The following is a 144,179-nucleotide window of genomic DNA, read 5'->3' as shown; positions in this document are numbered from 1 at the left end:
AGAAGGAAATGGCAACCCACTCCAGTATTCTTGCCTGAAAAGTCCCATGTACAGAGAAGCCTGGTGCACTATAATCCATGCAGCCACAAAGAGCTGGACACGACTTAGTAGGTAAACAACAACAAATGAGGAGTACCCATCTGAGCTTCCAGTGGGGCCACTTGTGGTTTATTATTAGGCTGATTCCAGTGTAGAACAATTTCCAACCTTGACCTTAATGCTCCTCCAAAAAAACGAAGTTCTCTTTCCGTTCCCTTTGGGGGCTTTTTGACGATGGGAGTAACGAGCGGAACTGAGAAAGCTTTGATCTTGTTTCTAACTAGAGGTTAGTCCCCAGATTGTAAGCTCATTTTAATGGGTGGAAGAGGGGGGCGGGCAGGGGGGCTTCTCTGGGGGTTGAGTTTAACGCAAACAAATAGAACACACCCCTTTCCCTAGGAGGTAGGTGGTGACTGGGCCACCGCCCAGGCTGGGTGGCTTTGCCTCCGGCCAGGCTGATGGACATACCTCCCCCATCGAGGAAGCCCAATCTGGCATGTTCTAGACTCCATCTCTACTTCACCTACTGCCAGACTGAAAAACACAGGGGGCGCCCACAGCAGCCATTCAAGGAGACAAAACCAAAAACAGTCAGGTCTAGAAAAAATGGCTCCTTTCCCGCTCACTTTTTAAGATGAGACCAGTGTCCGCGGTTCTAAAAGCAGTAACTTCTTTGCTCCCTCCTGTCCTCTCAATGACCACAATCTCTCTCCCTTTGACCAGCAGTGTCCACAGAACCGCCAGTCCCTAGCAATGCCCTTTTCTTGGCTAAAGCTCAATTGGTCATGAGGGCCACATGGCCTTTCTGTGCCAGGCTGACCTGCCATTGGATAAGGGGGGGGAGGGCGCATTCCTGGCACCGTTTGCCTGTGCTGAAGCCACATCCCCTGTCCAGTATCAAAGACAGGTAGTGACGCTGGCCTGGTCTAGTGGGCAGACACGTTGGCCTGAGTGTACACTGAGGAAGTGCATGGCTGACTGGCGAGCACCAGCCTGGAGCCCAGAGCACAGGTCCTCCCCGCAGAGGCCTGGCCCTGAGCCTTGTTCTTATCTTTCCCTCGAATGGGGGCCTGCCGCAGCAGCTGGGCCTCCCGGTCATGCTCCAGGAGAGAGGCCCTCACTTTGGACACCTCTGGAGCTGTGAGTCTGTGGGAGAAATGGCAGAGGTCAGCACCAGGCCTATTTCCTGACTAGTTCTTGGGGGAATGGGAGGGTGAGAGTTGTGAGTAGGAGGGTACAGACCTTCTCACCGACAGTCCTGTTGAAGAGGCCATGTCCCTACGGCTGCCCTTTAACACCTTTCCTACCTAATGAGATCACAGCAAGTAGCAGAAAAAGTATGTGTGAGTGAATGAATGTGTGTGCGTGTGAGTGTGTGCCTTTGTATATATGTTTGAGAACATAAGTATTTGAGAATGTGGGTAATTTGTGTGTGTGCGTATTATGTGCACACGCATGTCTGTGTGTGCACATGTCTGTATTTGTGTATGCTTGTGTATGCATGTGTGTGCCCATCTAGGCTGCGACATCTCTGGGACCAAGGGGTCACAGAACTCTCTAGGCCTAAGAACTAGAGGTGAAATCTGGAGTCCTTGAGAGTCACTTAGTAATGGTATTTCCCCCTCCAATCACAGGCAGGAGTTGTGGCTCTCTGACAATGACCCCGCCTTTGCCCTTTCCACCTTCATCTTTGCCCTGTCACTATTGGTCAGGGGTGCTGGAGCCCAAGTGCCAGCACCTCCATTGCCATTAATATCCCCTGTCCGCACCCCACCCTCCAAGCAGCCAGATGATGTGGGAGTCAAACTGCCATATCCGAGGGTCACCTGTTCCTGCCTACAGAATGAGAGATGAACAGAACCATCATTTACTGACAACTTAGCATGTGCCAGGCTCTGTGACTCTTGGCCTGTGGCCACATGCCCTCACCATCTTCCCTAGTGGCCCCTTCCAAATACCCTCTGTGTACTCATATCCTCATCCCAGGGGCTACCTTCAGGGGACCCTAACAAAGCAATAAGTTGGAGCAAAGAATCCAGACCCCGGGGCGGGGGGGGGGGCAGTCTCAGCACCTTCTGGGTTCCCTTTGGAAGGCAGCTCTCCCCTCCACCCCCCGACCCCACCAAAGAGCACATCATCTCTGCTCCCTGTGGACCTCAGCCCTGCCTGGGGCTGAGCAGGTCAGATCAATGCTGGGGCAAGTGTCAGCAAGACAATTGTGATAGATCTCAAGCCCCATCTGCCAATATAGCCTTCTCCGTAATAAAGAACATTTTGAACTCCACCTTTTGGACTTCTATGTCTATTTCTCAATTGGCCGGGAGGAGAAGAAAGGAGTATTATTAATTGATCCTCCGGAAACCCCAACATTTATCACTGTATTCCCAGAACCCAAAAGTGCCAGGAACCTAACAGGGGCTCATTAATATTTGTGGAATGGAAAAAAAGTGACATAGCAAGATTCACACCCAGGTCTTCTGCCTTCCTCCAAGGCCATGCCGCTTTTCCGTGACCCTGTGCGAGAGGGGAAGGCTGGAGAGAGACTCAGGGGGCCAGGGGAGAGCAGCAGAATGGCCTTGATGCCCAGCTCTCCCAAGACAACGTTGTCTGTGGGCCACCGCCCAGGGGCAAAGTTGGCAGCTGCCAGGAGGGAGAGCCAGGGCTGAGCTGGAGAGGTGCAAATATCTGTGCGTTACCCTGCCAGCCACGTCTGATCACAACCCTGTGTGTTTTGACCGAGAAGCTCCACCTGTCTCTCGGGATTGATGTGAAGATTAATGCCTGTTTAGCAAATTACAGCTTCCCCAGCACCTTCTGCTCCTGGGAGAGAAGGCGCCTTGGAAACGGAAAATAAAAACAAACCTCAACGCTCCGTGTCAAGGCTTGGCCACAGCAATGACAGCTGGGCCCAACTCGACAGAGCGTGGAGGTTAGCAAAGCGAGGTGAGGCCCGGGGCGCACCAGCAGGAAGGTGGAGGCCCTCAGGCGCTGGGGCACAGGGTCTGAGGGGGTGCGCAGGATGGGGCAAGGCCTTTCTGGAAAGACAATCAAGAGCAGCTAGTGGCCAGGGTCTGCGCCCTCTCAGGGCCAGAAGAGAAAGAGGGATGGTGGGGGGAGGGGAGTCCTGCCCCCACGCTGGAGGGGTGGTTCTGTCTGCCCTGCCACTCTCTGAGGCTGTCTCTGTTGTCTCCAAGGCAGGAAGGCTGATCCCTTTCTTCTGAGGAACTCAGAGGGAGAAACTGGGGATTACAGCGACTTTCGTTCCATTTGAGGTGAGAGATGGATTGTCGAGATTGTGGCAAATGAATCCTCAGCTGATCATGTGTGAATAAAGGGCCCACCAGGAAGGCCAGGGACAGGTCCAAAGGGAGAGAGCCTATAGGAGGCACAGGTGTGGCCCTGAAGGCCCCGCACTCCCAGTGTCTGCATAGCAGCAGGGTCCTCTGTGCGCTCGGGTGACCTCCGTTGGACAGGAGGGCCTGCTTCTGGCCCCACGCAGGCCAAGCTCTCAGCAGGTGCCCACAGGAGTCAGAAGATAATTAGTCAGCTTTTGGCCCCGAGGTAGGGGACTCGGAGACAGGCGTGTTGAACGCCGTGGCCTGTGGCAGTTATTCCCTTGATAACGCAACCTTCCCTTTCCTGGCTGGCCTCCCCTATACCACTGAGTTTCCTCCCCAACAAACCAGTTAAGCTCAAATCTCGCTCTGAGTCTGCTTCTGAGGGAGCCCAAACTAGGTCAGAATGGAAAGAAGGGATTTGAGGAAGCAAGAGTCTGGAAAACACCACAGGGCCATAAACAAATCAAGTGGTTGCCACTTAGGAGAAAAAAGACATTATGTCCATGCTCATCAAAATCTCTCTCTCTTTTTTTTAAATTCCATCTTCTCCCCCTTATGAACAGTCTCTATTTTTCCAGAACTGCAACAAGGTGCTAACAGAACTTGTCCATCTGTGAGTGAAAAGATTTCCTGGTGACAGGAGTCCAGCTGTGACCAGCCCGGAGTAACCCTGGCTGCCACATGCTGCTGACTGCCCTGGGCTGGGCCATACACAAGGTGGGCACCATACAGGGTGGCCACCCAGCAGGCTGGAGACACGGAGCCTTATCTATGGATCAGCTTCTCCTCGCTCCTTCCACCCTCTTCTAGACTTAAGTCAGGTCTCGAACCCGGGCCTTTCTGGCTTCTGAGCCCACAACCTATGCTTTTCCACACCAAACCTCACAACTGCTCCTCTAGGAGTCTGAAGGGCCAGACACCAGGTCCCATCATGGATACCAGGGGAGCAGCTGGTTGCCTTGCATCTTGGAAGGTCAATGTCCCTATCTATAGAGAACTCCCCAAATTCTTCTGCTCCAGGAGATAATGGCCCATCGTGGGCTGGAAGGCCCCAAGTGTGGGCTCGGCATTATTTCCAGGGAACTGAGGTAGCTGGTTTCTGAGGGATTCAGGCTGTCCTGTGGGCGAATCCAGCCCCACCCCCACCAGCCCCGATTCTATGAGGCCAACTGGCTGTTCTACTAGCTTCTTCTGCAGAAGACACTGCCACAGTCCTGAGCGGCTAGAAACAACTGATTCTTTCTATTTTACAACTTCATAGGTCAGGAATTTGGGCGGGGTTGATGGCACAACTCTTCTGCTTCTGGAGGCTTTCCTTGCGTATCTAGAACTTCAGCAGGGCTGCTTGCCAGGTTGTCTCAGAGTGAGCTTTCCAGCATGAGGTCTCAGAGTAGTCACGCTTCTTATCTGAGGACCCTGGACTCCCAAATGAATGTTCCAGAGAATCAGGAGGAAGCTTCATGACCCTGTATGACTGAACGCCTCGGAGGTTACAAAGGGTGCTTCAGCCGTCACAGCCCACCCAGGTTCAAGGGGAGAGGCCATAAACCCCACCTCCCATTGGAAGGAGCGTCAAAGGCTTTAAGGCCATGTTTTAAAAGTGTTATAAGAACCCAGCTGTCCAAGTTTGCCTTCAGCACTCCAAGCCACAGCCCTTTTTCCACATGCCTTCTCCCCTTGACCCCAGCCGCTCTCCCACCAGCAAGATAGCCAATGTTCACCTTCTCTCTCAGGAAATACTCTTTCATCTTAAGTGTCAGGGTCTTCACGAGTTACTCCCCAGAGGGGCATTTTTACTCCCCAGAGGGGCATTTTTACGTGAAAATTGTGGCCTCAGAATGGTGTGGCATACCCAAAGGAATGCATTGCTAATGGTGGAATTTCAGGCATTTACCACAGGACAGTAGGGGATACATTTTTCGGCCAAGGGACTTTCCTGCTGCAGACAGCTGGCCGCTCAATCTGCCCTCAGCCCATAAACACCAAACTGTGGCCACGGGGGGCCCTCACAGCAGCCTGGACAGCAGCTTTCGCACGGCGGTTCCCCGGCCTGAGAATCAATACTCAGCCTGTCGAAGGGGAAGAGGTGAGGTTTCTGGACCACGCTGGTGGCCGGCTCAGAGCTACCCAGGTACAGTGCTGCACGGTGTAAGGGGCGAGAATGAAGGTGCTGGTGTGCACAGAACTCAAGTTTGTTGGACAGTTAAAATATTTATGTACCACTGGCTCCCTCAGAGCATCCCATTTCATTTTCCTCATTATTTTGTTTCTCAGCACTAACCTGTACATTAGCAACAACTGCTACTGCTGCTAAGTTGCTTCAGTCGTGTCCGACTCTGTGCGACCCCATAGACGGCAGCCCACCAGGCTCCCCCATCCCTGGGATTCTCCAGGCAAGAACACCGGAGTGGGTTGCCATTTCCTTCTCCAATGCATGAAAGTGAAAAGTGAAAGTGAAGTCGCACAGTCGTGTCTGACTCTTAGCGACCCCATGGACTGCAGCCTACCAGGCTCCTTTGTCCATGGGATTTTCCAGGCAAAAGTACTGGAGTGGGGTGCCATTAGCAACAAAGACCATGTCAAAAAGAAAAGGAATAATGACCTGATGCCAGGTGGCGCTGGTGTTAAAGAACCTGCCTGCCAATGTAGGAGACATAAGAGACTCAGGTTCGATCTCTGGGTCAGGAAGATCCTCTGGAGGAGGGCATGGCAACCCACTCCAGTATTCTTGCCTGGAGAATCCAATGGACAGAGGAGCCTGGCGGGATATAGTCATGGGGTCGCAAAGAATTGGATATGACTGAAGCAACTTAGCACACATGCACAATAATGCTAATTTTGGGAGCAGAGCAGAGAGGACCCCACACTCCATCTCTTGCTTCTGCTGCTGCTTCTCCCTTTCCCTCCCTCCCTTCATGTCTCTCTCTCTCCTTCCACATCACATAAGGACTTATTTATCTTATTAGTTTTCTTGCCTTGGTTTGGCCTGATGTCAGGATGAAGTGGGTATGGCTAGTACATTTCAATTTTTTCAGATAACTCTCACATATTTCCACACAGGTTCCTTTTAACATATGCCATCCCCACCCCTCCTTTCAAAACAAAGCTCGGAGTGCTTAGTTTCATGGGGGAGAGACATCTGGAGGGTTCTGAGAGGAGGCAGCAAAGATATTATGAGTCACTTTAAGTTAGCACTTACTACACGCGGACACTGTTCTAGTATGTAAGTGCTAAATGTTTTCCATGTATTGACTCCACTGAACTGTCGTGACAGTCTGGGAGGCGGGCCCCAGAATGATCCCTACCTGACAAAGGAGGATTCTCAGACCTGGTGAGGTTAAGCAAACAGCCTGAAGACAGAGAGCGGGGAGGCGGCAGAGGGGACAGTTGAACCCAGGTGGTCTGTGGGTATTGTCTGTTGATCCAGTAGACCACATACTGATTCTGGTCCTCTGCCTTTGGCCTGTACTCCTAGGATGATTCCAGGCAACTTTAGGTCAAGGCTGATTTCAAATAGATGAGGGGGCCTGATGCTGAGGTGAGAAGGAAGTAACTTAGAAGGCTGGCCTGGAGGGTACGGCCAAGGGCGACTCTGCTTTGGAAGCATGAGGGGCTCTGGGCTTGGAAAACAAAATCAAAGACCCCTGTTGCCAAATAGAGGAGAGGTGTTTGGACGGTGAAAACAGCGAGCTCTGCTTGACCCTGTAGCCATAAGGAGCACACCCTGAGCCTCCTCTTCTAGACAGAATTCTTCTAGGAACATTCCTCCCAAGCCACACAGAGGCCGCCTGTGTCATTAGCCCTGGAAGGGCCAGACCACTGATACATGCTCTGTGATTCAGCAAAGCAGACAGCTTCTGCCTGGACTTCATTTTGCGAATGGTGCCAGTGTTTGGTTGAGAGTTATTTCCAGGTCTTGGTAAAAAGGACATTGCTAGGAGCCAGGAAATCTGGGGTCTGGTCCCCCCTCTTTGCTATAACTTGCCATGGGATCTTGGGCATCTCACCTCTCCCTTAACCTGAGTTTCTGTTTCTTCATCTAGAAACTTGCATTATTTGACTTCCACGTTCCCACCAGCCCTGAAATCTTACGATTCTCACATGAATCACCAAGGTGAGTCACCAAAACCTCTCAAACCCCAGGATCAACTTAAGCTTGGAGAGAGTAAGAGAGCAGAGAGGGAAGATGTTGACGTAAGCTAGGCAGTCTGGAAGCAGGACAAGTGGATGAAGTTGTAGGAGTCTCAGTCTGAAGGAGCATCGAACCCTGCCCCCTCACCCATGCGTCTCTGCCTTATGAGATTAGGAGTCAAAAATCCCTTTAATGGGGACACATCTCCCATTAAGGAATGATTTCCATCCAGAAAGATGTAAGTGCAAATCCTCCAGACAGAGAATTACTTCACAGTTAACTTTAGACTAAAGTGTAAATGACTGCCACAAAATATATTTTTAAAAGTAGGTCTTGACAGTTGGGAGCCTGGGTCTAAGAGCTTGAAGACAGAGGGGCAAAAGAGCAACTAAAAGAGCAGAGGCTACAAGAGTCCAGTAGCACGCTTAGTCTACAGCCTAAACCTGCTTTATACACTCCTATCCCCCATTTCCTCGCTCTAATGCAGGGGCCATGTTGGGGAGATTTCTGGTTTCAAGAACCAGAGAGGAGAGTCCAAACAAGCTGAGATACTGGGAGGTACCTGGAAGGGCTGTGTCTGCCAAGCCTGCCTTGTGTCCGGGTAAGCAGCCAGAAAGACGACCTTGTTTCCTCAAGGGCTGGGGAGCGAGACACGGTGCCCAGCTGGCTTGGAGCCCAAGGCAAAGGGGCGCGGGGAGGGGAGCCAGGATGTGCTGAGCTGGCAGGCTGGGCACTGCCCATGCACAGCCCTGCATACATTTTGTGCCTTCAATGTTCTCACCTTGGAGAAAAGCAGTAGCTTGTGCTCTAACCAGCTGTCCCCGTGTGTGATGTTTCACTTGATTTACTAAAGGGGAAAAACATTTGTTTCTCAACGCAGACATCCAAGAGAGCCCTGCGTGATGAATGACACAGGAATCAGCACAGAGGCTGCCAGAGTCCTGGCCCTGTTGGCGACCAGCATGCTCTGAGCCTCAAGGAGGAAGGGAAGCAGGGACTGGAGCCCAGGCACCCCTGAGCACAGACAGAGCCAGGGGAGGAGGAGGTTGGAATCAGCTGTGTCTATTCCCAAAGTCCAGACTCATGCAGACTCAGGCAGGGGATGTGGGGCAGCATCAGGTCTGAGAAATCCTTAGTGGAGCATCAGCCGTGGGGGCCTTACCAGGCAGGAATATAATTTATGCTGTTGTGAGGCTTGGTGTGAAGATACACATCCAGCACTTAGGATGCACAGCGAGCACTCAAAAACTGATACCACCGCTAATAACTATCCTCTCCAGCAGTAATGAACTTCTGGGGGGAATGAGGGCTGTGGGTGCCCCCAGTTTTCCCCCTCCCACCTTCCTCAGCCCCCGCCCCACCCCTCAGCTTCAGTTCTTTGCCTCTTGTTCCTCTAAACCCACTTGGAAAGGCTGGCTTTGCTGCATTGCCTGGCTGAGCCCCAGGTTCACAGCACTCACCTAGACCTGGGCTCGAGGTAGGAGGGACAGAGCTGGCTTCAGCCACCAGCATCAGGTCAAGAGCTTCCTGAGGACCCGGGCAGGGAGGGACTCCTCTCAGTCAAGCCAGGGGCTAGAAGAGCTTCAGATGCAAAATACATGCTTAATAACCAGCAATATAGGCGCCACAGGGAAAGTATGAAGAAGCACTGCAGTGATGTCCCCTGTACCAGCAGAGAATTCCACGGTTTTTATTTTGATCCCCAACACAAAGGCCACGAGGGGCTGTCGCGCTCTGGCTTAGTAGCTCCATGGGCGAAGCAGATCCTGTGAGCTCCCACGGAGTGGAATTCGCTCCTCCTGGTTTACGTGGTTACGCTCGCAGAACGAAAGGATTCTTCCAGAGCAATGTCATTTTAACAGCGCAGTGGTAAGCAGCAGCAAGAGGCCAACTCCAGCCTCCCATTTATGAAAACAATAGCTCAAGTTTATGGTATTAACAGTTACCACAGGCACTTCACTTGTCCCGATGCCCCCTCTCCACAAGCATATAAATATACACACATAAACACACACAAAGATGCACATATAGTACACACACATATTTATACACACACACATAAATACACATACACACATCCAAACACCAAGCACAAACACAAACTCACAGAAATGCATACACAAACGCACACACAGAAGCACAGATACACCCACATACACACATGGAATAAAGCAGACAAATACAACCTGCTCTTTAGGAAGTGACTATGGATGGAGCCTCTTACTGGCATTGGGATATGTGTGTGTGTGTTCAGTCATGTCCGACTCTTTGTGACCCTGTGAACTATAGCCCGCCAGGCTCCTCTGTCCATGGGGATCCTCCAGGCAAGAATCCTGGAGGTCAAGTCATGCTTCCTCCAGATGCTGTAGGGAAGAATCCTTTGCCTCTTCCAGCTTCTGGTGGCTGTCTGGATTCTTTGTAGCTGTATCACTCTCATCTCTGCCTGCGTCTTCACGTGGCCCTCTCATCTCTGTGTTTTCTCCTCCTCTGTCTGTTATAAGGGCATCTATCACTGTATTTAGGGCCTACCTCAGTAATCCAGGACGATCTCATCTCATCTCTTTAACTTAATTACATCTATAAAGCCTCTTTTGCCAAACTAGGTCCCACGTACAGATTCCAGGCATAGCTTTTGGGACGCCACCGTCCAACTCATTACAGAAGGGCTGTTGTGATAACTAGGCGGGGTCTCCAGAACTCCAAAAATGACTCCCAGAAGCCTGCAATTGTGACCTGCCAGTGGGGGAGGGCCAACATCTTTGCCACAGGAGCCCCCAAAGGAACAGTTGTCTTTAAAAATCCATTGCTGGAGCTCAGAGCTTGGAATTAAGAAACCCTCTCTGCTGCTACAGGAACTGTCTCAGGACACTAACAAAACTGCTGAGTGGGAACTGGTATGCTGCTGTGGAAGATTCTGTGTCTTCTTGAGCCCATCAGTAGTGACTCAGTTACCTACACAGAATAGGTCGTTGTGGTGGACTCCTGTTTGTTGTCCATCTAGTAGTTACTCTTTTTAATTTCCAGGAAAACCCTTCTGATTTTCACTTGCAGAGCCACTGTGTACCAGCTATCAATGGCTGTGTAACAAAACTCTTCCCAAACTGCATGACTTCAAGCAACAATAAGCATTATTTCCCATAATTCTGTGAGTATGCTCAACTGGGTGATTCTTCTGATCCTTGTGGTGTCTGGAGGCCCAGCTGGTCTTATTACGGAATCCAAGCTTGCTCTGCTTGGTGCATGAGAGGCCAGTGAGTCCAAGAGACGAGATGTTGAGGTAAGGAATATGACTTTATTCAGAAAGCCAGCTGACTGAGACGATAGCAGACTAAATCTCAAAATAACCATCTTGTCAGGGTCTGGATGCCAGGTTCTTTTACGGATCGGAGATGGGGGAGGTGAGGAAACAAAGTAAAAAAGACCATTTAATTCTTGCAAGTATCTCCTAGAATGGCAATCCTCAGGCAGGGGGAATGTGTTAGTTTCATTTTTCTTACAGTCATTCGCAGGTGGGCACTTTAGTTTAAGGGTCAGGCAGAGGGGTGCAGGATTCTCTGACACAGGCCATTATGTATGATTATAAAAGTCACAGAAACAGATCTAGCATGGAAGAGTCAAAATTGACTCTTCCCTGTTACAATCTGGACTGTTTCAGATGGCTCCAACCACACAGCTGGCAGGTTATGCTGGGTGCTGGCAGGGAGTCCAGCTGAGGATACTGGCCAGGGCTCCAAGATTCTCCCCAGTGTGGGCCTCTCCACCCGGCTGCTTAAGCTTCCTTAGAGCATTCCGTGAGGGCACATTCCACACATGCAAAAGCAGTATCCACAGATTTCTTAAGGTCCAGCCTTGAAATTTACCATATTTTTTGCAGTTAAAACAAGGTTTAAGGCTGGCCTAGATTCAAGGGGAAGGGAAATGGACTCTACCTCTCAATGGGAGGAGTGGAAAAGAAGTTGTAGGCAGCTTTCATCTGCCACTCACCCCTAACTGCTCCCAAACCATGGGGTTCCAGTGGAGCTGACACCCCTGCCTGGAGTGGCTCTTGACTCATGCCAAGCTATTGGAACATCTTTTCGTCAGCAACAGTGACTGGACCAGGAATGGTCACCTGATGCCAGTCAGGTCAGAAGAGCAATCAGACTCACTTGGGGGATGTTCACTAGAGCTCTCGGTTTACTTTCCAGGCCAAACTTGAACCAGAGTAAACATGAGGAGACGCTACCGCCATCTTACCATCAGTAGGGAGCCTAAGGATGAAGTCAGGGCGACAGAGAGGGAGAAGCTGAGTTTCGATGACACTGTCTAATTCCTGAATTACAGCAAAGTCTCATCTGACTTGGACTGCTGGTGGGTATCCCCAGGCTGATCCTGCTACCCTGGAAATGTGCCAGGGAAATCGGTTGAGGCTCTTCCTGTCCTTCCTCATCACCCACTGCCAGGTGGCATGAGAGAATAAAAGCAAACCTCAGGTGGAATTTGGCCAGGTGGATGGATGGTCATTAGGAAGCAGGTACAAGGACAGCACTGTGACCTGTTCCTGCAGGCCTGGTAACGTCCTGCTCATCCGCAGGTTCTCCGATAGGCACTCTGTATGCAGGGCTCCTTCTGACAGTGATACTCTCTTGGCGGGGTCAGCCAAATTTCGGGGGGCTCAGGCACCACAGTCCTCTGAAGATGGGGAGGTGGCAGAGGGCCAAATGGAACTCCGGATTAGAGCATGGCACTGTGGGTGCCAGGGGTCTGTAATCTTTTTGTTTTTAATTATCGAACTATAGTTGATTCACCATGTCCTGTTAGTTTTGGGTGTCCAGTAAAGTGACTCAGTTATACATATACATGTATTCTTTTTCAGATTCTTTTCCATTATAGTTTATTATAAGAAATTGAATATAGTTTCCCATGTTACATAGGACCTTGTTCTTAAATCATATATCTTAATATTTCTAAGATACCTCTGCTAATTAAAAGAGCTTCTGATGTAGATTTTTTTTCTTTTTGGTGTAGATTTGATCTGGTAGCCACTTCTGGGGGGAAGGCAATGGCACCCCACTCCAGTACTCTTGCCTGGAAAATCCCATGGGTGGAGGAGCCTGGTAGGCTGTAGTCCATGGGGTCGAAAAGAGTTGGACACGACTGAGCGACTTCACTTTCACTCTTCACTTTCATGCATTGGAGAAGGAAATGGCAACCCACTCCAGTGTTCTTGCCTGGAGAATCCCAGGGACGGGGGAGCCTGGTGGGCCCCCGTCTGTGGGGTAGCACAGAGTTGGACACGACTGAAGTGACTTAGCAGCAGCAGCCACTTCTGGAGTCTAGGTTCCTGATTAGTTTGTTCCAAATGCTAATTAACTGCGCCTAGGGCTGCCGTCTCTGGGGTCGCACAGAGTCGGACATGACTGAAGCGATTTAGCAGCAGCAGCAGGGTAGGTGTTGGGAAAGGAAATGGCAACCCACTCCAGTATTCTTGCCGAGAAATCCCATGGACAGAGGAGCCTGGGGCTACAGACCATGGGGTTGCAGAGTCAGACACTACAGTGACTAAACAAAAAACAACAACAGAAGAGCTATACTTACACATACACACATCACTCTGTACACACAGAGATGTTTTACACTGACTTGTCACACAGATAATACAGCACCATTCTAAAGGGATGAGATGCCACATACGACCTTTTTATAAGAAGCTCACCCTTTCTTTGATTTCACCAAGAGGGAAGGCCGAAGACTAACAATGAAATCTTTAAGCCCATCAGGGGCAGCTCTGTGATGTGAGGGACTTAGGGAATCTCATTCTGGGGTCCTTGAAAGACTACAGGGAGGCCCCAGAATATCTAGGGATCATCGGAATCATAAGGAAAATTATCTGTGTCAATGCATGTGTGCATTCAGGGTGTGGAGGTAGGGAGAGGGTGGAAGCTTCTATCAGATTCTAAAGAGTCTTGAGCCCCTGGAAGTGTTAAGAGTCTCTGAACTTGGCACAGTTGGGCAGAGCGGGTGTAAAGAGATGACCTGGGCAAGCTTTAGCAATTTCCCAGTGGAGTCAGATCTACCAGTCTAGGACTTGTGCTCTGCAAAGGAGATTTCGAAATAATGATGCAGGGTCAGAGAGTGGGTTAAACATTGAGCGTTTGAGAAGCAAAAATGTTTTAAATTTTTTTATTTTTAATTTTCAAAGTTTTCAACTGTCAAAAAAACCATGGCATATAAAATGGACCAAGCATTTTTTAAGGGGACAATGTTAAATAGATTTCCTGAGCTAGCTGCCTTTTTGTGACTGACGTTTTACTTAGCATAACATCCTCGGGGTTCATCCACATGGTAGCACATGTCAGAATTTCCTTCCCTTCTAAGGCTGAATGATATTCCAATGTGTGGACAGGCCACACTTTGTTCTATCCATTCATCCTTTGATGGACACTTGGGTTGCATCCACCTCTTGGCTACTATGAATAATGCTGCTATGAACACGGATGTGAAAAATCTCCCTTCTCTGCTTTCAAAACTTTTGCATAAATACCCAGAAGTGGAATTGCTGGATCATCTGGTGGTTCTATTTTTAATTTTTGAGAAACTGCCATACTGTTTTCTAGAGTGGTAGTGACTAACACTTTCACTTCACTTTCAGAAGCCATAGTGTTTTTAGCTGAACCTAGGGTCACTCAGAGAATAAGGCACAGAAATTCTGGTCTCCTTCAAAATAGTTTTTTGTTTTGGTATGTGAAGGCAGTACGGGGTCATGGTTAGGAGCAGGGCAAACAGAGCTGGGTTTGAATCTCAGTTCCATGAACAACTGGCTTTTTGACAATCTCTTCAGGTCATGATCTACTCAGCTATGAAAAGCATAATAGTGGTACTTGGTTCATGAGGCATCATAAGGATTAATTAAGATCACATACAGGTTACTAAGGATGGAAACTCAGGGTGGCTGGTGCTTTTGTTCAGAAAAACACATCAACACTTGCATGAAGAAAAATCAGAGCAGAGCAGCATCTGGAATGGAGAAGTTGGAATACAGGGGGAATAAATTGCTCTGGAACCGGAATATTGAGAAACTGGACTTTTCCACAGGCAGTCTGGGACTCCTCCAGGCTGAGACAAGAGAATTGGAAGGAGAAAGATCTCAAGAGGGAGAGGAAGGAAACTGCAAAATGGCAGACCTCCGAGCCTTCGGTGAGAGAGGCCAGAGATGAATATCTAACAAGTGCAACCAGCCAGGAAATTGTGGGATGTTTAATTTGAAGTTGCTTCTGAGCATGAGCTATCTTGGTGATGGACAAGGAAGCCCGGCATGCTGCAGTCCATAGGGTTGCAAAGAGTCGGACACAACTGAGTGACTGAACTGAACTCTGAGCATGAGCCCTTAGAGAACTCTTTCTTGGTTTGCTATGGAACTCTGGGTCTCACGGATGTGAGACCTATAGGTGTTCAAAGCTGGCACTTGGAGGACTCATTCCTTAAGGAGAAGCTCCAGGCTTGTGCGTTCCCTCCTGATGGTGGGTTGCCATGCCAGGGTGGGGTTTATGGCGACACTGTGTCTCAGCCTTTCCTTCCCCTTTCTGTTTTTGCCTCACTGCACAGCTTATGGGATCTTAGTCCCCCAACCAAGGATTGAACCCAGGGCCCCGGCAGTGGAAGTGCCAAGTCCTAACCACTGGACCACCAGGCAATTCCCGTCCTTCCCTCCTTGATGAGGCTCTTGCCTGGTTTGCTGATGTAAAGGAGCTGCTCAGCTACATTTCTGTGGAAATGGTTCCATGTGGAGCTGTAGATTTGGCGTGTCCAAGGGAGGAGGGATGTTCAGGATCGTCCTATGGCGCCACGTTGGACCCCATCCTGAGGTAACTCCTCGTCCTTCACTGTCCTGTGACTGCCCATCAGCAGCCTCGAATCTTCAGTAGACGGCTTCTACATTCCATAGGCTGGGGGACGTGCCCCCATTTTAATTTCACAAATGCTTATATTCACTGTTGACTGTGTGTCAGGCACTGTTAGAATCACTTCCCGAATGCTGACCCTCACATCAACCAGAGGACGAAACAGGCACAGGGCAGGGAAGTAACTCGTCCAAGGTCTCCAAGCTGCTCAGGGGTAATGCAGGGATTCTAGCCTCGGCGGCACAGCCCTCGAGTCCCTGCCCCCAGCTATTCTGCTGTGCTTGCGTGAAGGATGGGCAGCAGAAGCTGGGGGAGGGAGGTGATTTGCATGCACACCTGAGACTCTTCAGACACATCCTTCAAGAACAGGGGCCTCCCCTGGATATGAAGGAAGAGAACTCGGGGCTGTCTGATGACACGGGCCTGGCATCAGCCCGTGCTCAGGACAGAAGATCACTGCTCAGCATCAGCAGCCCTCCCACCCGCTTCTGACCACGTCCCTCCTGTAAACTGCACACTTTTGGCAACGAGGTCAGAATTCAACTTCCCACTTCTGCTGGGGTGCCCGGGAGGCTGGCTCCATTTGCCACACCTCTCCCCAGATGCCAGGGCTCACAGCTCCTGGAATGGAACGGTCCCCATACAGCAGAGAGAGCATTCCCAGAGGCCAGGTGACTCCTGGGCCCTCCTGGAGGGCAGACCTCTCCCTAGGTCGCCCCCTTGTAAGTGTGGTTGCTGGGCTGACTGATAACTGTCTGGGCTTTTCCTTGCTTGACGCCCATGGGCGGCCTTGGGGTGGGAGCCAGGTGGGGAATGGCAGTCAGAAGCTCTCACCAGGGCTCAGATCCTAAACTGGTGCTTTTGTGTACGCATGCATGTGTGTGTAAGTGTGTGTGTGAGGGGTGGCATCCCTGTCCCTGCTCCCCACCTCCAATGACAAAGGAAAACAAAGAAGATGAACAGGAAAAACCAGAGAAAGAGGGAAAAGGAAATGACTTCTCGCCTTCCTCTCTATCCTTGCAACCACTGCTGCTTCCAGCCTTGGTTGTCTAGACTCTCTGATGGTTCAAGCCCCCAGGGAACATCTGCGGCACCTTTCTCTGCATCTTAAGGTGAGATCAAGTAGGCGGCCAGCAAGCAGAAAATAGCTCTAGAGGAGAACAAAGAACTATGTTGATGCTTTTAAAATTTGTTTTCTGCACAGGCTGATGATCAGGTAAACACTGTAAGTGCTCACGAGTGGGCAGAGCGACCAAATTATAGAAAACACTCCCTGTGTGCGCTGTGGACCCATTCCCAGCCTCCTCCTCGATTCCTCCTACCTTCAAAATTAATTTCATCAGCCGGAAGGAAGAGCCTGAAGATCTCAGGAGTGCGTGCTCTCAAAACAAGTTGTTTTTCATCTGAAAATCAGGAGAATTTGGCTCGAAAAAACAACTATCTATGGCACAAACGTGGCAGCGGGGTGTGGGCATGTGAAACAGGATGGTAGGGTTCTTCCTGAAGATACTGACTCCGGGGGAAGGCCCTTCCGCTGCAGTAGCCTCACCACCCAGCACACAGGAGCCCCCCCGCCGCCCCCCGCCACAAATGCACTGAGACCCCCAGGGAGAATCGCCAGGCGGGCAGGCCCTCTTAAGGCACACTAGGTCCTCACTGCAGACACTGCCCCCAGGCTTGAGCCACTCTACTCCTGTCACCTCCAGTCTTGAGCACCACAGCCACCCTTGGGTCCTGATCTAAAGTGTTCCCTTAGCTTTTGACCTAGCTATTGAACTAGAAAGTAATCCTTCAGATTGATTTTTCCCATTTGCAGAACGATACGGGCACAAAGCTGCTCACTGCTGCAGTGTCCATAACAGCCCAAAGCTGGAAACAACCTAACTGCCCTTTGGAACAGGACTGGCTAAATTGAATATGATGTGCCCAGGCTGTCGAATAATAAACAGTCCTTCAGTATGTGCTGGCAGGGAAAGTTCTGGGAGTAATGCTGCTGGCTGCAGAAAGTTCCATGCAGACCAATGTGTGATCATATCCTCTCAGTCTTAGTTGGATGTCCCCCAAGGCAGACCTTGAGACAAGAATCTGGGTGCATGTCATTATTTGGGAGGCGATCCAAGAAGCACAGTGGGGAAGAGGGAAGTGAGACGGGGGCAGGGGGATGCCAATTAAGGCTGTGTCAGTGAGTGGGTCCCTGCTGGAGGCAAATGGGGCTTAGTCCCCTGGAGACCCGCTGAGGGTCCATGTGGAACATGCCTCAGGATCATGCCACCAAGGCACTGGGAAGCCAGGGTATTTATCCATGAACTCTGGCCCCTCATTGATTGAGAGGTATTTACTTCTGGACCCTTACATCTAGCCAATCCCGAGTATCAGCGGGTTATCTTCTTGGCCAGAGATCATCCTGATGCAGAGAGATACAGGAAAAGGCAGGCTTTGACAGAAATGTCTGCAGGTACCTCTGGGAGTCGGTGGGGGAGATCCAGGGGTGGTGAGTGGGTATGACAGACAGCATCTGCTGTGACCCTATTTGCATATCAAAAAAAATTTTAAGACTTCCCTTGCAGTCCAGTGGTTCAGAATCTGCCTGCCCATGCAGGGGACACAGGCTTGATCCCTTGTCCGGGAAGATCCCACGTGTTACGGGGCAACTAAGTCCCTGCGCCACAACTACTGAGCCCAAGTGATGCAACTACTGAAGCCCACACATCCTAGAGTCCACGTTTCACGACAAGAGAAGTCACTGCGATGAGAAGCCGGCACACCACAGCTAGAGAGCAGATCCGCTCACCACAGCTAGAGAAAGCCCCCACACAGCAAAGAACAGCCAGCACAGCCCCCAGAGAAAAGATATTTAAATATATAGATATATTTGGGGAAATTCTAGGGATGTGGGCCTGAAGGCCTAGGACATATGCTGCAGAGAGGCCTTTTTCGTCTTGACCCCTTCTATAGGATTTGCATTTTTTAAAAATTCCACATATTCCTGAAATCATTGAAAAGAATGGTTAATCATTTTAGAATTGCTCCCTCCACAGCTACTAAAGCCCCCACTGAATGTTTCTGCTCTCCTTGAGTCTTTTCCAGAACCAAACAATAATTCCCTGCATGTCTTATGTGGATTAAGCACAGCAAAACCCATTTTACCTGCAACACAGGAGACCCCAGTTCGATTCCTGGGGCTAGAGAAGGGATAGGCTACCCACTCCAGTATTCTTGGGCTTCCCTTGTGGCTCAGCTGGTAAAGAATCCACCTTACAATGAGGGAGACCTGGGTTTGATCCCTGGGTTGGGAAGGTCCCCTGGATAAGGGAAAGGCTACCCACTTCAGTATTCTGGCCTGGAGAATTCAACAGACTGTATAGTCCTTGGGGTCGCCAAGAATTGGACACGACTGAGTGACTTTCACTTTCAACCCATCTTACACACAGTATAGAAGCCAAGCTGTATGACTACCCTGTGAGGTGGGAGGTCAAGACCCAACTTTAGTAATGGGGACACTGAGGTTTAAAGAACCTAACTTGACCTTGTTCAAGGTCATACAGTAAGAGTAGGGGTCCAGGTGTGGAACCACAATTTGAACCAAAACTGCCTGGCTTCTGAGCCTATGCTGGCAGCCATGATGATGCTTCCACAGCTTTTCCTCCTTCTCTCTGGGAGACACTTTAATTCTTCTTCAGACCAACCATTTTCCCTTCCCCACATGCTTAAGAAGCTACTGAAAAAAGACCCCAAATACCCAAAGCAATCCTGAGAAAGAAAAACAGAGCTGCAGGAATCAGGCTCCCTCTCTTCAGACTATAATATAAAGCTACAGTAATCAAAGTAGCATGGTATTGTCACAAAAACGGAAATATAGATCAATGGAAGAGAACAGAAAGCCCAGAAATGCAGATTTTTTACCAACTAAGCTATCAGTTCAGTTCAGTTGCTCAGTCGTATCCGACTCTCCGTGATCCCATGAATCGCAGCACGTCAGGCCTCCCTGTCTATCACCAACTCCCAGAGTTCACCCAGACTCATGTGCATCGAGTCAGTGATGCCATCAGTCATTTCATCCTCTGTCGTCTCCTTCTCCTCCTGCCCCCAATCCCTCCAAGCATCAGGGTCTTTTCCAATGAGTCAACTCTTCGCATGAGGTGGCCCAAGTATTGGAGTTTCAGCCTCAGCATCAATCCTTCCAATGAACACCCAGGACTGGCCTCCTTTAGGATGGACTGGTTGGATCTCCTTGCAGTCCAGGGGACTCACAAGAGTCTTCTCCAGCACTACAGTTCAAAAGCATCAATTCTTCGGCGCTCAGGGAAGCCCAAATCCATGCACCTATGGTCAATTAATCTATGACAGAGGAGGCAAGATTACATAACGGAGGAAAGACTATCTCTTCAATGAGTAGTGCTGGGAAAACTGGACAGCTACCTGTAAAATAATGAAATCAGAACATTCTCTAACACCATACTCAAAAATAAACTCAAAATAGATTCAAGACCTAAATGTCCAATTGGATATTATAAAATTCTTAGAGGAAAACATAGGCAGAATACTCTGACATAATAGGCAGATACTCTGCAGCAATATCTTTTTGGATCCACCTCTTGTGTAATAAAAATAAACAAATGGGACCTAATTAAACTTAAAACCTTTTGCATGGCAAAGGAAACCATAAACAAAATGAAAAGACAACCCTTCGAATGGGAGGAAATATTTGCAAACAAAGCAACTAACAAGATATTACTCTCCAAAATATACACACAGCTCATGCAGCTCAAAATCGAAAAAAACAAACAGCCCAATCAAAAAATGGGCAGAAGATCTAAATAGATCACAGATGGCTAATAAACATATGAAAAGATGCTCAGTATTGCTCATTATTAGAGAAATGCAAATAAAAACAACAATGAGGTATCACCTCACACGGGTCAGAATGGCCATCATCAAAAAGTCTACAAATAATAAATGCTGGAGAGGCTGTGGAGAAAAGAGAACCCTCCTACACTGTTGATGGGAATATAAATTGGTACAACCAGTACAGAGAACAGTATGGAATTTCCTTTTATAAAAGTTTTTTTTAAATTTATTTTTAATTGGAGGATAATTGCTTTACAAAGTTGTATTGGTTTCTGCTGTACAACAATGTAAATCACCCATAAGTATATATATATCTCCTTCCTCTTGAATCTCCTTCCCACCTTACCTCCCAGAAGTTCCTTAAAAAAACCTAAAAACAGAACTACCACATGATCCAGCAATCTCACTCCTGGGCATATATCCAGAGAAAACCATAATTTGAAAAGATATATGCATCCCAGGAGAAGGCAATGGCACCCCACTCCAGTACTCTTGCCTGGCAAATCCCATGGGTGGAGGAGCCTGGTAGGCTGCAGTCCATGGGGTCACTAAGAGTTGGACACGACTGAGAGACTTCACTTTCACGTTTCACTTTCATGCATTGGAGAAGGAAATGGCAACCCACTCCAGTGTTCTTGCCTGGAGAATCCCAGGGACGGGGGAGCCTGGTGGGCTGCCGTCTATGGGGTCGCACAGAGTCGGACACAACTGAAGCGACTTAGCAGCAGCATTTGCATCCCAATCTTCATTGCAGCACCAGTTACAATAGCTAAGACATGGAAGCAACCTAAATGTCCACTGACAGAGGAATGGATAAAGAAGATGTGGTCCACATATACATATATAGTCATAAAAAAATGAGACAATGCCATTTGCAGCAACATGGATTGACCTAGAGATGATCATACTGAGTGAAGTCAGAAAGACAAAGACAAATACTGTATGATATCACTTATATATGAATGTAAAAAAATGATACAAATGAACTTATTTACTAAACAGAAACAAACTCACAGACATAGAAAACAGACTTTAGGAGTTTGAGATTAACATATAAACACTGCTATATAAATAAATAATCAACAAGGACCTACTTGCTCCTTGGAAGAAAAGCTATGACCAACCTAGACAGCTTATTAAACAGCAGAGACATTACTTTACCAACAAAGGTCCATCTAATCAAAGCTATGATTTTTCCAGTAGTCATGTATGGATGTGAGAATTGGACTATAAAGAAAGCTGAGTGCCGAAGAATTGATGCTTTTGAACTGTGGTGTTGGAGAAGACTCTTGAGAGTCCCTTGGACTGCAAGGAGATCCAAACAGTCCATTCTAAAGGAAAGCAATCCTGAATATTCATTGGAAGGACTGATGCTGAAGCTGAAACTCCAATACTTTGGCCACCTGATGCAAAGAACTGACTCATTGGAAAAGATCCTGATGCTGGTAAAGACTGGAGGTGGGAGAGAAAGGGAAGACAGAGAATGAGATGGTTGGATGGCATCACCGACTCAATGGACATGAGTTTGAGTAGGCTCCAGGAGTTGGTAATGGACAGGGAAGCCTGGCATGCTGCAGTCCTTTGGGGTCGTAGAGAGTCAGACACAACTGAGTGACTGAACTGAACTGAAGGACCTACTGCATAGCACAGGGACCTCTACTCAGTAATCTGTAGTAACCTATATGGGAAAGAATCTGAAAGAGCATGGATATTATATATACATAACTGAATCACTTTGTTGTAAATCAACTATACTCTAATATTTAAAAAGTTAGAATAAGAAAAAGAGAAGCTACTGGTCCCTCATCACCCAGACACAATGTGGAGACAGGGAGGAACAGTTCTTTTAGTGGAGTCATTCCCCTCTAGCATGGGCTAAATTGTATGTCCCACCCCCAAATATAGAGGCAGACCTCAGAGATACTGTGGGTTTGGTTACAGACCACTGCAATAAAGCGATTATTACAATAAAGCAAGTCACACCCATTTTTGGTTTTCCATTGCATATGATAGTTATGTTTACACTATACCATTGTCCATTAAGTGTGCAATAGCATTATGTCTTTAAAAATGTATATAATCACTGTAAAAATATGTTATTGCTAAAAAGAAAAAGTGAACCATCATCTGAGCCTTCAGTTTATGGTAACCTTTGTGTTGGTGGACAATCTTGCTTCATTGTGGATGGCTGCTGACCGATCAGGGTGTTCGTTGCCAAAGGTTGGAGTGTCTCTGTCGAGTCTCAAAATAAGACGACAATGAAGTTCTCTGAATCAATTGACTCTTACTTTCATGAACGATTTCTCTGTAGCATGCAGTGCTGTTTGATAGCATTTTACCCACAGTAGAACTTCTTTCAAAATGTGAGTCAGTTCTCTCAAACCCTGCCTCTGCTTTATCAACTAAGCTTATGTTATATTCTAAATCCTTTGTCGTCATCTCAACAATCTTCACAGCATCTCCACCAGGAGTACACTCCATCTCAAGAAACCACTTTCTTTGCTCATCCATGAAGAGCAACTCATCTGTTCAAGTTTTATCATGAGATTGCAGCAATTCAGTCGCATCCTCAGGCTCCACTTGTAATTCTAATTCTCTGGCTATTTCCACATCTGCAGTTCCTTCCTCCCCTGAAGTCTTGAACCCCTCAAAGTCATTCAGGAGGGTTGGAATCAACTTCTCCCAAATTCCCGTTAAGGTGATATTTTGACCTCTTCCCACAAATCATGAAAATTCTTAATAGCATCTAGAATGGTGAATCTTTTCCAGAAGGTCTTCAATTGGCTTTGCCCAGATCCATGAGAGGAAGAATCACTATCTGTGGCAGCTATAGCCTTATAAAATGTATTTCCTAAATAATAAGACTTGAAATGACTCCTTGATCCATGGGCTACAGAATGGATGCTGTGCTTAGCAGGCATGAAAACAACACAAATCTCATTGCACATCTCCATCAGAACTCTTGGGTGACCAGGCACATTGTCACTGAGCAATAACATTTTCAAAGGACTCTTTTCTTCTGAGCACTAGGTCTCAACAGTGGAGACCTTCAAATATTCAGTAGGACAGAAAGAGAAGAAAAAGTCGCTCAGTCGTGTCTGACTCTTTGCAACCCCATGGAATAGTCCACAGAATTCTCTAGGCCAGAATACTGGAGTGGGTAGCCTTTCCCTTCTCCAGGGGATCTTCCCAACCCAGGGATTGAACCCAGGTCTCCGGCATTGCAGGTGGATTCTTTACCGGCCGAACCACAAGGGAAGCCCAATACTCAGTAAACTCTGTTGTCAACACATGGGCTGTAATCCAGGTTTGTTGCTCCATTTATAGAGCAGAGGCAGAGTAGATTTAGCATAATTCTTAAGGCTCCTAAGATTTTCAAAATTGTAAATGAGCAATGACTCCAATTTACTGGCACCAGCTGCAGCATTAGCTCCTAACAAGTCAGCCTGTCCTTTGAAGCCAAGCAGTGACTTCTCCTCTCTGGCTATGGAAGTCCTAGAAGGCATCATCTTCCAAGAGAAGGCTGTTTTATCTATCCTGAATATCTGCTGTTTAGTGTAACCACTTTCATTAATGATCTTAGATTTCTGGACAACTTGCTGCAGCTTCTCCATCAGCTCTTGCTGCTTCATGGTGTACTTTTGTTGGTCTGGAGACAGCCTCCTTCCTTAAACCTCAAGAATCAACCTCTGCTGGTTTCACACTTTTCTTCTGCAGCTTCCTCACCTCTCTCAGCCTTCACAGAACTGAAGAGAGTTAGGGCCTTACTCTGGTTTAAGCTTTGGCTTAAGGGAATGTTGTGGCTGCTTTGATCTTCTATCCAGACCACTAGAACTTTGTCCATATCAACAATAAGATTGTTTTGCTTTATAATTTGTTTTTTCTTCCCCCATTTGCTTGTTTGTTTTGCCATACCATGCGGCAAGTGGGATCTTAGTTCCCCAACCATGGATCAAATCTGTGTCCCCTGCGGTGGAAGTGTGGAGTCTTAACCCTTGGACTGCCAGGGAAGTCTCACTTTCTTATGATTTGTGTGTTCCCTGGAGTAGCATTTCTAATTTCCTTCAAGAACTTTTCCTTTGCATTCACAGCTTGGTTAACTGTTTGGTGCAAGAGGCCTAGCTTCTGACCTGACCTACCTTGGATTTTGATGTGCCTTTCACACTAACTTCATCATTTCTAGCTTTTGATTTAAAGTGAGAAACGTTACCATCTTTCTAAATTCCATATATATGCGTTAGTATACTGTATTGGTGTTTTTGTTTCTGGCTTACTTCACTCTGTATAATAGGCTCCAGTTTGTAAAGTAATCAGCCTCCAATTAAAATAAATAAATTTAAATTAAAAAAAATAAAATAAAGTGAGAAACGTGCAGCCCTTCCTTCCACTTGAACATTTAGAAGCCACTGCAGGGTTATTAACTGGCCTAATTTTGATATTGTTGTCTCAGGGAATAGGGAAGCCCAAGGAGGAGAAAGGGGATGGGGGAATGGCTGGATGGTGGAAGACGAGTCAGCACACACACTGGTTACGTTCATGATCTTATATGGTCACGGTTCTTGGCACCCCCAAACAATGACAATAGCAACACCAAACGCCAAACACAGATCACCAAAACAAATACAGTAACAACGAAAAAGTCATAAATATTGCAAGAATTACCGAAACGTGACTCAGAGAAACGAAGTGAGCAGATGCTGTTAGAAACATTGCACCCACAGACTGCCCGACCAAGGGTTGCTACAAACCTTCAAGTTTTAAAAAAACACAACTTCCACAAGGCACAATAAAGCAAACACAGTAAAATGAGGTATGGTTGTATGTTCAGTACTTCAGAATGTGATCTTATTAAGGTATAAGGTTTTATAGAGGTAATCACATTAAAATGAAGTCATCAAAGTGGGCCCTAGTCCAGTATGACTTGCGTCCTTATAAAAAGGGGAAATTAGGAGAAAGACACACACCAAGGAACACCAAAGACTGCAGCAAACCCGTAGAATCTAGGCGAGAGGCCTGAAACAGATTCTCCCTGACACCCTCAGGAGGAACCAACCCTGCCCACACCTTGATCTTGGACTTCTAGCCCCCAGAACAATGGGACAATATTAATACATTTCTGTCGTTTATACCACGCTCACTCTATGGTACTTTGTATGGCAACCCCAGGAAACTAATACATCCTCTTTCAAAGCTGTCATGACCTTGTCACCTTTCACTCTGGCAGGAATTAGCACCCCAGTTCAGAAATCTAGGGGAAAAGTGACAGAAGGCAGTTTTTACACACACCCCCATCTCACCTCTGACGCTTTCCCCAGATGGGCTAAAATGTCTTGTTGCTGATAAGAGGCCATCTAGACATGAAAAGTCCTAGCCAAAGGCTTCCAGAATCATAATTTTTCCTTTCATGGCTGAATGAATGGATGAGTGAATGAATGAAGTCAAAAATCACTAATGCCCTTAGTCTTGCTCTAAATAGAAGTTTTGCCATTTATGAAATTTTGGCCCACGAATTTTGATAGAAAACTAAGTACCAGAAAATTAAAAAGCATACTGACTCTGCTGACATGAACAGGTGGAGTGAGTGGTGGTCCCTCTGGATGAAGGAACAAATGGACCCAAGGACAGTTATGGGAATCCAACCTGCTCACCAACAGAGTGACCTCACCAATAGTCTGTTTCTCTTACTCTTTCTCCTGTCTTACTGCAAATCTTTTGTGAAGTATCATGTTATCAGTGTACAGCTCAATGAATTTCTACAAAGTAAACTCATACGTTCTTCAGTACTGAGGTGAAGATACAGACTATTACCAGCACTCCAGATGGCTCCTTCCTGCGTCCCAGTCACAAGGTAACTACTTTTCTCATTTCTGTCCCCACAGATTACTTTAGCCTGGTTTTAAGCTTTATGTAAATGAAATTATACAGAATTCAGTCTTTATTATCTGTCTTCTTTCACTCCACATTCTGTACGTGAGAACTGTCTATATAGTATACAAAGTAGCAGGTTGTCCTTTTTCATTGCTGCATAATATTCCACAGCATAAATACAACATGCTTTATTTATCCTGTCTACTTCTGATGAATATTTGGGTAGTCCCTAGTTTTTGGCTGATGGAATAGTGTGATGAACATTATTTATCAGGTCTTCTAGTGAACATAAGTGTTCATCTGTGGGTTTTTCCCCAGGAGGGGAACTGCTGGGTCACAGGGTGGGCATCTGTTTTAGTGGTCACCATTTAGTTTTCTATAATGGCTGTGTCAAGTTCTAGCCCATCAGTGGCCTACGAAATTCCAGTTGCTCCCCATGCTTACTGGCACTTAGTATTAGTTTTGATTCATTTTGATGTATTAGTCATTCTGATGGGTATATTACAATCTCAGAGTGGTTTGAATTTACATTTCCTGGATGACCAAGGTTGTTGAACACCTTTTCCTGTACGTGTTGACTTCCTCCTTTCGATCACTGGCCCATTCCTTCCTCCCTTATTTCTCTCTCAAAGTCCTCCCTTTTCTTATTTAAGAGCCAGTCGCCCAAGCACAGGGAGAGGGGCTTTTTTGGAGTTTAGCAAAGGCAACTACATCCCCCTCTGCCCATGTCCTTGCTCCCTTATGGTCTCCAAGTGCCACAGACGTCGAATGTCACTGCCCCAACACAGACAGGCCCCAGCAGGGATTTTGTACATGTGGATAGGAATGCAGTTTCCTTATTCAGGCCTTGCCCGGTCTGCCTACCTTGCAGAATTATTTTTCATTACATAAGACTCTGCAAAAGGCCTTGAGTTGTCGAGAGGAAAGGTGCTGCATAAAATGCAAAGTAACAAAAGCATTGCTAGCAAAGAATGGGAGGAAATCCATCACACCCTTGTCAGTGGAAGGCTGCTGGCAGACTCATCCCCACCTTAACCTAAAAAGCAAGCTCTGCAGGCTCTAGACAGCCTCCTGGCCCCCCGCCTGGCCAAACACTCAATAATTCGCCTATCAATTAAGCCCGAGGAGAAGGCTATGAGAAGCTGGAGGAGACAGGATGTGAGCAAGAGAGAGGGAGAAAGGCAGGCAGTTGAGCAGAAATTGCTGGTTTGTCTAAGGCCTCTCGGATTAACCTTATCCTGGCTCTCCCAAATGACTCGCTAAGAACTGCTCAGTCTGTCCATCCATGAAATGGGCCTAACTGAACCAAATAGTACTTCTACTTTGCAGACATCAAAAACATAATTTTCATAAAAGCTTAAATCACTTGCAGTTACAGAAAGCAGAAAGGAGGCAAAACCAAGATGCTTAGCTGAATCTAACCCTAAGAAAACATCAAGCAAACCCAAATTGAGAGACATTTTGCAAAATGGTCCTGTACTTTTCAAAACTGTCAGCATCAGTAACAACAAAGATCAGGCTAAGGAGAGCTGGTGCAGGCTGAAAGGGAACGAAGTGACCAGGCAAAGAGATCATATGTGGTCCTGGATTAAACTCTGGAGCAGGAAAAATACTAAAAGGGACATTTCAGGACAACTGGTGAAATTTGAATATGTGCTGTGTATTAGATAATAGTATTGCGTTGATGTTAAATTTCCTGAATGTGATCATTGTACTGGGATGATGTAAGCAAATGTCTTTGTTCTTTGGAGAATCACACTCAAGATTTAGGAGTCAAGGACCCAATGTCTGTAACTGACTGAAATTATTCCATCAAAATAATCAGTGTGTGTGTAGAGAGAGAGAGAGAGACAGAAAATGGTAGAATGTCAACAATGGGTGAATCTGGGTGAAGTGTATATGGAAGTCTGTGGCTTTATTCCTGCAATTTCAATTTTCAAACTAAAATTTTGAAAACCATACACACGAGATGCTCAGGTCAGATTTAACAGTGGATCCCAGGTCGGCACAAGAAGACTGTGATTTCAGAGGGATGATGGCGGGGAGGTGTAAATCCGCAAAGCAGGTGAATCTGATGGGTTCCCTAGCCTCCAACCTGCTAAACAAACCCGAATCTAACTCACATGTCCACCTTCAAGAAGGGAGATTTCATCCATAATTCATGGCAAAATCTTCACCATTCCAGAAACAGGTTTTGTGGATGGAGTCATGTGTTCCACTGCTGTGTGAGCTAATTCTGTTAGGGGCTTCCTTCCTCTTAGGAATGCAACCCTGGAAACCGTCCTGGCCTTCAGCAGGCCCGTGCCAGTACACCTAGAGTTTTCTTCCCACTGGTCCATATCCTGCTGTTCTGGTTGCTGAATGTTTGGAATATCATCTCTGGCTGGAAGGAACAGCTCCTCCCTACTAGAGGTTGTGTACCTGCATGTGATGCCTGGAACTGCAGCAGCCTTTTTGGGACCAGTTGGAGATTGACATTGACAACATGTACCCAGAAAGGCAGAGCTGAGAGGATCAGAGAAGAGAGAACCTAGAAGTATCGTCTTAGGGATCTTCTCGTGTTGGGAGTTTCTGTCACTTGCAGCCAATAGCATCCTAAGATGGCAGCCTAGACATAATTTGAGCCCTTTGAAAGGCGCCCCTAACTGAGGGCAGTTGGAACAGAAAGGCCTGCCTATCTCAATACACAATCACCCATCAGAGTCTAGGTAGAATGAGGTATGGGCACGAACTGGTAAATGAGGCCCCCGTGGTATGGCCCAAGACATCTTAGGGCATATGCGTGAGCTAGAGGTCTGGGGCACTCCCTTCTGTCAAGAAGAGACCACTAGAAAAGCAGAATTTCTTAACAGGTTTCATGGAGTAACCAAGGACCCAGAGATCCTGCTAGGAGTCTAGGAGGCAGGGCAACAGAGCATGGAGTAGGGACTCCTATGGGAGGAGCATAAACCAAGGTGGAGGTTGTCTCCACAGAGCATTCTGCGTTGCCCTAACAGTCACAATCACGTGAAAGCTTTCAGTCTGAACACTCTTCTGAATTCCCCAGTGTTCACTAAGATGCACCGTCTCACTCTTTCCTCATAGAACCACAGATCACAGCCCGCTAGGGTATTAAGAAGCCCGAGAGATGACTCTACAGAAACTCAAAGAGGGCAAGTCACTTCCTCCACAGAGGGCCAACCAACCTGCTAACTTGGTCTGGCCTCGATGGACTAGGTACTGCCACGTGTCTCTTAAGCCCTGGAAAACACAAGAAGGGGGTCCCAGAAGTTGGCCTTGTGTTTCTGAAGTTGCCTCTTCCTTCTTCCTCCTGGACTCTGTGCTGCACGGAGTACTGTGCTGTCCAGCGCGGGGTAAGTGCATGCACCACTTGTCCCCACCAGCACCTTTGTTTTGGCCCAGACCTGACCTTGACTTAGAAGTTGGCATTCTTCATGTAACTCACAGAGAATCCACTGGCTCCCAAAGCATCCATGGGCCATGCGGGCTGTAATGATGAATTTGTGGGAAGGTAGAGGAGCAGGGCTATGTGGCACATGTTGGGGGAGGGGGAACCTTTCACCCGGAATTCAGTGTGGAGGCGTGAGAGGCAGAGGTGCTGAGCATGTCCCACGGCAAAGGGACTAGAAATTCTCATCATAAATCAGACTGTTATAACCACCCTGGAGGCCACCAACAGGCAGCTTCTGGACACAGTGACTATCCTGGGATGCTCACTGGTGCAGAGTAGGGCAAAGGTACTGTGAGCTTAAGATCCTAGGATCAACTCTTGGTCAACGCTGGGAGGAATTCAGTGTTTAAATAGCACAATTTTGCTGCTCTTGGGTTGACAACTCCAGAGTAGCTCTTGCAGAGTCTCCCGGGGGGCTCCAGCATGACTGAGCCCCTAGATGCCCACCTGCTCCTCATTCACTGGTTTCCTGCCCCTCCCCGTCAGTGTGCTTCCTGAGCTCACCTCCCAAATGAACTCCCTGTCTCCAAGTCTTCATTTTTAGGCTCTGCTTTTAGAAGGAACTCAGATTTAGACCACATCAAAGGTCCACCCTTCCCGGCAACTGCCAACCGTGCCTTCCTCTTTCCCCTCTCCCTCCCTGGCCCCAGTCATCTTAGCGTCAGTGTCTTCTCTCCTGGATCTCGCTCCCAGCCCACATGACCTCCTGAGAGCAGCTCTTGTGCTGCCCAGATTCTCTGCCCTTGCTCCGCTCACCCCCATTACAAGGTCCAGTGGAGTTTTTCCAGTAATTTGGGGAAACAGGAAAGTCTACCCCGAGATCTGGACTTAACCCAGAGGAAGGAATAAGGGAACAAAATAGCGGTACTCATATTATTTGCTCTGTTACTGAACAGCATCTCTCATGATACCCAGCAGATAGGTGAGGTCGCAGATTCAAGCTGGCCACTTCTGGTTTCACACTCCTCCCATTGAGAGAAGAGAGTCTAGGCTCCCGTCCCAACCCCTCCGACCTGGGTGGCCTCTGTGACTTCTTTGATGAATAGAATATGGCAGAAGGGAAATGTGCCACTTTGGGTGCTCAGGCCTCAAGCAATTGGCAGCACTTCCTGTCTCTTGGAATACTCACTCTTATAGCCGCCATGTACAAAGTCATACTCCTCTACTGGAGAGACCCTGAGTGACATAAAGAGGGAGTTCAGCTTAGTAACCCAAGCCTTCTAGCCTTTCCTGCCCAGGTACCCGATTTGGTCCACCTTGACCTTCCAGATCAACCAGGCTGCCAGTAAATACCACTGAGTAATCGCAGCCATGTGACAAGGAGCAAAAGAATCGCCCAGCCAAGCCCTATGCGAATTCTGACCCCCGAAGTTGTGAGATATAATAAAATGATTTTCTTTGGAAGCCACCAGGTTTGGGGACTATTATCCAGCAATAGATCACAGGAATAGTAGGCAATGAAGAAAGGCTTTCTGAATGAAAAAGCGAAGGAAGGGTGGGAAAGGAGGTCACGCAGAGGAGATGAGGGAGAAAAAGGCAAGTCCCAGTTTTCAGGAGGCTGTACTGGGGCTGATTAAATGTCAGGTATTTGCCATGCTCATAGCCCCATTTTCAGGAGAGCCAGGTTCCTTTTGCATTTAACTCTGTTGTGTTGTTACCATTGATCGGGTCAGGATTCAGCACCCCAGGAAAGACAGGAGATATCCTGGCTTGAGAACTCTGTCTGCCCCGAGCAAGGCTGGTGGGTCCATGCAGTGTAGTGTGGAGCCCACCCGATCAGACCAAGGTGTCCAGATCCAGTTCTGGGCACCTTGAGAGCAAGCAGTGGAAGCCAAGACAAGTTGGGTCTCGAGAACGGAGGTGGCCCCAGAATCTGGAACACCCAAGGACAAGACAGATGACAAGTGTGGCCTCTGCTGCGGCTATTTCCAGAACCAAGGCAGCAGCCCTCCAGGGGCTCTCATAAACTCTCACACCTGTGCTAGCCTCTTTGCATCTCATTATGCCTTGCAACCCAAGAACACCTAACAGGACGGAAAAAATCAAGTGAATAGCATGTCTGCGTGCATATGCTTCGAGCCTCGCCACTGGCTCAGCAGTAAAGAATCTGCCTGCCAATACAGGAGACGCAGGAGATGCAGGTCTGATCCCTTGATCGGGAAGATCCCCTGGAGGAGGAAATGGCAGCTCACTCCAGTATTCTTGCCTGAAGAATCCCATGGACAGAGGAGCCTGGCAGGTTACAGTCCGTGGGGTTGCAAAGAATTGGACATACTGAGCACACACACACAGCATGCAAATGCTTCAGAAGTGCGTGTGTGTGTGTGTGCGCGCCTGAGACTTGTGTGTGTAAGCGTGAGAGTGAGTGGTTTGCTAGGATCTCTGGGCTTAAACCTGGGAAATAAAATACCACCCCTCCTGGGTGTTTCCTCTTAGAAAAGATTTTCTTTACAATTTTCACTGTGGTGGGGTAAAAAGTCAGCCACTGTTGTAAAGGGTGGGACATTGTTTTTAAAATATGTTTAAGCCTCATAGTTCAAACAGAATGTTAGTGAGGAACCAATAAGATAAATCAGATAAAAGCCACACTGCTCTGATTTGAGCAGAGGCACAGAGCCTGATCATCGGTGCCAGCCTGATCATTGGTGCCAGCCTGATCATCGGTGCCAGCCTGATCATTGGTGCCCTTGGCCATGAGGTGGCCCCTGGGGTTCCCTAAGAGTTCAGAGATAGAGTATCCTGGATGAAACTGGAACCCTTGGATTCTAGGCCCTTCTCTGCCACTAGTTAACTCCATGACCTAATCTCTCCCAGCTTTCTTAACTATTAAATTAGGGACTGTACTAGGGACTGTAGCATCAGGATGCTCTCAGGTGTTTCCAATAAAAAGCATTTCACATAGAACAAGCAGCCCAGAGGTAGGCAGTCTGAGATTTGATGGCCAGATAGGTAGAAAGATCTTGGGTCCTTGACGACCTTTCTGTTTGATCATTTCCTCACAGTCACAAAATAACTGCTGCTGCTCCAGTATCTCATATCCTTACAAACAGCATCCAAAAGCAGGAAGAACGTTGGATGGGTGATGGTGGCAACAATCTCCTTAAACATTTCTCTTTTCTTGAAGAGAAAAAGACTTCTGAGAAACCCGCCACCAGGATCCCCGTTAAGTTCTATTGGGCAGGAAAGGGACTCCCTAAACTAAATCATCAAGAAGTAATGTTTGTAAAAACAACAACAACAACAAACCACCGTTTCCATATGATCCAACTATCTCACTCCTGGGCACATATCCAGAAAAGACAAAAACTCTAATTTGAAAAGATACAGGCACCCTTATGTTCATCGCAGCACTGTTTACAATAGCCAAGACAAGGAAGCAACCTAAATGTCCATTGACAGAGGAATGGATAAAGAAGATGTGGTACACACATACAATGGAATACTACTCAGCCATAAAAAGAACCCAATAATGCCATTTGCAGCAACATGGATGGACCTAGCGATCATCATACAAAGTGAAGCAAGCCAAACAGAACAAATATCATATGATATTGCTTACATGTGGAATCTGAAAAAATGATACAAATGAACTTATTTACAAAACAGAAATGGGCCCAAAGACACAGAAAACAAACTTATGGTTACCAAAGAAGCAGAGAGGAGGGATAAATTAGGAGCTTAGGATTAACATATAAATACTACTATACACAAAACAGATAACCACCAAGGACCTATTGTATAGCACAAGGAGCTATATTCAATAGCTTATAATAAACTATAATGGAAAAGAATCTGAAAAAGAATATATATATGTATAACTGAATCACTTGGCTGTGCACCTGAAATTAATACAACATTGTAAATCAACTACAGTTTAAAAAAAAAAGTACTATTTGTACTATGGTTTAGTACAATTATGAATCATGTCCTGGAATTAAGCCGGCCTTTCACAAACACATTGCTATCCAACATCAGGAAAAATCTAGACTTTCATCAGCAAGCAACATGGGATTCCAAGCCATCAGATCTAATGACCTAATCTCCTCTCCTTGCCCGAGTTTTGCATTGATTATTTGACTGTGTTCAGGATCTATGCTTGGACAGACACTGTTAGTAGTCAAGCTTCATCTGCCCTAGCACTGTGGAGACACAGGGCAGTGCAGTTCATGGCACCTGTGCATACCAGCCCTTAATCCACACTCCACTCATAATGAACACGGGGGGCCTCCCTGCTGCGGACACTTCTGAGCACTGATTTTTTTAACCTCCCCACAACCCCAAGACATCAGTCTCCAATTTGTGAATCCAACCAGTTTGGGAAGGGTTTAAGAACACAATGCATATAGTCCTTACAGTTTCTTACAACAGAGGATGCAAGGAGCAGACCCCTATCATACCCGAGAGAAAACACAGAGGTACACAGTGGTTATTAATGTGGGAAGGTGGTAATTCACAGCTGATTAAAGTTTTATAGATGAGGTGGGGTTTTAGGCTGGCGCTATTAACCTAAGCCAGTTTGGTCTTGCATAAAAACCCACTAGGTTCTTTTTGGTAAATCTGTGAGAGAGGTGAAGTGAAGTGTAAGTCGCTTAGTCTTGTCCAACTCTTTGCGACCTCATGGATTATACAGTCCGTGGAATTCCCCAGGCCAGAATACTGGAGTGGGTAGCCTTTTCCCTTCTCCAGAGCATCTTCCCAACCCAGGAATCAAACCGGGGTCTCCTGCATTGCAGGTGGATTCTTTACCAACTGAGCTATGAGGGAAGCCCTGTACCTTTCAGTAATTCGAGGAGGGTGAGGTCTTAGGGCCTCTCTCCATACCGTGCCACCAGGTTACTGTGAGAGGAAGTCTTTAAGCCAACTTCTGAACAAGCTACGCAAAGCAGCCGTATAACTGGTCCTGTAAATTCCGTGACCTTCCAGCCCTCCATCCTTTAAAAGCTCCAGCAGCGCCTCTCAGGAAAGTTTGCCCAAGGCAAATGCAAGGAAAGTCTTGCAGCGGGATTCTCTAACCTTCTAGTCCGACTCCAGGGGCACAAGATTCACCAATTCAGTCACTGGATGCTCGTAGGATCATTGAGGAATCAAGCCCGCGAGGCCATTCCTTCGAGAATCAACCACAGAGCGAACCGCATCTTCCCAGCCTGAGCCCTGCAAGTGTTGAAATCCAGCTCTGATGCCTGACCAATCCACTCCCCCCTCGAACTGCTTCCGCCAGTGGGAACTCATTACTAAGGCCCTTTATGCTAATAAACAAGACCTCTGGGGCTGATTGAAGAAGCTCAGGTCTTGGTGGGCTCCAGAGCGTGGGCTTGGTGATAACATGCTACCTGACTATTCCTAAGTGCGTGTCACCAGTTAGGTCCAGTACCTTCTCCTAAAGTACATGAAACCGAACAGATAACAGATACATCCGGCCGCGGAATTTACATTACAGACACATAACAATTCTACGCTTCCTGCTCCCGTTGACACAAATAAAAGAACCCGTGACAATTTAGCACCCCCTGTGGTGAAGTTTGGAACCGCCCAATTAGAGAGGAAAAAAATGCTCCGAGTTCAGCCAGCCAGCTCTTCTAGGGATTACGAAGTGTTTTATAGCAAAGACGACGGTGGCCCGAGTTGGGAGGGGTGGGGGTGGTCTCAGACCTTCTGCCTCAATTAGGGCAGTTTGGCTGATTGTAAACTTGCACTGGCCCGCCGGATTGGACGGCCTTTAAAATTTTGAAAACCTCTGGGATAGTTCCTGCAGGGAAGAGGGAAGAAAAGAGGGATGAGAGGAGGGATAGCGGGAAGAATGGGAGGAGATGAAACAGGAAAGGAGGCCAGGCTGGCCTCCGGGGGTGGTGGCCGGGTTCCCCCATCCATATACCTTCGGCTGCTGGAGAGTGGCCTTCAGCCCCTCCCCAAGGCTGAAGAAACCGCCCTGCCCAGGGCCATGGCGGCTTCTGGAGCAGCCCACGCCCGGGGCTGGTCCACGCCCGCGTCTGGAGGCTCACCCCTCCAGCCCAACTGCGAACCACTCCGAAGGGTCACCCCAGCTCCAGAGATCTCCGTGGGGCTCCAGCGGAGGCTTCCGTCGAGCTACCCCTGTAGTTCAGTTTCCCCCTTTGCTGGCTTCGGCCTCCACCCCCCTCCTATCTCCAGGTGCTGATCCTAGAAATCCTCCCTAAAAAAACGTCCCCCATGCCAATCTCCATCTCAGCCTCTGCTTCCCCAGGAAGCCCGACCTGCAGGTGGTGACTCTGCCCACCTGAGATCGCAGAGCTGGGACAGAGAGTGCCGGCGCCGGAGCCCAGGAATCATCGGAGGTGGGGGGGGGGAGGCAATAACCAGATTGAACGACCAGCTAGTCTGCGCACCTCTCCTGGTCTGTTACCAGGATGTTAGCCCCAGGTTTCAGGCTGTGTGCACGCTCAAATCTTCCTTCTCCGGAGGAGCGCAGTCCTCCACATCCTGTGGGTTTGCCGGCTTCAAACCAGAGGGGGCAGGGAAGCGGAAAAGAATGCGGACACCGAGAGGAGGAGGCGAAGACGAGGACCGGCGCGCCTCTGTCTAATATGTAAAGAATGGCCCCTCTTCCCTGCAAAAAATGTGACAATTGACACCCCTCCCCCAACAGCTCCCTCCGGCACTGAGAGTGTTAAGCCACCTCGTAGCAGGGAGGCCGGCCTCCCTACAGGCTATTTCCCTGGGCCTGCCTGGCTGGGGATCAGGCCCATTGTTAATAAGTAATGACAGCCCAGCTCCTCCGTGGATTCCCCTGGGGTTTTGTGTCAGAAATGTCTTCCCTCGCTGCCGCTCGAGCTGACAGGCTCCGGCTCCCGGCAGGCAGCTGCGAACACAGGCCAGGATGCCCCGCGTCACCGGGCCCAGAGCCCCAGGGCAACGGGGAAGGCGGTAATCCCATTCCCCCTCCCTTCTCAGGTGCAGATGACCTCAGTTGTCTGCAGGAACCGGCCGGAGGGAACCTCTTGGCCTCCTTCAGCGAGGGGTGGGGCCGTGCCCCGCTGAGTGCTGAATTCCTGAAGCCTTCTGCCAGCAGGAGCCGGCCGCCAGCCTCCGTCCCTGCCTCTGCTCCGTGGGGGATTCAGCTCACTGGGTTGTTGTTGCAGGCTGTTGACGCCACTATTCTAAAGATGCACCCGGAATAAGGTTATTCTGGGTGTACTTGCTTACTGGCGGGAAGTTCTTTCTTGTGTCTGCCCTAAGTAACCCAGCACATTTAGCATTTCACATGCACCCAGAAAGAGTTCACAAATGAAAGCCTGCTGGAACCTTTGGGAGAAAAGGAAAATATTGGCTCCACCTTGCCAGTGTGAGGTCCTCCTGTTCAGAACATAGGTTTTTTATTATGATTCAGGTCTGGTGATGCCAACAGAGCAAGAGATGATGACAGGCATAGACAAGATAATTGGTTATACTTACAAATCCCAAGAGGAGGGGGCAGGCTAGGCCACGGGAGGAGGGGCACACAGGGAAGCACTGGGGTTGGTCAAGAAGCAGAGGGAGAGTGGGAACTGGTGGGCAAGAGCCTTTAATGTGGTTTCCGCGAAAAGGAACAGGCAAGGCCGGGTAAGCAGGTTGAGGATTGGCTAGGCTCCGGGGCACTGGGGCTGCCCCTAGCTGTTTGATTGAAAATAAAAGTGAAAGTCACTCCGTGGCATCTGACTCTTTGCGACCCCATGGACTATACAATCCATGGGATTCTCCAGGCCAGAATACTGGAGTGGGTAGCCTTTCCCTTCTCCAGGGGATCTTCCCAACCCAGGGGTCGAACCCAGGTCTCCCGCATTGCAGGCGGATTCTTTACCAGCTGAGCCACCAGGGAAGCCCCTAGCTGTCTGATTAGGGCTGGGGAATGGTGGCCTGGAATGTGAGAGTCAGATAGACGGGTGGTGAGGAGTATGGCTCTGGATTGGTTTATTTGCATTTGAAGGGTACGCTCAGGCAAGATGTTTGTTCACCATCTCTTGAAACTGGCAGATCCTAGGAAGGGCAGTCCCTCCTAGGTCAGCAAAAGCCCCGGATGTCAAAGCATCAGAAACACACAAAAAGGTTTGGTTAATACAAGTTTATAAACTGTCTGGAATAATGTTCAGTTTATTGTTATTTGAAATCCCCTCATACCACGTTCCTAGCACCATTATTAATAATAGAAGATAAAGGGACTTCCCTGATGGTCCAGTGGCTAAGACTGCATTCCCAATGCAGGGGGCCCTGGGTTCGATTCCTGGTCAGGGAACTAGATCCACATGCCACAACTAAAGATCCCATATGCTGAAACTAAAACCCAGCACAGCCAAAATAAATAAATATATTCTTAATTTATAGAAGGGACTTGGCTGGTGGTCCAGTGGTTAAGAATCTGCCTGCCAACACAGGAGACACAAGTTCGATCCCTGGTCAGGGAAGATTCCACATGCCTCGGGGCAACTAAGCCTGTGCGCCACAGATACTGAGCCCACACTCTAGAGCCCATGCTCCACAAGAGAAGCCACCACAATGAGAAGCCTGTGCACCCCAACTAGAGCACCCCCCCCTTGGCACAACTAGAGAATGCTCTCATGCCTTGCCTGCTCTCAACAACAAAGTCCCAGCACAGCCAAAAAAAAAAATTAATTTAAAAACATACTTTAAAAAAAGTAATAGAAGATAGAAAACCCAAGCATTCATCAGTATCAGTATGCTGCTGCTGCTGCTGCTGCTGCTAAGTCGCCTCAGTCGTGTCCGACTCTGTGCGACCCCATAGAGGGCAGCCCACTAGGCTCCCCTGTCCCTGGGATTCTCCAGGCAAGAATACTGGAGTGGGTTGCCATTTCCTTCTCCAATGCAGGAAAGTGAAAAGTGAAAGTGAAGTCGCTCAGTTGTGCCTGACTCGTAGCAACCCCATGGACTGGAGCCTACCAGGCTCCTCCATCCATGGGATTTTCCAGGCAAGAGTACTGGAGTGGGGTGCCACTGCCTTCTCCGCAGTATCAGTATAAGAATGGTTAAATAACGATGAGCTTGCCATACTGTGGAATAGTATACAACAAATAAGAAAAGACATACCTATGCGTACTGATATCTACTGTGCACAAGAGAAGTGCTAAATTTTTAAAAATTGTAGAATAGTTCACATACACAGTATAATCTCATTTATGTAAAAGCAAAATGAATTACAACAAACCTTTAGCTGGTATGCATGCATACATATACATAAATGAATAGAAAAAAGGGCTGGAAGAATACAGCCCTAAGAGTTAGCAGTTTTTACCTCTGGGAGAGTTCTTTCGGAAATGGGTATAAGATGGACTCAGAAGCGTCAAGGGTTTATTGGGGAAACACCTCTGAAAGGAGCAGGGCAGAAGCAGGATTGGGCAGGGAAACCAGCAGCCATAGAGGGAGATCTGAACAGCTCTCAGCAAAGGGAGCCCATTAAAGCAGTACCATGTGGGCGGAAATGGCCAGGCTTGGGTGCTACCAGCTTGCTCAGCCATTGGCTGGAGCCAGCACCCAGAGTAACACTGTGTGGACTGTGAGGCTGTCAGCTGCCCAGACTCTGAGTGATTGGAGGGGGGTCAGAGTAGCTCAGCCTCGTGTCTGCCAAGATGACGTGGAGTATAGGGAGGAGGGTCACCAGGAAACTTTTACTTTCCTAGCCCTCGACTTTGTACTTGGAGACCGTATCCATCTATGTAAGTTACAACCAGAGGGACAAATATTCTGCCTGGCTCTTAACTGACTCCTCCTCCTCCTTCTTGCAAGTCCTTGCCTGCTCTCAGCAGCTGCAGTGGCCCAGGAATCCACCCAGCTGCAGCATTTACCCAGGTTTTTTTTTTCCTTCTCCTACTGGCATTAGCTAAGAAGACCATATGCTCAAATGCGCTGTCTCTTCTTCTGACTACACCATCCTAATATCGCTAACATTCCTTTCTAGGAACAAGTTTGCAGCACTCTGTGGACTCAGCGTGCCAGGTGCAATGCTAATGCTGGGGACAGAAGAAAGAGCTTAGGTCCTCTCGGGGGAGATGGAGAGTCACGTTTGTAGTGTCAATCTTTTCAGGGCAGCGTGTGCCCCTTGCAGAAGAATTTCAAGTGAGAGGAGGCATGAGTGTCCTAGAGGAAGGGAGCATGGTTCTGGGCATCACAAGCATGGTTCAGCTTGAGGAAAGCTTCTTAAAAGGGTGGCATTAGGACTTGGACTTGAAAGACGCAGAAGGAAGGAAAAGAGCATTCCAGTCAAAGGGAACAGCATAAATAAAGGCAAGGAGGTGAGAAAGTGCAGTATATTTATAGGCTCCAGTATAATTCAAGAGTACAGAAACCAATGGCCTTCAGACTAGTCCCAATCCAGTGTCTCCCATAATATCTTCCAGGATTAGGTCTCTCTTCATCCTGGCCTTATGGCTTCCCATGGTGTTGGATTCATGGCCAAATTCTAAACAATGACTCCCCTGCCACTCCAGACTGCTTACAAAACGGCTGCCACTGTTCCCAACCTCACATCCTCACACCACACTGACCAGGGGAAAGGAGAACCACGCCTTCCAATGGCTATGAAGAAAGACACTGTGTGCCTCACTGTACCATAAATTCCAGCAAATGTCCCCTGACATCTCAATGGCTAGTGGGCTTATGTGCCTATCCCTGGGCCAATCACTGAGGCCTGGGTGGATTTCTGGGCCCTAGAGGGACATCATGGTTGGAGGTACTTCAGCTTAAAGATAATGTCAATTCCTGTGGGGCAAACAAGTTTCAGAACTTACCATTTACTCCTAAATCTAGAATAGGAGTTGAGATATGAATGTTGCAAAAGCCTTCAAAAGCATCGTTAGAGGAAAAGACAGGACAACGTAGAGATCTATAATTTTTTTCCCTGCTACACTTTAATTGCCCTTCGCTGGCATGCACTGCATAAATTAAGAGCTAGTTAATGCTGTAATGCGTAAAACAATTTCATGCATCTTAAATATTGCACTTGTACTTTAATTCCACATTAAGTGGTCCCCTGAAATTTTTAAATTTACAAAGTCACTGCTGTGCTACATGAAAAAGGTGCTAATTAAGTGTTAATCAGTAGCCAGATAACCTTCCCTGAACCCTACCCAAGGTCTCCAAAATGACCCATTGCCAGAGAATGTGATGTGATGGCCACAGAACAGAGAATGCAGACACGGACGTGAAAGGGTTTCTTAGCCACATCCCAGCCAATTAAGGCAGATTTGCCTATTATGCAGTCCTAATTAAATGACATCCACTATAGTGGACACGAAGCTAATAATAATAATAGTATTTAATACAGGCAGGGCTTTTCATATTCAAAACACAGGGAAAACACTAGCTAATTAACAGGTAGGCATCCCTTTTGGAGAAAGGAGAGGCCTTCTTTTGGGTGGTCTGCTACAAATCCAATGGATGGATAAAATATAAAGAAATGGTTCCTCCCTGTAAGGGATTCACCATCTTCTAAACCAGCGCTACCTGAAGTGTGGTCCATGGACCACTGCTAGTCCACAATAAGAAAAGCACAGAAATTGAGAGTAACCACTCTGGAAGCTTGAAGACAGCTTGACCTTGCTGTGACATCCAATGGGTGATCAGTGGACACTTGTTGAACAGGAAATTGATGGGGTCAAAGCTCCATGGTGAGTGGCATGTGGCATCAGCTCCATAATCATCATACACAGTAGGGCCACACATCTCAGTTTGTGAGGGGCTGGAAATTAAACCCCCCACAGGGGACTTTCCAGGCGGTCCAGTGGCTAAGACTCCACACTCCCAATACAGGGGCCTGGATTCAATCCCTAGTCAGGGAATAGATCCCACATGCCGCAACTAAGAGTTTGCATGCCTCAGCTAAAGAATCTGTATGCTGCAATGAAGATCGAAGATCCCACTTTCCAAAACTAAGACCTTACGCAGCCAAATACATAAATATAAACACACACACACACACACACACACACACACACTCTTCACCAGAGACTCAGGAGGGGGGATGCGGTTACAGTTACATCCCAACAAAGAAAGGAGAAAACAACATGCTATTTCACACCTCTATATTTTCCCTCATGCTATTTCTCTGTTTGGAATGTTCTGTGTGTCCCTGCTCCTTCGTTTCCTGCCCAATCTCTTTCTCACGCTTGAAGCCCTCTCAGTTTCAAGAAAGCCCGGCTGAGGTTCCTGCGATGGAGCAGATCCTCCCCACTCCCCTACAGTCCCACCCACACTGCATTACTGCACTTTTCATCCAGCTCTGAGTTCATTTATGTCACTTTGCCCGACAGGGTCAACCTTGAAGGTAAGGCTGATACTTTTTGGCTCTGAATTCCTAGTGCAGAGCACAGAGTAGAGGCTCCTTAGATGTTTACCAGATTCAATTTTTTTAAATTCTGCAAAATATGCATAACAAAAATTTACCATTTTAACCAGTTTTGAATGTTTAGTGGCAGCAGGGCTTCCCAAGTGGCGCTAGTGGTAAAGAACCCACCTGCCAATGCAGGAGATATAAGATACATGGGTTCAATCCCTGGGTTGGGAAGATCCCCTGGAGAACGAATTGGCAACCCACTCCAGTATTCTTGCCTGGAGAATCCCCATGGACAGAGGAGCCTGGTGGGCTACAGTCCACAGGGTCGCAAAGAATCAGACATGACAGAGGCGACTTAGCATGCACACAGTGGCATTAAGTCCACTTGTTATACAACCATCACCACCATCCCTCTTCAGAACTTTTTCATCTCGCAAAACTGAAACTCCACCCCCATTAAACACTAACTCCCCATTCCTCCCTCCCGTCAGCTCCTGGTGATCACCATTCTGATTTCTGTCTATGAATTTAAATACCTTAAACAATGGAATTCTAGAATATGTACCCTCTTATGCCTGGCTTATTTCACTTAGCATGTCGTCAAACTTCATCCATGTTTCAGCATGTGTCAGAATTGCCTTCCTTTTCAAGTGAATTCCATTTAAAAATCTTTAAAGTAAGCACGCAGCTTTGCAATGAGTAGGGAGGGTGTTCCTCTCACTCCCCCACCCCCACCCTAGTTCTGCTTGGATCTGAAGCCGAGAAGAACAGATAGAAGAAAAGGGTATTGATAACCCAGGAGGTGGCAGCAGAAAACAACGGGGCCCATGCTCCACAGTTCCTCGGCATCATTTCTGGCTCTTGCTCACTCTGGTTTCCGCTCGGCTGTTCATCCTCTTGAAAGTCAAACTTTCCAATTCTGGACAGTGTGGCCAGCCAGGAACAAGCCTGAGAGGCCATCTAACCTTGGGCAGCAATAGAAATGGACTTGAAGTCCTAGCTGAGATCTCAACGATACCCACTGGGTGACCTTGGGCAAGTCATCTAACCTCTCTGAGCCTTGTCTGTAAAACTGGAAAGATAATACGGTGCAACTTACAGCGTTGTTGAGGGGATCCGATGAGATAAGGCACATAAACCACTTGGTAAACCTTAAAGTACTGCATGTGCCAGTTATGGTTGGTTTTATTATAAGCATAAAGGCCATAATAAAAAGGAGGAAGACAGTACGGCTCATGATTTGTACTTCCTGATGAGGAAGTGAAAAATAGCTCCAGCAGCATCATTCAGCCTTCATCTTGGGGCATTTCTGATTTGGTTTTTTTCCTCCTTCTACTTTCTAAACTTTTGCCTTGGAGAGAGTTTCTGGTCCCATTCAGTCAAATGCCATTCATGGCCAGTTCACTGGCAATGTGAGAGACAAAGAGGCGCCACGGAATTCGTTCGGGGCATCAGTGAACTCGGGTTGGGAATGTGAGCTGGGCAGTAGGTTGGCAGCTGGTGACAGAAACAGAGGAGCCGAGTGGCTTGCCCTGGAGGAGCCCACAGCAGAGGATGCGACCCAGGTGCAAGCAACATCTTCCGTTTTCCCCTTCAGGGGGCACGCCCCATCTCCCTCCTCCCTGCCCTATGGCGCAAGAAGCTGACCCATCTGCACCCATCTCAAAGGGCCCCCCCACCCTCCGACTTTCTGTTGGCCAGTTCTAGCAAATGGTGAAGCCCCACCAAGAACTCAGAGCGCAGGAGGAGAGTGAGGTGAAGGTTTATTCCCCAACTTCCTCCCAAAGAAATCTGCTTGGGCTGACTGACCCTCCCGCTGACGGTCCTGGTTCCTTTTAAGGTGGCCTTTTCTACTCACCTCTGGGCCCTGGGTGGTAAAAAACAAAACAAAACAGACAAAAAACTCCGTTGTTAACAGCTTCTGCCTCTTGTGCTATCCCTGTGGTTCCCCTACACCGTCCATCTTTGTGGACGGTCCCTTTGTACATAAATACTTGTCAAACTATCCTAACTGCTTCCTCTTGAGACTGCATGACCCAATACTGTGGGGGCAGGGCCATTCCAAGCCAGGCAAGCATTGCAACCCCTCTCCTGCAACCTGCAGTTTAGCTCTTCTCATTTCGGTAGTGGAAGGCAACCAAGAAGATGAAAGCAGAGCCTGGAGAAATCTCCTAGATGTCGAGGGAGAGAGGTCCCGATGAGCTCTTTGGGTTGTATCCCTGGGGTTGGGTGTGGGGGTGGAGAGGGCAGGGGGGCTGGTGATGGAGGAGAAAAAGGCACAGGAAAGTCGCATTTGCCACTTGTCAGTGGGTGCACATGCCTCATCTCTCACGGCCTCCATGGTGTTTACTGACCATCACTAAAGTGGAGCCTGACCTCTGTTTTGGGTGCATCAGGGGTTTGCAGCTTGTCTGGAGCATCAGAGTACTATGGCCACCATATTCTCCTCTTCAAGAGCCTGCCTGGGGACTTCCCTGGTAGTACAGTAGATAAGAATCTGCCTGCCAATGTAGGGGACATGGGTTCTATCCCTAGTCCAGGAAGATCCTACATGCCCTGGGACAACTAAGCCCCTGCGCCAGAACTACTGAGCCCATGCGCCCTGGAGCTCTGGCTCCACAACAGGAGAAGCCACCGCAATGAGAAGCCCGTGCTCGGCAAACTAGAGAGTAGCCCCTGCTCGATGCAGCTAGAGAAAGCCTGCACACAGCAACAAAGACCCAGAACAGACAAAAATAAATAAATAAAATAATAAAATAATTAAAAAAAAAAAACAACCACCCTGTGTCACCTTCCAAAGGTGCTGTTCCCCAGCTCCCACTGAGGAAGGGCACAAGACCCTCCCCTTGGTCACAGCGGATTGGATCAGGGAAGGTCACCTGACCCGACTGGACCAATCAAATGCTCTCCCAGAAACTGGGCCCTGGGACACCTTGGTGGTTCTAGGCAGTCTTTGTTGGCAGCTTGAGCGCCTTGTGCCAGGCACAGGGTGAGCCTGGAGGAGAAAGAAGTGAACAGACCAGGAGGGCCACCTTAGGTAGTCATTTTCCACTGTGTGCACAGAGCAACAGAAAAAGCTGAGAGAGAAGAAAAAGGCCATATGGCAGGAAAGCAGAGATCAGAGACCTCAGAGCAGCAGAGATAGAGAAAGACGAGGACTGAGCTGCCAAGGTGCCTGCTGGCTCCCCAATTGCTGGTTCCTGCCCCCAGATGCCGGCTGTACTTTCTGTCCTTGGATCTTGGAGATAGCCTCATGTTCTTCCCATAAATTCTCCCTTTTTACTTAAGCTTGTACAAGTGGGTTCTATTTTGTGCCGCTAGACCATCCCTGCCCCAGGCGTACCACGTGATACAATTAGCTCACAGTCCCGACGGGGCAATTTATCCTTTTTGCAGACTCTCTGCCATAAATTTTAAATCTCCACCTGGCTTCCCCGCCAACCAGTGAGTGTCATTCTGGGTTAACTTGTGTTCTCGCAGGCCGCCAATAAGCTCGTGTCACCAGATGCAATGGCCTTTCCATGCCCCGGCCCTCCTGTCCTCTCACTGGCCCACCTGGCTGGGCATTCCTTCCTCCCTTACACCCTCCCATCATGTGGCTCCTCTGACACCCCCCTTTCCTGTGTCCCTTCGTTCTCCTCCTCCTGCTTGTCATTTGACTCTCTTGGCCATTCCCTCCCCTCACCACAGTTTCCATCATCCCTTGTTTCCAGACACGGGTTTGCTCCTCGATTCAGCCCTCTCAGGTTCCCATGCCCATGCAGCTGCTAGAAGCATCAATGTGGGCACCCCACTGACCCACCAAACTTGGTGGGCTCCAAAGTGGTCTCAATATTTCCCCTCCCAAGCCTGACCCTCCTCTTGTATTCCCTACTTTGGTTAATGAAGCAGAAAGTCTCTGCGCCCTTCATACGTGACTCTCAGAGTTGGGTAATTTTGGCAGGGAATTTTGGCCAGGATCCTTATTCCTCTGCCAAGAAATACCCATGATGGGCCTCACTCAAATCGTGATTCCAGTTTCTCTGACTTTCTCCTTGCTGCTCATGTTAGAATGAGGCTCATGAGCTCTTGGGCACTAAGGGTCTCCCTGTCCCTCGCACTGAGGTCCACTGGTCCAGCCAGAGGAGGGAAGCCCCACGTGGCCCATGTAGAGTGAAGGCCATCAGCTCCTCAGGTTGTTCTGTAGGCCTTAACTCCCCCAGAAGAATTCCAATCCCTTGTAGGCATCAATTAGAGACCCTCCATTCAGAGACCTAGGAGAGCATGGGGAATGCGAGTCTGTCAAGCCATGGTCACCCAGAGGGTAGGCTGGGAGAAACAGGAAGGCCCTTCCTACACTCTGTCAGTTCTGAGTTCAACACAGGTGCTGAGCATCACTGCAGTCTGAGATCTCAGATGGAAATTGACAAGACAGCATCCCCTCACTGTACCATCAAAGGGACCCCAATCCCCACCATCCACAACATAAGGACTCATTCAGGAGGAAATATACTTCCTAGGGGTGGAATAGCCAGGGAAATGCTGGCTCTTGCAACAGATAAACCCCCAAGGTGCAATAGCTTACTGCAACAAAATCACTGAAATAAAGTCGTAAAATGGGTGTTCCTGAAGGATGGGAGGCTCTCCTCCCCAGGAGTCATTCAGAAACTCAGGCTCCTTCCATCCCTGTAGCTCTTCTGGACTCATTTGTACCACAGTGTGGAAGGTGAAAAGACTAAGCGCTTCTGCTGGACTGCATGGCCCAGATGTGGCCACATGACTTTGTTCTGGCCAATGGCATCTGAGCAATAAAGATAATTGTCACATTTTGATCTGGCCCATGAAAATCTCCCACGTGCTCTTCCCCAGATCAGCTAGCTCATTTCTGTCCTAGGACATGGACCATCTCTGAGGAGGTCCCCTGAATCAGAGAGGTGGCCCTGAATTTGAGGTTACGATGTTGTCCTGCTTCCACCCAATCCCCTGATTTTCCCCTCAACACCCACTATACACAGGCCCTTGCGTGGAGAGCCTCTGAGTGTCAACCTGTGGTGCAACCACTTGATTTTCAGTGGGGACCCGTCACCCTAGTCCCTGTGCTGCTACGTCCTACAGCTCGGTGCTGACTTGAGGAGGCAACCACTGCAAGAGGAAACAGATCTTCCATGGCTCTTACACTCAAAACAAGAGGCTTCTCTGTAAAAAGAGGTCATGGATCAGAAGATGGAACAACTGTGCTGCCCAGCTGGGTAGCCATTAGTCATGTGGGGCTATTTCAATTTTAAGTGATTCAACTAAAGTAAAATGTTTAGCTCCTCAGTCACACCAGCCACATTTCAAGTGCTTAACAGCGACATGTGTCTGCTGGCTGCCATTTTGGACAGCACAGGTATGGAACATATCCATCATGGCAGAAAGTTCTAGAAGGTGCCTTACAGGACTGATGGTCCATGACTTTATGAAAAACAATGTGCAGTAAAAATGTAATGTCTGGTTAGCCAGAGCACTAGGTGGGGGGAAGGCAATAAAAAGGCAAGAAGGGAGAAATAGAGGAAGATATGTACAGGACATCTGGAAAGGAGAAATGCCCAGCTGTAAGACACAGGCCATCATAGACAATGAGGGTTGTTTACACGATTAGATGAGACTCAAACGTTTCCCCAAAAATGGGGGGGGGTGGTGGCTTGTTGTGAGGCAACATGAGGTCAGGTGCTAGACAGCCTGAGGGTACTGAGGGAGCCCTAAGCATCTTCTCTGTGGCTCTCCTAGGGTTGTGACGCAGTTCTGCTTCTCTTTGTTCTCCTTCCATCAGTCATTCTCTGTTTCTCACAACGTAACCAGCCCTGAACAGGTTGATCTTGCCTTCTGTCCATGGCTGAGTGACTTGGATTCTCTGTGCAGCTAAGTGAAACATTTTTCTCAGGAGGCAGAACTAGACTGACCAAGTTGTCTCCCCACCAGACCAGGTCAGCCTCTGGTCCTGGATCAAGAGCCATTTCTAGTCTAATCAATTGCAGTCATGGAATGAGATGGATTAGATAAAAAAGAATATGGTGACCCAGATGGGAGGGTGTGAGGGCAGACAGGTTCCCTAAGAGGAGAACATGGAGTGCAGACATCATAAGACTTGGCTGGCTCCCCGGAGAGAGGAAAAACACACACTTATCAAAGATGAGTACTTAAGAGGCCCCTTTCCTGCTTTCTTCCTACCTCTAACAGATATTGTGTACCTACTTGGGCTCCAAAATTACCGCAGATGGTGACTGCAGCCATAAAATTAAAAGACACTTGCTCCTTGGAAGAAAAGCTATGACAAACCTAGACAGTGTATTTAAAAGCAGAGACATTACTTTGCCGACAAAGGGCCGTATGGTCACAGCCATGGTTTTTCCAGTAGTTATGTATGGATGTGAGAGTTGGACCATAAAGAAGGCTGAGCGCTGAAGAATCAATGCTTTTGAACTGTGGTGTTGGAGAAGACTCGTGAGAGTCCCTTGGACTGCAAGGAGATCTAACCAGTCAATCCTAAAGGAAATCAACCCTGAATATTCTTTAGAAGGACTGATGCTAAAGCTGAAGCTCCAATACTTTGGCCACCTGATGCAAAGAGCCGACTCATTAGAAAAGACTCTGATGCTGGGAAAGATCAAGGCAGGAGGAGAAGGGGGCAACTGGACATGAGTTTCAGCAAGCTCCAGTAGATGGTGAAGGACAGGGAAGCCTGGCATGCTGCAGTCCATGTGGTCACAAAGAGTCAGACACAACTGAGTGACTGAACAACAACAGCAACGGTGTGATTCCATACTCAGCAGTATAGAGAATGCCCAAAGGAATCCGAAATAGGAGTAGTCTGGCCTTTCCTATCCAGGATCTTCCGGTTAGCTGTGTGACCTTGGGAAAATTGCTTCACTTCTCTGTGCCTCGGTTTTGCCATCAGAAATGGCAATATAATAAGTGTAGTTTGAAAAAAAAATAAAAAGAGTACAGTTTGTAGGAATGCATGGTCCTGTGTGGACCAGAGATGAGTGATCACAATGTCATGACATGTGATGAGTGTTAATGATTGAGGTGGGTGAGACATGTACATGTTTTCAATAGTTAGGCAATCCTTTCCAGCTTCTGAAGACAGCAGCAGCCTCCATGGCTCTACCTCAGTTTCTGCCAGCAACAAGGAACCACTAATTCTCTAATCTGTTTCATATTTACCTTATTTCTAAATATCGTGCTTATGCTGTCATTTCTTGCTATTCTAATCACAGTCGTTACCATCTCTTATGGGTTGAATTGTGTGCCCTGCAAAAGATGCTGAAGTCGTAGCCTCTAGGACCTGTGAATGTGACCTTGTTTGGAAATAGGGTCTTTGCAGATGATCAAGTTAAAATGAGGTCATTAGGATGGAGCCTAATCCAATGACTGGTGTCCTTATAAAAAGGGGAAATCTGGACACAGACATGCACACAGGGAGAACACTATGTGAAAACTGTAGTTATGCTGCTGCACGCCAAGGAACTATCAGAAGCTGAGCCACTCAGAACAGACCCTTCCCTACCCCTTCAGAGAGAACACAGCCCTGCTGACCTCGATCTTGAACTTTTAGCCTCCAGAATACTGTGAGATGATACATTTCCGTTGTTTAAGCCACTCAATATGTGGTACTTTGCTATGGCAGCCCTAGGAAATGAACCCACCATGGGTGCTCTCATTTAGTCACTTCCGTTGTGTCCAGCTCTTTGTGACCCCACGGACTGTAGTCCACCAGGCTCCTCAGTCCATGGGATTCTCAAGGGGAAGATACTGGAGTGGGTTGCCATTTCCTTCTCAAGGGGATCTTCCTGACACAGGGATCAAACTCGAATCTCCTGCGTTGGCAGGCAGGTTCTTTACCACTAAGCCACCAGGGAAGCCCAATTGGTGCTTTACTTGAACATAAAATTTAACTCTCCCTCTCCTCATCCCTACGCTGTCTCTTGCCCCTATGATCCTCATAAAACTGTATCATTTGGGGGGGGGGGGGTTAAATCAGTATTCAGTGTGTATAAGTATGGAAATATATTCACAGCCATCCTATGTAGTATGCTTGGAACACATGTTCTTTCCTGTCCGAGCTTTTATTTTCTCTGGAGTTTTTTATCTCTTACCCCGTTTCTGTTTGCTTTCTGGTCCTTTATTTTATTTTGACCATGCTTTGTGACTTGCGGGATCTTAGTTCCCCTACCAGGGATTGAACCCATGCCGCCTGCATTGGGAGCACAGAGTCCTAACCACTGGACCACCAGTGTTGTTTGTTTAGCTTCTGGATACATTCAAATAAACTCCTCCAGCTTCTTGGTGCTTTTTCTCTGAGACAGTGTCCGAGGATCCTGTGTGCTCCTACTATGGTTGGCTTGGCTTCCACTCTAAGGTCTACTGCTCAGGATGCCCCTGGGATCTCCTCTCAGTATTCAAGTGAGAATTTTCCTTGCCCCTCTCCAGTATGTGGGGTCTCCACTGTTCTAAACCCCATGCTTTCCAGAGTCATCCTTTACTTTCTTTATTAGTTATCCAGGACTGCATAACAAATCACCCCAAAACTTAGTGGCTTAAGATGACAATAATCATTTATTTACTCTGTTTCCAGTACAGCACCTCCTGCTTTCCATATAGTACCCTTGCAGTCAGCTGTGTGTGGAGTCCTGAGTCTAGAGTCCTTCCTGTTCAGTCTCTCCAAAGAGAAATCCCCAGGCTCTCATGGGGTGGAGGATAGGCATCAGGTGACCCAGCTGGGAGAGCTGGAATTGGCTCACTGCTTCAACAGGCTTGCAAACAGCCCTGTATTCAGCCCATCTGTACCTTTTGCAGTACCTGGTACCTCCATTTCCCCAGCCTTTCTCAGTTTCTGCTGCCCAAATCAGCTTGCTCCTTTGAAGCTTCTGGCTATGGGCCGTTGGCTTCCAGCATTGTCCAGTCTCCTGAGTCAGTTACCTTTTGTCCATTTGCCTTCTGGCTTCCAAAATGTTGATGACATCTTTCAATGGCTGTAATCTTCCTCTCTCATTTTTCTTATCGTTATGGATTTAGATTCTTCTGGAAAAATCCCATCACTGTCATTTTAGTGGGGACTTTGGGCTAGACCTTGGAGGTACATGTCTGTGCTTCATCATTCCATGGCCAGTTGAAAATCATCTATCCATTTTTCTCATTTAATAAATGTTGAGGTGCTCCAGCAGCAGGAACTGTGTCTTGAATTTCTTAGGTATCTTCTCACAGTAAATACTTACACATTTGCATGAAATCCCACACTGGTGGGATTACAGGGGTGACATGGTCAATTCTGAGGATAAATGGGAGGAGGACCACCTATCTCCCTCATCCCTCTCAAGGATGCTTGAGCGCTGGTATCTGTGGCCTGTACAAATGTCAGGCAGGCTTGGACCAAATTCCCTGCTTCCTAGTCCTGCCCTAGCTGGCAGGGCCAGTGGGAGGGTCAGTTGCTGGGTTACTCATTCATCCATAACTTCAGTTTTTGGTACTTCACTTCCTGTTGGCTTCAGGATGCAAAGCAGCACTTGGGACCTCCCCCAAACAACTCAGGAAGAGGTCAGCCTCTTCTGACCTCTTTGATTTCAGGAGTCCCTTCAGGAGAGGTGTTTATTTCTGGATCTGTGTGTCTGCAGTGGGCAGATTATATGTAGGGGAAGGTAATTCAAGTTGAGATGGACAGGCAGGATAAAGTCCAGAGATTCAATCAAAATTGCAAATATATTCAGGAAGCCAAACTAGCAAGTGTAGGAGCTCCTGGGGGAAGGCTGTGGTCATGTAACCATTGCCAGCTTTTTTTTGCAGGAAGAAAGCAATGGGGGAAACACCAGCAAAGGTGGAGCCATGCAGACAGCCAAGGCCCCTGGCCCCTACCTGTGTGAGCTTAGGTGCTGAGAGGAGGGTTGGCCCAAGGGCTTTGCAGCTGCTGTGCTCAAGGGCAGTCCCCCTTGCTAGCTGCTGCCACCCGAGCACCGTGGACAGGGGCAGAGCTGAACTGAGGAACCAGGTGCCAGCCAAAGGCTCCTTTGGAGAATGTGGCTTGAAATCCTCAGTATGGCTGGAACCCAGCTCCCTGAATAGTCCTACAACAGCCCCTGGGCTAATTAACACCCAGCACTGTCATCTGACTCGAGTGGCAGAGGTAGGCAGGTCATTTGGACAGGTCAAATGAGCCTTGGACAGGTCATTTCTAATTGTCATGGTTTTCTTAAAGTGTAAAATGTATACAGTAGAGTGCACAGATCTTAAAAGTTCAGCTTGATGGATTTGTATGTGTGTATAGACAATATTAACCATAGCCAAAATTCAGATTTAGAACAATTTCTGCTTTCACCCCAGAAGGTACCCCCATGCCCTGCCAAGATCAATGAATGCCCCCATAAGCAACCACTATTCTGACTTCTAGCAATTCTAATTATAGATCAGTTTTGCCTCTCTGTGAACTTGCCACATATAAATGGAATCCAACAGCATTTTACTCTGGCTTCTTTCACAAAATATGATGTCTCTAAGATGTGTTCATGTTATTGAAGTCTTTATATGTTCTTTTGTATATAAAGAATATATAAAATATATAAAGAACATATTCACATATTCATAATTTTATATATATATAGAAATATTAAAATTTTGATATAAATATCAACTATTTTATGTTTAATATAAAATATAGAAATATGTATACAATATAAATATGTAATACAAATATGTGTAAAATAAATTTTATATAGAACATAATATATAGAAATAAAATATATTAAATATTTATATTTTATTTATAAAGAATATATAAAGTATATTACTTAAACCTGCTTATGTCACCCTGCTTATTTAACTTATATAGAGAGTACATCCTGAGAAATGCTGGGCTGGATGAATCACAAGCTGGAATGTAGATTACTGGGAAAAATATCAATAACCTCAGATATGCAGATGACACCACCCTAATGGCAGAAAGCAAAGAGGAACTTAAGAGTCTCTTGATGCAGGTAAAAGAGGAGAATGAAAAGGCTGGCTTAAAAATTCAACATTCAAAAACCTAAGATCTCAACATCTGGTCCCATCACTTCATGGCAAATAGATGGGGAAAAAATGGAAACACTGACAGGCTTTATTTTCTTGGGCTCCAAAATCACTGCAGATGGTGACTGCAGCCATGAAATTAAAAGACACTTGCTCCTTGGAAGGAAAGCTATGATCAACCTAGACAGCGTGTTAAAAAGCAAAGACATCACTTTGCTGACAAAGGACCACATAGTCAAAGCTATAGTTTTCCAGTAGTCGTGTATGGGTGTGAGAGCTGGACTGTAAAGAAGGCTGAGTGCTGAAGAATCAATGCTTTTGAACTGTGGTGTTGGAGAAGATTTTTGAGAGTCCCTTGGACTGCAAGGAGATCTAACCAGTCAATCCTAAAGGAAATCAACCCTGAATATTCTTTGGAAGGACTGATGCTGAAGCTGAAGCTCCAATACTTTGGCCACCTGACTCGAAGAACCAACTCACTGGAAGAGACCCTGATGCTGGGAAAGACTGACAGCAGGAGGAGAAGGGGATGACAGAGGATGAGATGGTTGGATGGCATCACCAATGGACATGAGTTCGCACAAGCTCCAGGAGACAGAGAAGGACAGGGAAGCCTGGCATGCTGCAGTCCATGGGGTTGCAAAGAGTTGGACATGACTGAGCGATGGAACAACAAAATTATTTAAACATTTTATAATATGTTAATATATAACATATGTAATATATATTATTGTTATATATTTTATATACGTGCTTTTATACTGCTGAGTAGTATTCCATTGTATGACTAGACCACAGGTTATCTACCCTTCTCCCATTGACAGGGATGTGAAGTTTGAGTGCGTTCACACGCCATTCCTGGAGAGTCCTGGTGTGAAGCCACCTTAGCTCCCCAGCAGTGTCTTCCCGTGGCAAGATCCTTCCCCTGAAACCCCACCATGCTTGCCGTGCAAGAACTGTCCGCAGGATGAGGCAGTTGTGAGTTTCTTGCCTGAGACGTTGGGGATGTAAGATACAAACTGATGAGCCCCGTGGAGCCCCTGGTGCTGGGAGTCTGACAGCCTGGAGACTGTGCACACAGCCAGGGCCTTCAGCGCCTTCCCTGTGCCCCGCCCCCACCACGGCTCACCCGTCCATTGTAACCTTGGCCAAGGCCAGCCTTGCCGCCCCCCCTACCCGAACCTTTCCATAGTTAGCTACAGAGAGGCCCCCATCAAATATCAGGCCTATGACCAGAAATAACAAAGGCAGGAAAAGCCCCAGGGACGAGAATCTGAGCAGCTGACACCAGGCTTTAACCTCCTCACCCTGCCATTGTGAGGACAGCCCGGATTGCCCCGTCCTTAGCTCTGGCCTGCTGCTTGAGGCCCTTTATGAGATCTCCCTGGGGAGCAGGGGCGCCAGACAAAGCCCAGAGTTCTGCTGAGCTTATTGAAAGGAGAAAAAGCCCATTAATATTCGTGCGCATCTCTCTGCCTCCCCCACCCCACCCCCACCGCCATGGCCAGAGTGGAGGTCAGCACAGCACAGGGCAGGCTTCGGGCAAGGGCTGGACCAACTCTGAGGCAGCTCGTGCTGACCCCTCACAGGATCCGCTTTGCTGAGCACTGGATCTGTCCTGTACTCCCCTCTCCTCAGCCTGTGCACACCAACCAACCCACAGGCTGGCTGTGAAGCGACACACGGAAGAGTCCTGGCACTTGATTCTCCATCAGTGCAGTTTCCCATCCTGGCCTCAGGCCATGGGGGTCCACCACTATCAGACCCCTTGGAGCCCTCTGCCACCTCCCAGCTGCTGACATCCTTCAAAGAGCCCCCATTCAAGTCAGGCCTTGGTTCGAGCCTTGAACTTGCTGTCTTCCACTTGGGAATGCCTTTCCCCTGTTCTTTGCTCATCTGCCTCTCCCCACCATTCACATCTCAACCCACATGGCACCTCCTCCAAGACTTCTCTGACCACTCTAGTTTGAGCAGTACCTCCAGAATACTTGGATGTTTATTTTCTCAATAGCATTAATAGGTTATTTACCTCTTTGTTTATGTGGTTATGAACTGTCTCCCTCATTTGGTATGTAAACTTGCTGTGGACTGTTTGTATCACCCCCAAATCCACATGTTAAAGCCCTAATTCCCAATGTTATGGTGTTTGGAGGTGGAGTCTTTGGAGGCAATTAGTCAGTCCTAAGGGAAATCAACCCTGCATATTCATTGGAAGGACTGATGCTAAAGCTGAAGCTCCACTACTGTGGCCACCTGATGAGAACGGCCAACTCAGTGGAAAAGACCCTGATGCTGGGGAAGATTGAAGGCAGGAGGAGAAGAGGGCAGCAGAGGATGAGATGGTTGGATGGCATCACCGACTCAATGGACATGAACCTGGGTGAACTCTGGGAGATGGTGAGTGACAGGGAGGCCTGGTATGCTATAGTCCATGGGGTCACAAAGAATCGACTTAGTGACTGAACAACAATAGGTCATGAAAGTGGAACCTCATGATGGAATTAATGCCATTATAATAAAGGACACCAGAGAGATCTCTCTTTGCCATGTGAAAACACAGCAAGAAGATAGCCATCTGCTAACCAGGAAGAGAGTCCTCACCAGGAACTAGATTAACTATAACCTTGATTTTGGAGTTCTCAGGCTTCAGAACGTGAGAACTAAGTGTCTGTCTGAGCCTCCAGTCAGTGGTACTCTGTTATAGCAGTCCAAGCTGCCTAATACAAAGCTCCATTGGAACAGATTCATCTTACTCACCCATGTATCCGCCTCCAACAGGGCCTGATGCAGGGTCAGATAATCCAGTTATTTATAATTGTGTAACAAATCACCCTTAAACTTAGTGATTTAAAGCAACTTTTTTTTAACCCTTCAAGGTTTCTGTGTGTCATGAATTCAGACAAAGTGCAGCAGGGGCAGCTTGGCTCCTCTCTAGAATGGCTGAGATCTCTTGGAAGACTCGAAGGCTGCTGCTGGAATTGTCTGAAGGCTTGTCAAGCCGCCTGTCTGGTGGTTGATGCTGGCTGGAAGCCCAGCTGGATTGTCCACCAGAAAACCCTACCTACGCAGGGCCTCGGCAGGGGTTCTCTCTACATGGGCTAGCTTGGGCTGCCTCACAGCATGGCTGCCAAATTCCAAGAGTGGACCTCTCAAGAGGGATAGGCAAAAATGCTGTCAGCTTTTAAGACAGAGGCTCAGAAATCAAATAGTGTCACTTCTGTGTAGTTACATATCCACTCAGATTCATTGGAAGAGAACACAGAGCCCACCTCTTCATGGGAGAAGTCTCAATATCACATTATAAGAAGAGCATGGGGGTTGGGATATGCTGTGGTGGCCATCTTTGGAAAATACCATCTGTCACATTACTCAGGAAATATTTGTTGATTGAATGGCTGTTTTATACTCTCAACTTCTTTCTCCACCTCTTTGTTTTGCCCCTTACCAACTATATGACTTGGGAAAACTTATTTTATCAGTAGATTGTCCAGAGAAATAGAACCAATAGGAGATTTAGATAGATAAATGGATATAGATATTCAAATTTATGTTTATGTCTATAAACAAATTTATTTTAAGGAACTGAAGCACATGATTGAGGGGACTGGCAAGTCTAAAATTTGTAGGGCAGGCCAGCAGTTTAGAAACTCAGGCAAGAACTTATGTTGCAATCTTGAGTCTAAAACTCATGGTGAGGCAGACACACTGGAAACTCAGATTCAGGAGTTGTTTTGTTTTATTGAAGTATAGTAAATTTACAATGTTTCCAGTGTATAGCAAAGAATACACATATGTATTCTTTTCAGATTCTTTTCCATTATAGGTTATTACAAGATATTAAGTATAGTTCCCTGTCCTTATAGTTTATATACAGTGTAAGGAGATCCAACCAGTCCATCCTAAAGGAAATCAGTCCTGAATATTCATTGGAAGGACTGATGTTGAAGCTGAAATTCCAATACTTTGGCCACCTGATGCAAAGAGCTGACTCACTGGAAAAGACCCTGATCCTGGGAAACATTGAGGGCAGGAGAGGAAGGGGATGACAGAGGATGAGATGGTTGGATGACATCACCGACTCAATGGACATGAGTTTGAGTAAACTCTGGGAGTTGGCGATGGACAGGGAGGCCTGGCGTGCTGCAGTCCATAGGGATGCAAAGAGTCAGACATGACTGAGCAACTGTACTGAACTGACTATGTATCTATTAATCCCAAATTCCCAGTTTATCCCCCTCCTTTCCCTTTTGGTAACTGTAAGTTTGTTTTCTGTTTGTGAGTCTGGTTCTGTTTTATAAATAAGTTTATAAATCATTTATAAACAAATGACTGTATCATTTTTGTTAGATTTCATGTATAAGTTATATCATATGATATTTATCTGTATCCAGCTGACTTCTCTTAGTATGATAATCTCTAGGTCCACCCATATTGCTGAAAATAGCATTGTCTCATTTGTTTTTCTGTCTGAGTAATAATCCATTGTGTGTGTGTGTGTGTATATATATATGCATATACACACACCACCTGGATGTTGTAGTCTTGACTCAAATCTATAAGGCAGGCCAGCAGGTTGGCAGGGTTTCTATGCTATAGTCTTGAGGCAGAATTCCTTCTTCTCTGGGGAAACCCAGTTTTTGCTCTTAATGCCTTCAACTGATTGGATGAGGCTCACCCACATTATTAAGGGTAACTTCCTTTATTTATGGGCAATTGACTGGAAATGTTAATCGCATCTATAAAATACCTTCACAGCAACATCTAGACTGGTGTTGGACCAAACAACTGAGTACTACAGACTAGCCAAGTTAAATAAAATTTCATGATTACACCCTCTCTGAACCAGCTTTCTCCCCTTTGAAATGAAGATAAAAGTCTCACTGTGTAATCCCTTCCCCTTGAGTGTTATTTAGATCTGTTATCTGAGTTTTAATGAATAGAAATAGAATATGCAGAAATGAAGAGATGTCACTTCCAGGATTAGGCTACAGAAAGACTTGGTTTCCATCTTGCCCACCCTCTCTTGCTCAGTCACTCTGAGGGAAGCCAGCTGCCGTGTTGTAAGCTGCCTTTGGGGAGGCCCATGTGGTGTAGAACTGATGTTTCCAGTAATTATCCAGTGAAGATCCAAGGCTGGCATTGGCCACATGGGAAGTGGATCCCCTCCAACCCCCCACCTAGGAGAGCCTCTGGCTCTGGTTGATGTCTTAACAGCAACCTCACAAGAGACTCTGAACTAGAGGCACCCAGTTAAGCCAACCTGGGTTCCTCACCTGCAGAATCTGTGAGATAATAAATGTGTGTTGTTTTAAGCTTCAAAGTTCGGGGGTAATTTGTTACACAGCAAGAGATAACTAACATGCCTCATGAGTGGCAAGCGTCTGGTGTAGTCTCCAGCATACAGTAGGTCATATGGCTTTATATGAAAGTTCTCTCAGAGTTATTTGCATTTTCAGAGAAGACTCCATCCCAAAGGCATGATTTTGTCATGGAACTTTCCAGCAGAGTAATGGGAGGGAGGGTACTTCTGAAACCACTTGAGGTCACACTACATAGATGGCCATCAATTTGATTCCAGGTAAGGCAAAGAGGTAGTCTTCTCCCTCACAAAAGAGGGACTACTAGCTGAGGATGCCCCAAGGCAGGGGTTCTGGCAACTTCCTCAGGAAAAGAATCTATATTGACAACAAATACCTTGGGCTACAGTCTGTGGAGTCAAAGAGTCAGACACAGCTGTGTGCGTACAGACATGCATGCAAACATCTCTAGAGAGGGCACTAGAGAGAGAGGAGCTCAGTGGGCTTCCCTCGTAGCTCAGCTGGTAAAGAATCCGCCTGCAATGCAGGAGTCTGCCTACAATACAGGAGGCTTGGGTTCAGTCCCTGGGTTGGGAAGATCCCCTGGAGGAGGAAATAGCAACCCACTCCAGTATTCTTGCCTGGGAAATCCCATGGACAGAGGATTCTGGTGGGCTACAGTCTATGGAGTCACAAGAGTTGGACACGACTTAGTGACTAAACCACCACCAGAGATGGAGTGGGGAGCAAAGGCCTAATGTCACTGACCTCAGAGCCTTTCCAGGCCTGGGAATAAGCTAGTAAATAATTACACCAATGCAAACATCATGATAAACTGACACCTGTCCTTTGTGGAGAAGGAATTTGTAAACTAGGAAAGTGACGTAGACTAGAGGGGTCAGGAGAATTTCTTGGAGGAAGGGGTATACGAGCTGAGATATGCGGACAAGCAGGCGTTAACTAGACGAAGCAAGGGAAAAGCATGGCAGCCAGAAGAAACATATGCAAATGTCCTGTGATGGGAGCTAACCTGGCATGTTTGAGAACTGATAAGAGAATGATACGTGGCCAGAAGACAGCGATGGGGACAGGGTGAGAGAGAAGCTAGGATGGTCAGCGGGGGTCAGACCATGCTGACCTTGTAGTAAGTTGTAGGTCATGGATCTTTATTTGGAAAACAAAGGGAAGCCATTGGAGAGTTGAAGTGGAGGATGTGACGTAATCAGATTTGTTTTGTTAAATGGTTTTCTGGAGACCATATAGAGATCGGATTAGTGGGAGTGGGAGGAGAGGCTGAGTTGGGTATGGCAGTGGCCCAGAGAAGGGTGCAAGCAGCCTGGACCCTAGCGGGAACTGTGGAGGCGATAAGATGGGAAGCAGCAAGCTGATGCAGAACATAACCTAGCTCCCAGTGGAGACGAAAGCCCCCATATGCAATGCCAGAGAACATTCAATGGATCTGAGTTCAAGTTCTGACTGTGCTTCTTACCAGCTCTGTGGCCTCTGGCAAGTTTCTAAACCTCTCTGTGTTTCAATGTCCTCATGTGGAAAGTAAGCTGAAGGCCAACCTTACTGGCTGGTTGCTCAGACTTTATGAGATAAGCCTCTAAAGTGCCTGGGCTGGGGTACCCCATAGATGTCATAGAACAAAATGCTGACCGAGACAGACAATGTCACTTTTGCTACAACTGACATAATGTACATTTGCTGTACTGTTTGGGAATATTCAAGTCTGCCACAGAAGATGAGTAGATGCGAAAGTCGCTCAGTCGTGTCCGATTTTTTACGACCCCATGGACTATATAGTCCATGAAATTCTCCAGGCCAGAATACTGGAGTGGGTAGCCTTTCCATTCTCCAGGGGATCTTCCCAACCCAGGGATCGAACCCAGGTTTCCACATTGCAGGTGGATTCTTTACCAGCTGAGCCCTCAGGGAAGCCCACACAAGTAGGCTGGATAAAATTTGCCACTGATACGTTTGTAACCAGGGATAGATGTTATGCCGATAACACAGAGCAGAGAACTGAAGAGAAATAAAGAGAGATGGAAGGAGCAAGGGATTCCTAATATTCATGAGGTACTAAATATACAAGAGACACGAAATATTCATGAGTCACTAAATATATTTAAGGCATCTGAGGCACTAAATATTCATAATAAGCTAAATATACATGAGGCATATGAGGCACTCGATATTCAGCCACCCATTGGTAACACTCATTCTGGCCCCATGTGTCCAAGAAATGCAAATAACCACGGCTGTTCCCCAGGCTAATTGAAGACCGGCAGCCAGGGCCTGGCACTCTGTCTCTGAGCCTCTCCAATTGAGCATGAGCGTGACACTGGCCCCAGGCACATTCCAGACTTCTGTGCACCTCAAACCTCAACTGCGGTTTCATATCCACACTGTCAAGTGAGGAAGGCAGAGGCAGCAGAGAGAGACAGCGTTGCCCACCCAGGATATAGGATGGTACCCCTGTCCTAAGTGTTCCAATCTGCTGCATCTCTGTATTTTCATTTGCCTCACGATCATGTGTGATCTGACCTCCTTATCTTGGTTTAGGAGCCTTTCTTTCTTGTGATCTCTGGGATCGATTGCCTGGAAGTGTATTGGGTGTCCATTATTCCCATGTCACAGGTGAGTAAGGATGGAGAATGACACTCTCCTGGCGCCGTGTCAGGTGGAACATAGTGCACTGTGGTTGGGAGAATGGGAATGAGGCATGGCAGGTGGCAAGCCAACTCTAGGGAAATGGTGATTATTTGGAATGGGGTGAGCACTGACTAATGCCAAGGATGCAGAACTGAAGAGTCATAGCTGTTGGGTGCTTGTGAAGATGTAAAAAAAAAAAAAAAAAGCTGAAGTAGGAAGTTACTCATGCCCACAGTGAACTTGTTTAGTGTCCTATGAGATTTGTAATTCCTTTGAGTATGTTAACAAGAATTCCCAAGTTGGAAAATGGACCCAAAACACCAAGAGGTTAAGAACCACTGTGGCAAGCGCTAAGCTCTGATGCAGTAATAAATAGTCCCCTAAATTCTTAGGGACTTAACACAACAAAGATTCATTTTTTCACACACACACACACATAATATGCCCATTTGAGGTTGGCTGAGACTTCTACTTTATCTTGTCCTCACTCCAGGACACAGGTTGATGGGCCATTATTTGGAATATTCCCATCCACTGTGGCAAAGGAAAAGCAAGGTCACTTCCTGCTCATAACTCATTGGCTGTGACTGGTGACATGATTCCACTCAACCACTGCAGCCCAGGAAGTGCAATTCCTCCACGTGCCTGGACAGCCAGAAACATTTCATGGATGTCTCTGATTTGACTTCACTTGGATATACAAAAACTCACAGATGTAGGAGGGTGTGGAGATGAGTGTGTCCAGTTTGAACTTCAAGACCACCTTCAGAAGACCCTGTGAGGTTTTCCAATACCACTGCCATCCCCAGCAGACTTAACTCAATGTCCTCTGCCTCCACCAAAGCATTTATTCAAAGCACAGGGGCGAAGGCGGCCAGTGACAAGCATCCAGAGAGACAGGGCCTCTGTCTTCAGGAGCAGACATGTCAGAATGACACATGCAGTGGCCAGAGAGGAAGGAAGGGCCTGGAAAGAAGGGTGATGGATGGAAGGACGTCAGGGCAGCCGAGTAAACTTGGCATGACCTTTCCAATTTAACTCGGTAATAGGTAAACATTGGGCTTTTTAAATAGCATTTGCTGTAAGTAGGCCTGTTAATTAGTATTAATTAGCAGCTGGTAGTTTCTGTTGCCTCCTAATTGGTGGTTTGCAAGCCAAGAAGTTGAGGTGGAGAGTGGGGTGAAGGTAAAGGTGAGAGGAGAGAGGGGCTTCTAGTTTTCTAGAATGAGCAATTAGTGATCACTCATGTGAAATCAGGGATGCTTCCAAGCCTGATAACTTCCCCAGAGCAGTTACCCTTGGCTGGATCCACTCCCTATTATGCTTGACGCAAATATACACCCAGCTTCCTTTCACAGGTGGCTTTCTCTCTAACCCTATCAGAGCCTGGGACCGATGCAACTTGACAAACTCCTTTCAGAGGCATTGCCCTCTTGCCCCAGCCTGTTCTGGCATGTTCTCTTTCATCCACGGTCTTGCTAAAGAACCCCATCCAGGCCGAAGTTGCCAGATCTTTGGGAGTGTCCTAGGTTTCTGCCCCCTGGGGAGAAGAAGCATGCCAGCTTGGAGAGCTGGCTCCAGTCGGACAGAAGAGAAGAGAGTTGGCTTCTAGAAGGTCACTGAAACGTTAACCCCTGAGCTTTGGATTCACCGAAATTAGGTCCGAGTTCCAGCTCCTCTGCTTGCTATCTGTGTGACCTCGGGCTCATGACCTGTAACCTCTCTGAGCCTGTTTTCTCATGCTGCTAATGAGAGAAACTTTTTCATAGAGACTTTTTGTGAGATTAAATGAAATCATGTATGCTAAATGGTCACCACTCAGCCTAGCATATAGGGTGCTCATTAGATGGCATTTATTATTATAAATGAATATTAGACTCATTAGACAAAAGTTAAGCCTTAATGAGGATTTCAGGCTTCTCAGGTGGCTCAGTGGTCAAGAATCTGCCTGCCAATGCAGGAGACACAGGTTCGATCCCTGGGTTGGAAAGATCCCCTGGAGAAGGAAATGGCAACCCACTCCAGTATTCTTGTCTAGGAAATCCCACGGACAGAGGAGCCTGGCAGGCTATAGTCCATGGGGTCGCAAAGAGTTGGACACGACTGAGCAACTAAACACAGGGAACATACGAGAGATAGTGGAGGACCGAGGAGCCTAGCTGCGGTCCATGTGATCGAAAAGAGTTGGACATGACCTCGCAACTGAGCAACAACAACAAGAAAGGTGACTTTCAGTTGTAAATAACGAGTCACAGTGGCCTAAACAAGATAGTTTCTTTCATGTGCAAACATCCAGAAAAATGAAGCTCATGCCTGGTATGGTGGCTTAGAGACCCAGGTTCCTACTATCTTGTCATTCAAGTGTGCATGGTCTCAATTCCCAAGGTCGCCTCTTGGTCCAAGATGACTGCTCCAGTTCCAGCTGCCACGTCTACATTCCAGCCAGCAGAATGGAGAACAGGTATAAAAAGGGACAAAGGACACGTATCAGCTGTCTTTGAAGGACAGTGCCCAAGAATTTGCCACATGACCTTTCTCCTTACCTTTCAGTTTGGTCATGTGACCACAGATGGCTACAAGGAGGCATTGAGAAGAGATGGTTAATCTGCAAGAGAGGGGAACATCAAGGGGACACACAGAAAAGCAGGAGGTGAAAGTTGTGTCTTTGTCCATTCAGAAAGTCCCATTTGGAGCTAAAGTTAGTGAGGGCTGGTTTGTAACTTTCAGTCAAAACAACAACCAAGACAATCATTGTCACGGTTGTTTCCCTGACCTGGCATTAATGGTGTTTGTCTACGTCAATATGCCTAAGAATAATCATGTGGAGGTGTTTGCTTTAAAAATCCATTTTCTGATCCCATTCCCCAGAAATTACAATTCCTTGGGTGTGGGGAGCCAAGACCAGTATTTTTGGCCGTCTCCCTGCCACCTACTCCCCATTCTATTATAGGCAGTCCAAGAACTACGGTTTAAGAAATACTGGTTTATAGCCAGTTCAGAAGTATATCAGTTACTGCTGCTGTGTAACAAATAGCCCTAAACTTACCAGCTTAAAACAATGTCATATTATTTTGCTCACAAATTCTGTGGGTCAGGAATTTGAAAAAGGTGTAACAGGGACAACTTGTCTCTGCTCCATAATGTCTGGGGCTTCGATGGGGAAGACTCCAAGGCTGTTCAGTTCAGTTCAGTTCAGTCGCTCAGTCATGTCTGACTCTTTGTGACCCCATGAATCATAGCACACCAGGCCTCCCTGTCCATCACCAACTCCTGGAGTTCACTCAGACTCACGTCCATCGAGTCAGTGATGCCATCCAGCCATCTCATCCTCTGTCTCAAAGACTGGGACCTGGAATCCTCTGGAGGCTCCCTCAGTCACACATCTGGGAGCTTTTGGCTGGGACCTCAGCAGGGGCCATCAGCTGGAACACCTACATGTGGGCCCATCCATGTGTCTTGGGCATCCCTGTAGCATAGTCACTGAGTTCTAAGAATCAGACTCTCAAGAGAGATCGAAGAGGAAACTCAATGGCCTTCAATGACCTATCCTCCAGAAGTCAGACAGTGTCACTTCAGCTATAATCACAGGCCACCAGATTCAAGGGGGAGGGGACATAGACTCCCCCCGCCCTTACATTGTATAGGATAAATGAGAGTTCCTGTTACAGCCATCTTTGGAAACCGTCATCTTCCAGGCAACCTGGGCATTGGAAGAGGGACTGTAGGAAATGCCAGGTATGCAGGCTTCTGGTCCCCAACCTGCTGGAAGCAAATCTCCCTTCCTCCTATCTATCTTCTGTGATGACCTTTTTCATCATCCAAGATTCTGCCTTTCCCCAGGTCCTGACCTGGAACTCAGAGCCAGAGGCTAGGGGAATGTGGCCAGCTTTTGCATATGGCTCCACCTCCTCCTCAGGCCTCCAGAAGGCGCCAGTGGTGTATTGGTCTTGTGGTCCTCCGTTGGCTTTGCAGGATCCTATGTGGGAGCCTGAGGAGGGAGCTGATCCAGGCAGGAAGGAAATGCCTGGATTCTCTGGCTGGGATTCCACCCAGGGTGTGTCAGGGAACTCCATTCAGGATTTTAAAAAATCATCTGTCACATGGCTCTTTGGCCAACTTAGAATAATTGCCAAGTTTTTGCTCTCTAAACCATATGGAAGCTACTGAGGAATTCTTTTTTCTTCTTTTTAATATCAATTTTAACAGTGCCTTGGCATGGGATTCTTCACAAAGGAAAACACACCCTGAAACCATTGTGCTGGATTTCTGGGGCCTCTATCTACTCTGGCTGGAAACTCAGACACACAGCATTTTGAGGGCACAGACCCCCCAACTTCTGCTTGGCTGATTTCCTACCCAGGACCATGCTGGTGGGCTCGGCGGAGACCCCTGCACTGAAGGATGGCCCCTGAACCAGTCACACTCCCCTTGACCTACTGGATGCTGCTCCTTTTGGTTAAAATCAAGAGTAACTTCAGACCAACCTCACAGACCTTCATCTGGTCCTCTCACGTACCAGATGAGGGAACAGAGGCCAGAAAGCCAAAGTGATCTGTCTAAAGCCATGTGGCTACCCAAGGCTGAGAGTCTGAATGCTTTCTAACCCCTCCTCTGGCTCTTTTATAAAACGGGCTTTCAAAGGGGCAGGGGGAACACTTTTCCCATCTTGCTAATTAGTAAAATGCCTCTCTCATCCTTCCCTTTTTCTAAACATTTCTTCCTTTCCCTACGTGCACGATGCTATGCATTTGCTATTCCTGTCAACCAACAGAACAGACGTCTATTTGAGCTGACATGTGCATTAAGGTCCCTCTGGAATGAACTTGCTGCTGGTGGCTGTCGTGGTCCAAGCTGTCATTCAAATAATGTGTGACTCTTCGATCCAGGCTTTCCCCCTAATAAACCCCTCAATGGCCCTCTTGGATTTCTTTTAGGAACTCTTGTGTTTCTTCTTTTAATGTGGCCACCACAAAAAAGCCCCCTGATAAGTGTCTGATAGAGGGCAGGACTAGCCCAGAGGCATCATTCAGGGAGGTTTTAAACAAGTCTGCAAGTTCTCTGACCACTTTCCCATTGAGAAGTGGCATTGATGTCCTTTCCCTGTGAATCTGACATGGCCCAGTGACTCACTCAGAACCAGAAGAACACCGCAGAAGTGAATGACCTCCCAGGCAAGGCCAGCTGAGGCCATGAAATCTCCCCCTTGAGACCCTCTCTCTCTGCATGTCATCTCCAGGGGCACTTCCTCCCAGGCCCCAGCTGCCATGTTGTGAGACCCCAAGCCATGTGAGAGGCAGTCCCTCTGAGTCCAGCCTTCAAGGCATCTCAACCCAGGTGCTAGCCTTGTGACTGAAGGAGCTTCAAGATGATTCCAGCACCCTGCCTTCTAGGATGACCATGGTCATCTAGGATGGTCATCTTAGCCTTCTAATCTCCCAACTGAGGTCCCAGTCATCATAAAGCAGAAACAAGCTGTCCCTGTCCAAATTCCTGACCTATGATCCATGAGCAGCGTAGACTGCTTGTTTTAAGTCACCAGGCTTTGGAGCGGTTTGTTACTCGGCGACAGTGGCACCATCCAACGGGGTAGGGGATGTCTTTGTGAAATATCTGAGACTCCCAGGCTCAAAATCCCACAGGGCACATGGGTTCATCAGCCATGACCTTAAGTAGACAATGAAAGTGGAGCTGGTACCAAGCTCCCAGGTGAACTCCTTGAAGGCACTTCTGGGAGAAAATGAAAGAAGTCTGGAGCGGGGTGGCTTCACATTTCTGTTCCCCCCGCCTGGAATGCCCTTCCCTATTCTTTTACTTGGCCAGCTGCTACTCATCACCCAAGACTTAGTTCAGGATGAGTCCCTTTTCTGGACTCCCTGCTGAGCTATATCTGCCCTCTTTAGTGTTCTCACCACAGTAGGTTTCAAATGTTTTCCTAGTTAGACTGGGAATTTCTGGAGTTTGGCAACTTCTCTTGCCAGTCTTAGCCCCTGGGCTCAGAACACGGCCTATCCGCAAAGTTGGTCTCCTCCCCACCTCTACCCCTCCCCATCCTTCCCTTTCTCTCTGACACTCTGGACTCTACTCTCCCCTACCCACCTTCTTGGTGCCCAGCGTAGGCTCTGAGCCCCATTCCCTCTCCTTTGGGGGCTCAGCTGAATTTCCCTCCCCTACCACAGATTCAGCCCCATGCCTGCTTCCCCTGTTTTGGCTGGCACCACTTTTGTGGGTAACAGGAGATGAGAAAGGCCTTTCTGGACCCCTCTCCAGGGACTCCAAACTCAAGAGCAGACCTCAGGAGGGCATGCCCCCCCCGCCCCCGCCCCACAGAGCCTTCCAGGCCGCTCATGAGGGCATGGCCATGGAGGTGGGCAGGGTAAAAGGAGGCCGTGTGGGGCCTGATCTGTCTAGAAAGTGTCACTGGCCTTTCCCACACTGAATCGTGTCACAGAAATTGTTGCTGACAGGGGTCAGGTGGCCTAACACTGAATTTGGAGGGCGGGGATCAGTGTGAATGGTGCCTTGCACAGAGAAGGGGCCCAGAAGGCCCACAGGGCTAATGAAGGCGGCCAGGCATTGTGAGAGGCCTGCAGGACACTCTGGGGGCATGGCGGGGAGGCTGGGAGAGGTCTTAGCCCTGAGGGGAAGAATGCCCATGTCAGGGAAGGCAGGCATTAACTCCAACAGGGCCGAGGGGCCCCGCATTAACTCCTCAAAGGCCGTTGAGCTGGGCCTGTGATTGACAGGTGGGCTCTGTCAATCAGGGGAAGCTGGCGGTGAGAGAGTGGCCACCAGACACAAAAGAGGACATGTTTGATGAGCTCTGGGGGCTGGGCTTGAACAGAGGATGGCTGAGCCCAAGTCGCAGGGAGCCTGCAACCTGATGGCAGAGACCAGAGTTTTAACTGGGGACCTTTTCCACCCAGGCATGGGTTGATTAGAGGGTGTCTGTCTTGGAGAAACTGTCATGGCTCATTGATGATATCCATGCCAGATCCTTGAGCTTGCCTTAGTTATTCAGTGAGGCACTTGGTCACAAATGCAGGGCACAGACGATGACACTGTGTGTGTTAGAGAAGCTTTCCAAAGAGGCGGGGTGGGGATTTGGCAGTGATGGTTTAACTGGGCAGAGAATTCAGGACATGATAGGTGCCGGATAAATATTTGATCATTTACCCATATAGCGCTAGTGCCCCAAATGGTATTTTTAATATAAAGCCCCAACATCCTATTTTCTAAGTATAAAGATTAATTTAAATTAGATGTAGGCAGTCATTCTAGAAAATGTGAACTCTATAGATTAAAGTACAGAGTGGTGGGGGGAGGTGCGTCTTCTCCCTGAAAGTCGGTCATCACCAGCATCATGGTATGTTTACCACCAGACTTTTTACTTATACATCTTTTAAAACATAATTGTGATCAACTGTACACACAATTTGGTAATTTTCTCTTTTCTTGCTCAACGTAGTGATACAAGCATTTTTCATGCTATTCCAAACTCCTGGTAAACATCATTTTTAATGGCTATGTAATATGGATTGGATTTTCAATTTTCATTAAATTTCTGTTTTATCTTCAGCCTGATTGCTTTGAGGAGCCTAATTTCTGCCAGTCCTCATCTGCTTTTCTGTTTATCAGGAGTTGTGTTTCTACCAGGGCTATCCCCTTTTCTGGGGGAGACAAGGAAGAGGGTTCCAAAGGGGATAGATGCAGCATCCATATGGGGCTGCCAGCCAGCCAGAGACACTGTCAGCCAGGACCACCATGGGCCCTGGCTATCCTGTGGCCAGTCTCAATTTCAAACACTAAAATTGAGATGTGTCCATAAGAACACAGGTTCTTCCAGAGACCACATGGCCCACTTACGATTAAAAGATACAGTCCCCTTGGGACTTCCCTGGTGGTCCAGTGGTTAGGACTCCACTTCTACTGCAGGACATGAGTTCAGAACCTGGTTGGGGAACTAAGATCCAGCATGGTCCATACTGCAGCTACAAACACATAGACCAAAAGATATGATTCCCATAGGTATGGGCCCATTGTGATAGAAGAGAAGGTTAGGGTTGCGTAGGGTGGTGGCAGAAAAAAGATTGCAGCATCCAGTTGGGAATGAATAAGAAGTTCTGTGCCAAATATGTACCGTCTAACTTCTACAGGTGATGAGTGTGTCTGTCCAACACCAGTGAACCTATTAAAAGAGGAAAGAGGAACTTCCCTGGTGGTACAGTGCTTAGGATTCCACACTTCCACTTCAGGGGGCATGGGTTTTGATCCTGGCTTGGGAACTAAGACTCTACATGCCATGAAGCCAAAAATAAAATTAAATAAAAATAAACCACTAAGTTAAAAAAAGAGAGAGAAAAGGAATTATGACTCCTTCAAGTAGATAAATGGTACAGAGTGTTCAATTCATTAAGGGACACCTCTCAACATGTGTGTGTATGTGTATACAGTTCTGTGAATTTTAACAAGTATAGATTTTTATAACACTACTTCAAATCCTAAAAGATGATGCTGTTAAAGTGCTGCATTCAATATACCAGCAAATTTGGAAAACTCAACAATGACCACAGGACTAGAAAAGGTCAGTTTTCATTCCCAAAGAAAGGCAATGCTAAAGAATGTTCAAACTACTGCACAATTGCACTCATTTCACATGCTAGCAAGATAATGCTCAAAATCCTCCAAGTTAGGCTTCAACAGTACATGAACTGAGAACTTCCAGATGTACAAGCTGGATTTAGAAAAGGCAGAGGAATCAGAGATCAAATTGACATCATTTGGATCATATAAAAAGGCAGGGAATTCCAGAAAAACATTTACTTCTGCTTCATTGACTATGCTAAAGCCTTTGACTGTGTGGATCACAACAAACCGTGGGAAATTCTGAAAGAGATGGGAATACCAGACCACCTTACCTGTCTCCTGAGAAACCTGTATGCAGGTCAAGAAGCAACAGTTAGAACCAGACATAGAACAACAAACTGGTTCAAAATTGGAAAAGGAGTATGTCAAGGCTGTATATTGTCACCCTGCTTTTTTAACTTATATGCTGAGGACATCATACAAAATGCTGGGCTGGATGAATCACAAGCTGGAATCAAGATTGCTGGGAGAAATATCAACAACCCTGTGGCAGAAAGTGAAGAGGAACTAAAGAGCCTCTTGATGAAAGTGAAAGAGGAGAGTGAAAAAGTGGGCTTAAAACCCAACACTCCAAAAACTAAGATCATGGCATCCAGTCCCATCACTTCCTGGCAAAGAGATAGGGAAACAATGGAAACAGTGACAATCTTTATTTTCTTGGGTTCCAAAATCACTGTGGACAATGACTGCAGTCATGAAATTAAAAGATGCTTGCTTCTTGGAAGGAAAGCTATGACACACCTAGACAGTATATTAAAAAGCAGAGACATCACTTTGCTGACAAAGGTCCGACATAGTCAGAGCTATGGTTTTTCCAGTAGTCATGTACAGATGTGAGAATTGAACTATAAAGAAGGCTAAGTGCTGAAGAATTGATGCTTTTGAACTGTGGTGCTGGAGAAGGTTCTTGAGAGTCCCTTGGACAGCAAGGAGATCAAACCAGTCCATCCTAAAGGAAATCTGTCCTGAATATTCATTGAAAGGACTGATGCTGAAGCTCCAATACTTTGGCCACCTGATGTGAAGAGCCAACTCATTGGAAAAGACCCTGATGCCGGGAAAGATTGAGGGCAGGAGGAGAAGGGGACGACAGAGGATGAGATGGTTGGATGGCATCACTGACTCAATGGACATGAGTTTGAGCAAGCTCCTGGAGTTGGTGAAGGACAGGGAGGCCTGGTGTGCTGCAGTCCATGGGGTCACAAAGAGTTGGACACGACTGAGCCTCTGAACAATCACTATAATCAGGATACATAATATTTCTATCACCTCAAACAATTTCTTTGTGCTACCTTCCTTTGTAGTCACGCTCTCCCCTACTCTTAATGTCTTGCAACCACTGATCCATTCCCTATCATTATAGTGTCATCTTTTCCAGAACCTCATACAAATAAAATCACGCAGCATCTAAGTGGTTGAAGACTAGCTTCTTTCACTCAATGGAATGCCTTTGAGATTTATCCAAGTTGAATATATCAATAGGCCATTGCTTTTTGTGGCTTAATAGTTTTCCATCATCTGGGTATATCACCATTTGTTTAACCATTCACTTGCTGGCAGTTATTTGGGTTGCTACCAGTTTGGGGTAATTATGAATAGAACTGCTGTGGACATCCGTGGATAGATTTTTGTGTGAACATACATTTTCACTTCCCTTGGGTAAATAACTGAGGTGTGAGATTGTTGGATCATATCAAAATTGTATGTTTAACTATATAAGAAACTGCCAAACCACTTTCCAGAGTGGTTGTACTATTTAACATTCCCGCCAGCAATGTATGAGAGGTCCAGTTACTCCACATCCCCATCAGCACTTGCTATGGTCCATGTTTTTTATTTTAGCCATTCTGATAGGTAGGTAGTACATTTCTCATCATTTCCTTTATGGCGAATGATGTTGAACATTGTTTTCTTTTTATTTGCCACCTGTTATCCCCCAGTGAAGTGTTCAAGTCTTTTGACCATTTTTAATTAAATTGTTGGAGGCTTCCTTGGTGGCTCAGATGGTAAAGATTCCACCTGCAATGTGGGAGTCATGGGTTGGAACCCTGGGTTGGGGAGATCCCTTGGAGAAGGAAATGGCAACTCACTCCAGTATTCTTGCCTGGGAAATCCCATGGACAGAGGAGCCTGGAGGGCTATAGTCCATGGGGTCACAAAAGTTGGACACGACTTAGTGACTAAACTACCACCACCACAATTAAACTGTTAAGTCTTCTTACTGTTGAGCCTTGAAACTTCTTTACACATTTGGTATACAAGTCTTTTGTTGGATATGTGATTTGCAAATATTTTCTCTAGTCTGTAGGTTGTTTTTTCATTCTCTTATCAGTGTCTTTCGCAGAACAAAAGTGTTCAATTTTGATGAAGTCAAATTCATCAATTTTTCTTTTATAGGTTATGCTCTTGGTCTCATGTCAAAGAACTCTGCCTAACCCTAGAATATGAAGATTTCCTCCTCTATTTTTATCTACAAGTGTTATAAGTTTTGGACTTGACATTTAGACCTGTGATCCATTTTGAGTAAATTTTTGTGTAAGGTGTAAGGTTTAGGTTGAAGTTCACTTTTTTTTTTTTTTGCTTATGGATGTCCAATTGTTCCTGCACCATTTATTGAAAAGATTATACTCCCTCCATTGAACTGCTTTGTACCTTTGTCAAAAATTGATTAGCCGTATTTTGTTGGGTCTATGTCTGGACTCCTTATTCTCTTCCATTGATCTCTCTCCATCCCTCTGCCGATAGACTGTCTTACTGTAGCTTTATAGTAAGTCTTAAACTCAGATAGCATAATCTTCCAACCTTCTTCTTTTCCAATTTTTTTTCTATTTCCTTTGCTTTTTCCATACCCATTTTAGAACCAGCTTGTCTATACCCGTAAGAAATCCTGCTGGGGTTTTGACTGGAATTATATCCATATATAGGTTGATTTGAGAGGAAATTGGCACTCTTGTTATGTTGAGTCCTCTAATCTGTGATTCCAGTAGGCCTCCCCCACCTTCTTTCGTTTGTTTGCTTGACTTAAGAATTTTCTTCCCTTCTGGGAGAAGGCAACATCTCAAAATGTTTGGTTTCGAGATGAAGAGCTCACCACCTGTCAGGGATACTTCATTTTACCCAAGCACATCTTACTTCCTTCAAGCCCTGTAGAGACAACTTGATTTTCACTGGCAATTTTATACTTTGGGGGCAAGGTGAGAAGAGAAACTTACCAGACTCACTTATGCATCTACTAGAGAACCACATTTGAGTGTTGATGCCTCCATGGGTGACTTCACATACACACGTGTACACCGTGTCCACATGTGCTCACACATACATATATATGGATGTTCACACGTGCACAAACATGCATGGATGTTGTGGATGCCTAGGTGCACACACATGTATGCACAGAAACATACGTATGTGATTTCTATATCTACACGTCCACGTCTACACGCACACACAGGGCCTTGTGGAGGCAGCCCCCACCCTCCTCCCTGCTTTAAGCAGCCACGTGACACTGGGCTAAGAAGAAGGAAGGCTGTTTGCTTCACGTGCGGAAAGCTGGCGGAAACGTGACCTTGAAAGAAACAGCATAAATGCACATGTAGAGAGCTTCTTAGCAACTGCTTATGGAGAAATAGAAATGAATCAGGGAAAAGAGCCAGGAAACAAGGAAGAGGGGGAGCGAATCAAGAGAGGAAGCAAGCTTGACCCTTTAAGGGAGGAGCTGGCTTCTGCTGTGTTCTCAAGGCTTTCTCAGACTCCCGAAAGGGAAGCGGAGTGACGCCTAAAGGCCTCGGGCTGGGAAAATGAGCCACGTTGACGTAAATCGAGTCAGGACAGGAAGGACGCACCATAGACTATGGAGCCACTTATCTCAGCACGGTGCCGGCCTCACCTCCTGTAACCATGGCAGCCATGTCTCAGACTTGGTATCACTAGCCCCATTTTATAGAAACAGGCTGGGAGAGATGAGCAAACATGCCCAAAGTCTCCCAGCAAAGGGCCAAGGGGGGCTGCAAACCCTGAACTGCCAGCCTCCACGTTCCTTGCTCTGCAGTCTCCTGTGAAGCCCTCAGGCTGAGAAATGGCTAAGGTGGTTACTTAACGCAGCTTGATGATTCATCTAGAAAGTCGCAGCCCTGTGCAACCCCAGGATTCAGGAGCCACCGAGATCAGGGAGGCTCCAACTTCCCTCTCACAGTTGACAAAACGGAGGCACAGAGGGAAGGCCCCACAACCTGTCCATGGCCAGCTAGACACAAGCCCCCTCTCACCTCCTGCTTCACCTCATCACCTGGCTTCTCAAGGTCATTGTGGTTGGAGAACCCAGGATGTGGTAAGCCAGCCCTCAGGAATTCTCACTAATCCTATGATGGGGCCTCCAGGGTTTTGGATGGGGCAAGGGTTACAAGTTAGTGGCCAGGCGCAGGGACCCACACTTCTCAGCTCATTCTCCCATGCTGAAGAATTATTTGAATATGCAGAAGCCAAGGAGCCAGAGGGCAGGAGATCTAGTGGTTTAGGCTGGAGGTCCTTGGAGTCATGTTGCTGCTGCTGCTGCTGCTGCTGCTAAGTCACTCCAGTCGTGTCAGACTCTGTGCAACCCCATAGATGGCAGCCCACCAGGCTCCATCTATGGGGATTCTCCAGGCAAGAACACTGGAGTGGGTTGCATGTTGCCTGGGTGCAAATCCTAACTTCCTAAATAAGACCTCGTGCAATGAGTTCACTTCTCCATGCCTCAGTTTCCCTGTGCACTAAATGGGGACATGTATTAGAGTCTTCTGAAGAAGTAGGACCAATAAGGTGTATATACCCATATATCTATCTGTACATACCACATATAGAGATTTATGGAGACTTAGACGTCCCAAGATCCATAGTCAGCAAACTGGAGACCCAAGGCAGCCAGCAGTGGTTCCAGTCTGAGTTCAAAGGCCTGAGAACCAATGTTTTAAGTTCCACTCTGAGAGCAGGAGAAGACCACTAGCCCAGCTCATCAGTCAGGCAAGTGAAGTTACCTCTTACTCAGCCTTCTTGTTCTAGTCTGACCTTCAACTAGTTGGGCAAGGCCTTCCCACCTTGGGGAGGGAAATCTGCTTTACTCAAGCTCCAGATTCAAGTGTTAACCTCAGCCAGAAACACTCTCTCAGGCACATCCAAAATAATGTTCTGGGCTGCCCGTGGCCCGGGCAAGGTGACACAGGCAATTAACCATTGCTGGATCATCTTGGGGAATAAATGAGATCTGTAAAGCATTTGGAATAATTGTTGGCCTGTCCTATGTACTTATTATACATGGGGAAAGGTGATGCTGATAGGATAGATGGTGACAATGAGTGACTCAGGGAGTGGCCAGCAATGGTAAGTATTCTATAAATGATATGAAGAGTTTATTACAGAAGTTAGAGAATCTTTGGGAGCAAGACACATGGATGGAAACAGCTACCAAAAAGCCATTGTGGTCCATCTTTGACTCCTCCAGGAAGATTGAGCTGGGGCTCCCTCACCCCTTAAGACACAGTACCACTTCCCTCACCATCTTGGTTCAGTAGATACAAGATATCCCTGCATGCCAGGATGGACAGAGCCGCACATTAGAGCAATTACCTAGAGCAACCCATCAAAACATCTACAAGAAATGCTTGAATGATGCTGCAGAAGTGCATCTTAGGCACATCTCAGATGTACACACACATTCCCACCATGTCTGCCCATAGCCTCTACCCTGGCCTCAGGCCCACCGGCTGCTGCTGCTGGCAGAGAAGCAAGCTAGGACACCAGGGAGGGCCAAGTGGCTCAGCCCTTCCCACCTCCCTCAGATCAAGCACTTTCTCATCTGTTTCTCCAAAGCTCTTAACTCACAACAGGTGAGTGGACGATGCCCTAAAACCGTGCCTTCCTCCTCCTTCCTTCCTTGAAGAGATACTCGTAAGTAAACATTTTCTCCAGAGAGAATTCCTCCAGTAGAAACAGCCAGCAGAATGGCTGTGAGAGGCCTGCAAATGTTTCCAGCTCTCGCACACAACCCCCATCTAGTGCTGTGTACATGATGTGTAAAGTGCGTGCGCACACACACACAAACACACGGAAGATGGGCCCTATTCCCCATCACTCACCCTAGTCAGGCCCACAGAGTTTACTATAAATCACCTCAGCCAAGAGAGAGGCTGGGAATATGCTGAATCATCTAATTGGCCAAGAAAGACAGTGACAGAACGATCACCTTCCCCTTCAGCCGCCCAGAGAGCCAGCCACTGAAGTGTCCCCTTTTCATGGTAATCAGCATCTTCCAGCCTCAGCCAAGGATGTTGGGCTGAAGCCAGGAGGCCCACCCACCAGCAAACCAACCCTCCTGGGTCAGGGGCCTTCTCTGGGTGGGGTCCCCACCCACTGTGAGAAGGTGACTGGGGGGACCCCTCTGTAAAATGAAGTCTGGCCACCATGGGGCACTTTGAGAGTCTCCGGTGAAGAACACGTCTCTTCTAAACCTGCGATTATGAGGAATTACAGCAGCCCTGCATTGCTATCTATCTGTCCCAATTCTGCTCCTCAGCAGACTTTGTCCTACCCAGAGTCACATTTCTGAGGTTTCGACTGGAGCTGAAGAGCTATTTAGAGGCTTGTGCTCTGTACCCAGTGGCTTCTCTGCTGGGCCCTTGTTTTGTTTTCCTTGGCAGGACGTGTCCACCGAGAGCAGACAAGCAAACCTCACCAGGAAAGCAGGCCCAGAATCCTGTGGAAGAAGGCTGCCCCTCTATACCTCGAACTTATGCCCCTCACCCCCTGACATGAACAGCTTGGATGGGAAAGAGCCACTAAGGGCCCCTCCTTTCTCCTTCGTATGGTACTTTTTTGGTTCTGGCAGTCCACAGAGCCTATAGCAAAGACTCAGACAGACCCAGGCCCCCTGGTGGATATAGGCCTGTGGCAGACGCAGGCCCACAGAGGTCACAGAACTTCAAGCAGACATAGGCCTTTGGCAGTCATTAGGCCCAGTGTCCAGAGAAGGCAATGGCACCCCACTCCAGTACTCTTGCCTGGAAAATCCCATGGACGGAGGAGCCTAGTGGGCTGCAGTCTATGGGGTCGCTGAGGGTCGGACACAACTGAGCGACTTCATTTTCACTTTTCACTTTCATGCATTGGAGAAGGAAATGGCAACCCACTCCAGTGTTCTTGCCTGGAGAATCCCGGGGACGGGGGAGCCTGGTGGGCTGCCGTCTATGGGGTCGCACAGAGTCGGACACGACTGAAGAGACTTAGCAGCAGCAGCAGCAGCAGGCCCAGTGTCCAGGCAAACACTGACTCCAGGGGTAAAACACGCAGCCCACCATCCTAGGTTGGTGGTGGGTTTAGTGAGGCCAGAGGAGATGATTCCTGGCCTCCTCTTAAGCACTTACACAGGATTGATGACCACAGCAGGGCTGCTGACTTGGGGCAAAGCAGAAAGCTCTGACCCTCAGCTTAGCATTAATTCCAGTTATTAGGCCAGACACTTCCCCCCAGGTTGTTTTCTCTGTCCCTACAAAATGAAGGGTGGGAAAGAGGCAAGTTTTCCCACTATGGGCCATCATTCTACTACAGCAGAGCTCTCCTGCTCAGGGCACGGGTCAGGGTGGTGAAAACCGTGAGGCTGCTAGTCAACAGAGACTTTTCCTGAGCCGAAGGCTTCTCTGAGGTGCTTCTGGTGTGTGTCCTGTTTCCCTCGAGCCCCCTTTCTGTCCTCCTCTCTACACATCGGCACAACCAGAGGACAGGCACTGGGCTAGGTACTTATTTTTCTCACGTGACTTCAATTTACACTGCTTCCAGAAACTTTGCAAAGATCTTCCCCTCCACCCACGAACCCCAGCCTGGTCCCCGGATGACTCAAATGCCCCTCCAGCTAAACACCCTTTCCTGGAGGTTATGGTACTTTTTTGGTCCTGGAAGGTGGAATGACTGCCATGGGCCTCTGTCCCCTGAAAGCTCTGGACTTGCCACGGTAAATCCCACAAACCTGTAGGGAGGGAGGCAAGAGGGATTACTAGGAGCAGTAGTAGTAGGTATTGTTTCCCTCAAGGCAGAAGTAATTTTAAAACGGATTAAAAGAAAAAAAAAAACCTTGGGAAGACTATAACAATTGTCCCATTGTGGAATGCTTAAACAAGAAGAGAGAAAGACTTTTATTTCTTGAAAAATGAGTTCTTTATGGACCTTCTAAAAGAATTGGGTTGACTGGCCTTATGGGTTGAATTGTGCCCTCTAACAATTCCTATGTTGAAGCCCCAACCCCTACAATCTCAGAATGTGACTGTATTTGGGGATAGGATCTTTATAGGGGTGATTAAGTGAAAATGAAGCCCTCAGAGTGGGCCCTCACCCACTATGACTGGGGTCCTTATAAGAAGAGGAAATTTGGACACATAGGTACAGAGTGAAGACCTTGCAAGAGCACAGGGAGAAGGCAGCCATCTGTCAGCCAAGGAGAGAAGCCTCAGAAGAAACTAACCCTGCCAACGCCTTGATCTTGGACTTCTAGCTTTTAGGACAGTGAAGCAACAAATTTCTATTGCTTAAGCCACCCAGTCTGTGGCCCTTACTATGGCAGCCTTAGCAAATGAATACACTAGGCTACAGTAGATGAAAGTTGAGGCCTGGTTTGATTGTTGCTTTTTTCCCCCAACATCTGTCATATAACTCCCAATGAGAAAAAGTTAACCATAGGATCGTAATGAATGATTCCAAAACCTAGTGGGTTAAAAACCCAGCAATCATTTATTTTACTCACAGTTCTCTCATTTCGGCAGGACTTAGAGAGGACACCTTCACTCTTGTCTGCATAGCATCAGCTGAGCTGACTTGATCAGGGAGTAGAAGATGGTATTAGTTATTTCTTGCTGCCCAGTACTTTATCCCAACATCTAGTAGCTTAAAAAGACATGTATAATCTCACATATTTTCTGTGGATCAAAAATGTGAGTGAAATCTAGCCAGGTGCCTCCGGCTTCAGGTGCCTCATGAGATGGTAATGAAGCTGCTGGCTGCGCTTGGGTTCTCTCCTGAACGCCTAGCTGGTGAGGAATCTGCTTCCAAGCTCACTCACACGGCTGATGTCAGGTCTTAGTCTCTCAGCACATGGGCCTTTCTACAGGACTGCCTCACCACATGGCAGCTGGCTTCCCCCAGGGCAAGAAATGCAAGAGACAGCGTGTACATGAGAGGGTGTCTAAGACAGAAGCCACAGTCTTTTTATATAACCCAACCATCCTATCACTTCTGCTGGATAGAAGGTAGGTGCTTAGTCTAGTCTACAGTAAGGAGAAGGAGATGACACAAGGGTAAGAATACCATCATTGGGTGCCCCCTTAGATGCTCCCTACCACACAAGGATTGACTTTCAATATGACTCTCTCACATGACTGGCAAGTTGGTACTGGGTGCTGGCTGGAAGCTGAGCTGCAGCTGTGGGCTGGGAATCATGGTTCCGCTCCATGGGCTGCTTGAGCTTCCTTATAACATGATAGCTGGGTTCCCAGAGCAAGTGTCCCAAGAGAGTAAGGCAAGAGTACATTACATTGTGATCTAGCCTCAGAAGTCATAGAGCATCATTTCCTCCACACTCTCTTGGTTGAAGTAGTAACAGGGTCACTCAGGTTCAAGGATAAGGGTCATAGACTCTACCTCTGATGCAAGAGTGGCAAAGATCTAGAAATGCATGTGAGACCAGAGCTATTGTAGTCCTGCTACAATGGAGCTTAATATTAATTAAAGAAGAGGCTGAGTCTGTACCTGATGAAACTAAACTCAAGCTGAATGTCTTGGAAGAGAAGTGAGTTCTCATAATTCAGGACCTGAGGTTCCTGGGGCCCTTATCCCTGACATTATTTTTCTGGTATAGGTTATGCTCTACTGCTGAATATACTCTTCAGAGTACATCAGTGTTGCTTTGGCTTGGATCGTACAAAGGCAGGCTCCCTACTCTATCAGTTAAGATGCTTCATTGCAAACAAAAACCCCAGTTTGGGGAGTGGTGGGGGGTGGTGTGAAGGTAAAAAAGTCTTTTAAACTTAAACCAATAGGGTGAATTCCTAATGGCAGAATGTCAGGCATCAGGTTTTGGGAACAATTTGCAGACAAGGACTTCAGAGTCACACCGTGAACCCACCAGGTCCACCCTGCTCATTCCAAATATGTGGATTCCCAGTGTTCTGTTTTCCAGGTCTATTCTATCAGAGTCTTGTTGCTTGGAAAGCAGAGAAGTTATGGAGGCTGTAGAAAGAACTCTTTCTTCCCCATAGAAGAGCCTGGGATCTCAGTAGGGGATTTCCAGAGGTTGAAAGGTTGGCCATCACTAGATGGAGGCTGTGTATCAGTGAAAGGACTAGTGGAACTTCTCATTCATTCATTCAGCAAATATTCCTCGAATGCTGCTTGGCACTATACAAATTTCATAGGTTTGGCAGACACTCTTTCTTCCCCTTCCTAACAGCCCTGAGGTTTTCCTCTAAGAACCACCTCTCTTTGTTTAGTACCCACCCTGCCCTCTCACACATACACTTTATGTAGCAAAGATGCAGTTTGGGTGGGTTTGAACCTATTCCTACCTCCATAGCCTAAGCCAATCAGAGAAAGCCTATCTCTGTCACAAGGTCAGGGATGATCATATCAAAGAGACATTTAGGACTTCTGAGGGAAGGAAATGCTTTTTAAAAAAATCCTTTCCCTGGATATGACTGAGGAAGCATGCAGACCCGGTTTCTGTTAGAAACCATGAGGGAGGTCAACTTGAGCACAGATCTAATTTCTAGAGAAGGATAAAACAGAGACGTATAGAGAAATGGAGCCAGAGCCTTGATATAACCATGCGTGAAGCCCATAGACTTCTTAATTATGCGAGCCAATAAACCTCTCTTATGGTTCAAGCCAGGTTGAATTGGGCTTTTCTATAATTTTCAAGTCCTTTAACAGGTATGAATTCAGGAAAGTTGCAGGATACAAGATCAACACACAAAAATTAAATTAAGAAAATTATTCCATTTACAATAGCACTGAAAAGAATACTTAGAAATACATTTAATTAAGGTGGCATAAGACTTGTATACTGATAATTATAAATCATTGGTGAAAGAAACTAAAGAAGATCTAAATAAATGGAAAGGCATCCCATGTTCATGGAGTGAAAGGCTTAACACTGTTACAGTGGCAATACTCACCAAAGCAATCTATAGTTCAATACAATCTTTATCAAAATCCCAATGGCCTTTTCTTCACAAGTAAAAAAGCAGATCCTAAAATTCATATGGAATTGCAAGGGACTCCAAATAGCCCAAAAGATCCTAAAAAAGAAGAACAAAATTGGGGGACTTATACTGTCCAGTTTTAAAACTCACTACAAAGCTACAGCAATCAAAACAGTATGGTACTGAAATAGGACAGACATATAGAATTGGGAGTCCAGAAACAAGCCCATGCATCCACGGTCAACTGACTTTTGACAAAGGTGCCAAGATCACTTAATGGGGAAAGAATAGTCTATTCAGCAATTGGTGCTGGAACAAATGGATATCCGCGTGCAAAAGAATGAATCTGGGTCCCTACTTCAGACCCTACATACAAAATTAACTAAAAAATGGATCAAAGACATAAATCCTGAGTCATCTACACCAACATTTCAAGGCACAACCTGCTTGCCTTTGCTCACTCCTTATCCTGACTATTTGCCCTTTAAATTTCCCTGGAAGGAGGGAGTTCAGAGAGCCATGTTTTGGTGCATTAACTCCCCTAACATCTTAACATAGGAGAACATTTTATTCATTGTTATTGTTTAAAAATTGAAAAAAAAAAAAAACTACCTCAGTCTTTGAAAACTGGGTTTAAGAATCTCATTATGATATCACCTGCCCTCACCCCACATTAGATTATTACCACAAGCTTTGTGGATCGAGGCTCTGGGCAACTGGCCATCTTCTCAGCAGGATGGTACTAATCTTCACTGCTAATCCACATACCTGCTAAACCTCACCAACTCCAAGGAAAAGATTTCTGGGGAGAGGCACTTAAAAGGAGGCTTGGGCTTCCAGAAACTCCTTCCTGTGGCTCAGCACTCAGCAGGGCCTTTATCAGAATGTGCTGGGTGAGATGATCAGCATTTAAAATTAATCTGCTGAGGTCAAAATTAGTAAACAACAGTGCCAAGAGTGTGGCCTGGCCTCTGCTCATGTTTGTTATTTGTTCACTTGAAATCTGTGGTGTTTGCTTGTCCCATGAATCAAGGGCCTCAGTGTTTGATCTAGGCATTGGAAAAAGGGGACAAAGGCAATTGGATATCCACCTGCAAAAGAATGAAGTTGGATCCCTATCTCACACCATATACAAAAACTTAAAAATTAAAAATAAAAGCTACATGAGGCTCAAGAAACCTTTATGGGAGAATAGCTACTAAGACCCCTGACATTCATCATACAAGAAAAGTCCCAGGCTCACATGGCTGCCTGGAGCCTGGTAGAAGGACCTGGGCAAAAAGCCTGATCTGCTCCACTGAAGAGATTTCTCCAGCTTGGTCTCCCACCCAGCCATGTGGACCTTCTACAAACTCTCCATGCATTTCCATACCACCTGGCCTTCACTCTTGCTCATCTGTCTACTTAGAATGCCATCCCCAAATTCAAGGCCATGGAACTGAGTAGGATTTCCTCATCAGGGCTCATATGAAATTTCTCTTTAAATTCTGACATTTGCTATATAGCTACCATTGTCCTCTAGTTTCTTGGCTAGCCCTAAATTCAAACATGTTGTCACACTGTCTTATTAAGTCCTGTAAATGTACTAGAAATTCCAGTATTTCAACATGCATTTCTCAGATTATTTCTCATATTTGGAAGTGACCCCATAATCCTGAAATTAGGCTAGACGTCCCCATTTTCAACTTGCAGAGTAAGTCACTTATTTCATACTATACTTTGATCTTCACTAGGTTAGGTTAGGTTTGGCTAAAATAAAAGGAGAATCAAAACTACAGTGGCTTAAATGTGATAGAGGTTTCTTTTCCATTTGCAAAATCCAGAGGTAGGCAGTTTGGCTCCTTCTAGCTGAAGAGAAAGCCCTTGTCCTCATGGTCCATTATGGTAGCTAGAGCTCCAATCATTACATCTACCTTCCAGGCAGCAAGAGATGAAAAATAAAAGGAGAAATGGTTAAATAGCAACTGTCTCTTCAGGAAGTTTCCTGGAAGCAGCCACATGATACTTCTTCTCATATCCCAGTGGCCTGATTTTAATCACATGGCCACACCTACATGCTAAGGAGGCTTGGAAATATAGTTTTTCTTCTAGGTGGCCATGTGCCTAGCTTAAAATCAGGGTTTGATCACTGTTAGAAGGAGAGGTACTATACTGGAGAATAGTCTTTGCCATAGATGGTCTTGTGCATCTCAAAATTTCAATTTAGAAAATGACTCCAACATAGTACCTTATACAGAGCATCAGAGAATGGGAAATAGGATAGCATAGGATTGTGGAGCTCATTAAAATATTCAAAGTGTCTTTCAACTACATCATGATCTCAGTTGATTTCTACCAGAAAAGCCTTCCCTAACCAAACCAATATTTCAACTGTGATCACAGTGGAATGAAGGTTTTTAAAAGTCATAAACACATTATATGCAACTGGCTCACTAATTACAAATGAGACTTTGCTGGTCAGTCAGATAGCTGATGAATACATTTGAACATAAAACTCCAAAAAAACAAACAAAAGATCTTAAGCCTGCGTAAATGCATGCTAAGTTGCTTCAGTCATGTCTGACTTTTTGCTATCCCATGGACTGTAGCCAACCAGGCTCCTCTGTCCATGGGGATTCTCCAGGCGAGAATACTGAAGTGGGTTGCCATGCCCTCCTCCAGGGGATCTTCCCCACCCAGGGATTGAACCCATGTCTCCTGCCGCTCCTGCATTGCAGGCAGATTCTTTACTGCTGAGCTACCAGGGAAGCCCCTTCTTAAGCCTACCTTTTATTAAATTGGCCACCCCCTAAATCAATCAGTATAAGACTTGCGGTGTTGAATATCAAAGTTTCTATTGCTCATACATTTCCACAATTTTGGGGAACATCCAAACTGAGATGGGAACACCAGACCAGCTGACCTGCCTCTTGAGAAATCTGTATGCAGGTCAGAAAACAACAGTTAGAACTGGAAATGGAACAACAGACTGGTTCCAAATAGGGAAAGGAGTACATCAAGGCTGTATATTGTCACCCTGCTTATTTAACTTCTATGCAGAGTACATCATGAGAAACGCTGGGCTGGAGGAAGCACAAGCTGGAATCAAGATTGCTGGGAGAAATATCAATAACCTCAGATATGCAGATGACACCAGCCTTATGGCAGAAAGTGAAGAGGAACTAAAAAGCCTCTTGAGGAAAGTGAAAGAGGAGAGTGAAAAAGTTGGCTTCAAGCTCAACATTCAGAAAATGAAGATCATGGCATCTGGTCCCATCACTTCATGGCAAATAGATGGGGAAACAGTGGCTGACTTTATTTTTCTGGGCTCCAAAATCACTGCAGATGGTGACTGCAGCCATGAAATTAAAAGACGCTTACTCCTTGGAAGGAAAGTTATGACCAACCTATATAGCATATTGAAAAGCAGAGACATTACTTTGCCAACAAAGGTCCATCTAGTCAAGGCTATGGTTTTTCCAGTGGTCATGTATGGATGTGAGAGTTGGACTATAAAGAAAGCTGAGCACTGAAGAATTGATGCTTTTGAACTGTGGTGTTGGAGAAGACTCTTGAGAGTCCCTTGGACTGCAAGGAGATCCAACCAGTCCATCCAAAAGGAGATCAGTCCTGGGTGTTCATTGGAAGGACTGGTGTTGAAGCTGAAACTCCAATACTTTGGCCACCTGATGCAAACAACTGACTCATTTGAAAAGACCCTGATGCTGGGAAAGATTGAGGGCAGGAGGAGAAGGGGACGACCGAGGATGAGATGGTTGGATGGCATCACTGATTCAATGGACATGGGTTTGGGTGGACTCCGGGAGTTGGTGATGGACAGGGAGGCCTGGCGTGCTGAGGTTCATGGGGTCGTGAAGAGTTGGACACGACTGAGCGACTGAACTGAACCGAACTTAAACTTTTCTATTTCTCACTGGAACAAGGAACTTAGTACCTGGGGACATTTTAAAACAGGGCCCCCTAATTCTTTGATACCCCTCTCATTGAGACTTGGGGTCTCAGTGGGCTTGTGACTGCTTTACTTGATTGAAACAGGATGGAAAGGGGCGGGACACAACCATTTAACGTCATTAAAAGAATGACATAGCCACAGGACATGACAAAAACTGGTTAAAACCAACTGGGTCCAAGATGGCACAAGAGTAAACTTCCTGTGGCCCTTGAGCCTCATTTTATGCTCATTGTAATGCATTAGCATATGTTAAATGACATACCAATGGGTACCACGACAGTTCTGAGGCTGACCATCAAAGGTCAAAAAGTGGGCAGTGGCCCAATTCCTGGAAATCCCCACCCCTCCCTCCAAATTCTTGGAATAATCCTCCTACTCATTAGCCTATGAAATGACCCAGCCTATAAAACTAACCACCCCATATTTTGAAGCTCTCTCTCTTGCCTTCTGAAATGGTCCACATTCTGTCTGTGGAATGTGTTTCTCTCTAAATAAATCTACTTCTTACCTTTCACTCTGTCTCCAAAGTCTTTCATGACGAAGCAAGAAGTTCAAATTCACCTACAACAGAGTATGGCATGTGTGACACTGTGTGACTTCTGAGCTAGGTCAGAAAGGGCCATGCAGCTCCCCCCTGGGTCTCCTGGGACAGTTGCTATGGGGCAACCAGTTGCCATGTAAAATGTTCCATCACCCTGGCCTGACTACCATCTCCTGACTACCTTGCCGGAGATGCTCTAGATGACAGCTTGTCCCCACCGCAGCACAAAACACATGAATGAAAGCCATCTAGAACTCTCCAGAGCCAGCCACAGGGTGGTCTCAGTAGATGCCATGAGGAGCAAAGGAATCACCCAACCAGCCCTGACCCGAATTGCTGACCCATAGATTCACAAGCATGATTAAATGGGCGTTGTTTTACAGTACTAAGTTTGGGGTAATTAATGCAGCAATCGTGACTAGAACAGTATCGCATATAAAATAATCTGCGATGAAATTGGAAACTCCCTGAACAGGCCTCCACCTAGCAGAAGGCACCAGCCAACTTCAAAGTCTCAAGATTTTCTCTCCACGCCCTTCCCAGCTCCTCCTAGCCAGTAAGGAGCAGGCAGCCTAGTCAAGTGAGTTCATGACACTCAGACACAGGAAGACTTGAGTTTAAACCCTTTCTCTGCCCTGCACTAGCTGGCGTGACCTGGGGCAAGTTGTTTAATCTCTCTGTGCCTCAGTCCCCCAAATGGGGTGATACTCCAGTCCCCCAAATGGGGTGATACTCCAGTCCCCCAAATGGGGTGATACTCCATCTCTCCTAGTGTTGGTGCAAGAATTTGGTGGGCTAATCCTGTAGCACTAGCACATAGTAGGTACTCCATAGGGTGTGTGCATCCGTGCTAAGTCACCTCAGTCATGTCTGATTCTGTGCAACCCTCTATGGACTGCAGCCTGCCAGGCTCCTCTGTCCATGGGATTCTCCAGGCAAGAATACTGAAGTGGGTAGCCATGCCCTCCTCTAGGGGCTCCGTAGGGTACTTCTATGTATCCTGTCCTGGGTGTTCAATGCATTTCAAATATTCATGAGTCTCCACTTTGTTCCAGGATACACACTCTTTGGCTTGCACCAGAATGGTCCCCACAGAAGTGTCAGAATTCAACTCAGGCCCCAGCAGGTATTCAGTGAGATGGGCTCATTGGATGCAGAGCAGACACTCCTCACAGCCTCATGGCCCCCTAATCTCCACACTGGCAGGCTGCCCTTGCTGAACCGTGGTGAACGTCAGTGGTGGAAAGCCCCGGGCCATGTGTGGTTTAGTCCTGATCTAGTAAACACAAGTCTTGCCAAACCTGAAACTCAAGTCATGGGTGAGTGGTGAGCTCTGGGTCGCGTTCTGGTTTTCCTCGTCCGACAACTATAATCATCACATAGGTTGTTAAAGGAGTCAAATTTTTTTTTTTTGAAGCAACTTTGGAATTGGCTGAACCAGCGGAATAATTTACTGTAATGTACTTTCCTTCCTCTAATCCCCGATCCCCTTCCCCGCCCCCACCCCTAGAAAAATCCCAACATTGCAAGGCTACAAAGGACCCTGTTGCTTAGCAACAGGAGTGAAGCTAATCAACACAGCTCTGAATATTAATATTTTTCCAAAACACGACTTATCCTGAAATTGTGCAGCAAAAATGAGGCCTTCCTTTCAATATAAACAGTCATTTTAAAAAAAAATCTATAATTAATTTTGTGATGTGTGCTCATTTCCTTCACTGGTGGATTAGCCTTGTTAAATAACAGTAACACTGATAACATTAATACTGCGCAGCCTTTGTCCAGCACATTCATTTGGCATTTTGTGATTTTGTCAGCCTCGGACATCAGGATGAGGTAAATGGGACTGGGTTTTAAGCTTGTTCTTTTTTTTTTTTTGGCTGCACCATGGAAGGTGGGATCTTAGTTCCCAGACCAGGGTGGAACCTGAGCTTCCTGTGTTGGGAGCATAGAGTCTTAATCACTGGACAACCAGAGAAATCCCTAAGTTCATTCTTAGGCTGGAGAAATGGACATAAAGAGGTTCAATAATTTGTGACAGAGCCCAAATGAACATACACGCTTTCTGAAGCCAGACCCAGGGACCCTTCCCCTAAACCAAATGGCTTTCCTCTTATTCAATGAACTCCCTGTAACTTATGATGAAGCCTTTGGTGTTCAACCACTCTGAATGTCAGTCTCCTCATCTATGTGATACGGATGGTGAAAGGGTTGGGTTGGATCAGCCCTAATGTCCTTCTAGCTCCGTTATTCCTAGCCCAGCCCAGGAGATGTTCAGGATCAATCTGCAGCCCCTCAGGGGTTTGTGCTTAGTTGCTTACCGCAACTAGAAAGTAGCCCCTGCTCTCTGTAACTGGAGAAAGCCCGAGTGCAGCAACAAAGACCCAGAGCAGGCAAAAACAAACAACAAATAAAGAAAAATTAAAAAAAAAAGAAAAGCCCGTGAGCCACAACGAACACCTAGCATTGCCAAACTAAATAATAAAAAATAAATTTTAAAATGATAATAAAATAAAAAGCAAAGAAGGCTTGAAGAAACCAGAGCTAGATGTGAGGAGAGGATAAGCAGAAAAGACCCTATGAGGGGCATGGGAAGCAAGGGGGCAGGAGCATAGCAGAGGTGAAAATTCTATCACCCAGGTGGCACCTCAGAGCCACCCCAGTAGCCAGATGCACTTTTTCATCGCCCTCTGGGCCAGGGAATCCCTGTTCTCTCAGTGACTAAACGGGGAGGTCCCAGGAGCAGCCGTCCCTTTGAATTTAGTCAGGTTTGGGTCCTGTGGGCCTGCAATGACTTTGCCCTCACAGATTTCACCAGAACTCTGAGGCAGTTTTGAGTGAAGAATTCCCAACTCAAACTGCTTCCTGTTTTAGTTGAAGTTTAAGGGGGTGACACTATCTTTAGACATATTTTTTTTTTCCCTATCTCAGCTCTGTTTTCTTCGACGTGAACTTGGTTGTCAGACAGGAGGATCCCTGGGGAAAAACTCTCATGGCTGTAGGACTTCCTTCATCCTCACAGCTTGGGAGGTTTTGGTCCCAAAGGCACCAACAGAAGCCCCAGAGTGTGTTGGCGAGAAGGGTCTGACCTTGGGTCACGTGCCTAGCCCTGAGCCAACTGCTGTGATCTAGAACATGGAGTCTCCTGACTGGCCACGCATGCTCATATGCCCTCCCACAGAGGGCTGCCACATCAAATAAGGATACTCAGTTATATTTGAATTTCAGATAAACAATGAATAATGTTTTAGTGTATTTCCAAACATTACTTGGGACATACTTAGAGTAACAAAATTATTTATTTATCTTAAATTGACTTCCCTGGTGGCTCAGATGGTAAGGAGTCTGCCTGCAATGCAGGAGATCCGGGTTCAATCCCTGGGTCGTGAAGATCCCCTGGAGGAGGGCATGGCAACCACCCCAGTGTTCTTGCCTGGAGAATCCCAATGGACAGAGGAGCCTGGCAAGCTACAGCCCATGGGGCTGCAAAGAGTCAGACATGACTGAGCGACTACACTATCTGAAATTCAAATGTAACTAGCTGTCTTGTGATTTTATTTGCTAGATCTGGCATCCCTCCTCGCACATGGCCTGGGGAGGGACATGGGGCGAGAAGCAAGTCAACCAGTCTGAACGGCCAGTGCATCCTTGACGTGAAGAGAATTGCACTTGCATAAGGCTTGTGGGTTCCAGAAAGGGCAGCAGAGGCCAGGCTGCCCTGCAAGTGGAGTGGGTGGAGTCAGGGAGGCCCTGGGACCCTTGCCAGCTCCATGTACCCTGGCTGGAACCTGTTTGGAATGTGAATAAACATACCAGGGGCACCTGTCTTTCATTATGTAGAGAGGGACTGTCTGAGCTCAGGCTGCCACAGGCCAGGGGTGGCTTAAACAACAGAAAGTTATTTCTCACAGCTCTGGAGGCTGGAAGTCCAGGATCAAGGCGTCAGCAGGGTCAGTGTCTTGTGAAGGCCTGCAGACACGAGCCTTCCTCATGTCCGTGCATGGCCTTTTTTCAGTGCAGGCACAGAGGGAGAGAGGGGCAGGGAGGGAGCAAAAGGGAGGGAGGGAAAAAAGGAAAGAGAGAGAGATTTCTTCCTCTTTTTATATTGGGCCTTCCCAGGTGGCTCTAGTGGTAAAGAATCCGTCTGCCAATGTAAGACATACACGAGATGCAAGAGATGTGGGTTCAATCCCTGGGTGGGGAAGATCCCCTGGAGAAGCAAATGGCAACCCACTCCAGTATTCTTGCTGGAAAATCCAATGGACAGAGGAACCTGGTGGGCTACAATCCATGGGGTCAGAGAGTCGGATATGACTCGGTACACACACACATTTATAAAACCACCAATCCTATATGATTAGGACCCATTTTTTGTGACCTCATTTATCCTTAATTATCTCCTTATAGGGGTTTCTTATAGGCCCTATCTCCAAATATAGTCACATTGGGAGGTTAAGGCTTCAGTGTATGAATTTTGGAGAGACACAGTTCCATCTATGGCCATGATCAAGTTCCAACACTGAAGACTGGGTGAGGCTTCCAATGAGAGAGGTACAATAGTATCCAGAGTGTCCCACAAGCTTGCACAGTGTCTATTCCATCTATGAGCCCCACTGTGGCCAGGCAAACACCCTGCCTGGCTCCGAACAAGCCTTGTGTGTTTCCTAACTCTTGCCTGCGATGCCTTTCACTGTTCTCTTTTTCGCCCAACTCCTACCCATCCTGCAAGGCTCAGCTCAAATCACCCTTCCTCCAAGAAGTCTTCCTTGACTTCTCCCAAGCCCAATCAATGAGTGTTCCCCACTCATTCAGCATCTGTACACTGCTTTACATTATAAGTTCCCTTTCACCTCTACAGATCTTGCCCCCAGTTAGCCTGTGAGCTTCTTTGAGACAGGGACCATGTTTATATTTACAATAATTCCTCACAATGTCTTGCACAATGTAGACACACCATCAATATTTGTTGATTGATTTATTGGCCACCTGATGGGAAGTTGGCCATGTGTGCAAATAAACCATTTCCAGGGAGTCTGGTGCCCTGGATGCAAAAAGAAAAAAACAAATGCATTTCTTTGTGATGGTGCAGAATAGTAGCTCTCAGTGACTAGGTCCCCATCGTCTGTGCATTGCCACACAAAATTTGACAGTAACAATAAAAAGACACTAATCTCAAGTTGGGCTTAAACAAATTAGAATATATTCTATGTTACTTCTAAAATAACACCGTGCCCACTCACCCGCTTTTCAATGTGCTTTCTTGAGAGGGAAAGGGTGATGTCAAACTATAGTCATCTGGCCAGGCAGAAGGCATAACCCTGGGTTCACTTTCTAGGGTGGGTTGTACATGCCCACATCATCCATCTGTGTCTTCCTCTAGGAACAAGGATGATGTTCCTGAATTGCAGTTGGAAGGAACAGACCACATCACAGATTTCAGGTTCTCTGCAGCTCCCTCTCCACTGCCTTCTTGCCAGCAGTGGCGGCTACATCTCCTTTGGCTTTTCGAGTCCAGAGGATCTTCCCCATTAGCGGGAGGATAGGAAGAAACCCAGAAGGAAAATGAATCCATCAATAACTCCTAGGGGAACGCTAATACGATTTCAATTCGCAAATTGAATGAACAGCACAGCTGGTTGGGGACGGGGCCTGCTCTACGGCAGTATGACAGATGCTTGCTGTAGGGACACTGTCCCCATTGTGCCTGCATCCCTGAGGGCCTGCCACTGTAGTGCACACCCGCCAAACCCACAGATGCCAGAAGCTTCATCTCTTTTGCCTGAGGACTTTCTCTTGGGGCTGGAATCTGCTCTACCCTGCAGGTTCGGCTGAAAGTGACAGTAACAGAGAATGTACACTCTCACCCCCAGGACAGTTGGCCTAGAGACCCCCCAGTGTGCTCACCCCTCGGACATGGTGACTACAAGGTATGCTCTGTGTTGTCTCTAGTCGTCCCCTATGGGGATTAAGCCCATGTGGCCCCAGAGGTAACTTGTCTGATGATGCGCCCTCTATTTTCTGCCTTCCCTCCCCTTTGCTCAACCCTTCCAGCCTTCCCTTCACCTTCCAAATAAACCGTTTCACTCTCAAATCCTTGACCTGGAATCTATTTCTGGGGGGAACTCAAACCAAGATGCCTGCCATGATGCTTTTCTTTGAAGAGGGAGTGGGGCCAATGGCGTGTGCTTGAGACGAGGATCCTAGCCTGGACAATCATCAGCACTGGTGGAGGTGGGGAGTTTTCTAACACTGGACTCCTCAACCACCCCTTGAAACCCTGCCGTGCTTCTATAAGGCAGACCTAGGAATCAGCATTAGAAATCCCCTAGACCATTGGGTATTCATTCCAGAATCCACCAACTGCAGCAATGTCAATGTGGCCAAGAGAAACTGGCATGTGCTGATGCCCTAGAGGAAAAAAGGGTCAGAGATCTGGAATGACGAGATGTGGGTTTGGGTTTTTACTCCACCAGCTGCTGGCTGCCATGGGGTCTTAGGCAAAGCATTTTATGGAGCCTCTTTTTCCTCACCTGAAAATTGGGTGGCCCAAATCCCTGATCAGGTGGGCAGACGTGCTGTGCAAACCAAACAGTACTGTCTAGGGACTGGGTTTCCTCGCAGGGAGCTGGGAGCACGGTTGCTTTTGGGTTCAAATCAACAGCTGGGAAATGCTCATATGGAACACAGCCTTTGCTCCGTGTCAGAAAGGGGACAAGCTACTGCCTCCCCACTTGCCTCCTGTGCTGTGCGTTTTGGCCTTTCTTCACCTCATTTCACCCCACCGCTCCTCATCACCCGACCTCACCCCTGCTCTTTTAATTACTGAACACATCGCAAACGATCAGTACTCTGGGCCTGTTAGCATGATAAATGAGCAATTAAAACTACATAAGCAATTACGCCAGCTCCAAATGTTCCGTGCTCAGCCCCGGCCGCAATGCTGTGGTTGGTCTGCTCTTAAGCCAGAGGCTGGGCTCTTCTGCTGGACAGAGGGACTGGCTCTCAACCCCCACTTTCAGGAAACCATGTCCTCCTCCCCGAGTCGCACATGTCCTGGGTAGGTGAGTTAGTGTTAGTTGCTCAGTTGTATCTGACTCTTAGCTATCCCATGGACTGTAGCCCGCCAGGTTCCTCTGTCCATGGAATTCTCCAGGCAAGAATGCTGGAGTGGGTAGTCATTCCCTTCTCCAGAGGATCTTCCCAACCCAGAAATCGAACCCAGCTCTCCTGCATTGCAGGCAGATTCTTCTTTACTATCTGAGCCACCAGGAAAGCCCTGGATGAAGCGGCAGAGAAAGTCTGTCTGTCCACAATGGCTCAGTCCCATTGGGCAGGCTGTGCTGATGCTTTAGGGAGAAAACCAGTTTGCATTCATTCCAACCCATTGGCTGAATTGTCTAACAGAAATCATCTACAAGAAAGTGACAGGGCTAGGGGGGCAGTCGATCACAACAAAGTTTTATAAGCAATACTCTTCACAAGAGGTACAATAAAGCATAAGAAACATTTTATGTCCAAGAAACCCTGTCTTTCAGGTGCGCAGCCCCATTTCCAAGGTCTCTGATCTCATATTCCTGGGACAGATGGGAATAGGCATAGCCATTTGTCAGGAGGGTTACAGGAGTCCAGCGCTCATTACTAAATAAGAGACACCAATCAGAGGAAGTGAGGGGGTTGGGCAGAAGAGAAGCTAGGACAGAAGAAAGGAGTCTCTTTAACGTGAAAATTTTCAAACACATCTCAGAGCTGAGTCATCCTTTGACAAGGCTATGTTGAAGGAAAAGGTTTCCAAAAAATACTAAGGTAGGCCAACCACCCTTCCCTACAGATGGACTCCATATAGCTTTGCCCCGCACCCCCGGCAGAGACCTGGCTCCCCTCGACAAGCTTGATTTTGACCTTGAAGATAAACACCCAACCCAGGCCCTGCCCACACTTGCAGAACCTGTGCACCTCTTTAGGCAGAGGGGCTCTGCTGGGTCCAGGCCAGTCCTGGTTTCCTTCCAGTATGGGGTCCTCAGGACAAATGGGGTTGCACTCGGCAGAGTGAAGACAGTGACATTTGTCACCATCTGTTCAAAGGGGAACAGAGGTAAAGGATGGAACAATCAGATCATGGTTTAGATAGGATGGTACAGTGATTAAAAGTATGGACTCTGGCCAGACTGCCTGGGTTCAAATGCCAGCTCTACCACTTACTATTATATGACCTGGGGCAAATTATTTAGTCCCATTATACATCAGTCTCCTAATCTGCAAATGGGGATAATGTTGGGAATTAGCATTCCTATTTCTCATGTGCTCCAATTATTTCTAGAGTTTCCCATGGTGCTGCCTTACTTTTGCCCTAGGATCAAGTCTCTCTGGTCCCTCTTCTCTGCCCTTCCTGTCTAGTCACCATGCAGCTCTCCCTTCTTGCTGATGACCTTAAGAGATTGCCACTCTGCTGGATACTACCATATTCTGAGGATGACTGCTTCTGTCTGTCTTCCTTACCTCCAAGCTAAGAACACTGACCCAAGTCAATAAATACTCCATGAATGAATAAAAGGTCACGACCTAGTTCCCCATAGCACAACTGAGACCAGGCTATAAATTTTCAGAAGCCTTGACAAGTCCATTGTAGAGCCTCTCAGCAAACTGGAAATAGAAGAAAATTTTCCCTACCTGATAAAGGGTATTTACAAAAAACCCACAGCTAACTTCATACTTAACCATGAAATAGTGATTGTGTTCCTCTCTGAGACTGGGAATAAGGCAAAGATCTCTGCTTTCATCTTTTACTCAACACTGTACTAGAGGTCCTAACCAGTGCAATAAGATAAGAAAAAGCATATAAATTGGAATGAAATAAAACTGCCTTTGTCTTCAGCTGATATAACTGTATCTGTAGAAAATTCAAGGATACTTACCAAATAACTACGAGAACTCATAACTGAACTTAGCAAGGTCATGGGATATAAGGTAAATATACAAAAATTGACTGAATTTATATATATTAGCAACAAAAATTGACTGAATTTCTATATATTAGCAACAAAAAGTAGAAATTGAAAAAAATACATTATTTTACAGTAGCAATAAAAAAGCTCTATCAAATATGTAACAATAAATTATCTCCCATCATCTCTATACACTTTCCACTCGAGTCCCTTTTTGTGCACTAGTCCCAATGTCCTGTCAATTTCTGCCTTTGTTCATGCTGCCTCCTTTCCTCTCATGTCCTCCCCACATCTCTCTACCAGGATAAATGGACCCACACTCTATGTTTAAGGTTCTATCTTCTCTGTGGAACCAGATGTCTTCCTGCCTTTTCCAGTCAGGCTTCCTAGGCCACCTCTTTGGACCGTTTCTAGAGTAGAACCCTATAGCATTAATCAGAGTGGAAAGCAAGTGGGCAAGGAGACAAGACATATTTGCTTCAAATCCCCATCCTGCTACCTAATATCTGTGAAAAAATTAAGTGGTAATGTTAGTCACTCAGTCACCTCTGACTCTTTGTGACCCCATGGTCTGTAGCCCACCAGGCTCCTCTGTCCATGGGATTCTCCAGGCAAGAATACTGGAGTGGGTTGCCATTTCCTTCTCCAGGGAATCTTCCCCACCCAGGGATTGAGCCTAGGTCTGCTGCATTACAGGACTGTTCTTTACCATCTGAGCCAAATTACAGTCTCTCAATTCTCTCTCTCAAAAAAAGGAGAATAGTAATGCTCATCTCCAGAAGATTGCATGGAGGCTTGAACAATATAATGGGAGGAGGATGCCTAGCAGGATGACTAATTCCCAAAGAATTGGAGTGGTAGCTAATTTATTATAATTATTTGGCTTTTTTTCCCTCAACAGGACTGTAGCTCTTTAAAGACAAGACTAGAATATAGTTCAGGGTCTCATGCCCAAAGGGCAAAAATGTTTATTAATTATCCATGACTTCACCCAATGAGGGCACATCAGTCCACCAGAAGGAGAAATCCATCCTTGGTCCGTAAAGTGTTAAGGTGATCCTCAACTTGCACATGAGTGGGATACCACTTCTTGGGCCTGTTTCCCACTACTGGGTGTTTCAGAACTTCTCTCTCATGTAATGATATCATCCTCAGCATCTTTGGTTACCTTAAAAGCATTTCTTTTTCCTTTTGAGGAACCCAGACTCTGGAGGGTAAAGAATGCATCTTATACTTCATATTCCCCACAATACCAGTTCAGTACCTTGCCTCCATGTGCTTTTCCACAAGATGAATATAAGAACTGTGCCTGGAGGGTTGTTGTAAGTATAACACCCAACATGGGTAGATCCTTTGTGCAACATAAGATAATACACAAATAGTTATAAAATCAAGTGCTGAATAAATACATGTTGAACATATTTGAATTACATTGGGCTTCTGTTTTCTTATCTATAAAATGGGAAGAATAATACCCACCTAGAGGGTCTTGATTTATGCTCAAATATGATTATTCATGTAGAAAGCTTAACCCAGGTAGCACTTTGAAAGTGTTCAAGAAACATTGGCTACAGAAGTAGACTTCCTGTGAACCCATAACGTTTGAGCTTCAGGGCCCCTTGCACTGGCCCCTTCTAAGTTTGTCTCAGGTAGAGTTGGGAGCTTGTGTGTTTTGTACAGACCACCATCTGTTTTCAATTTAACTTCCCTTTCATCACACCTCCCACTGGGTCTGGTAGCATAAGAGTAGTCATGGGTATATCTGGGATCTGGCTGAGGGGAAGTTGAAGTGAGGATAAAACTAGTTTTTTTTAGGGATATACATATATATGATATGTAGAGTAGAGTAGAAATGGCAGAGTAGAAATGGCCTTTGGGAGCACTCCCTCTGGGCTGATTCACCCTGTATTGTGACTTGGAGGTACAAGCCTTTTTACAATATAAAAGTGTGTGTCTTGGGTATCTACTTGGATGCAGCAAGTCACCCCAGAGTGTAAGCTGGTGGCTTAAAACTACAGCAATCATCTGTTTTGCTCACAAGTCTGCCAATGGGCAGGGGTCAGCTGGGAAGCTTGTCACTGCTTCACATGGTATCACTTGGGGTGGCTCAAAATCTAAGGGCTGGAATCATCTGGAAGCTTCTCACTCACCTATCTGGCAGTTGATGATGGCTGTTTGCTGGCACCTCATCTGGCTGGCTATGACTTCTCTGTGTGGCTTGGGCTTCCTCACAACATGGTAGCTGGGTTCCAAGGGCAGTTGTCCACAATCCATGGAATTCTCCAGGCAAGAATACTGGAATGGAATTCTCCAGGCAAGAATCCCCTTCTCTAGGGGATCTTCCCAATCCAGGGATCAAACCCAGGTCTCTCGCATTGCAGGTCGATTCTTTACCAGCTGAGCCACCAGGGAAGCCCCCCAAGAGGCCCAGGCAGAAGCTATATCACTGTCTATGACCTAACCTTGAAAGTCAGTGTCACTTCTGCTGTAATCACAGACCCACTCATGTTCAAGAGGAAGGAAGACAGACCTCAAGCCTCAATGAGAGGAATGTCAATATCCCATTACAAGAAGAGCATGGGGGATGGGAGCTCTTGTTGCAACCATTTTGGAAAATGCAATCTGTCATAGTATCCTATGGCTCCCAGCTTCCAAAAGTATGGAGGTAGTGGAGAGAAACAAAGCTTGAAATGTATGGTGCCAGAAGCTAGTCTGTGGAAAATCTTCCAATCATCAGACGTGGAAAATGGTAAGTGACAAATCCCGTTCTCATTGATGCCTAGACGAAATGGAAATTAGCTTCTGTCAGGAATATACTCAATAATGCAGTGTATGCAATTAATAACGCACCATATAGTTTTATTTCCTTTCTGATGGGAACTGCACAAAATAGGATTTATCAGAATTCATGTGTTTGTAGGGCACAAAACTGTGGCAGCCCTACAAACATAAATATGTCTGTTTGGAGAATGGTAAGGTTTATGCATCCCAGTATTTCAGGTTGCATCTTAGCATATCTGACATATCTTGTCCTGATGAAGTCTGGTAGATCCAGAAAAAATGACACAAAAAATCGCTACTGATGCAGCAAAACAGCCTGAAGAAACAAGTGCCCCAGTGACAAAACTCATGTGATCATCAACATGTCAATGTATGCAGCCTAAGAATAATTTTATTTTATTATGCAATTATGCAGCCCAATATGGAAACCTTAATTTCAAATTAATTTTTTGTGTGTTTTTTTAGAATACTGATCATACCAAAATTCAAATAGGACAGGAAGACAGAAGCATCTTGGTAGGAGTCAAAAACAAACTGAAAGGAGACCTACAGATGTGTCAAAATGTTACTCTGTGATGAGACCACAATGGAAACTAATTATCAATGACAACTTGTGAACCTAAAAGAAACTTTACAATGCTGTTAATTTTATCAAAAGAAGATCAAGCAGGCTGCAGGAAAGGTTGAATGATCTTTCTATTGTCTCTGTAAAAAATATATGAAAAAATCGCTATCATATGAAAAGACAATCAAAACTGTGCAGCCCCAAAAAGTAGAAAAAGGAGACATAAAAGTGTTTCAGACTGTTAATTACTAAAAATATTATATCATTTTTCTGGATTTTATGAAGTTTGAGGTCTTAGTGAGCCTTTAAAATTTATTATTTGTTTTCTCATTTAAACATTTAGTTTCATACTAGGTTTGGTATTTGCAATTTTGTCTTTTTTTCTTAAAGAGTATTCCAAAATGTTTACTCTCCAAACCCCACTATTAGCTATAATCGGCTCCTATTGGCTATTATTATTATTATTTTCGGACAATGCAGACATGGTGCATGTGGCAGTTTATAGACATAAGGAGATGGATGATAAATGCCAACCATCTCAAACTGGCATCCTTCGTTGTCAGGATGAAAGCACAGAACAGTTGTAGGGGCCTGTACTGGTCAGCTTGGGCTTCCATAGCAAAGCTCCACAGACTAAGGGTCTTAAACAACAGAAACACATTTTCTCATGATTCTGGAGGTTGGAAGTCCAAGATCAAGGGAGTGGCAGGGTTGGTTTTCTCCAAGGCTTCCCCTGGGGGCTCGGATGTGGCCACTTTCTCACTGTGTTGTCACATCGCCTCCCCTATGTGTGTGCCCTAATCTCCTTATAGGAACACCACCAGTCAGACTAGATTAGGGCCCATCCATGTGACCTCATTCAGCTAAATCACCTCTTTAATGGCCCTACTTTCAAATGGACTCAGCTTTTGCCATCCTAACTGGCAGTTAGGGCTCCAAGGTATGGATCAGGAGAGGGACACAGCACAGCCCGTAATAAGACCCAAACCCTAGGTCCTCAGAAGGCAGCCCCAGCCTGCCCTGCCCAAGCTGCTCAGTGAGTGCTTCCAAGTCTCACGCAGCTCTGTGTCATCAGCCAGTGTCATCCAGGGCCCCAGGCGTCCTACAGATCATCCAGGTAGTCCTGGCAGAGGGAGCCAGAATCATGGCAGGAGAACTACAACCTTCAGTGGGAGCAAGAGAAGCCCTCAGCTCTTCTGCTGGCACCAGAGCCCTTTCAGCTCTATTTTAAGAAACGAAAAGCGCTGCACACGGGGTTCACTCCCCAGACAGGACACCCTGCCCAGCACCAGGAGGTGCTTCTTGGCTCAGGGTCGCACCCCTCATGTCACCTTAGTGGCAGCCCCTCAGGCTCCGAGCTGTCTTCATCTGCACGGCCTCAGCACCCGCCAGCCCTGCTGTGATTAAAGCCTTGCCAGCATTTCCACGCTACTCTCTGGTGAATGTTTAACGTCTACTGAGGCGGCCTCTCCACGCTGAGCTGCCTGCCTGGGTGGTCCAAATTATCTCCACCAGGACCAATTAGTTTGCTCCCTTAGGGGCTCCAGTGTGATCTGCATCATTCTTGGTCACCATTAGTGACTGCGATTGGCGGGTGGGAGGAGGGGCATGGAGGAGGCAGTTCTTGGTCCTGAGGGAAGATTAAGCTGGACCCTGGCTCCCCAAGAGACTCACCAGCCACACTTAGCTGGACTCAACTACTACTTGGATGAGTTATCTACTACAGGCCCATCTCCGTGCTAGAAACTTGACACATGACTCTGACTCACAGCACTCTCGAGGAGTGAATATTATTATCTCCATTTTACACATAAACCAGGTGGGGCTCTGAGATGTAAAGTGACTTATCCAAGGTCACACAGCTTGTTATGGCCGAGCAGGAGTTAAGCTCCAGACTCTCCGATGACAAAGCCCTGAAAGTGTTTTTTCCATGAGTTCATGCAGCCTCTCACCATTCCCATTCACACACAATCCCAGCTGGAAAGGAGTTAGGAAGCTGTTGAGCCCAGTTTCTTTAGTTTGCAGAACATTATGGCACACACTGGAATGACCACCCCCAAATTGTTTACAACCCTCTTTTCCGACATCTTTGACCACAGAAGCTGGAAAACCAAAAGGCTTCTCTTGCAGCTGGGCAGAAGACAGGTGGCCCAGTTTGGGTCACTGTGGTATCAACAAAACTCACAAGTTGGGGTTTCCAGGGAAAAGACAGCATTTCCCCCTTTAAAAACATCCTTTGGGGACTTCCCTGGTGGTCCCGTGGTTAAGAATCTGTGTTCCAATGCAGGGGACATGGGTTCAATCCCTGGTCAGGAAACTAAAATCCCACACACTGGGGGGCAACTAAGCCAGCACCACAACTACTGAAGCCCACACACCACAACTAGAGAGTCCACATGCCTCAACTAAGACCCAACACAGCCAAAATAAATAAATTTAAAAAAATCCTTTGTGTTTTGCATTCCCCTTTCTTCCTGCCTGAAATACAGTTGCAGTCCCTGGAAGTGAAGCAGCCATCTTGCAGCCATGAGGATAAAGGCCCTATGTTAAGGATGGCAAATCAAGAAAATAGGAGATTGGGTCCTTTACAACATAGTGGAGCCATTATGCCAATCTGGATTTTTTGTTGCAAGAGAGAAAATCTTTATCATGTGTGCCACTGATAGCTGGGTTTTCTGTTACCTGCAGCAAATTTGATCCTAACTGATACAAGCATCCAGATGTTATCCATTGGCCTGTGCTCCTCCTGCAAGGACAGTTTTGCCAGATAGAGAATTCTTGGTTGAAGGCTTTTTTCTTTCACCACTTTGAATATGCCATCTCACTGCCTTCTGGCTTTTATGGTTTTTATAAGAAATCACCTGTTAGTCTCTCAGTTAGCTCAGGCTGCTCAACAAAATACCACACACTGGGCAGCTGAAACAGGCATTTCTCACAGTTCTAGAGGCTGGAAGTCTGAGATCAAAGTACCATCATTTAGGTTCTGGTGATAACCATCTTCCTGGTTTCCTGACATGGCAGGGAGACAGAGACAGATTGGTGGGGAGGTAGCAGAGAGAGAACTCTCTTGTGTCTCTTCTAAGGGCAGTGATCCTACCACAAAGGCTCCATCTTCATGACTTATAACCTTCCAAAGACCCCTTTCCAAATGTCATCACACTGGGGATTAGAGTTTCAACAGATGAATTGGGGAGGGGGGAACAGACATACAGTCCATAACACTTAGAATTTCAAGAGACTAAAGAAGCCCTGAACGAGCATCCCAGATGTCAGAGTAGTGAGGTTCCCTATCCTGGCCCCATACCCACCATGCATTTCACAGAGAATTTAGAGTGTAAGCAGAGACATCTAACAGTCCCTCCATTTATCCCACAGAAGTCTCTCTTGCTGAGGTGGTTGGGGGCTGAATACCCTGCAGCTCTGTTTTTCAGGGAGATCCTTCTGGCCTTGTGAAATGTGTCCTAGTGACTACCTAGGAAGTCATACTGTAAGAGGCAGATGTCCAGAATGGTGAAGGACCTCAGCACCAGGCCACCTGAGGGCTGGTTAGTGGAACAGGGAGTACTTAGTCTGAAAAAGAGAGGACTCAGGGGGATCAGGAGGGTCTGTTTTCAAACCTCTGAAAGGCTGTTCTGCAGAAGAGGGAAGAAAAGAATAGATGTTTTCTGCTTTGAGAGGTACAAAAGGACAAGATGAGGATCAATGGGCAGAGGACCACAGAAACTGGTTTGGGTTCAATCACAGAAAGATCTTTGATAATAATAAGAACCACTACCAAATGAGCTGGCCCAGGGGATGTTCCAGAGAGGCAGTGGACATTCATCCAGCCAACTCTAGAGCTATTTCAGGCAGCCACTCAAGGAGAATAGAAGGATCCCCTCAAAGTGTTCCCCAGTGAGGAAATTCTATGATTCTGTGAATCAGACTACACAGAAGAGATACCACATGGCATGCACAAGAAAGAAGGCTGAATTTAGAGTCAGAAAAATCAGATTTAAAAGCTGGTTTCTCCCCTTGATGGCAAAGTCACCATAGCAGAAACAATGAGTTCTCCCACAATGTATGTTCTCCCTCTTTTCATAGACACAGAAGCCCCAATTTTTACCTGAACACATGGTCATCTGGAACAGACCACATTTCTCAGCCTTCTTTGCAGTTAGACTCAGCCATGTGACTAAGTTACAGAGTGAAAGTAGTAGTGAGTGCCACTCTGGGGACATGTCCTTAAAGGGAAGGGGCATGCTTCTCTTTCCCCCTTTTTTATTCTTCATCCATTCTTCTATTCTTCTGCCTGGAATACAAATGTGATGGCTGGAGCTGGAGCTGCCATCTTGGATCATGAAGGTGAGGTCATGCTAGGTTTGGCAGAGCAATGGATGGATCTTTGGTCCCTATGATTTTTCAAAATAGAACTGCCTATCCCCCAGACTCTAATGGGAAAGAAGAAGAAAGTTTTTTATTTTTTTAATTCACAGTTGTTTGGTGTCTCTGTACCTAATCTTAACTGAAACAGGGGTCTATTCTGGGGTAAAGTCTTTGGGGCTCTCTGAGCTTCTGTGGGTATAATGAGAATCATAATGTTTGTGAAAGCACAATGAAAACTGCTCAGCATTACGAAAATGTAAGACTGTTGCTGCTGGGCACCAGGAAAGGCGTGGTGGAAAAGGAGGTGTACTAAAGAAACATACATGTTTTCCCTCTTTCTACAGTCCTTCCTCAAGTTTCCGCGTTTCCCGTCTCCATAGATCTTGATCTTGCGGGTCTGATCTTTAGAGGAAGAGGAAGAGGAGTTTGCATGAGAGGATTTCCCAGTTCCTGAGAGCCTTCATTGTTCACAACTATCTGCCCTTAATACAGTATTGGCCAGACCTTTGTGGCAAGAAGTTGGAGCAGTTTTTATTTCACCATCAACAAAAGTCAGGGGTTCCTTTCTGAACTGTTAATTTACGGGCAAAGCTCTTCTCTTGGGGGTCAGTGGCAGGAGCCGGCATGGTAGAGGTAAGAAGGCAGCCTGCTCATTTCACCCTGGGGAGAGGAATGGCAGATCTTGGCAGAGTGTCTGCAAAACCATCAGGGATATATAGCAGCAACATCATTAAAACCGCCAAGCAGAGACCACACACCGACCAGAGGGGGCAACACCCCAGTGCTGCAGCCTGTGGAACAGCCTGGGATTCACTGTTGATGTTGGTGGAGACTGTACATTTCCCTCCCCACCTTGGTGAACAGTGCGCTTCGGCAAAGGCCTCCTACAGACCTTCCCCATCGACAAGGTCTACCTTAGGCTAGCTCAAGACCACTGCAGACTGAGCATTCATCTGGGTTGGGGTCCATCTCCTGGGGCTCAGAAGCCCAGTACGTCCCCAAGTCATAAAGATTCTTGGAGCTCTGGCTCAGGCAGGTCAAAAGCCAAAGAAATGAGACATGTCACTTACGGCGATGCTGAGCTCAGCTGTGCCCCCCACCCCTACCCCTCGAGTGTCAGGGGCTTATTTAGACTTCCTTTTATCCTTTCAGGCTGGAACAGTCCTGGGCTCACAGAAAGTCTTCTGGCAACTGTTGAATTGAATTCAACATCCAGAGAATCTATAAATGGGTGAGAATCGGAGCAGAATGGAGTAGGAAAGTTAGCAACCTGAGATGAGACCAAGGGGGACTGCCCGAGCCCCTACCTTCTGATTCGCCCTCCTCCCTCCATCCTTACTCGATCACTTGGAGGCTTGCAGGGGGCAGAGTTAATTATAATCTAGGAAGCGAAGGTCTCCCCTCAATTCAGAGCAGGGAGGAAGCAGGCATGGGAATCGAGAGGATTCTTCCTCAACCAAGTGACAAGGCCAAGTGCAAAGTAGTCCTTGGGAGAGAATGGGCTGGGCTTGAGTGAGCAGAAGCCAGGAGCTCTTGCCAGCATCCAGGGAGGATTCCTGGCCTGGAATCAGGAGCAGATGGAAGTGGGGAGAGGAGGATGGGAGCTGAGACCCCTGCAGATGTCTCTTGAGGACTGAAGCTCTGGGCCAATAGGCCACAGTCTGAGCTTACATCAAGACGAGTGAGGGGCCCCGGCTCCCTGCTGAGTGGGCTTGCCTGGTCCATAGCCTATGGTTCATGGAGGCTGTCCAGGTAGCTCAAGTCTGCAAATGTTTCAGAAGCCCTGACTCTCTGGCCCTGACCCAGCTCAGGTCTGAGGACTGAAGTCTGTCACCACGGGGCCTGCTAAGCTGTGGCCGGGAGGACCAGCTGCCCTGGTAACACGGCTGGAAGGGCCACACGGGGCGTAGCAGATGCTGGCACTGCCCCACCCTCATCCCGTTGGCATTGATCATTCTGGTACGTGCCAACCGCCACAGAGCGGCACCTGCCACTTGCGTGCTCTCCTCAAAGGCCTTTCTCTGGCTGGTGAGTGGGGGAGGCAGCAGGCACAGGGAGTACAGTCTTCTGGGGGCAGCCCTTGGCCAGTGACACACAGGAGTGGGTGGAGAATCACCCCAGCTTCCTAGGCCTTCAGACATCCCCGGGGAGGGGAGTGGAGATTGAAGCCCAGTTGCCCATGGTGAGACCCACCCCATAATTCACCCTGTACTGGTCTCAGGCCAGGAAACTCCTGAAGGAATCCATATCTCCAGAGACTGAGCTGCCAGAGGGCAGGGCCCCCATCAGCCCTATTCCCCTATCAGCCCCCAGCTCAACGCCTGACAAAACACAAGTGCTCAAGAAACGCAATTGAATTAGAAATGGAAATGGACTTGAGACTGATTCCAGGAACCCTTCCACTCCCCAATCAGACAACTGTCTCTCCTGGTTGCCTCCCCCGCCCTACTCCAATTACTCACGCATTCATAAATCCACACAGATATGTATGAGAGCTGCTAAGCTAGGTCCAGCTTCTTCTGTTTCTTGGCCTATATTCTGGGGAAGCCTGCCATTCTTCGTGGATTGGTAACTGACAACGGTCTGTGCTTTAAAAGAAGCTGCGGAAGGTAGAAAATTTCTTCAAAGAAAGGGCTTTCTCAGGCTGAGTGGACAATGGCAGTCGTTGATATTTTGAAGAAGGGCAAAGAGGCCCGCAAGTCACGCCTCTTAAATGGACTCATCGGCTCTGCCTGTGGGGTTCATGGGCAGGGCTCCAACATGCAGACCCCACCCCCAGCACCAATAGACAAATACAGCTGGACTCAGTTTTCCACACCCAGGGCCACAAACATATGCACAGATGCCCTTATTAAAAAAATCATATATGCGAAGATACTCACATGAGCATCAAGGCCCCCACATGCCCAGTGTATACACATATGAGGTGGCCTTTCCTCCGTACCCCTGTCCAGCACCGAGACCAGTTCCCACTGAAAAGGTGGCTGCTGGGTGATTGACAGGCCAGCCAGTAGCTTCATTCAGTTGGAATCTGAGCTGCCATTACCATGGCGACCACAGCCCCTTGCAACTCCATTATCTTCTGTGCTCTGGGGAGCTGAGTGTTATACCTGGTAGACTTCCCTTCTGGAAGCCACTTTTTCCTCCAGGAGTGGTTTTTAATTTTTCCCCAGGGCCTTGCTTCTGTGAAGCAAGTTGACTTACACCTCCCTCTAGCTCGCCCTCTGCTAAGGGTGACAGAGGTTTTAAGGACAGTTGTGCTTTAATCAAGCTTCTGGTCTCCTGGAACCTTGAAGCTACTCTGAGGTGTCTGATGTCATGCCTAGCTGAAGGGAGTAAAAAGTCCACTCCTTTCTCCACAGATCACCCTGGAGTTGGGGCTGTGATCACAGGATCTTCGAACTGGAAGTCTTTAGCGCTTGGTAGGGTGTCCTGCTCAGATTCCTTCCCTCCTTCAAGTCAAAGGGACTCATTCCTCTAGCTGACAGCTCTCAGCAGACTCTCTCTCCAGGAACTTCCCTCAGCTCAGGATAACTCAAAGTCACACCTCCCTTCCCTGGGAGCACACCATATTCAATGACTGGCCAATTGGAAGTACAAAGGCTGAACCCCCTTGCCTCAGTTCATGACAACTCTGAAGGACCACACTGGTTGCAAGGCTCCCAGGGGGGTCATGGGAGGCCCTGTGATGACTGTATCACAGTTCAGCTCTGCCTCTGCCCAATCCTGCTTCCCTCACTCTTGGATGTTGACCTTAAAAAGGAATCCCCCAGAAGCCACATACTCACAAAGCATCCCAGAGCCTATTCCTAGGCAACCCAACCCAAGACAAAGGCTCTGGAGCTCATCTTACACAGTCCCCCTTTGACAGATGAGGAAACTGAGGCCCATGGAAGGGCTGAGTATCCTTAAGGTCACTTGGGGAGTTAACATAAAATGTACTTCCTAAATCCAGACTCTCAGCATTGGAACAGACCCTAAAAGTTCCCTGATCTAAGCAGAAAGAAATGGAATCAAGAGGCTAAGCTGCACAGCATTGATGGCAGTGATGATGGAGTTAAAGAACCAGAATCAGACCCTGGAAGCCATTACCACATTGTCCGGCTGCCCTGAGAACTCAGCCTTCCTGCAGTGAGAACTCCACCAGTGAGAGGGTTCCCTATGGCCCCCACTTCTAGGTGTCAGGATCTCCCAAAGAAAGGTTACCACAGGTTCCTAGACTGTGTTACCCATGCCCCAGCCCAAGAAAGGATGAAGTGGGAACCTGGAGGGACCAGGGGAATGAGCCAGACTAGGTCAGTGGCTGTCAATCCAGTCTGCATATTAAAGCAGCTAGAAGCTTTAAGAGATCCCAATGCCTGGGCCACACCTCAGACCAATTAAATCACAATTTCTGGAGATAGGACCTAGTCACTAGTACTTTTTTTAAAAGCTCTCTGGGTGGTTCTGATGAAAAGTTGAGAACCTCTGCTAAGGGAAAACCAATGATGAAAAGACTGGGGAATGTCTCCTATTAGTTCCTTGTGGTATCAGGGAAGGTTTGATCAAGGAAGGAGATCCACTTTGAGTGATACAGAATAAGGGATTTACTGTGGGAGCAGGTTAAGCTGCCCATGTGAGACCATTGACTAGCATCTGACCGAGGGCCTGAAGGCAGCAAGGCCAGCAGTTGGGATGAAAAGATGGACATTGTGGTATTATCTATTGCCATATAACAAATTACATCAAAATGTTGTTACTTGAAACAAAAAACACATATTATCTCGGTTTCTGAGGGTTGGGATTCTGGGAGTAGCTTAGCAGAGTGGTTTTGGTTCTGGGTCTGTTCATGGGGTTTCAGTTAAGGTGTAAGTTGGAGCTTGTGGTCATCTGAAATCTTGACTGGGGCTGGAGCATTTGCTTCCAAGCTGGCTCACTCACATATCTGCTGATGGGAGTCCTTTGGTGCCTTGATGACTATTAGCACATGGGCCTCTCCACAGGGCCACTCCTGACATACCAGTTGGTTTTTCCTAGCTGAAGAGATCTCAGAGAAAAAGAGAGAGAGACAGCGGGAAGGAGACTAAGACAGAAGGTGCAGTGTTTATAAGAACCTAATTCATAAGTGACGTGCCATCACCTCTGCCATGCTCATATGGTCACACAGACCAACAGGGAACAATGTGGAAGGGATGACTCAAGGGTACGACTACCCTTGAGTAGTCGTAGGAGGAGATGGGACTCATCGAGTGCCATCTTGGAGGCTGGTGTGGGGCAGTGTAAAGATAAACCAGAAACCACCACAGCAGCCAGAGTCCACATTGCGCTGCCTCTAACCTCCATGGTATGAGTCACTTGAAGGAAGAGCTGGCACCCTCAGCCATGACTGCAGAGACGCTTGGCCCAGGATCTGGAGAAAGCAAAGGAAAAGATCCAGCCAGAGCGCCTGGCTGCACCCTGGGGCCAGAAAAGTGAGCCAGCTGATCAGCAACAACATGGGAGCACTCCCACAGCACCTGACTCTTTGCAGAGTGTAAGAGTGGCTGCTGTTTCCCCTCTGCCTTCCAAATCTCACAGAAATTTCTCCTGCAGCCAACCCTAAGGTAGAACCCAGGAACTGTGCGAAGAAGGGAATTCTGGGAAATGTAGTCCCAGCCTAACTAGGTGGCCCCGGTGTAAAGGCACCACAGGACTGGAAGATGTGCTGGGGGATGGGTGTAGCCAATGAAAAGGCGAGCTGGAGTCTGACCGTAAGAAACACACAGACCTCAGTCTTCCTCTCCGGCCTCATTACAGACCCACTCTGGATTAAGCCTCTTTCATTCTGGAGGAGGTAGAGAGGAAGGGAGGGAGGGAAGACAGATGGATGACTTGAAAGCTGATTCCAAATCAGCTGGAGTGGACAATAATTTCATCCCACTTCACATCAATACCTTTAAACAGCCAGATGAAAATCATGCTTTAATGGTCTGGCTGCATCTAATATCACGGCCACTCAAACTGCTTAGCCTGATGACTTCAAAACGTCTCGCTCTAATGTTCCCCGGGCAGTGGCAAAATGGTGTAAAAGATGGTACACAGGACAAGCCTGGTCTGTCGTTTCAGAACACCCCAAATATTTCCCCAACTGGCCTACTCATGCCTGAAATTCTCATATCACAGCCTTAACCCTCTAGCCAAAAGCTCAAATTTGTTTTAACATGCATCCATCTCTGAGAGGCATCATGTTTTAGGCTACTATTGGTCATATTTCTTAGGGTAAATGAAATCTGGAGATGCATGTGATAGAGGGGACAAGTGATGGAGCACTAGACACTTGGCAGGGAAAGATGAGCAAGAATGGAGAGTCCTGCAAGGCAATAATCCTATATGTTGCCCCAAGTCCTGTAGCAATTTTCTTCTTTCCAGAGTCACAGAAACACACCATTTTCCAGACTCCCTTGAAGTGAGACTGAGGTCATAGGATGGGGTTCTAGCCAATGAGATAAATGGAAATAATGTAAGTCATTCCTCTCAGATCCACCAGAAAGGAAAACAGATCTACCAAGTGGGGGACACTCCTTTGGCCTCACTCATGTTCAAGCTGCATGTGAGCACATACTCGTGAAGGCATGGAAGCCTTCATGCTTCTGTCCACCATTATAGACAACTGCTGTTCTAACTGACTCCATCACACTCTGAGGAGGATATCTGTCTATCCTTGGACATTATGAGCTGGTGAAATGTGTTCCTTGGTCTAAAGAAATGATGCCCAGATGCTCAAATTGGTGTGCTCTCCTGTCTTCGGGTCCTTTCCTAACACCCTGAGAACTGGCATCGACCACCGGGCAAGTAAAGCCCAGGCTGGGCTCAACATTGCTCCTGTCAGGACCCAGGATCCATTTGGAGCCCTGAGCCTCCAGCCTTGGCCTCACTTGGCAGCTACAGTCAAGGTCTTCCCACCAGAATCTGCCACACAGCCCACCGCACCCCCGTCTGTCTCGCTGACAGAACAGCTCTTATTTGGCATCTTGCGTCTCAGAGGGAACAAGAAGACCACGTCCGGATCAGTCCCATCTCTGCAATGCTGCAGCACCCCCATATCCACTCGCTTCATGGGCCCAGGTGGCCACCTCCAGCAAGCGTGGGGATGGATATCTGCTTGTTGATTCCAGTCACCCCCCAAACCCGGAAGGGGGTTCTCCCAACAAGCATTAACACATCCTACCTTCATGCCCCCCTCAAATTCCCATAGTGATTTCCATACAGGCATCCCTTTAATTAGCCAGGTTTCCCTTGCCCTCTGCCTGACCGTATGGCCAATGGCCGCTGCCCATGAGTCAGTAAAAACTCAGACACAGGGGCTTTACCACTGTTCAATTCTTTCATCACTGCTAGGCAAACAGCATGCAACTCAGCCCACTGAGCTAATTTGTTTTTACCTTCTTCGATCTGAGTGATGGCCTCCCCAACAGGATGTTGGCCATTTACCATGGAACTGCTGCCCTCAAACCAACCAGCCTTCTGTCTGTTGAGAACTATTTACAAGGCACTGTCCAAGCGATGACAGAATCCAGCAATTCCTCGCACAGTTCCCTACTTGTATCTCCTCCTTGCTTTCTCCCATAACAAGAGCATGTATAACCCAGGGAAACACATTGTTATGGAACTCTTCTGGGCACTGCCATCCCCATTAGAGTGTTTCTGACACCATCTAAGACATTGTGGGGATTTTCAGTTTCAAGATCATTTATATCCTGTAGTCATAGGGGTAGCTTCAATGAATAACGTCTGGGCTTCCCTGATGGCTCAGTGGTGAGGAACCTGCCTGCCAATGCCAGAGACATGGGGTTCGATCCCTGATCTGGGAAGATCCCACATGCCACAAAGCAACTACGCCTGTGTGCCACGACTGTTGAGCCTGTGCTCTAGAACCCAGGAACCACAACTACTGAGCCCGCACGGTACAACTACTGAGGCCCGCATGCCCTAGAGCCTGTGCCCAACAACGAGAGATGGCACCACACGGGAGGCCCACGCACCGCAAGTGAGGAGTGGCGCCCCCCACTTAATGCAACTGGAGAAAAAAAGCCCAAGCAGCAACGAAGACCCAGCACAGCCAAAAAGAAAAAAAATACATAAATATAAAATTTATTGAAAAATAAATAAAGTCTAATAACAAGCTAGCAAGTAGCCCTCAAATGGGAATTCTCTAGTTGCAAGTCCCAGTTGTCATGGGGAATGCTGACAGGCTTCTGCCCTAAGTCCCACGTTGGGCTATGGCACAGGGACTTTTTCCCTACTGGTACTCCAGCTTCTATTCCACTGTGTGGGCTTAGGCGGTCTTACTGGTTCCCATTTAGCAAGTCCCATTAATGTTGCTTGAGGGGTGGAGTCACGTGTCCTCTGTTTTACAATCCTCAGTGGGAGAAACATTCCCCGGTCAGATAGTATGTCCGTCCCCATGACAGTCAGGTAAGAGAGACACCACCACTTCACAGAAAGCCTATTCCAACGTACAGCTTCTCCCACAAAACTTTACCTTAGTACCATCCATTACGGTCCTAACTGTAGCTTCCCTTAGGATTTCATCCACAGATTTGGATTTTACAACACTAGGTAGGGGAAGTGTTCCCAAGCCAGACATAATAGCCATTCCCATAAAACATTTAACTAGCAGCGATACAACTTCTTTACATAATACCAGCTTAAACATTCCAACTCTCATCATCTGATCCACCCTTACATCTCTAGAGTCTCTACATCTGGCTGTAGCCCGAGTGAGGTCTTCACCAACGGGTTCATGGGATTCCCATATCACGAGTCCGGGAAACATCTTCTCCACCCCTGACCATTTTACTGACTCTTGTGCAAAAGGCTTTGGGTCCCCAGTGAGCGGTGGAAAGAAGGGACCCTGGCCCTTTTGTCAATCTTTATCTTGATTAACCTACCTACGTGCTGCCGCAAGCGATTGCTGATTAGATTTCTCATTGCAATCTCTGTCTTCTAGCTCTTAAGTTTCTCGACTAGGGCATGTAGGATGGACTTGCAACCCCATGGACTATAGCCCGCTAGGCTCCTCTGTTCATGGGATTTTCCAGACAAGCATACTGGAGTAGGTTGCTAGTTCTACCTCGAGGGGATCTTCCTGACCCAGGGATCAAATCCATGTCTCCTGCATTGGCAGGCAGATTCTTTACCACTGAGTCACCAGGGAAGCCCCCCAAACTTTAGGTAGTGCTGTGTTAAAATCTTTGTTTTAACCCTATCAATGTTCAGTCTGGGGCTTCCCAGGTGGTGCAGCGGTAAAGAATCTACCTGTCAATGCAGGAGATGGAAGAGACGCTAGTTCGATCCCTGGGTCAGGAAAATCGCCTGGAGTAAAAAAAGGCAACCCACTCCAATATTCTCGTCTGGAAAATCCCATGGATGGAGGAGGCTACAGTCCATGGGGTCGCAAAGAGTTGGACAGGACTGAGTGAGCGTGCACGCGCGCGTGCACACATACACACGTCCGGTTTCATTCATCTCATCTAAAGATTCTAACAATTGCCTTCTGAAGATTTCCACTCTACTGGGACTTTTCCTCTTTGTCTCACCCCTGCAAATATTTGCTTTATTCACCTTAATTCTTAATAACCACTTAAAACTTCCACCTTGTTGGGAAGAGTCACCTCACCCTACCCTTGGCCTCTGCCCATTCTCTTGTTAATTAACCAATGTTTCCATTGGCATCTCTAAGACCTATGAGGGAGGTGAAGCTGAAACACCAAATTTGATAAGGTTTCCTGAACTGTTTTCTGGTTTTCTTAATGATTGAGGGGGTGCCCATGTGAAAAAGATGCCCTTAATGATAGCACTGACTATGACCTGGGCAATGGGCATATTCAGCAGCATGAATAGCCTGGTCATCATAAAGCCATTCCAGATGGCTTGCTTACTAAGCTGATCAGCTGCTTTACCTGGTGTGTTCTGCTTGGCATTCACAGGGGTGAAGGACCGTCCGGTTCTCAGGATAAGCAGATCTTACAGTGGCTTTAATCCCGTTCACCAGGCTGGCTCATCCCTGGGGAATAACCTCCCATGCGTCTGGGTCGCCTCCAGCCACCTACCGTAGCTCCACACAGAGCTGCTGCTTCTGCGTCAACTCAAACGTGCTCTTCCGCTCTGCTACGTTCGAACCAAGATGCGCCTCCGAAACTCGTGCACAGTTACTTCACATTGTACTCCCTGGTTTCAATAGTTTCTTGGGCTTGTCTTTCCCCCACCTTGATTCTTACCTTGGGGGACAGCTGTGAGACCAGCAGCCAAGCTCAGACTCACTGAAATCTGACCGGTCTATCATCAGTGTCCCCGCCAGCTATTACTGATAACAACCACCAAGCGCAGAGGATGTTTGGCTTTTTTCTTATTACTTTGCATTTTTTGACGCATCCAGCACATCAGCTCCCCCAGAGTTGGATTCATCTTTAGTAGCTGCCGCTCCAAAGCATGGGTGACCACATAGTTACTCAGGAATCCACTCTTTAAAGATCCTCAACCTCCACCCTTTAAGCCCATCTCTTACCAAACCACATGTTTTTGTGAGCCAGGGCTGCTCTAGCAATTCCACTTGCCTGACACCAGCTCTTTTAGGTTCCTGGACCCAGTTTCCTGCATGTTTGTAGGGGAAGGGGCTTCCTCAAACATCCAAGCAAGGCTCAGGACACCAGGTTGAGTGTCCTACAATTCAGCTCAATTCTGACATCATCCACCCTGAGATAACACCCTGAGATAACCTCATGCTAAGGGCTCAGTCCTACAAGACTGCCTCTCCCCACCCTAACTTCAGACACACTCACACGGCCAGGTTGTCACCTGTGGTTCTGACCCTCTGACTCTGGAGATTCCAACGACTCCCTCCTTGGGTTCGATTAATTTGCTACAGCGCCTCACAGGACTCAGAGAAACATTTTACTTACTAGATTACCAGTTTATTTTAAAAGGGTTTAAGTCAGGAAAAGCCAGAGGGAAGAGATGCATAGAGCAAGGTGGGGAGAAAGGGGGCGGAGCTTCAATGCCTTCCCTGGGCTCACCACTCTCCCCACATTTCCACATGTGGAGCAACCTGGAAGCTCTCCAGACCGTCTTTTTTTTTTTTTTTTGATTTGTTGGTTTTTCTGGAGGCTTCATTACATAGGCGTGATTGATTAAGTCATTGGCCAATGAGCATTGATTCAATCTCTAGCTCCTCCCCCATCCCCAGAAGTCAGGGGGTGGGATGGAAAGTTCTAACCTTCTAATCCTGTGGTTGGTTCTCCTGGCAACAAGCCCCCATCCTTTGGTACTTTCTCTAAGTCACTTCATTAACATAACAAAAGATGTCTTTATGGCTCCGAGCACTTAGGAAATTCCAAGGATTTTAGGAATTCTGTGCCAGAAAAGGGGGCGACAACCAAATAGCCATTTCTTACTATAAATCAGATTATCACACAGGCAGAAAGACCAGACTCTCCAACACAGGCAAGAAGGTCAACAGGATTAGTCATCTGCATTCCAACTGAGTCTAGCCCTTCCAGAATATAACTGTGTTTCCATGGAAAAACCTGGACTCTGGAGTCAGGCAGCCCTGTTCAAGTCCAGCTTCATCTTTTACCCACTGTGTTGCGTTAAGTAAGTTACTTAACCACTCAGTCTTACAGTGCCAAGTGGAATTAATAATACCCACTTAGAGGGCTCTGGAAGAATTAAATGAGATCAGAGGTGTTAGGGAGCTGTTGATCAAAACCACCCGCCTTGGCCAGGCACGATAATAACCATTTGCCTGAGTTGTCTCATTGTCTCACAACAGAAGGTCCTGATAAAGAACTCAGTGCTGCTGCTGAAAACTAAATGGGAGAATTCAGGAGGGGCCGAAAGGAGGGAGGAGATGTCAGCCCATATGTCTTTCCCATCTCCCAGAAACCCTCATGCTGGAATCCATCTTGGCTGAGAGAGACACGCCACCAGGAAGGACTCTGAGTCATACCAAGCAAGATGACTGGCCAGAGACAACCCAGAAACCTAACAACATCACCATAAAACCTGAGACTGTGAGCGACAGTGGCAGAGCTGTTCTCCCGGGGTCCCTTCAGTTCAGTTCAGTCGCTCAGTCATGTTTGACTCTTTGTGACCCCATGGACTACAGCACGCCAGGCTTCCCTGTCCATCACCAACTCCCGGAGCTTGCTCAAACTCATGTCCATCGAGTCAGTGATGCCATCCAACCTTATCCTCTGTCGTCCCCTTCTCCTCCTGCCCTCAATCTTTCCCAGAATCAGGGTCTTTTCTAATGAGTCAGTTCCTCGCATCAGGTGGCCAAAGTATTGGAGTTTCAGCTTCAACATCAGTCCTTCCAATGAACACCCAGGACTGATCTCCTTTATTTTTTTATTTATTTTAATTAGAGGCTAATTACTTTACAATATTATATTGGTTTTGCCATACATTAACATGAATCCACCATGGGTGTACACGTGTTCCCAATCCTGAACCCCCCCCCCCACCTTCCTCCCCATACCATCCCTCTGGGTCATCCCAGTGCACCAGCCCCAAGCTTCCTTTAGAATGGACTGGTTGGATCTCCTTGCAGTCCAAGGAACTCTCAAGAGTCTTCTCCAGCACCACAGTTCAAAAGCATCAATTCTTTGGCGCTCAGCTTACCCTCCTGCTTTCCACCTAGGTGCCCCTTCCCAATAAAGTCTCTTGCTTTGTCACCACATGTGTCTCCTTGGACAATTCATTTCTGAGTGTTAGACAGGAACTTGCTCTCAGGGCCTGAGAGGAGTCCCCCTTCCTGCAACAGGAACATCAGGCATAGAGCAGGTGGTTTCTTCCCATCTTCTCTTACTGCCTGAGATTCCTGGAGTGCCGCCATGTCACCTCATCACCAATCAGAAGAAAGCCACACACCCTGCCTATAACAGCTTTGCCCTGAAAACCACTTAAGAGTTCGTGTCTTTCTTGAACACAAACCTCTTGCTTGGCCCTGCCATAAACCTTTGTCTGCTCCAAACCCCAACGTTTCGGTTTGTTTGGCCTCATTGTGAGTTGGGCATATGCACTCGTGTTCAGCAACACCACCACATGTATCCTCAGAGAGGGTCTGTTTGACATACCAGTGACCACTGAGTCACACATGTTTGAATTACACAGGTCCACTTATTCACAGATTGTTTTCAACAGTAAATACTACAGCACCAAACAATCCAAGGTTGGTTGAATCCACGGATGCAGAACTGAGTATATGGAAAGCTGATTATAGAGTTACACCTGGATTGTCAACGGCAGGGAGGGCCAGTGCCTCTAACCCCTGCCTTGTTCAAGGGTCAGCTGTATTTTGTACCATACCGGCTGTGGTAAGCTGAATAATGCCCCCTTGATCTTTGGAATGTCACCTTACAGGGCAAAAATAGACTTTGCGGATGTGATTAAACTAAGGATCTTGGGACTTCCTGGTGGTTTAGTGGCTAAGAATCTGCCTGTCAGTGCAGGGGACATGGGTTTGATCTCTGGTTCGGGAAGATTCCACATGCCATGTGGCAACCAAGCCCGTGTGCCACAACTACTGAGCCTCTGCTCTAGAGCCCGTGCTCCACAACAAAAGAAGCCACCACAGTGAGACGCTTGTGCACCACGAATAGAGTAGGCCCTGTTCACTGCAACTAGAGAAAGCCTGGGTGCAGCACTGAAGACCCGGCACAGTCAAAAATTAATTGTGCTAAGTCACTTCAGTTGTGTCCAACTCTTTGTGACCCTATGGGCTGCAGCCCACCAGGCTCCTCTGTCCATGGGATTCTCCAGGCAAGAATACGCGAGTGGGTTGCCATTTCTTCCCGCAGGGGATCTTCCCAACCCAGGGATCGAACTTGCATCTCCTGTGTCTCCTTGTGTTGGCAGGCGGATTCTTTACCACTAGCACCACTATGAATTAACTAGTTTTTAAAACTAAGGATCTTGAGGTGGGGAGATTATCTTGGAGTACTTGGATGGACCCAAAAAGCTCCCTTGCAAAAGGGAGATGGAGATTACAGAGAAGAGGAGAAGGCTATGTGATCACAGAGGCAGAGATTGAAGCCATGATGGCACAAGCCAAGGAAAGTTGGCTTGCCAAGAGACAACGAACAGATTTCCCCCTGGAGCCCCCAAAAGGAGAGTGGCCCTGCTGACACCTTGATTTCGGCCCAAGGACACCAATTTGAGGCTTCTGGCCTCCAAAGCTATGAGCTACCAAGTTTGTGATCTTTTTTTTTTTTTTTAAACTTTACAAAATTGTATTAGTTTTTACCAAGTTTGTGATCTTTTGTTACAGCAGCCACAGGAAATGAATACAATGGTCAACTGAGTCTGTGTCTCAAAGAGAGTTACAGAAGGAAAGGTCTGGGTTGCAAGCCCAGGCTTTGAAAAGATAGCCAAAGATGGGGATTGCAGAAACCGAGGTCCCTCTAGCTGGGTTTGTCCTGGGTGGTCTTGTTGATGCCCACTCACATTAGCTCCCAGCCCCGCCTCCCACAGAAGGCGTCCAGAGGAAAAGGAGTGAAATTAGCATCATTTCCTTGTCTGCTTCCAGCCCAAACTCCCCCTCACCCAGGGCAGGACCAAGCCTGCACAAGTCAAGCGTGTAGTATCACTCTGCCCACAGTAGTTTCCCCCAGCCTGGGGCTAATAGCCTTAACCCACTTCTCAAGGATGCTAGAAGAAAAGGTTGTTAAGGGTGCAAAAGTGAAAGTTGCTCAGTCATATCCAACTCTTTGCAACCCCATGGATATACAGTCCACGGAATCCCCTAGGCCAGAATACTGGAGTGGGTAGCCGTTCCCTTCTCCAAGAGATCTTCCCAAACCAGGGATCAAACCCAGGTCTCCAACATTGCAGGCAGATTCTTTACCAGCTGAGCCACCAGGGAAGCCCCCCACCAAGGAAGCACCTTAGTTAAGGGGTGCTAATTGCCATGGAAAGGCTCAGCCTGCACCAATGATCTACTGATGGTTTTGGGCCAGAAAAAGCAGTCGTGTTGAAGACTGATCATATTGCTTGCTATAAGGTGGGTGCCACAATGTATCGCACCGACTTCACAAAGCATAAGTTTTCAGTTTGCAGCACAACCAAATGTGGCACCTCTCTGCTTTGCAACCTGATTCCCTTCTAATGAGTTTCTGTGGCTGCAGGGTGTAACCTCCACAATCAGTGCCCCCAACCTTCCCAGAACCCCAGAGTGCTGCAGACTTTCCATCAGCAGACACTGGGCCGTGTGGACACTTGGAGTTGACTCCATTGACTGCTACACGACTTCAATTTCTAAAGGGAGATAGGGGTGGGGGAGCAGGAGGCAGTAAACTCTCCCAGACATATGCCAGTTAAGAAAGAACTCAATCTCAGGACTTTCCTGGTGGTCCAGTGGCTAAGACTCTATGCTCCCAATGCAGGGGGTCTGGGTTCAATCCCTGGTCAGGGAATTAAATTCCACACACCACAACTGAAAGTTTGCATGCCACAACTTAAAGAAAAAGAAAAGAGAAGTCAAGCTCAGTCTGAGGGCCCAGTAGTAAAATAAGACATTATTCACTTCCCTTCCATGGCAGAGACAGTTCGGTCATCATCAAACCAATTTCTCCTTCCTTTTATACACACAGCTAGACTACATTTCCCAGTCTCCCTTGCAGCTGGGTGAGGCCATGAGACTGTTTTGGCCCAGAGAACGGCAAAAGGGATGAGCAGTCTGGCTCCTAAAAGTCATTCTCTCTCTCTTCCCCTCCAGATCAGTTAGATGTCAATCTTCAGGGCAACCTTAGAAATAGAACCAACTGGCCTGGTTTGCCAGAAACTGTCCTAGTTTTACCACTGAAAATCTTCACCCAGGAAACTCCTCATTCCGAGACAATGATTGGTCACCATACTTGAAAAGCACATGTGGAAGATGGCAGAGGTTCCATCAAGCTGGGTCCCTGAATGACTGCATGGAGCTGAGCCCACCCCCTCTACCTCCCGTTCCCATCAGTCCACAATATGCGTTTTGGACTCATGTGAGTGAAAGATAAACTGGGGTTTGCTCCTCGAAGTGTCACTACCACTGGCGTAACCTTCACTCATACGCCAGCCAATACTTTTGAAGAAACACAAAAATATCCTAGGGTCCCTCAGCTATTTTAAGACGACAGATAATAGTCATAAATAGAAAGACTATATATTATCTGGGATAGTCCTGGCTTCCATCTGTTGTTTGGGCATAATTATTAACAGCACTCCCTTTTACTCTCCAAAGTGTCCCTGTTTGCACAATATCTAACATGGGGTAGATAATTTCTAGTGTGAATGCATGCCTGAAGTGTCATAGAAAAATTAATTGAATCCTGTTTTATTCATTAATTTGGGGGGCTGGAACCCATGCCCCCTGTAGTGGAAATGCAAACTCTTAACCACTGGACAGCCAGGGAAGTCCCAACTGAATCCTATTACAAACGCAATTACTTAAGAGAGAATTTTCTGTAATAAACATAATTTGTCTCATAGCTAATACTCTAAATTCAACTCTCAGGTTGTTGAATTTTCTTTGCTGGCCACACTGTGTACATTACACAGAAGCATCCTGAAATCTAGCTTTCTCACAGACTTTGTGTTGAGAGGATTGCTGTTCTTCTTGTATTTGTGATCTTTTCCACCAATTGATCAATCAAAAATTATATCTATTGAGTGGTCCATCTATACAATGAAATATTATTCATTGCTAAAAAGAAATGAGCTATCAAGTCACAAAAAAAAAAACATGAAGGAAACTTAAATGCACACTGCTAGGAGTGGAAGAACTCAGTCTAAAAAGGTTATATGCTATATGATTTCAACTATATGACACTGTGGGAAAGAGACAACTACAGAGGAAAAAGATCTGTGGTTGAGTTGGTAGGAATGTAAATCGGTGCAGCCACTATGGAGAACAGTATGGAGGGTCCTTTAAAAACTAAAAATAGAGCTACCATATGAGCCTGGAATCCCACTCCTAGGTATATGTCCAGAAAAGACAAAATGTCTATTTGAAAACATACATGCACCCCAATATTCATAGCAGCACTATTTATAACACCCAAGACATGGAAAAAACCCAAGTGCCCACAAACAAATGAATGGATAAAGAAGATGTTTTGTGTGTGTATACACACACACACACACACACACACACACATGACATGGAGTAATATGGAATATTTCTTAGTCGCTGAGTCATGTCCAACTTTTTGCAACCCTTTGGACTGTAGCCCACCAGGCTCCTCTGTCTATGGGATTCTCCAGGCAAGAATACTCGAGTAGGTAGCCATTCTCTTCTCCGGGGAATCATCCTGACTCAGGGATCGAACCTGGGTCTCCTGCACTGCAGGTGGATTCTTTACCATCTGAACCACCAGGGAAGCCCAATATGGAATATTACTCAGCCATAAAAAAAAAATGAAATAATGCTATTTACAGCAACATGGATGGACCTAGAGATTATCATACTAAATAAAGTTAAGTCAGACAGAGAAAGACAAATAATATATGATATCACTTACATGTGAAATCTTAAAAAAAATGATACAAATGGACTTATTTATAAAACAGAAACACCCACAGACATAGAAAACAGACTTATAGTTACCAAAGGGAAAGTGTTAGTCGCTCTCTGTCTGTTAATCCAAAATTTAGGATAAAGTTTTAAGATTTAAAAACACTCAGATTTATGGCTCATATTATACAGCTGTACCTCGGTATCAGCAGGGGATTGGTTCCAGAATCTTCCCTAGGTACCAAAATCCTTGGATGCTCAAGATTAAGGATTAATTTTGTGTTACTTTTCAAGCAAGGTCCAAGAAGGTAAGGGATACACTGCAGGCTCCCCTCTCACCCTCTGGAGGTTGGGGATCATCTGAGGTCTAGCTAGGCCTTGAGAAATCAGAGGCCCATTCCTGGGATGTAAAATAGGAGTTTTGGATTTACAGACAGACACCATTATATATAAAATAAACAACAAGGACCTTACTGTATAACACAGGGAACTATGTTTAATATCTTATAATAACCTATAGTGGAAAAGAATATGAAAAAGAATATATATGTGTATGTGCTGTGCTTAGTCACTCAGTCATGTCCAACTATTTTTGACCCCATGGACTGTAGCCCACCAGGCTCCTCTATGTATGGGATTATTTCCCAGGCAAGAATACTGGAGTGGGTTGCCATGCCCTCCTCATATATGTGTATATATACATATATGTATAAAGGAATATATATGCATATGTATAACTGAATCACTCTGCTGTACATCTGAAACTAACACAACATTGTAAATCAACTATAGTTCAATTAAAAAAAACCTAAAAAAAAAAATCAGTGGTTGCCAGGAGTCATGGGGGAGGGAAGCAGGAAGGGATGAATAGGTGGAGCACAGCTGGTGTTCAGGGTGGTGAAATTGTTCCATATGATACTGTCAAGGCGGATACATGACATTATGCATTTGGCAAAACCCACAGCATGTAAAAGACCAAGAGTGAGCCCTCATGTAAATCATGGATTTCTGTAAATAATAATGGGCCACTATTAGCTTATCAGATGTAATAAACATACCACAAATAATGCAAGGTATTAATGACAGCAGAAACTATGGGAGAGGGGAAAGGAGGACATGGGAACTCTTTATATTTTCTGTGTAATTTTTCTGTAACCCTAAAACTGCTCTATAAAATATTTTTTTAACTTAAAAATAAGAAACACAATTATATCTGTTGAGTTCCCACAGAAGAGACATAGGATACACAGCCTCCAGAGGGTCACAGTGGGACACAAGCTGTGTCCCAGTGTGGACGGTGGACACGTGATGTATGAAGGTGCCAGTGCCGACATCCAAGGGAAATGTCCCTGAGGCGGTAGATCAGGGTCTAGAGCGCCAGTGGGTAGGGGACTTCATGAGGAGGGTTTGGGATAGAGGCCAAAGAACAGAGTCAGAGTGGGCGAGGGTCCCCAGAGGGAGGGCCTCTGCCACACGCCATCAGCCTCCTCAGGAGCCCGGCCACCCTCGAACAATCCAGACAGGAGGCTGTGGGGCCCCAGCTGGATGCTGCTTACCGCGCAGTTAAGTGAGAACAAATCCAAAGCAAATACTTGCGATATTTAGAGCTTTAGGATATGCCCATGTTTTATTCATCCACGTTAGCATGGGGTCTGTGGGCCCCCGGAGTCTGAAGGAAATTAGAAAATCACAGAATGTCAGAGTTAGAAGAGGCCTGGGGAGTGATCTGATCCAGGCCTTCTTTGCTGAAGAGGAAATTGAGGCCCACAGAGGGAGGTGACCTGAGATTACAGATGAAGACAGCCAGCCCTGTGAGCCCTGGGCTGCTCACACTCCCCGGCATATGCCTGCCTCTCTCCGCCTCCCTCCCTCCCCTTTCTTTCAACACATCTGGGTGCTTACTTTCTGTTATTTTCAAGCAAGGTCGAGGAAGGTAAGGGATACACTGCAGGCTATCCTCGCACCCTCTGGAGGTTGGGGACCATCTGAGGTCTGGGTAGGCCTTGAGAAATCAGAGGCCCATTCCTGGGATCATTACATGGTCTTGAAGCCCAGAGGGCAGGTAGATTTAAAATATATATATCACACTGCAGGTTTACATAATTTTGTGTGTACAAAGTCGCTTCAGTCATGTCCAACTCTGCAACCCCATGGACTGTAGCCTGCCAGGCTCCTCTGTCCGTGGGATTCTCCAGACAAGAATACTGGAGTGAGTTGCCATGTCCTCCTCCAGGGGATCTTCCTGACCCGGGAATGGAACTCGCATCTCTTCTGTCTCCTGCATTGGCAGGCAGGTTTTTTACTACTAACGCCACCTGGGAATTTTAGTCAAAACCAGAAATGAGGTCCACGGTGACAGTGCAGTCTTTCTTCCAAAGCTCTCTCCCTTCAGGTACACCAGTCCTCCCCCACTTGCCTCTCCTCCAACAGGGATGCTCTAGAAGGTAGCTCTCCTTCCTTCCACAAGTACCAGCACCAGCACAAGTCTCAGGTCCTGGATATTGAGTAAGGGCCGCTAACTCTGGGCGAGTCTGATGAGAATCGAGAAGGTGATGTTGACTTTGGGCTTAAAAGCGATGTGAGGGAGGTGGTATAAAGAGCCAGGAGCTCTTTGTGGGACATTAGGTGGATGGGATACACAGATGGCTGAGCCAACAGGAGGGAGAGTGGGCCTGGGGATAGACATCCAGAGTCTTCCAGAAGCTGATAACCCTGCCCAAGACAGCAGAGATCCAGAGAAGATGCCTGGGAGTCCAACAATGCGGTTCTGTGAAGGAGCCCTGGAGCCTTGAGATGGACCCTCTAAGTGGCTCATTCTGACTTCACTCTGACTCTTCTCTAGCCAACCTGCCTCTACCCCAGGGTCCAGAAAGCTAAAGCCATTCTTTCCCAGACTCCCTTGCAGCTAGTGGCAGCCATATGACATGGCTCTGGCCAATGAGACATTAACAGAAACCAGTTGGTGAAGGTACCTCTCCTGCCCTCTCTCTTCCTTGTGTCTTGACTACAGACATGATGGCTACATCTGCAGAAACCATCTTGGCCTCCTGAGAGAAAAGTTGAGAGAATTGCTCTAACATCTTTGAGATGCTGTTATGAGACCTGACTCTGGCTCAGATAGTAAAGAATCTGCCTGCAATGCAGGAGACTCAGGTTCAATCCCTGGGTCAGGAAGATCATCTCTGAGATGCTGAAATGGCAATAAATGGTAGCAACAAATTCCCTGCAAAACTCTTATCACCCAAGAGAAAAATGAACAAAACTTCTAATACATTTGAGCCACAATCATTTGGGTTTTCCATTACTCAAGCAGAAGATAGTCAACAACATTTAATGCTATGGAGATGTGTGTCAGTGAAGACCCTTTATGTAACAGAAAAGACAACTCATGTTAATGTAAGCCTTGAAGAGAATTATTGGCTCACACAACTGGAAAGTGCATGACTGGCATAGGTTTCAGGATGAGTTTAATTCAGCAGTTTAATGATATCACCAAGGACCTTGTTCTTTTTTCTTTCTTTCCATCTTTCCATGCCCACTCTTGAAGCAATCATGGTGGTAAAAGGGAGAAGATCAGGCTGACTGACTTAGGCCAATTGGATCCATCCCTGGAGGGGTAACTTCCTCCCAAATTACACAGTTGCTAGACAATAGAGGAAAACGGGTCTGGGAAGGACAGTCCAGGTGCTATTATGAAGGGTGAATGGAAGCTAGATGAGTAAGCAATGAGTGTCTATAAGAGCCATCTATTCTGAGAGACAGAGGATCGTGTGGAAGCCATTGGCCATGGTCATCAGAAGGTCATTAGCAATCTTCTGTTGGCAAAGTGGCAATGCCAGTTGTGGTAAGCTAGTGGAAGTAAGAAGGTGTATACACCTCTCTCAAGAAATGTGGGACTTCGAAGAAGAGAGAAATGACACTATCTGGGGTGAGGAGACAGAGTTAAAAGAAGTCAGACCAAGCTGACTTAGACAAGTACCTTATTAGTACCTGGAACCATTGAGGTCCCAACTCACCTTCTCTTGGCTCCACTGGCTAGAAACTATGTCAATCTCTTTTTATATATTATTTCTACCTGAAGTCTTACAACTATTGTACAAGGGATATATTTGCATAATCTCTTTCCCAAAGGGGGAGGCTGAGATTAGGAGAAAGCAAAGTGACTATCCCAACTCAGCAAAAGGTTGAGCATGTGCTTTCTCTTGTAATCTGCTGACCCACGGAGGCCACACCCTATGCCCTTTGGTCCAAGGGGGACTTACCTTCGGACTTTTCCTCATTACGGGTCTACCTAAAAGGTAGTAAAAAATGAGTTGAGACCTCCCCCCCAAAACCTTCATCTTTGACACCACACAATCCAGGGTGTCTACAAGCCCCATGCTAAAAAGGGTGTCCAAAAAGCCTGTCTTAGGCCATCGGTCAGCTAGAGACCAGGTAGGGCTAGCTCTTCCTAAAGGCCCAGCTGTGCAGTGAAGGTCCAGAAATGAGTGAGATGGCACAGCAGGGTGAGGGGTGGGGGGCAGCAGCAACCAGCAGCGGAGGTGGGGCTGAGTTATGCCAGCTTCCCTCCCGGGGTTTCTGCAGACAGCAACTACCCCTCCCACAATCCAGGGCTTGCTTGCCTAGATGCGGAAGTCAGTGCTGGCCCAGTGATCTATTAATACTCCCCAATTTGCATTTCTGCATGTGGCCTACCCAGCCTTCATAAGTAGGGCTGCCAGATTTAGCAAATAAAAATACAGGGCACCCAGTTACATTGGAATTCCAGGGAAAGAATGAAGAATTTTTTGGTAGAAGTATGCCCACCAATAGTGCATGGGCCAGGCCATACTTAGACTGAAAATATTATTTGTTGTTTATCTGAAGTTCTCATTTAACTGGGCATCTGTATTTTCTCTGGCAACTCTACCCAGAAGTTTTAGCCCGCAAGCAGAAAAGCTTAGGAAGAAAAATTTCCCATGGGCAAAGATCCATCATAAAACACTTTTTAAAAAGTCTGTGTACAGGTAGCTCACCTTTCTCTACCACAAATACTCTCATTTTCACTCTCCCTCTCCCACTCTCTCTCACACACACACCGTTTTACTCCCCCTTGATTAAATGCGAACATTGAGTCCCTTGACAAAACCACCCCTGACCTAAGCCCGACCCCAACCCCAGTCCTGCATGTGGGCCCTCATAGCATCTACCAGGCATCAAATGATTTACCTGCCATCAGGGTGGGTCCTACAAGTATGACCCATGAGGGCAACCCGGGGTGGGACCTGAGACAGACTGGGCTTACTAAGTCTTTACAAGTGTTATTAAGTACCCAGACAGCCTTTCAAGGCACTTCCTATTTCTCCACATGAGAGCCCTGGGATCTCACTCATATAGAAGCTTTCAAGTGAAGGAACCCATCTCCAAGGGCTATGGGCTGAATCACATCCCTCCCAAACCCACATGTTGAAGCCCTAACCCCTAGTGTGACTGTATTTGAAGAAAGGGTCTATCAGGAAGTCATTAAGGTTAAATGAGATGATGAGCGTGGGGCCCTGGTTCAATAGGAAAGGTGCCCTTATAAGAAGAGCTTCCTTCCTCTAGCTCTCTACCTGTCCTTGCAAGGACACAGAGAGAAAGCAGCCATTCACAAGCCAGGAAGAGAGCCCTAACTAGGAATCCAACCAGGCTGGCACCCTGATCTCAGCCTTCTAGTCTCTAGAGCTGTAAGAAATAAGTTTCTGTTAAGCCACCCAGACTATGGTATTTGGTTAAAGCAGTCCAAGCAGACTAAAACTGAGGGTGACCGGGCCCCAGATGTCCAGAGAGAATGCCTTCCCATATCTTCAAATGCCTCCTGGCACAAAGGAAGGAGCTGGGCTCCCTGGGCATGGGGAAGAGCTATGCCTCATGCTGACATCTGGGTCCAGCAGGGTGGGCAGAACAGAAGGCTCTGAAGCCTGAGGGCAAGCTGGCAGGTGATGGAGAGGGAGGGCTCAGAGAGGATGACCAGCTGCTCAGTTTGATGAGCACCACTCCAATTCCAAGGCCACAGAAAAATTGTGACTTGGGGCAAGGTTTTAAGTAACCTCCTGCTTTATGGGCACAAAGCCTCTGTCCTACCCTGGGGCATGGATACTGGAGCCAACCTAGGCTCTGGGAGGAAGCAGGTTGTATTATCAGGCTTCCTCCAGAGAAACAGAACCAATATGATGTATGGCATAAATATATATATATATATATATGTATGTGTGTGTGTGTGTATGTGTGCACGCGCATGTGTATATAGATAGATACAGAGATTGATCATAAGGAATTGGCTTACAAAATCACGAGATTATAGGGGCTGGTAAGTCCAAAATCTACATACAGGGTGAGCCAGCAGGCCAGAGACCCACAAAGAACTGATGGTGTGAATGAAGTACAAAGGCCATCTTCTGGGAGAATTCTCTCTTGCTCAGGAGAGGACAGTCTTTTGTTCTATTCAGGCCTTCAACTGATTGGATGAGGGCCACCTACATTCGGGAGGGAGAAAAGGGAGCCCTCCTACATTGTTGGTGGGAATATCAATTGGTGCAGCCACTATGGAGAACAATCTGAAGGTTCCTTAAAAAAATAAAAATTGAGCTATCATATGATCCATCAATCCTATTCCTGGGCATATATCCAGAGAAAACCCTAATTCAAAAAGATACACGCACCTCAATGTTCATAGTAGCACTATTTACTATAGTCAAGACATGGAAGCAAACTAAATGTCCATTGACAGACAAAAGGATAAAGAATATGTGGTATATACTGGAATATTACTCAGCCATGAAAAAGAATGAAATAATGCCATTTGTAGCAACATGGATGGACCTAGAGATTATCATACTAAGCGAAGCAAGTCAGCAGAGAAAGACAAGTACCATATGGTATCGCTTATATATGGAATCTAAAAAAATGATACAAACTAACTTATTTACAAAACAGAAATAGACTCATAGACATAGAAAACAAACTTAGGGTTACCAAAGGGGAAAGGGGGAGGAGATAAATTAGAAGTATAGGATTAACAGACACACACTACTATAAATAAAATAGATAAACAACAAGGATTTACTGTATAGCACAGGGAACTATATTCAATGTGTTATAATAACATATAAGGGAAAAGAATCTGAAGCTGTACACCTGAAACTAGCACAGTATTATAAATTAACAATAGTTTAATACATTTTTTAAATGAAAAAATAAATTTAAAAAATAAAAGCTTCCTCAGGGCACTGAATTTCTTCAACTGCCTTAAGTTTTGAAGAACAAACTCTCAGCCACAAATAATGAAGGGGAAGGAAGAGGAAGGAAAAAAAGCCTTCTTGGGAAACACACACACACACATATACAGACATAACACCGCATCTACATACACACATATACACTATACATGTATACATACCACATATACACTCACACACACACACCCACAACTCAAAATCCCACAAACATTCCCCAGTCACCTTGGCCAGTGCCACCTACCCTAACGCTATTGCCACCCATGGGTCTCAGGAGGGGCAGGGTAATCTATCAGGGCTTGGTGACCTAGTTTGCTACCGTCTAGCCACCTGACCTGAGCCAGTAACTCTGTAAGCCCCTGTTTCTTCATCTATCAATAGAAAATCCACCCCTGCGGGTTGTTGGAAGATCGGCGCATTCATCAGCTGAGCGGGACTTGCACTCAGGCGCAGGGCTGGGAGGCCAGAGGCTGCAGTCACAGGTAAGTGTGGTTGCTGTCATGCAGGCCATGGTCAAGGACAGGAGACGAGAAGACAGCGCACTCTGGGGTCACCCAGGAGTCAGCAGGTGCTGACGAGGCTGTGAGCTAGTCAGGGAAGGCATTCGAGACCCCTGGGGAGGATGTGCTATGTGGGGGAGGCCTCAGCAAGGCCCTGAGTAGGGCCAGAGGTGGGGGACCCAGGGTGGGCCAGCGTGGCCCAAGGGTTAGGGCCTGCAAAGTTAAGCCCGGATGCGTGGGTGTGGCCGACGCAGACAAGGCCTCAAATGGCAGGCAAAACCTTTCAGTTTTTTCTGTTGGCAAAGGGATTTTGTGTGTGATGGCAAAACAGCCACAGCCAGGCTGTAGAGGGCCTGCTCTAGGGGGAAGTCAGAGAGAGAGAGAATTCTCCAGAGAAGAGGCAAGGTGGCTGAGTCAGTGTAGAGGTGCTTGGGCTCAGGGCGATACCTGGAACACACCCATGGGAGCTGCCAGCTGGCCCCTCAGGTGAAGCTGGGAGGGTGGCCCCCCCCTCCTGCTGTGAGACATATAGCTTCCCCTGTGATGATGGGGGTGGCCTCTCCAGGCCCAGAGGGGCGAGGGGGTCAGGACAGGCCGGGGCCTCATCCCCCTTCGCTGTGGGCTCCATCTGTCCATCCAGACGCCCCTATTCATGGGGCCGTCTCCTCCTTACTGTGATTAAAGCACTGAGTTCTACTGATTCATCAAGATGAGAGTACAGGAAGCACCGAGTTACACAGCATGGCAGGCTGCCCTGGTTCGTGAATTCCCTGTCCCGCACACACGTCCCCTGGCAGACAATGATCCAAAAAAGACAAGGGACTTTATTCACTTGGTCACTTTAGCAACAAGGCAACAGAGCCCTACCGGCAGAACCGCCTCACATTCAAACCCCGAGAGCCCACCCCAGAGCCTACCCTTCCATCTCTGTAGCAGCTCAGGACATCAAGAAGCTTCTAGAGCTGGAAGGGACATGAGATGTGAACCTCAAACATGAAAGCAGAGGCCCCATTTCCAGATGGGAAAGTTGAGGTCGAGAGAGGAAGTGACTTGCCCAAGGTCACTGGAGGCAGAGGCAGGCCTTCCCCAGGGACAGCCCTTCTGCTCCCGGCAGAGCCCTGGGCGTCTCCTGACAGTCCCCCCCCCCCCCACCTCCTGGCCTTGGGGGCAGACAGACCTTGAGAGGCCCAGCTGAGAGCAGCACAAGGATTAAGGTTTGGCAACTGAGGTCCGGAGTTGCCTTGGGGTCCAGATCTCTACTCTTGGGCCTCCTGGGGTCCCAGGCAGCCTCCCTGAAGACCAGCCTCCCTGAGGGTGCTGCCCAGAAGTGAGAAAGTACCTCACCTCACCCTTTAAAGCAGTGCCTTGGGTAGGGGTGGTGGTGCAGGGGACTGGGAGCAGCCCCACAGCCACAGAAGTAGGTGAAAGGCGGCACTGAGCACCCAGAAAAAGAGGGACACCCAGGTCTCGCGGACACGGGTGTCCAGGTGCAGAGGGGAATTGCCCTAACACACACCAGCTATGCATGGACCACACAGCATCTTATCTGCAAAGTATAGTCAATAATAGCACTCACCTCACAGGGTTACTCTGAGGATCCAGTGAGACCCCCACGGATTGGGTTTAGCAGAGAGGTGGATCAGTTCCTTGTGCTGCCCAAACAACGGGAAAGAAGCACGAGGCAGGACCCAGATGCCAATGATGGGAGCCTGACAAACACGCGGTTGAGGTCAAGGGCAGCCGCAGCCAGATGGCAGGGTCACGGGGAGGTACCTCACCGAAGTTTACGGAGCCAGACACAACGAGGTCATAAAAACAAAAGGGTCCTTATAGAAATGACGGTCATCAAGTTCCATTTGCTGCTTACGTCTGGAGTAGAGACGGCAGATGTGCTCAGGAAGCCGCTGTCGATATTGGCAACGCTTTATTTCATTCCGCGCAGGAAACACAAAACAGACACAACTCCCTGTGCCCTCCGAGAGCCGCTGTGTGTATTTGTTGAATAAATGAACTCAGGGTGACTGAAAAGCGCGCTGAACACGTGTCTCTCGGCTCCCCATTCCCCTCCCAACTAGGGGAGTTTGGGGGCAAGTGGCAGTGAAATCAAATCCTGAAGGAAAGCATCTGCTCCTAAGAAAATGCAGGCAGGGAGGCCAGGGCTAGCACGAAGGTAAGGGAGTCAGGTTTTGTCCCCACGCTGCCCAAGAGACCCTAGTGCAGGTGGCGCCTCTTCATTGCTTTTCCTGGGGATCTGCCAAGATGGTGACGATTTATCCCTGCCTTCTCTGAGGGAGGCTCACGCCACAGCTCAGCTTCTCCACAAATGTCAACCAGCCTGATCCCTCTCCTGCAGACGGAACATAATGAAAACACTACACGGGTAGAGTTCATACCCAGCTGTCCTGTGTTTAATTCGGGGCTGTGGGGGCGGGGAGAAAGCGGGGATTTCTCCCTCAACCCCTTCACCTTCCACGCATCCCCAACCTGATCTGCGTCCATTTCACAGTGTGCCTCACCCTGCAGCCTGTTTGAAATGCGAATTCCCCGGGCCCTGCCCCACCCCCAGTGCCCTGCGGGTGGGGCTGGCACACGGTGCTGTAACAAGCCCTCTAGGGGCTTCTGATAGGCCACGTGGCCGCACTTGGAATCACCTGGGGAGCTTTAAAAGCTGCTGATGCCTGCATCCTCCCGGCTAGGGGAGTCTGATGTAATTGGTCTGCGTAAAGCACCAGGTGATTCTACTATGCACCCAGCAGGGAGGCCTGAAACCCACTCCCATGATTCTGTGCTCAGGGTGGAGAGAAAGAATTTCTTGCTTACAAAAGGTTTCTTCCTCTGCTGACCCAGCACAGTGGTTTCTCAAACTTTGGAGCACAGTCGGAATCCCCTAGAGGCTTGTTAAAGCCACTGGGTTTCTGAGTCAGCGCGTCTGGGATTGCCCAAGAATTTACATGTCTAACCAGTTCCCAGGTGATGCGGATGGTCTCAAGACCACTGCCCTAGAGGATCCTTAGAACAACCCTCTCAGGGGGCAGGGGACTGGGAGCTGCAGGCAGTTCTGCTCCCCACCCCCAGACTTCCCTGAAGTCCACTTCACTTTGACTTTGCACCTCAGCCCCTCGCAGACCTGCATTCTTCCATCAGCTATCACTCTCGCACTAAGCAGTTGGCCACTATCCATCCTGGGGACACCTCCCTTCAATCATTCATTCAAACAGCCATTCATTTCATGTAACATTTATGGAACATCTTCTCTGTAACAGATCCTGTACTAGGGATTGGGAATACAAGGATATGGAAGACTTGGGCAATGCCTTATTTTTTAACTGAGGTGACAGGGAGACAAATGCTTTGGGAAAACCAGGGAACATAAGCTGGGCATTCTACCTGGCTTGCTCACTGCTGCCTAGAGCAGAACTTGGCACAGAGTAGGTCTCACTAGGCATTTGATGAATGAATGAATGAGCTGAATGGGGAACCTGCCTTAGAGATTGCCCTTTTCTTTATTCCCAGGTGTCAGCTGAGCCCAGAATGTTCTAGCTCATTGATGTGTCTGTTTGGGGGTGATGGTCAGGTAGACTAGGGGCATTTATGCACCCTGCTCAAGAAATGCCCATCCCAAGCCCTCACTGAAGTTTCTAAACTCCTCCTGCCTGGGTGCTGGGCTCCCAAAGGGTTCCTGAAAGCAATCATGGCCCCTAAGGGGAGAGAGAAAGAAGGGCAAGCAAATGCCATGCATGAAATGAGCAAAACTGGAACAGGAGGGAAGGGGGCAGGGCAGAGTCTTTAAAAGAATGACATAGCCCTGGAGGATACAACATAAACTGCTTAGAACCAGCTAGGTCCAAGATGGTAGAAGAATCCACTTCCAGTGGACCTTCAACCTCATTATATGCTCATTGTGATATATTAGCATATGCTAAATGACATACCCACCAACGCCATGACAGTTCCAAGGCTGACCATAAAAGGCCCCAAAGTGGGCAGTGGACCAATTCCTGGAAATCCCCACTCCTTCCCCAAAATGGTTGGAACAATCCTCCTACTCATTAGCCTAGGAAATAAAAAACAGGCACCCCATAATTCAGGGCCACACTTGCCTTTTGAGATGGACCGCATCTGTCTATAGAATGTGTATCTCCCAAGCCACTCTAACCTTCTGAGATGGCCCACACTCTGTCTGCGGAGTGTTTTATTGCTCTCAATAAATCTACTTCTTACCTGTTACTTCTTAATGTTCGCTCTGAGACATAAAGAACCTGAACTTCAATGAGTCCTGAGGCCAGGTGTGTAATATACAAAACTGGGTTCAAGCCCCAATCTGAGTTGTGTGGTTTCAAAACCACCAAAGAAGGGAAAAAAAATGGTGAGGAGAGGAGCCGCCAAAGTGTGAGCTGTAGCCAGGGAGATCGAACCATCCCGGCTTGCCCAGAAATGTCCCCCATGTTCAGATTTTATGGTTCAAATTCCTGCAGCCTGGGAAACTCTCAGTCCAGGGCAAAACTGGATGTGGGTTACCCTGGTTTGGGGGGCAGAGAGAGAGTGAGGTCTGGACACACAGGAAGGGAGAGGAGGCCCACAGGGAACCAGAGCAAAAGAACCAACGTGCTGAGCAGAGTTCAATGACTTATTTCTACACCTGAAACAAGGGCTGGGGCTGGTTCATCCCCAGGTTGCCCACCAGGGAAGCCAGCAAGATCAAGCTTTCAGATGCTGAAATTGGCAGACCAGGGCTTAAATTTTTGGAGTCTGCATTTTCTTAGCTGTAAAATGGGCCAATGAACCATATTTTCTTCACTGTTATTAAAAGGGTTAAACGAGAGAAGAAATGTACTCAGCACTATGCCTGCTGCATAGTAAGTAAACAGTAGGTATCAGTTGTGCTCAATATGTGACCCTCAATGGTCCTTCTTGATTCCTGATGACCATGAGAGGTGGGCAGAAGGCTGGGTGGGGGCTGGGAGGTGAGGATAGTGTGTGTGATGTTTGCCCCAGGCCCTTAGCCCCCTATGACCCATGCTAGGAGAGGCAAAATACACAGGTCTTCCCCTTGACCTCTGTTGATGGTATTGAAGACGTCCGGGGAAATAAGTATTGGTTCAAGAGGGAACCAGTGTTCATCTACAGGTAGATGAAACAGCCTGGCCTCCCCATTCTCTGACCTCCTTGCCTCCACTGCTCTTGTCCCCATCCTCCGTCACTGCCCCAGTTGAACTTTAAGCCTTGTCCCCCACAACTGCAGCTTCTTCTTTAACTCAACGTCATGCATCCCACTTTCTGATTAAGGCCTCCTGACTTCCATGGTCACGGACCCTCCACCTTTCCAATGTCCCTCCCTGCCCCCTCCTTATGCTGCTCAAATGCTGTAACTGGTGATTCCAGTCACTGTCGGCAGAACCCTTAGCTTCTACCTCTCTCTGGCCTTGTGGTGCTCACCTGGCCAAACAACAGTCATACCTGGCTCTACACCTACTCTGGCTGCACTCACATGGAAAAAAGCTTCCAAGCACACTGACCAGGCCCACTCTAAGTTAGTGACCATGAACTTCATTTGTGCCCTAAATGCTGCCCAGCCATCATCCCAATACTTCCCCCGTCCATCCACCCTCCCACTTTCCTAGGTGACCATGTCCCACTTCCTGAGCTGTCCTCCCACCTCTAATACTTCCTCCGATATCCTCACTCAAAGCTGATGGCCTTGCTTCCCTGCTCAGGGGGTAGACTGAAGCAATGGAAGAAGACTCATATGGTTTTCACCACCACATCGGCCCTGCGACCACACCTGAGACCGTGTCTGCAGCCACAGCCCTGCTACTGGAGATGGACCATCCCCGGCTCCTGGTTCAAGTCAACACCACGCCCTCTCATCCACACGAGGATGGGGCTTCTCTCATTTCTCTTCGGCTGCATTATTCTTCCATTATTACCTCACTTTCATTAGCATACAAACATTTCTCATCTTTCCCATCATAAAGAATTTCCCCTGAGCCTGCTTCCTCTTACAGCTACCACTCCATTTCTTTGCCTCCCTGAGGAACAAAATACTCAAGACTTGTTTATACTTGTTGTCTCCTTTTTCTCATCTCACTCCTCTCATTTTTCTTTTCATTGTGAAATGTAAAGCATGTAAAAAGTGCTTGAAACATTAATGCATTCATATAACCCAACAATTCCACTCCTGGGTATATACCCAAAGGAATTAAAAGCAAGGACTCAGAGTATGCTGACATTGTCCCACCGTGTTCACAGCACACGTTCGCCACAACCAAAAGTTGGAAACAACACGCATCCACTGATGGATGAACCGATAAATAATATTTGGTATATCTGTACAATGAAATACTATTCAGTCATACAAAGGAATGAAATTCTGATACCTGCTACAACATGGATAAATCTTGAAAACACTGCGCTAAGTGAAATAAGCCAGACACAAAAGGACAAGTATTGTGTGATTCTACTATGAGACATATCCTGAATAAACAAATTCATAGAGACAGAAGGTAGAAGAGAGGTTATTAGGGACTGAGGAAATGAGAGAATGGAGGATTATTTTTGTAAAAAGAGCTGTTCATTTGCCCTTTTGCACCATTTATTGAAAAGACCATCCTTGCCTCCTGTTCTGTAATGTTGCTGTTGTCACAAATCGGTATTCATATTTGCAAAGATTTTAGGGGTATGGGATTAAGAGTTACAAGTTACTATGCATAAAATAAATAGCCATGGGGATATGCTATACAGCACAGGGAAATACAACTTTAAATAGTGTAGAATCTATGAAAGTACGGAATCACTATGTTGTACCTAAAGCTAATATGACATTGTAAATCAACCATATTTCAATTTAAAAATAAAGAAAAAAAGAATTTTGGTTAAAAAAACACATTTACAAGGATTCGTTTCTGGGCCCTCTATTATGTCATACTGGTTTATTTCCTGTCTTTTTACCAACTGCATTCTGTCTTAATGACTGTCAATTTAAAATGTCTTGATTTGCAGTAGAACAAGCCTTCCTACTCTCTTATTCAAGCATGCCACAGCTCTCTTTGAATTTCCATAAAATTTTGGTACCAATTTTTTAAGATCCACAAAACAGACAAACAAAACCACCTATTGGGATTTTTATTGTAATTTCATTGAATATGAAAATCAGTTTGGGGAGTATTTACATTTCTGTAGTATTGAACAGCCCAGGTCTAGAACATGGTATATTTCTTTATTTTTTTAAAATTTCTCTCAGTAATGTTTAATAGCTTTCTGCAGGATATCTTAGTCTCCTTTAAAAACATTTTGTCCCTAAGTATTTGATCTTTTCTGATGCTCTTGTAAAAAACACCAAATTTTAGTTTCTGGTTTTTGCTAATATATGTAAATATAATTGATTTATATTGACCCTGTATACAACAATTTGTTATTAATTTTAATAGTTTATCTGTGAAATATTTTATTTAAATATCCTATGTACCCAGTAACATCCTCTACACATAATTACAGTTTGATTTCTTCTTTTCTAGTTCTTATAATTTTTATTTATTTTTCTTGCTTTGCTGCAATGACAAGAACCATTATAGGGAAACATCCCTTTCCAAATCTCAAAGGAAAGCTTTCTACATTTCACCACTAAGCATAATTTTTGTTACAAATTTTTCATAGATAGTGTTTATCGAAATAAGGAAGTTTGCTAAGAGTTCTTACCAATAAATGTTACCTTTTATCAAACATTTTTTTCTTCATTTATGAAGTAGATGGTGTGATTTCCTTTCCTTTTTCTGTTAATGTGGTAAATTCTATTAGTTGATTTCTGTTATCCAAATAACTCTGCATTTATGGATTAATTCTTCTTTGGTAAAGGTATATCATCCTTTTGGAAAAAAAGTGAAAATGTTAGTCACTCAGTCGTATCTGACTCTTTGAGACCCCACGGACTGTAGCCCACCAGGCTTCTCTGTCCATGGAATTCTCCAGGCAAGAATACTGGAGTGGGTTGCCACGCCCTTCTCCAGGGGATTATACCGACCCAGGGATCGAAACTGGGTCTCCTGCATTGCAGACAGATTCTTTACTGTCTGAACCACCAGGGGAGCCCGTATCATCCTGTTGCTTCCCCTCTGTGTGTTATTGCTAGGTTCAGTTTGCTAGTATTTGATTAGGGTGCTTTGCGTCTATGGTCTTGAGAAGGATAGGCCTGTAAATTTTCTTTCTTACCATGTTCTTGTTGTTTTCTGTTATCTAGGTAATGTCAGCTTTACCAGAGGAGTATAGAAATGATCCATCTTTTCCCACTATCTGGAAGAGTTTGTAATATTGCTATTATTTCTTCTCTAAATCGTTGGTGGAATTCTTGGTTGAAGTCAACTAGGCCTGGAGTTTGGGAGTGGGGGTGGAGTAGGGGGTATGGGAAACTTTTAAAAGATTCAATTTAGCTATGGAAATAGTCAGACTTTCTATGTCTTCTTGCATCCTTTTGACATGTTTTATTTTTCTAGTAATTCATCCATTTCATTTAAAATTTTTATTTTATTGGCACAAAATTGTTCATAATATCCTTTTACTATCTTTGTAATAGCTAGAGGATCTACAGTGAGCCTTTTTTTCATTCCTGATATTGATAATTTGTGTCTTCCTCATTTTTACTTGGTCAACCCTGACATGGATTTATTAATTTTATTAATCTTTTCAGAGAACTAGGTTTTGATTTTCTTGAACCTCTCTATTAATATCTTTACTTTTATTTCATTGATTTCTGTTTTTACCTTTATTATTTCATTTCTCTATTCTCTTTGGTTGAAATTTGCTGTTCTTTTTCCACCTTCTTGATATGAGTGCTCAGCTCATTAATTTTCAGGCTTTCTCCTTTACTAATATATGTATTTGAGGTACTACATTTCTTAGTTCTGCTTTAGCTGTGTCTCACAAGTTTTGGTACGTAGCATTTTCTTTACTATTCGGTTCAAAATATTGTCTTATTTTCACTGTGATGTCTTATTTGGTCATTTAGAAATGTATTTCTTAATCCAAACATATGAGAATTTTAAGTTATCTTTTTATTATTGAGTTCAAGCTTATAAACTGTGGCCAGAGAACACGCTCCATTTCTTGAAATGTGTTGACACTTACCTTAAGGCCCAGTCTAGTTAATTTTTGTAACTGTTTCATTGGACTGGATAAAGAACCTATCTTCTATAGTTGTGAGGTTTATTGTTTTTATATGTATACTAGGTCATGTTTGTTAATTGTGTTGTACAAATGTTCTATATCTTTACTGATATTTTTGTCTTGCTTGTACTAGCAGTTACTAAGAGAAGCATGTTAAAATTTCCCACTATGATCAAGGATTGGGCTTTCCCTTTGGAATAATAATTTGCTTTATTTGGGGGCCTTCATATGAGAAGTATACACATTGCCCCACGTCCAAGGTAAGAGAAACCCAAGTAAGACGGTAGGCGCTGAGAGAGGGCATCAGAGGGCAGACAGACTGAAACCACAATCACAGACAACAGGCCAATCTGATCACACGGACCACAGCCTTGTCTAACTCAATGAAACAGAGCCATGCCGTGTGGGGCCACCCAAGATGGACAGGTCATGGTGGAGAGGTCTGACAGAATGTGGTCCACTGGAGAAGGGAATGGCAAACCACTTCAGTATTCTGAACAGTATGAAACCCCATGAACAGTATGAAAAGGCAAAAATATAGGACACTGAAAGATGAACTCTCCAGGTCAGTAGGTGCCCAATATGCTACTGGAGATCAGTGGAGAAATAACTCCAGAAAGAATGAAGGGATGGAGCCAAAACAAAAACAACACCCAGTTCTGGATGGGACTGGTGATAGAAGCAAGGTCCGATGCTGTAAAGAGCAATATTGCATAGGAACCTGGAATGTCAGGTCCATGAATCAAGGCAAATTGGAAGTGGTCAAACAGGAGATGGCAAGAGTGAATGTCGACATTCTAGGAATCAGCGAACTAAGATGGACTGGAATGGGTGAATTTAACTCAGAAGACCATTATATCTACTACTGCGGGCAGGAATCCCTTAGAAGATATGGAGTAGCCATTATAGTCAACAAAAGAGTCCGAAATGCAGTACTTGGATGCAATCTCAAAAATGACAGAATGATCTCTGTTCATTTCCAAGGCAAACCATTCAATATCACGGTAATCCAAGTCTATGCCCCAACCAGTAATGCTGAAGAAGCTGAAGGTGAACGGTTCTATGAAGACCTACAAGACCTGCTAGAACTAACACCCAAAAAAGATGTCCTTTTCATTATAGGGGACTGGAATGCAAAAGTAGGAAGTCAAGAAACACCTGGAGTAACAGGCAAATTTGGTCTTGGCATACGGAATGAAGCAGGGCAAAGGCTAATAGTGTTCTGCCAAGAGAACGCACTGGTCATAGCAAACACCCTCTTCCAACAACACAAGAGAAGACTCTACACATGGACATCACCAGATGGTCAATACCAAAATCAAATGGATTATATTCTTTGCAGCCAAAGATGGAGAAGCTCTATACAGTCAGCAAAAAAAAAAAGACTGGGAGCTGACTGTGGCTCAGATCATGAACTCCTTATTGCCAAATTCAGACTTAAATTGAAGGAAGTGGGGAAAACCACTAGACAATTCAGGTATGACTTAAATCAAATCCCTTATGACTATACAGTGGAAGTGAGAAATAGATTTAAGGGACTAGATCTGATAGAGTGCTTGATGAACTATGGATGGAGGTTCGTGACATTGTACAGGAGACAGGGAGAGAGACCATCTCCAAGGGAAAAAAAATGCAAAAAAGCAAAATGGCTGTCTGAGGAGGCCTTACAAATAGCTGTGAAAAGAAGAGAAGCCAAAAGAAAAGGAGAAAAGGAAAGATATACCCATTTGAATGCAAAGTTCCAAAGAATAGCAAGGAGAGATAACAAAGCCTTCCTTAGCAATCAATGCAAAGAAATAGAGGAAAACAACAGAATGGGAAAGCCTAGAGATCTCTTCAAAAAATTAGAGATACCAAGGGAACATTTCATGCAAAGATGGGCTCAATAAAGGACAGAAATGGTATGGACCTAACAGAAGCAGAAGATATTAAGAAGAGGTGGCAAGAATACACAGAAGAACTGTACAAAAAAGATCTTCATGACCCAGATAACCACAAACGTGTGATCACTCACACTTGCCTAGAGCCAGACATCCTGGAGTGTGAGGTAGAGTGGGCCTTAGGAAGCATCACTACAAACAAAGCTATTGGAGGTGATGAAATTCCAGTTGAGCTATTTCAAATCCTAAAAGCTGATGCTGTGAAAGTGCTGCACTCAATATGTCAGCAAATTTGGAAAAGTCAGCAGTGGCCACAGGACTGGAAAGTTGTTTTCATTCCAATCCCAAATAAAGGTAATGCCAGAGAATGCTCAAACTACCGCACAATTCTACTCATCTCACACGCTAGTAAAGTAATGCTCAAAATTCTCCAAGCCAGGCTTCAGCAATATGTGAACTGTGAACTTCCTGATGTTCAAGCTGGTTTTAGAAGAGGCAGAAGAACCAGAGATCAAGTTGCCAACAACCGCTGGATCATGGAAAAAGCAAGAGAGTTCCAGAAAAACATCTATTTCTGCTTTATTGACTATACCAAAGCCTTTGACTGTGTGGATCACAATAAACTGTGGAAAATTCTGAAAGAGATGGGAATACCAGACCACCTGATCTGCCTCTTGAGAAACCTGTATGCAGGTCAGGAAGCAACAGTTAGAACTGGACATGGAACAACAGATGGGTTCCAAATAGGAAAAGGAGTACGTCAAGGCTGTATATTGTCACCCTGCTTATTTAACTTATATGCAGAGTACATCATGAGAGACGCTGGGCTGGAAGAAGCACAAGCTGGAATCAAGATTGCCAGGAGAAATATCAATAACCTCAGATATGCAGATGACCCCACCCTTATGGCAGAAAGTGAAGAACTAAAGAGCCTCTTGATGAAAGTGAAAGAGGAGAGTGAAAAAGTTGGCTTAAAGCTCAACATTCAGAAAACTAAGATCATGGCATCCAGTCCCGTCACTTCATGGCAAATAGATGGGAAAACAGTGGAAACAGTGGCTGACTTTATTTTTCTGGGCTTCAAAATCACTGCAGATGGTGATTGCAGCCATGAAATTAAAAGACACTTGCTCCTTGGAAGGAAAATTATAACCAACCTAGACAGCATATTAAAAAGCAGAGACATTACTTTGCCAACAAAGGTCCATCTAGTCAAGGCTATGGTTTTTCCAGAAGTTATGTATGGATGTGAGAGTTGAACTATAAAGAAAGCTGAGTGCAGAAGAAAGATGTTTTTGAACTGTGGTGTTGGAGAAGACTCTTGAGAGTCCCTTGGACTGCAAGGAGATCCAACCAGTCCATCCGAAAGGAGATCAGTCCTGGGTGTTCATTGGAAAGACTGATGTTGAAGCTGAAAGTCCAATACTTTGGCCACCTGATGCAAACAGCTGACTCATTTGAAAAGACCCTGATGCTGGGAAAGATTGAGGGCAGGAGGAGAAGGGGATGACAGAGGATGAGATGCTTGTATGGCATCATCGACACAATGGACATGGGTTTGGATGGACTCCAGGAATTGGTGATGGACAGGGAGGCTGACGTGCTGCGGTTCATGGGGTCGCAGAGTCGGACACGACTGAGCAACTGAACTGAACTGGACATTGAAAATTGGTATATCTGGATGGCTAATAAGCACATGAAAATACGCTCAGCACCCCTCATTATTAGACAAATGCAAATCAAAACTACAATAAGGTTTTATCTCACACCAGTCAGAATGTCCATCATCAAAAAGTCTACAAACAATAAATACTAGATGGTGTGGAGAAAAGGGAACCCTCATACTGTTGGTGGGAATGCCAATTGATATAGCCACTATGGAGAACAGTATGGGGATTCCTTAAAAAAATCAAGAATAAAATTACCATATGATCTAGCAATTCCACTACTTGGTATATACCCTGAGGAAGCCAGAATTGAAAAAGGCACGTGTACCCCAGTGTTCACTGCAGCACTATTTACAGTAGTAATGACATGGAAGCACCTAGATGTCCATCGACAGAGGAATGGATAAGGAAGTGCTGGTACATATACACAAGGGGATAATACTCAGCTATAAAAAGGAATGCATTTGACTCAGTTCTAGTGAGGTAGATGAACTTAGAGCCTATAATACACAGTGAAGTAAGTCAGAGAAGGAAAGACAAATATCACATATTAACGCATATATATATGGAATCTAGAAAGATAGTACTGAAGATCCTACGTGCAGGGCAGCAAAGGACGCACGGACATTTTGGACACGGTAGGGGAAGGAGAGGGGTGGATGATTTGGGAAAATAGCATTGAAACATATACATTACCATATGTAAAATAGATAGCCAGTGGAAATTCGGGGTTTCCCAGGTAGCACTAGTGGTAAAGAACTCACCTGCCAATGCAGGAGATGTAAGAGACACGAGTTCAGTCCCTGGGTGGGGAAGGTTCTCTGGAGAAGGAAATGGCAACCCACTCCAGTATTCTTGCCTGGAGAATCTCATGGACAGTGGAGCCTGGTGAGCTACAATCCATGTGGTCATAAAAGAGTCAGACATGACTTAGCAACTTAACAACAACAACAAATATATATATGTGTGTGTGTGTGTGTGTGTGTAGAAGGGAATGGCTACTCACTCCAGTATTCTTGGCTGGGAAATCTCACAGACAGTAGAGCCTGGTGGGCTACAGTTCACGGGGTCGCAAAGAGTCAGACTTGAAGCAACTTAGCACAGCACAGCGAGAGTCACAGCAGGAGTTCGATGTATGACACAGAGAACCCAAAACCAGTGATCTATGACCACCTAGAGGGGTGGGATGGGGAGGGATGTGGGAGTGGGGTTTGAGAGGGAGGGGACACACGTATACCTAATGCCGATTCGTGTTAATGTATGGCAAAAACCATCACAATATTGTAATTATCCTCTTTTCCTTCTCCAATGCATAAAAGTGAAAAGTGAAAGTGAAGTCGCTCAGTCGTGTCCAACTCTAGCGACTCCATGGACTGCAGCTTAGCAGGCTCCTCCGTCCATGGAATTTTCCAGGCAAGAGTACTGGAGTGGGGTGCCATTGCCTTCTCCGTTAAATATGTAAAATAAAATTGGTACATCTTCTTGGTGAATCACACATTTAAAAAATCATCATGAAATCTTTTTTATCTGTTGTTGTTGTTCAGCCTCTGAGTCACGTTCAACTCTTTGTGACCCCATGGACTGCAGCACGCCAGGCTTCCCTGTCCTTCACCATCTCCCAGAGTTTGTTCAAACTCATGTTCATTGAGTTGATGATGCCACTGAACCATCTCATCCTCTCTGTCGTTCTCTTCTCCTCCTGCCCTCAATCTTTCCCAGCATGTAGTAATACTTTCCATAAAACTTATTTCTTTGAGAATATAGTCACGTCTGCTTTCCTTTAGTGAATATATATTTATCTTATTACTCTACAAGTATTATAATTAATGACTATTTAATTTTAAGTCTGCTGAAGACATTCTATTTGTCCTGAAAGTTCTGTGTTTTCTTTTCTCTCCTTTTGTGACTTATTTGAAATAATTAGTGGTTTTTAGTATTATTGTATTTATTAGCATTATTATGGAGGCTCCACAGCTTTTACTTTTTGCTTTTAATTTGTGATTTGTCATCCACAACTTTTCATTGTTTTCCTTCAATGAATCAACAGCTCCCAGAAACATACTTCCAATTTCATAGTCTTTATAATTATTATTTTCCCTGTATCTCTTATATGCCTGAGACATTGCACCAGGCCAGTGAATTCCCTTCTATCAGTATCCCATCCCAACTGCACTGAAAGAAACTCTTATCTCCTGCAGCCACCAGGTAGAAAAAGCCGAGAGTCAGGTCCAGGACTTAATTATAAGAGTAGCAGAGCTCTAGAGAAAGTAAAATTCTCAACTCCAGCAGGTGTGCTATACCAAGATTATGGCCCTGATTGGGAAAGAGTGGGACCCTGAGATATAAAACAGGGACATCTGGATCAGTGCAATAAAAAAATTTTTTTAAGTTGCCATATACCTCTAAACTCTCTGAGCCTTCAGAATATGACCCACTTCTCCATGTTAGAAGCTAACGCTAGGGACTTCCTTGGTGGTCCAGTGGCTAAGACTCTGTGCTCCCAATGCAGGGGGTCTGGGTTTGACCCTTGGTCAGGGAACGAGATCCCACATGCTACAACTACAAATCTCACATGCTGCAATGATGATTGAAGATCTCACGTGCTGTAACTAAGACCCAGCACACCCAAATAAATAATAAATATTTTTAAAAATAAAGGCTAATGCTAGCAAAAAATGGCAAAATAGCAAAGGCCAAAAAGTTCATCCTTAATGAAAATAACTGGCAAAAACTATCATAATCAACTTTTGCAGAACTCTGGAAAGTAACCTAAACATTGCAGCAACCAGGGGAATGTTTAATCAAGAAAAACAGGTTGAGTCTCAATAAGAACAGTGAACTTTGTGACTTTTTAACTAATTCTGCTCCTATCACCTACTCCCATCACGGTGGCCTTGATGATAACAGCCCATATTCCCAGTATTCATACTGGTACTGGAGGGAGAAGAAGAAACCTTACTCACAAAGAATTGCGCTTGTTTCTTTTGACCTGTCTGATGGCTTCCTGGAGAACCAACTCAAAGGGTTGGCCTTTATCTCATCTAACTCAGAACTCTCCCTCTGCTGAGATGACTACCACAGGCATTTCTTAAAAATATTTATAGGCAGCTATGTTAGTCACTTGGAGAAGGGCGTGGCAAAACACTCCAGTATACTTGCCTGAAGAATCTTGTGGACAGAGGAGCCTGGTGCGCTGTGGTCCATAGGGTCGCAAAGAGTCTGCAGGACACGACTGAAGCGACTTAGCACAGCCCAGCACGTGTTAGTCACTGTTGTCTGGGGCAATAGGAAACAGTCGGGGCAAACAAACCATAGACTAACTAAAAGCTTGGGAGGAAAAAGCTGGGTAATGAGGTGCTTTGGGGTCAGGGCTTTGAAAGGCTCTGATGATTCCTAGGATTATAGAAGGGCACATGCCTGCCCAGGGCTGTGTGCATGCTCAGGAAAGACCTGTAAAGGCTCTAAGTTCTGATCTCTGGCTGACCTTCAGGCTCTGCACAAGCAGGAAGTGAAAACTAAGGCAGAGTTGCAATCTACCTGGCTGAGCACTGAAGGTGTACTCCAACATATGCATAGAGCTTTTTTCCTTTTGTTTGTTTCTTGGTTCTAGGAATTAAAAAAAATTTTTTTTTCTCCAATTCTAGTTGACAACTAAGCTAATCACACAGAGACTTCATTGGCCACACACAAAGAATACAGTCTTTAAAAACTTAGTTCAAAAAAGCCGGTGAAAAACAAACAAACACCAACTATAACTGCAGCAAGTGGCAACAAAAATATCCTGGGATGAAAGACAGTCTAATTTCCCAAGTTGCCACATTATAATATTCAAAATGTCCAGTTTGTAACAAAAATATTTGAGGCATGCAAAGAAACAAGAAAGTATAACCCATACACAGAAAACAGTAATAATAAAAATAGTCCCTAAGAGAGAGAGAAATTATAAAAGAGAAGCAAATAAAAAATCTGGAGTTGAACAGCACAATAACTGAAAGTTTTTCATATTCTTTCCCATTATAGTTTCTTACAAGATATTGAATATAGTTCCTTGTGCTATACAGTAGGAGCTTGTTGTTTATCTATGTATCTTCCATTTGTAACTCCTCTTTTTTCCTATCTGATTTAAAAGACATCTGCATAACATAATTGTAAATCTATATTGATAGGCATGTAATGTATGACTATGTAGTTTGTGACAATAACAATATAAGGGGGAACAGAATTCTATAGGAGAAAAGGTTTTGTATACTACTGAAATTAAACTGGCATTAATCTATACCGATTATTAGAATTTAACATGTTAATTGTAATCCCTGGGGCAATTGCTAAGAAATAACAAAAGCATATAAGAAATGACCAGGGAATTTAAGTGGTATACTAGAACATA

The 144,179-nt window shown here is 46.6% G+C and overlaps 2 long non-coding RNA genes across 4 annotated transcripts; one reads left to right on the top strand and one right to left on the bottom strand.

Annotated features, from left to right (window-relative positions):
* Nucleotides 1–60,152: 60,152 nt before the first annotated feature.
* On the bottom strand, nucleotides 60,153–129,741 carry LOC123331790. Of its 3 annotated transcripts, XR_006548565.2 has the most exons (4): nucleotides 128,666–129,741; nucleotides 80,655–80,777; nucleotides 63,366–63,427; nucleotides 62,656–63,253 (listed from the first exon to the last, which is right to left on the bottom strand). It is a non-coding gene; the product is annotated as an uncharacterized LOC123331790 (long non-coding RNA). The 3 variants fall into 3 exon arrangements; XR_006548567.2 differs by lacking the exons at nucleotides 62,656–63,253; nucleotides 63,366–63,427 and adding an exon at nucleotides 60,153–61,788 and having other exon boundaries at nucleotides 128,666–129,740; XR_006548566.2 differs by lacking the exon at nucleotides 63,366–63,427 and having other exon boundaries at nucleotides 128,666–129,740.
* A 1,797-nt stretch (nucleotides 129,742–131,538) lies between these two features.
* On the top strand, nucleotides 131,539–133,619 carry LOC123331823. Its single transcript, XR_006548616.2, has 2 exons — nucleotides 131,539–131,956; nucleotides 132,804–133,619. It is a non-coding gene; the product is annotated as an uncharacterized LOC123331823 (long non-coding RNA).
* Nucleotides 133,620–144,179: the final 10,560 nt, after the last annotated feature.

This window comes from Bubalus bubalis, chromosome X (genome assembly GCF_019923935.1).
Source record: "Bubalus bubalis isolate 160015118507 breed Murrah chromosome X, NDDB_SH_1, whole genome shotgun sequence".
Classification (NCBI taxonomy): domain Eukaryota; kingdom Metazoa; phylum Chordata; class Mammalia; order Artiodactyla; family Bovidae; genus Bubalus; species Bubalus bubalis.
Note: the sequence above shows the minus strand (reverse complement) of the source record. Positions and strands in the feature narration are given on the sequence as shown.